This window comes from Chenopodium quinoa, unplaced genomic scaffold, assembly GCF_001683475.1.
Source record: "Chenopodium quinoa cultivar QQ74 unplaced genomic scaffold, ASM168347v1, whole genome shotgun sequence".
Classification (NCBI taxonomy): Eukaryota; Viridiplantae; Streptophyta; class Magnoliopsida; order Caryophyllales; family Amaranthaceae; genus Chenopodium; species Chenopodium quinoa.
This window is the reverse complement of record NW_018745286.1, coordinates 7,271,563-7,415,741: the sequence shown is the minus strand read 5'-3', so window position 1 is coordinate 7,415,741 and position 144,179 is coordinate 7,271,563. Positions and strand designations below refer to the sequence as shown.

At 38.1% G+C, this 144,179-nt stretch overlaps 1 protein-coding gene, 2 long non-coding RNA genes and 1 pseudogene across 3 annotated transcripts; 1 reads left to right on the top strand and 3 right to left on the bottom strand.

Annotated features, from left to right (window-relative positions):
- Nucleotides 1–68,262: 68,262 nt before the first annotated feature.
- LOC110711912 lies at nucleotides 68,263–71,216 on the top strand. The gene is made up of 3 exons (XR_002509457.1): nucleotides 68,263–68,401; nucleotides 70,207–70,301; nucleotides 70,508–71,216. It is a non-coding gene; the product is annotated as an uncharacterized LOC110711912 (long non-coding RNA).
- Nucleotides 71,217–71,316: 100 nt separating this feature from the next.
- On the bottom strand, nucleotides 71,317–73,569 carry LOC110711911. The gene is made up of 4 exons (XR_002509456.1): nucleotides 73,309–73,569; nucleotides 73,121–73,170; nucleotides 72,324–72,479; nucleotides 71,317–71,906 (listed from the first exon to the last, which is right to left on the bottom strand). It is a non-coding gene; the product is annotated as an uncharacterized LOC110711911 (long non-coding RNA).
- A 1,585-nt stretch (nucleotides 73,570–75,154) lies between these two features.
- Nucleotides 75,155–108,501, bottom strand: LOC110711977 (annotated as a pseudogene).
- Nucleotides 108,502–112,397: 3,896 nt separating this feature from the next.
- Nucleotides 112,398–114,990, bottom strand: LOC110711849 (pentatricopeptide repeat-containing protein At3g49240-like). Its single transcript, XM_021890289.1, has one exon. The coding sequence runs from the start codon at nucleotides 114,621–114,623 to the stop codon at nucleotides 112,671–112,673; it is 1,953 nt and encodes a 650-aa protein (XP_021745981.1). The 5' UTR covers nucleotides 114,624–114,990; the 3' UTR covers nucleotides 112,398–112,670.
- Nucleotides 114,991–144,179: the final 29,189 nt, after the last annotated feature.

Below are 144,179 nucleotides of genomic sequence, written 5' to 3'. Positions count from 1 at the left end.
TCTTTTAATGTGATTTCAAGCCTTAGCTGCCTCTAACTAGGTAATAATGACATGTTAGGAAGAATGAGGTAATTTGATTAAAAATATAGAAAATAGGCATACAAGTAGTGATATAGGCCTTATTTCGGCCATTTTGAATGAAATTGCGTCCAAAAACCCTTCAAATGCTCTTTTAATGTGATTCAAGCCTTAGCTGCCTCTAACTAGGTAAGAATGACATGTTAAGAGGAAGAATGAGGTAATTTGATTAAAAATATAGAAAATAGGCATACAAGTAGTGATATAGGCCTTATTCGGGCCATTTTGAATGAAATTGCGTCTTAAAACCTTCAAATGCTCTTTTAATGTAATTTCAAGCCTTAGCTGCCTCTAACTAGGTAATAATGACATGTTAAAGGAAAATGAGGTAATTTGATTAAAAATATAGAAATAGGCATACAAGTAGTGATATAGGCCTTATTTCGGCCATTTTGAATGAAATTGCGTCCAAAAACCTTCAAATGCTCTTTTAATGTGATTTCAAGCCTTAGCTGCCTCTAGGTAATAATGACATGTTAAGGAAGAATGAGGTAATTTGATTAAAAATATAGAAAATAGGCATACAAGTAGTGATATAGGCCTTATTCGGGCCATTTTGAATGAAATTGCGTCCAAAAACCATTCAAATGCTCTTTTAATGTGATTTCAAGCTTAGCTGCCTCTAACTAGGTAAGAATGACATGTTAAGAGGAAGAATGAGGTAATTTGATTAAAAATATAGAAAATAGGCATACAAGTAGTGATATAGGCCTTATTCGGGCCATTTTGAATGAAATTGCGTCCAAAAACATTCAAATGCTCTTTTAATGTGATTTCAAGCCTTAGCTGCCTCTAACTAGGTAATAATGATGTTAAGGAAGAATGAGGTAATTTGATTAAAAATATAGAAAATAGGCATACAAGTAGTGATATAGGCCTTATTTCGGCCATTTTGAATGAAATTGCGTCCAAAAACCCTTCAAATGCTCTTTTAATGTGATTTCAAGCCTTAGCTTCCTCTAACTAGGTAAGAATGACATGTTAAGAGGAAGAATGAGGTAATTTGATTAAAAATATAGAAAATAGGCATACAAGTAGTGATATAGGCCTTATTCGGGCCATTTTGAATGAAATTGCGTCCAAAACACTTCAAATGCTCTTTTAATGTGATTTCAAGCCTTATCTGCCTCTAAATAGGTAATAATGACATGTTAAAGGAATAATGAGGTAATTTGATTAAAAATGTAGAAAATAGGCATACAAGTAGTGATATAGGCCTTATTTCGGCCATTTTGAATGAAATTGCGTCCAAAAACCCTTCAAACTGCTCTTTTAATGTGATTTCAAGCCTTAGCTGCCTAACTAGGTAATAATGACATGTTAAGGAAGAATGAGGTAATTTGATTAAAAATATAGAAAATAGGCAAACAAGTAGTGATATAGGCCTTATTCAAGCCATTTGAATGAAATTGCGTCCAAAAAACCACTCAAATGCTCTTTTAATGTGATTTCAATTCTTAGCTGCCTCTAAATAGGTAAGAATGAAATGTTAAGTGGAAGAATGAGGTATTGGATTAAAAATATAGAAAATAGGCGTACAAGTAGTGATATAGGCCTATTCGGGCCATTTTGAATGAAATTGCGTCCAAAAACCATTTAAATGCTCTTTTAATGTGATTTTAAGCCTTATATGCCTCTAACTATGTAATAATGACATGTTAAGAGGAAAGAATGAGGTAATTTGATTAAAAATATAGAAAATAGGCATACAAGTAGTGATATAGGCCTTATTCGGGCCATTTTGAATGAAATTGCGTCTTAAAACACTTCAAATGCTCTTTTAATGTAATTTCAAGCCTTAGCTGCCTCTAACTAGGTAATAATAACATATTTAACGGAAGAATGAGGTAATTTGATTAAAAATGTAGAAAATAGGCATACAAGTAGTGATATAGGCCTTATTTCAGCCATTTTGAATGAAATTGCGTCCAAAAACCCTTCAACTGCTCTTTTAATGTGATGTCAAGCCTTAGCTTCCTCTAACTAGGTAAGAATGACATGTTAAGAGGAAGAATGAGGTAATTTGATTAAAAATATACAAAATAGGCATACAAGTAGTGATATAGGCCTTATTCGGGCCATTTTGAATGAAAATTGTGTCTTAAAAACACTTCGAATGCTCTTTTAATGTAATTTCAAGCCTTATCTGTCTCTAACTAGTTAATAATGACATGTTTAAAGGAATAATGAGGTAATTTGATTAAAAATGTAGAAAATAGGCATACAAGTAGTGATATAGGCCTTATTTCGGCCATTTGAATGAAATTGCGTCCAAAAACCCTTCTACTGCTCTTTTAATGTGACGTCAAGCCTTAGCTGCCTTTAACTAGTTAATAATGGCATGTTTAACGGAAGAATGAGGTAATTTGATTAAAAATATAGAAAATAGGCAAACAAGTAGTGATATAGGCCTTATTCAAGCCATTTTGAATGAAATTGCGTCCAAAAACCACTCAAATGCTCTTTTAATGTGATTTCAATTCTTAGCTGCCTCTAAGTAGGTAAGAATGAAATGTTAAGTGGAAGAATGAGGTAGTTGGATTAAAAATATTGAAAATAGGCATACAAGTAGTGATATAGGCCTTATTCGGGCCATTTTGAATGAAATTGCGTCCAAAAACCATTTAAATGCTCTTTTAATGTGATTTAAGCCTTATCTGCCTCTAACTATGTAATAATGACATGTTAAGAGGAAGAATGAGGTAATTCGATTAATAATATAGAAAATAGGCATACAAGTAGTGATATAGGCCTTATTCGGGCCATTTGAATGAAATTGCTTCTTAAAACACTTCAAATGCTATTTTAATGTGAATTTCAAGCCTTAGCTGCCTCTAACTAGGTAATAATGACATGTTAAGAGGAAGAATGAGGTAATTTGATTAAAAATATAGAAAATAGGCATACAAGTAGTGATATAGGCCTTATTCGGGCCATTTTGAATGAAATTGCGTCTTAACACACTTCAAATGCTCTTTTAATGTAATTTCAAGCCTTAGCTGCCTCTAACTAGGTAATAATAACATATTTAACGGAAGAATGAGGTAATTTGATTAAAAATGTAGAAAATAGGCATACAAGTAGTGATATAGGCCTTATTTCAGCCATTTTGAAATGAAATTGCGTCCAAAAACCCTTCTACTGCTCTTTTAATGTGACGTCAAGCCTTAGCTGCCTTTAACTAGTTAATAATGGAATGTTTAACGGAAGAATGAGGTAATTTGATTAAAAATATAGAAAATAGGCAAACAAGTAGTGATATAGGCCTTATTCGGGCCATTTTGAATGAAATTGCGTCCAAAAACCACTCAAATGCTCTTTTAATGTGATTTCAATTCTTAGCTGCCTCTAACTAGGTAAGAATGAAATGTTAAGAGGAAGAATGAGGTAATTTGATTAAAAATATAGAAAATAGGCATACAAGTAGTGATATAGGCCTTATTCGGGCCATTTTGAATGAAATTGCGTCTTAAAACACTTCAAATGCTCTTTTAATGTAATTTCAAGCCTTAGCTGCCTCTAACTAGGTAATAATAACATATTTAACGGAAGAATGAGGTAATTTGATTAAAAATGTATTAAATAGGCATACAAGTAGTGATATAGGCCTTATTTCAGCCATTTTGAATGAAATTGCGTCCAAAAACCCTTCAACTGCTCTTTTAATGTGATGTCAAGCCTTAGCTTCCTCTAACTAGGTAAGAATGACATGTTAAGAGGAAGAATGAGGTAATTTGATTAAAAATATACAAAATAGGCATACAAGTAGTGATATAGGCCTTATTCGGGCCATTTTGAATGAAATTGTGTCTTAAAACACTTCGAATGCTCTTTTAATGTAATTTCAAGCCTTATCTGTCTCTAAATAGTTAATAATGACATGTTTAAAGGAATAATGAGGTAATTTGATTAAAAATGTAGAAAATAGGCATACAAGTAGTGATATAGGCCTTATTTCGGCCATTTTGAATGAAATTGCGTCCAAAAACCCTTCTACTGCTCTTTTAATGTGACGTCAAGCCTTAGCTGCCTTTAACTAGTTAATAATGGCATGTTTAACGGAAGAATGAGGTAATTTTATTAAAAATATAGAAAATAGGCAAACAAGTAGTGATATAGGCCTTATTCAAGCCATTTTGAATGAAATTGCGTCCAAAAACCACTCAAATGCTCTTTTAATGTGATTTCAATTCTTAGCTGCCTCTAAATAGGTAAGAATGAAATGTTAAGTGGAAGAATGAGGTAGTTGGATTAAAAATATAGAAAATAGGCATACAAGTAGTGATATAGGCCTTATTCGGGCCATTTTGAATGAAATTGCGTCCAAAAACCATTTAAATGCTCTTTTAATGTGATTTTAAGCCTTATCTGCCTCGAACTATGTAATAATGACATGTTAAGAGGAAGAATGAGGTAATTTGATTAAAAATATAGAAAATAGGCATACAAGTAGTGATATAGGCCTTATTCGGGCCATTTTGAATGAAATTGCGTCTTAAAACACTTCAAATGCTCTTTTAATGTAATTTCAAGCCTTAGCTGCCTCTAACTAGGTAATAATAACATATTTAACGGAAGAATGAGGTAATTTGATTAAAAATGTAGAAAATAGGCATACAAGTAGTGATATAGGCCTTATTTCAGCCATTTTGAATGAAATTGCGTCCAAAAAACCCTTCAACTGCTCTTTTAATGTGATGTCAAGCCTTAGCTTCCTCTAACTAGGTAAGAATGACATGTTAAGAGGAAGAATGAGGTAATTTGATTAAAAATATACAAAATAGGCATACAAGTAGTGATATAGGCCTTATTCGGGCCATTTTGAATGAAATTGTGTCTTAAAACACTTCGAATGCTCTTTTAATGTAATTTCAAGCCTTATCTGTCTCTAACTAGTTAATAATGACATGTTTAAAGGAATAATGAGGTAATTTGATTAAAAATGTAGAAAATAGGCATACAAGTAGTGATATAGGCCTTATTTCGGCCATTTTGAATGAAATTGCGTCCAAAAACCCTTCTACTGCTCTTTTAATGTGACGTCAAGCCTTAGCTGCCTTTAACTAGTTAATAATGGCATGTTTAACGGAAGAATGAGGTAATTTGATTAAAAATATAGAAAATAGGCAAACAAGTAGTGATATAGGCCTTATTCAAGCCATTTTGAATGAAATTGCGTCCAAAAACCACTCAAATGCTCTTTTAATGTGATTTCAATTCTTAGCTGCCTCTAACTAGGTAAGAATGAAATGTTAAGTGGAAGAATGAGGTAGTTGGATTAAAAATATAGAAAATAGGCATACAAGTAGTGATATAGGCCTTATTCGGGCCATTTTGAATGAAATTGCGTCCAAAAACCATTTAAATGCTCTTTTAATGTGATTTAAGCCTTATCTGCCTCTAACTATGTAATAATGACATGTTAAGAGGAAGAATGAGGTAATTCGATTAATAATATAGAAAATAGGCATACAAGTAGTGATATAGGCCTTATTCGGGCCATTTTGAATGAAATTGCTTCTTAAAACACTTCAAATGCTATTTTAATGTGATTTCAAGCCTTAGCTGCCTCTAACTAGGTAATAATGACATGTTAAGAGGAAGAATGAGGTAATTTGATTAAAAATATAGAAAATAGGCATACAAGTAGTGATATAGGCCTTATTCGGGCCATTTTGAATGAAATTGCGTCTTAACACACTTCAAATGCTCTTTTAATGTAATTTCAAGCCTTAGCTGCCTCTAACTAGGTAATAATAACATATTTAACGGAAGAATGAGGTAATTTGATTAAAAATGTAGAAAATAGGCATACAAGTAGTGATATAGGCCTTATTTCAGCCATTTTGAATGAAATTGCGTCCAAAAACCCTTCAACTGCTCTTTTAATGTGATGTCAAGCCTTAGCTTCCTCTAACTAGGTAAGAATGACATGTTAAGAGGAAGGATGAGGTAATTTGATTAAAAATATACAAAAATAGGCATACAAGTAGTGATATAGGCCTTATTCGGGCCATTTTGAATGAAATTGTGTCTTAAAACACTTCGAATGCTCTTTTAATGTAAATTCAAGCCTTAGCTGCCTCTAACTAGGTAATAATAACATATTTAACGGAAGAATGAGGTAATTTGATTAAAAATGTAGAAAATAGGCATACAAGTAGTGATATAGGCCTTATTTCAGCCATTTTGAATGAAATTGCGTCCAAAAACCACTCAAATGCTCTTTTAATGTGATTTAAATTCTTAGCTGCCTCTAACTAGGTAAGAATGAAATGTTAAGTGGAAGAATGAGGTAATTCGATTAATAATATAGAAAAGAGGCATACAAGTAGTGATATAGGCCTTATTCGGGCCATTTTGAATGAAATTGCGTCTTAAAACACTTCAAATGCTATTTTAATGTAATTTCAAGCCTTAGCTGCCTCTAACTAGGTAATAATGACATTTTTGAAGGAAGAATGAGGTAATTTGATTAAAAATATAGAAAATAGGCATACAAGTAGTGATATAGGCCTTATTCGGGCTATTTTGAATGAAATTGCGTCTTAAAACACTTCAAACGCTCTTTTAATGTAATTTCAAGCCTTATCTGCCTCTAACTACGTAATAATGACATGTTTAAAGGAAGAATGAGGTAATTTGATTAAAAATATAGAAAATGGGCAAACAAGTAGTGATATAGGCCTTATTCGGGCCATTTTGAATGAAATTGCGTCCAAAAACCACTCAAATGCTCTTTTAATGTGATTTCAATTCTTAGCTGCCTCTAACTAGGTAAGAATGAAATGTTAAGAGGAAGAATGAGGTAATTTGATTAAAAATATAGAAAATAGGCATACAAGTAGTGATATAGGCCTTATTCGGGCCATTTTGAATGAAATTGCGTCTTAAAACACTTCAAATGCTCTTTTAATGTAATTTCAAGCCTTAGCTGCCTCTAACTAGGTAATAATAACATATTTAACGGAAGAATGAGGTAATTTGATTAAAACTGTAGAAAATAGGCATACAAGTAGTGATATAGGCCTTATTTCAGCCATTTTGAATGAAATTGCGTCCAAAAACCCTTCAACTGCTCTTTTAATGTGATGTCAAGCTTTAGCTGCCTCTAACTTGGTAAGAATGACATGTTAAGAGGAAGAATGAGGTAATTTGATTAAAAATATAGATAATAGGCATACAAGTAGTGATATAGGCCTTATTCGGGCCATTTTGAATGAAATTGCGTCCAAAAACCATTCAAATGCTCTTTTAATGTGATTTTAAGCCTTATCTGCCTCTAACTAGGTAATAATGACATGTTAAGAGGAATAATGAGGTAATTCGATTAAAAATATAGAAAATAGGCATACAAGTAGTGATATAGGCCTTACTTGGGCCATTTTGAATGAAATTGCGTCTTAAAACACTTCAAATGCTATTTTAATGTAATTTCAAGCCTTATCTGCCTCTAACTAGGTAATAATGACATGTTTAAATGAAGAATGAGGTAATTTGATTAAAAATAAAGAAAATAGGCATACAAGTAGTGATATAGGCCTTATTCGGGCTATTTTGAATGAAATTGCGTCTTAAAACACTTCAAACGCTCTTTTAACGTAATAATGACATGTTTAAAGGAAGAATGAGGTAATTCGATTAATAATATAGAAAATAGGCATACAAGTAGTGATATAGGCCTTATTCGGGCCATTTTGAATGAAATTGCTTCTTAAAACACTTCAAATGCTATTTTAATGTGATTTCAAGCCTTAGCTGCCTCTAACTAGGTAATAATGACATGTTTAGAGGAAGAATGAGGTAATTTGATTAAAAAATATAGAAAATAGGCATACAAGTAGTGATATAGGCCTTATTCGGGCCATTTTGAATGAAATTGCGTCTTAAAACACTTCAAATGCTATTTTAATGTGATTTCAAGCCTTAGCTACCTCTAACTAGGTAAGAATGACATGTTAAGAGGAATAATGAGGTAATTTGATTCAAAATATAGAAAATAGGCATACAAGTAGTGATATAAGCCTTATTCGGGCCATTTTAAATGAAATTGCGTCTTAAAACACTTCAAATGCTCTTTTAATGTAATTTCAAGACTTAGCTGCCTCTAAATATGCAATAATGACATGTTTAAAGGAATAATTAGGTAATTTGATTAAAAAAAAAGAAAATAGGCATACAAGTAGTGATATAGGCCTTATTCGGGCCATGTTGAATGAAATTGCGTCCAAAAACCACTCAAATGTTCTTTTAATGTGATTTCAAGCCTTAGCTGCCTCTAACTAGGTAAGAATGACATGTTAAGAGGAAGAATGAGGTAATTTGATTAAAAATATAGAAAATAGGCATACAAGTAGTGATATAGGCCTTATTCGGGCCATTTTGAATGAAATTGCGTCTTAAAACATTTCAAATGCTCTTTTAATGTAATTTCAAGCCTTAGATGCCTCTAACTAGGTAATAATAACATGTTTAACGGAAGAATGAGGTAATTTGATTAAAAATGTAGAAAATAGGCATACAAGTAGTGATATAGGCCTTATTTCAGCCATTTTGAATGAAATTGCGTCCAAAAACCCTTCAACTGCTCTTTTAATGTGATGTCAAGCCTTAGCTGCCTCTAACTAGGTAAGAATGACATGTTAAGAGGAAGGATGAGGTAATTTGATTAAAAATATACAAAATAGGCATACAAGTAGTGATATAGGCCTTATTCGGGCCATTTTGAATGAAATTGTGTCTTAAAAACACTTCGAATGCTCTTTTAATGTAATTTCAAGCCTTATCTGCCTCTAACTAGGTAATAATGACATGTTTAAAGGAATAATGAGGTAATTTGATTAAAAATGTAGAAAATAGGCATACAAGTAGTGATATAGGCCTTATTTCGGCCATTTTGAATGAAATTGCGTCCAAAAACCCTTCTACTGCTCTTTTAATGTGATGTCAAGCCTTAGCTGCCTTTAACTAGTTAATAATGGCATGTTTAACGGAATAATGAGGTAATTTGATTAAAAATATAGAAAATAGGCAAACAAGTAGTGATATAGGCCTTATTCGGGCCATTTTGAATGAAATTGCGTCCAAAAACCACTCAAATGTTCTTTTAATGTGATTTCAATTCTTAGCTGCCTCTAACTAGGTAAGAATGAAATGTTAAGAGGAAGAATTAGGTAGTTTGATTAAAAATATAGAAAATAGGCATACAAGTAGTGATATAGGCCTTATTCGGGAAATTTTGAATGAAATTGCGTCCAAAAACCATTTAAATGCTCTTTTAATGTGATTTTAAGCCTTATCTGCCTCTAACTATGTAATAATGACATGTTAAGAGGAAGAATGAGGTAATTCGATTAATAATATAGAAAATAGGCATACAAGTAGTGATATAGGCCTTATTCGGGCCATTTTGAATGAAATTGCGTCTTAAAACACTTCAAATGCTATTTTTAATGTAATTTCAAGCCTTAGCTGCCTCTAACTAGGTAATAATGACATTTTTGAAGGAAGAATGAGGTAATTTGATTAAAAATATAGAAAATAGGCATACAAGTAATGATATAGGCCTTATTCGGGCCATTTTGAGTGAAATTGCGTCTTAAAACACTTCAAACGCTCTTTTAATGTAATTTCAAGCCTTATCTACCTCTAACTACGTAATAATGACATGTTTAAAGGAAGAATGAGGTAAATTGATTAAAAATATAGAAAATAGGCATACAAGTAGTGATATAGGCCTTATTCGGGCCTTTTTGAATGAAATTGCGTCCAAAAACCATTCAAATGCTCTTTTAATGTGATTTCAGGCTTTAGATGCCTCTAAAAAGGTAAGAATGATATGTTAAGAGGAAGAATGAGGTAATTTGATTAAAAATATAGAAAATAGGCATACAAGTAGTGATATAGGCCTTATTCGGGCCATTTTGAATGAAATTGCTTCTTAAAACACTTCAAATGCTATTTTAATGTGATTTCAAGCCTTAGCTGCCTCTAACTAGGTAATAATGACATGTTAAGAGGAAGAATGAGGTAATTTGATTAAAAATATAGAAAATAGGCATACAAGTAGTGATATAGGCCTTATTCGGGCCATTTTGAATGAAATTGCGTCTTAAAACACTTCAAATGCTATTTTAATGTGATTTCAAGCCTTAGCTACCTCTAACTAGGTAAGAATGACATGTTAAGAGGAATAATGAGGTAATTTGATTCAAAATATAGAAAATAGGCATACAAGTAGTGATATAAGCCTTATTCGGGCCATTTTAAATGAAATTGCGTCTTAAAACACTTCAAATGCTCTTTTAATGTAATTTCAAGACTTAGCTGCCTCTAACTAGGCAATAATGACATGTTTAAAGGAATAATTAGGTAATTTGATTAAAAAAAAAGAAAATAGGCATACAAGTAGTGATATAGGCCTTATTCGGGCCATGTTGAATGAAATTGCGTCCAAAAACCACTCAAATGTTCTTTTAATGTGATTTCAAGCCTTAGCTGCCTCTAACTAGGTAGGAATGACATGTTAAGAGGAAGAATGAGGTAATTTGATTAAAAATATAGAAAATAGGCATACAAGTAGTGATATAGGCCTTATTCGGGCCATTTTGAATGAAATTGCGTCTTAAAACATTTCAAATGCTCTTTTAATGTAATTTCAAGCCTTAGATGCCTCTAACTAGGTAATAATAACATGTTTAACGGAAGAATGAGGTAATTTGATTAAAAATGTAGAAAATAGGCATACAAGTAGTGATATAGGCCTTATTTCAGCCATTTTGAATGAAATTGCGTCCAAAAACCCTTCAACTGCTCTTTTAATGTGATGTCAAGCCTTAGCTGCCTCTAACTAGGTAAGAATGACATGTTAAGAGGAAGGATGAGGTAATTTGATTAAAAATATACAAAATAGGCATACAAGTAGTGATATAGGCCTTATTCGGGCCATTTTGAATGAAATTGTGTCTTAAAACACTTCGAATGCTCTTTTAATGTAATTTCAAGCCTTATCTGCCTCTAACTAGGTAATAATGACATGTTTAAAGGAATAATGAGGTAATTTGATTAAAAATGTAGAAAATAGGCATACAAGTAGTGATATAGGCCTTATTTCGGCCATTTTGAATGAAATTGCGTCCAAAAACCCTTCTACTGCTCTTTTAATGTGATGTCAAGCCTTAGCTGCCTTTAACTAGTTAATAATGGCATGTTTAACGGAATAATGAGGTAATTTGATTAAAAATATAGAAAATAGGCAAACAAGTAGTGATATAGGCCTTATTCGGGCCATTTTGAATGAAATTGCGTCCAAAAACCACTCAAATGTTCTTTTAATGTGATTTCAATTCTTAGCTGCCTCTAACTAGGTAAGAATGAAATGTTAAGAGGAAGAATTAGGTAGTTTGATTAAAAATATAGAAAATAGGCATACAAGTAGTGATATAGGCCTTATTCGGGAAATTTTGAATGAAATTGCGTCCAAAAACCATTTAAATGCTCTTTTAATGTGATTTTAAGCCTTATCTGCCTCTAACTATGTAATAATGACATGTTAAGAGGAAGAATGAGGTAATTCGATTAATAATATAGAAAATAGGCATACAAGTAGTGATATAGGCCTTATTCGGGCCATTTTGAATGAAATTGCGTCTTAAAACACTTCAAATGCTATTTTAATGTAATTTCAAGCCTTAGCTGCCTCTAACTAGGTAATAATGACATTTTTGAAGGAAGAATGAGGTAATTTGATTAAAAATATAGAAAATAGGCATACAAGTAATGATATAGGCCTTATTCGGGCCATTTTGAGTGAAATTGCGTCTTAAAACACTTCAAACGCTCTTTTAATGTAATTTCAAGCCTTATCTACCTCTAACTACGTAATAATGACATGTTTAAAGGAAGAATGAGGTAAATTGATTAAAAATATAGAAAATAGGCATACAAGTAGTGATATAGGCCTTATTCGGGCCTTTTTGAATGAAATTGCGTCCAAAAACCATTCAAATGCTCTTTTAATGTGATTTCAGGCTTTAGATGCCTCTAAAAAGGTAAGAATGATATGTTAAGAGGAAGAATGAGGTAATTTGATTAAAAATATAGAAAATAGGCATACAAGTAGTGATATAGGCCTTATTCGGGCCATTTTGAATGAAATTGCTTCTTAAAACACTTCAAATGCTATTTTAATGTGATTTCAAGCCTTAGCTGCCTCTAACTAGGTAATAATGACATGTTAAGAGGAAGAATGAGGTAATTTGATTAAAAAATATAGAAAATAGGCATACAAGTAGTGATATAGGCCTTATTCGGGCCATTTTGAATGAAATTGCGTCTTAAAACACTTCAAATGCTATTTTAATGTGATTTCAAGCCTTAGCTACCTCTAACTAGGTAAGAATGACATGTTAAGAGGAATAATGAGGTAATTTGATTCAAAATATAGAAAATAGGCATACAAGTAGTGATATAAGCCTTATTCGGGCCATTTTAAATGAAATTGCGTCTTAAAACACTTCAAATGCTCTTTTAATGTAATTTCAAGACTTAGCTGCCTCTAACTAGGCAATAATGACATGTTTAAAGGAATAATTAGGTAATTTGATTAAAAAAAAAGAAAATAGGCATACAAGTAGTGATATAGGCCTTATTCGGGCCATGTTGAATGAAATTGCGTCCAAAAACCACTCAAATGTTCTTTTAATGTGATTTCAAGCCTTAGCTGCCTCTAACTAGGTAAGAATGACATGTTAAGAGGAAGAATGAGGTAATTTGATTAAAAATATAGAAAATAGGCATACAAGTAGTGATATAGGCCTTATTCGGGCCATTTTGAATGAAATTGCGTCTTAAAACATTTCAAATGCTCTTTTAATGTAATTTCAAGCCTTAGATGCCTCTAACTAGGTAATAATAACATGTTTAACGGAAGAATGAGGTAATTTGATTAAAAATGTAGAAAATAGGCATACAAGTAGTGATATAGGCCTTATTTCAGCCATTTTGAATGAAATTGCGTCCAAAAACCCTTCAACTGCTCTTTTAATGTGATGTCAAGCCTTAGCTGCCTCTAACTAGGTAAGAATGACATGTTAAGAGGAAGGATGAGGTAATTTGATTAAAAATATACAAAATAGGCATACAAGTAGTGATATAGGCCTTATTCGGGCCATTTTGAATGAAATTGTGTCTTAAAACACTTCGAATGCTCTTTTAATGTAATTTCAAGCCTTATCTGCCTCTAACTAGGTAATAATGACATGTTTAAAGGAATAATGAGGTAATTTGATTAAAAATGTAGAAAATAGGCATACAAGTAGTGATATAGGCCTTATTTCGGCCATTTTGAATGAAATTGCGTCCAAAAACCCTTCTACTGCTCTTTTAATGTGATGTCAAGCCTTAGCTGCCTTTAACTAGTTAATAATGGCATGTTTAACGGAAGAATGAGGTAATTTGATTAAAAATATAGAAAATAGGCAAACAAGTAGTGATATAGGCCTTATTCGGGCCATTTTGAATGAAATTGCGTCCAAAAACCACTCAAATGCTCTTTTAATGTGATTTCAATTCTTAGCTGCCTCTAACTAGGTAAGAATGAAATGTTAAGAGGAAGAATTAGGTAGTTTGATTAAAAATATAGAAAATAGGCATACAAGTAGTGATATAGGCCTTATTCGGGAAATTTTGAATGAAATTGCGTCCAAAAACCATTTAAATGCTCTTTTAATGTGATTTTAAGCCTTATCTGCCTCTAACTATGTAATAATGACATGTTAAGAGGAAGAATGAGGTAATTCGATTAATAATATAGAAAATAGGCATACAAGTAGTGATATAGGCCTTATTCGGGCCATTTTGAATGAAATTGCGTCTTAAAACACTTCAAATGCTATTTTAATGTAATTTCAAGCCTTAGCTGCCTCTAACTAGGTAATAATGACATTTTTGAAGGAAGAATGAGGTAATTTGATTAAAAATATAGAAAATAGGCATACAAGTAATGATATAGGCCTTATTCGGGCCATTTTGAGTGAAATTGCGTCTTAAAACACTTCAAACGCTCTTTTAATGTAATTTCAAGCCTTATCTACCTCTAACTACGTAATAATGACATGTTTAAAGGAAGAATGAGGTAAATTGATTAAAAATATAGAAAATAGGCATACAAGTAGTGATATAGGCCTTATTCGGGCCTTTTTGAATGAAATTGCGTCCAAAAACTATTCAAATGCTCTTTTAATGTGATTTCAGGCTTTAGATGCCTCTAAAAAGGTAAGAATGATATGTTAAGAGGAAGAATGAGGTAATTTGATTAAAAATATAGAAAATAGGCATACAAGTAGTGATATAGGCCTTATTCGGGCCATTTTGAATGAAATTGCTTCTTAAAACACTTCAAATGCTATTTTAATGTGATTTCAAGCCTTAGCTGCCTCTAACTAGGTAATAATGACATGTTAAGAGGAAGAATGAGGTAATTTGATTAAAAATATAGAAAATAGGCATACAAGTAGTGATATAGGCCTTATTCGGGCCATTTTGAATGAAATTGCGTCTTAAAACACTTCAAATGCTCTTTTAATGTAATTTCAAGCCTTAGTTGCCTCTAACTAGGTAATAATGACAGTTTTAAAGGAATAATGAGGTAATTTGATTAAAAATGTAGAAAATAGGCATACAAGTAGTGATATAGGCCTTATTTCGGCCATTTTGAATGAAATTGCGTCCAAAAACCCTTCTACTGCTCTTTTAATGTGATGTCAAGCCTTAGCTGCCTTTAAATAGTTAATAATGGCATGTTTAACGGAAGAATGAGGTAATTTGATTAAAAATATAGAAAATAGGCAAACAAGTAGTGATATAGGCTTTATTCGGGCCATTTTGAATGAAATTGCGTCCAAAAAACCAATCAAATGCTCTTTTAATGTGATTTCAATTCTTAGCTGCCTCTAACTAGGTAAGAATGAAATGTTAAGAGGAAGAATAAGGTAATTTGATTAAAAATATAGAAAATAGGCATACAAGTAGTGATATAGGCCTTATTCGGGCCATTTTGAATGAAATTGCGTCCAAAAACCATTTAAATGCTCTTTTAATGTGATTTTAAGCCTTATCCGCCTCTAACTATGTAATAATGACATGTTAAGAGGAATAATGAGGTAATTCGATTAAAAATATAGAAAATAGGCATACAAGTAGTCATATAGGCCTTATTCGGGCCATTTTGAATGAAATTGCGTCTTAAAACACTTCAAATGCTATTTTAATGTAATTTCAAGCCTTAGCTGCCTCTAACTAGGTAATAATGACATTTTTTAAGGAAGAATGAGGTAATTTGATTAAAATATAGAAAATAGGCATACAAGTAGTGATATAGGCCTTATTCGGGCTATTTTGAATGAAATTGCGTCTTAAAACACTTCAAACGCTCTTTTAATGTAATTTCAAGCCTTATCTACCTCTAACTACGTAATAATGACATGTTTAAAGGAAGAATGAGGTATTTTGATTAAAAATATAGAAAATAGGCATACAAGTAGTGATATAGGCCTTATTCGGGCCTTTTTGAATGAAATTGCGTCCAAAAACCATTCAAATGCTCTTTTAATGTGATTTCAGGCTTTAGCTGCCTCTAAAAAGGTAAGAATGACATGTTAAGAGGAAGAATGAGGTAATTTTAATAAAAATATAGATAATAGGCATACAAGTAGTGATATAGGCCTTATTCGGGCCATTTTGAATGAAATTGCTTCTTAAAACACTTCAAATGCTATTTTAATGTGATTTCAATCCTTAGCTGCCTCTAACTAGGTAATAATGACATGTTAAGAGGAAGAATGAGGTAATTTAATTAAAAATATAGAAAATAGGCATACAAGTAGTGATATAGGCCTTATTCGGGCCATTTTGAATGAAATTGCGTCTTAAAACACTTCAAATGCTCTTTTAATGTAATTTCAAGCCTTAGCTGACTCTAACTAGGTAATAATGACATGTTTAAAGGAGGAATGAGGTAATTTGATTAAAAAAATAGAAAATAGGCATACAAGTAGTGGGCCTTATTCGGGCCATTTTGAATGAAATTGCGTCCAAAAACCATTCAAATGCTCTTTTAATGTGATTTCAAGCCTTAGCTGCCTCTAACTAGGTAAGAATGACATTTTAAGAGGAAGAATGATGTAATTTGATTAAAAATATAGAAAATAGGCATACAAATGTGATATAGGCCTTATTCGGGCCATTTTGAATGAAATTGCGTCCAAATACCACTCAAATGCTTTTTTAATGTGATTTCAAGCCTTAGCTGACTCTAAATAGGTAATAATGACATATTAAGAGGAAGAATGAGGTAATTTGATTCAAAAATATAGAAAATAGGCATACAAGTAGTGATATAAGCCTTATTCGAGCCATTTTGAATGAAATTGCGTCCAAAAACCACTCAAATGCTATTTTAATGTGATTTCAAGCCTTAGCTGCCTCTAACTAGGTAAGAATGACATGTTAAGAGGAATAATGAGGTAATTTGATTAAAAATATAGAAAATAGGCATACAAGTAGTGATATAGGCCTTATTCGGGCCATTTTGAATGAAATTGCGTCTTAAAACACTTCAAATGCTCTTTTAATGTAATTTGAAGCCTTAGCTGCCTCTAATTAGGTAATAATGACATGTTTAAAGGAAGACTGAGGTAATTTGATTAAAAAATATAGAAAATAGGCATACAAGTAGTGATATAGGCCTTATTCGGGCCATTTTGAGTGAAATTGCGTCTTAAAACACTTAAAATGCTCTTTTAACGTAATTTCAAGCCTTAGCTGAATCTAACTATGTAATAATGACATGTTTAAAGGAAAATTGAGATAATTTGATTAAAAATATAGAAAATAGGCATAGAAGTAGTGATATAGGCCTTATTCGGGCAATTTTGAATGAAATTGCGTCTTAAAACACTTCAAATGCTCTTTTAACGTAATTTCAAGCCTTAGCTGCCTCTAACTAGGTAATAATGACATGTTTAAAGGAAGAATGAGGTAATTTGATTAAAAATATACAAAATAGGCATACAAGTAGTGATATAGGCCTTATTCGGGCCATATTGAATGAAATTGCGTCTTAAAAAACTTCGAATGCTCTTTTAATGTAATTTCAAGCCTTAGCTTCCTATAACAAGAAAATAATAACATGTTTAACGGAAGAATGAGGTAATTTGATTAAAATGTAGAAAATAGGCATACAAGTAGTGATATAGGCCTTATTTCAGCCATTTTGAATGAAATTGCGTCCAAAAACCCTTCAACTGCTCTTTTAATGTGATGTCAAGCCTTAGCTGCCTCTAACTAGGTAAGAATGACATTTTAAGAGGAAGAATGAGGTAATTTGATTAAAAATATAGAAAATAGGCATACAAGTAGTGATATAGGCCTTATTCGGGCTATTTTGAATGAAATTGCGTCTTAAAACACTTCAAATGCTCTTTTAATGTAATTTCAAGCCATAGCTGCCTCTAACTAGGTAATAATGACATGTTTAAAGGAATAATGAGGTAACTTGATTAAAAATGTAGAAAATAGGCATACAAGTAGTGATATAGGCGTTATTCGGGCCATTTTGAATGAAATTGCGTCTTAAAACACTTCAAATGCTCTTTTAACGTAATTTCAAGCATTAGCTACCTCTAACTAGGTAATAATGACATGTTTAAAGGAAGAATGAGGTAATTTCATTAAAAATGTAAAAAATAGGCATACAAGTAGTGATATAGGCCTTATTTCGGCCATTTTGAATGAAATTGCGTCCAAAAACCCTTCAACTGCTCTTTTAATGTGATTTCAAGCCTTAGCTTCCTCTAACTAGGTAAGAATGACATGTTAAGAGGAATAATGACGTAATTTGATTAAAAATATAGAAAATAGGCATACAAGTAGTGATATAGGCCTTATTCGGGCCATTTTAAATGGATTTGCGTCTTAAAACACTTCAAATGCTCTTTTAATGTAATTTAAAGCCTTATCTGCCTCTAACTAGGTAATAATGACATGTTTAAAGGAATAATGAGGTAATGTTTTTAAAAATATAGAAAATAGGCATACAAGTAGTGATATAGGCCTTATTCGGGCCATTTTGAGTGAAATTGCGTCTTAAAACACTTAAAATGCTCTTTTAATGTAATTTCAAGCCTTAGCTGAATCTAACTATGTAATAATGACATGTTTAAAGGAATAATGTGGTAATTTGATTAAAAATATAGAAAATAGGCATACAAGTAGTGATATAGGCCTTACTTGGGCCATTTTTAATGAAATTGCGTCCAAAAACCATTCAAATGCTCTTTTAATGTGATTTCAGGCTTTAGCTGCCTCTGACTAGATACGAATGAGATGTTAAGAGGAAAAATGAGGTAATTTGATTAAAAATATAGAAAATAGGCTTACAAGTAGTGATATAGGCCTTATTCGGGCCATTTTGAATGAAATTGCGTCCAAAAACCACTCAAAAGTTCTTTTAATGTGATTTCAAGCCTTAGATGCCTCTAACTAGGTAATAATGACATGTTAAGAGGAAGAATGAGGTAATTTGATTAAAAATATAGAAAATAGGCATACAAGTAGTGATATAGGCCTTATTCGGGCCATTTTGAATAAAATTGCGTCTTAAAACACTTCGAATGCTCTTTTAATGTAATTTCAAGCCTTAGCTTCCTCTAACAAGAAAATACTAACATGTTAAACGGAAGAATGAGGTAATTTGATTAAAAATGTAGAAAATAGGCATACAAGTAGTGATATAGGCCTTATTTCGGCCATTTTGAATGAAATTGCGTCCAAAAACCCTTCAACTGCTCTTTTAATGTGATGTCAAGCCTTAGCTGCCTCTAACTAGGTAAGAGTGACATTTTAAGAGGAAGAATGAGTTAATTTGATTAAAAATATAGAAAATAGGCATACAAGTAGTGATATAGGCCTTATTCGGGCCATTTTGAATGAAATTGCGTCTTAAAACACTTCAAATGCTCTTTTAATGTAATTTCAAGCCTTATCTGCCTCTAACTAGGTAATAATAACATTTTTAAAGGAATAATTAGGTAATTTGATTAAAAATGTAGAAAATAGGCATACAAGTAGTGATATAGGCCTTATTCGGGCCATTTTGAATGAAATTGCGTCTTAAAACACTTCAAATGCTCTTTTAACGTAACTTCAAGCCTTAGCTACCTCTAACTAGGTAATAATGACATGTTTAAAGGAAGAATGAGGTAATTTGATTAAAAACGTAAAAAATAGGCATACAAGTAGTGATATAGGCCTTATTCGGGCCATTTTGAATGAAATTGCGTCCAAAAACCCTTCAACTGCTCTTTTAATGTGATTTCAAGCCTTAGCTTCCTCTAACTAGGTAAGAATGACATGTTAAGAGGAATAATGAGGTAATTTGATTAAAAATATAGAAAATAGGCATACAAGTAGTGATATAGGCCTTATTCGGGCCATTTTAAATGAAATTGCGTCTTAAAACAATTCAAATGCTCTTTTAATGTAATTTAAAGCCTTAGCTGCCTCTAACTAGGTAATAATGACATGTTTAAAGGAATAATGAGGTAATTTTTTTAAAAATATAGAAAATAGGCATACAAGTAGTGATATAGGCCTTATTCGGGCCATTTTGAGTGAAATTGCGTCTTAAAACACTTCTAATGCTCTTTTAATGTAATTTCAAGCCTTAGCTGCCTCTAAATAGGTAATAATGACATGTTTAAAGGAAGAATGAGGTAATTTGATTAAAAATATAGAAAATAGGCATACAAGTAGTGATATAGGCCTTATTCGGGCCATTTTGAATGAAATTGCGTCCAAAAACCATTCAAATGCTCTTTTTGATTAGTGGATTTTTATCCACCAATCACCGTCTGACAAGTGGACCAACCAGGTTCCGCCACGTGTCCTTCACGTAGGCCAATAGGAGCCTGCCACGTGTCAATCACAGATACGTCCTCTACGGACCAATTGAGACACGCCACGTGTTCACCCATGCCAAATGGGAAAACCGGCCAACAAGGCCCAATCCTGTCTAGAGGCCCGGTCAGCCCTAGGTTTACCCTAAACCTAGAGAGTGGCACGCTTCTCAAGACTATAAATACTTAATTAATCCTCATTAATTAAGAGATCAAGCAATCGAGCAAACATCAAGCAACTAATCTCACCTGAAGAACGGAACAGAACAGAAACATTACGGAAAACTAATAACCGGCTAATCTCGCTAACCAAGCAGATTATCTACATTAAACACTCTCACCTAGAGAGATCTTATTACTTTAATTTCCGTATTAATTACTCCTTAATCAGGTACTAACTTGACCGTTGGAGGCGGAGCTCTCAGGAGTCTCCGTTATTTTGCAGGTACAGGCGTCCGGTTCCAGTCTCGGAATTGTAACTCTCCCGCAGGACATCAGAAAACCCCGAAACGTCTGACAAGTGGACTAACCAGGTTCCGCCACGTGTCCTTCACGTAGGCCAATAGGAGCCTGCCACGTGTCAATCACAGATACGTCCTCTACGGACCAATTGAGACACGCCACGTGTCCACCCATGCCAAATGTGAAAACCGGCCAACAAGGCCCAATCCTTTCTAGAGGCCCGGTCAGCCCTAGGTTTACCCTAAACCTAGAGAGTGGCACGCTTCTCAAGACTATAAATACTTAATTAATCCTCATTAATTAAGAGATCAAGCAATCGATCAAACATCAAGCAACTAATCTCACCTGAAGAACGGAACAGAACAGAAACATTACGGAACACTAATAACCGGCTAATCTCGCTAACCAAGCAGATTATCTACATTAAACACTCTCACCTAGAGAGATCTTATTACTTTAATTTCCGTATTAATTACTCCTTAATCAGGTACTAACTTGACCGTTGGAGGCGGAGCTCTCAGGAGTCTCCGTTATTTTGCAGGTACAGGCGTCCGGTTCCAGTCTCGGAATTGTAACTCTCCCGCAGGACATCAGAAAACCCCGAAACATTTGGCGCCGTCTGTGGGGAGAGTACTTCAGAGATGGCATCCAAGTCTGTACCGACTCCTGAAGAGAGGCGTCCCCTAAACGACCCTCAAGTTCAGTCGGACCATGACACCGAAAGTGAATTTGAAGTTGAAACTCATACAGCTCCAGACGGAACCCTAAGGGCCCGACGTACCCGTCATACCGAAAGGAGGGAACGGGAGCATCTTCAAACAGGAAGCGAGCCAGCAGGCGCACCGCCTGCTCGGCAACAGCCGCCTGATGGGTCTGCTCCCATCACAAGGAACGAACTCATGACCTTCATGAGGGACTTCAAGGGAGAGATCCAAGAGTTGATCAACAAAAAGCCGCCTGCTTCAGTCAAAGAGCAGTCGGCCAAGAAACCTTCCACTTCACTGAAGAGGAAGCCAGTTCAAGGGCGAGAGGCGACTCCTCATCCTAAATCCAAGAAGCGGGAGCCACCTGCTCTTGATTTCACAAAATTCCGTTATCCTACGGGAAATAGGAAACCGGTTCGTCATATTCTGGCGGACGGGTCAAAGCAAACATTCACAGATGCTCGGCTACTGCTAGAGCAGAAGAAGAGTGACCGATTGTCCGAGTCGGCCTCTACTTCAGACTTTCAAGACAGTTTGCGAAATGCCTCGATGAGGCATACTCAGTCGTACCATGAGAGTCAGTCAGGCGGCACCTCCCGTCAGTCCGGCTTTCATAGTGCCCAGGCGGTACCAAACTTACCATTTGTGCCGCAACAACAGTATTTTATGCAGCCACCTCCATTTGGTGGACCTGCAGCAAAAAACGTCCAACCTATGGACTGGCAGCTACGGTTTCTTAGACTTGGTGAACAGCCGTCGGCCTTCTCCAAGGAAATTACTGAAGCCGCTCAGCCGGCCAAAGTAAAAAATGTACTAGTAGGCGCCTATGACGGCACTACTAACCCAGAAGACCATCTGATGGCATTCACCAACCTGATGTATCTTCAAGGGTTGGATGATCCCACTTGGTGCAAGTGTTTCCCAGCGACTCTCAAGGGAATCGCACAGCAATGGTTCGGCAACCTGCCGACTGGTTGTGTAAACAGCTTCAGGACGCTTGCTTACTTATTTGCCTCCAACTTCGCCATGAACATCCCTACGAAGAAAACGACCCTTGATTTGGGAACAATTCAGCAGGGCGAGAAGGAGGGGCTTCGTTCTTACATCAGGCGGTTCAACCTGATGAGAATACAGATTCAAGGGTTACCGGATGAGGTAGCTTATACTGACTTTTTTAGAGGTCTCAAAGACGGGTCTACCTTCAAATTTGATTTAGTTCGAAAAAGGGTGGCGACTCTTCAAGAGGCCTTGATTGAAGCAGAAGCCTATATACAGGCGACTGATCTGTGTACAATAAAACAGTCGGATGGGAAAAGGTTCGACAAAAGAGAAGGACGACAGAAACAGTCGTCTAACAAAGATGAGAAAAGAAAAGAGGTCTGGGCGGCTGATTCCTCTAAACAGCCGGCCCAGAAAAAGAAAAAAGAATTCAAACCATACTCCCCAAAGTATGCGTTTAACAAGGATAACCAGTTTATCCTAAAAGAAATAAAGGGACGGTTCTCAATTGAGAAGCCGGTCCCCATGAAGGGTTCTGCAAACAACCGGAACCAAGATAAAATCTGTGCTTATCATGATGACGTTGGCCATCACACCAATGATTGCATCAGTCTCATGCGGTACCTAGACCGCCTGGCTGAGCAAGGTGATCTTGACACTTATGTCAAGAAATCTACGGGGAACACTTCCTCAAAAAAGCAGTCGGCCAAAAAGAATCAACAGGCCGACAGCTTCGATACAGATGATGCAGTCGTCTACACCATTGCAGGAGGCTTCTCAGGAGGCGGCCCCACTATTAGGGGCAACAAAGATAATATAAGGCGGTTAGATGTAAATTCCGTTCACCAAGAACGGCCGTCCAAATATACATTTCCTGAGATTGTCATCACTGAAGAGGATCTAGGAGGAATAAGGGGGCCGCATGACGACCCTCTCGTTATTGAATGTAAAGTGGCCAACCAGAGAGTTGGCCGAATCCTCATAGATACCGGGAGCTCCTCAGATCTCATCAGCAGCAAATGTCTGTCAAAACTGAAATATCAGACGGACTGCATACATCCGGCCTCCCACCCTTTAATAGGGTTTGGAGGAGGAGTCGTCCACCCACTGGGACGAGTAGATTTACCCATTCGCCTGGGCGAAAAAGGGGAAGGACGACACATGGTAGTCCGGTTCCTAGTAGTAGAGGAACTCTCGGCCTACAACATGATTCTGGGTCGACCAACCCTGAATAATTCCAAGGCTGTTATAATCCCGTCTCTTATGCTGCTTAAGTTTGAGAGGGATAATGGAACAGTCGGCTCCCTAAGGGGAGATCAGAGGATGGCCCGAGAGTGCTATCTCTCGGATGTCAAGCCCATTGTTATGGCCACTGGGTCAAATGGAGAAAAAAACCGACCTTGACAATGTCAAGGAGAGTGCGCCTGTTCAAGAAACAGGCGACAAAAAGAGAAAGGCGTCCCAGACAGAGTCCGCAAGAAAAGCAAGAAAATAGCAATCATTGGCAGAGGAGCGGCCGGATGAGTTCCGCCCTCAGCCGGCTGGTGAGCATGCGGACCTGATCTTAGACGACTCACGTCCTGACCGAACATTCAAAGTTGGGACGACTGCTCTGAGAAACCTTGGTGACGACTTTCACAACCTATTGAAAGAATACAAGGACATCTTTGCATTTGAAGTCCATGAAATGCCAGGCATTAGTCCTGATCTGGCAGTACATAAACTCGCTGTGGATCCGAAAAAGAAGCCGGTACGGCAAAAGAAGCGGAACCATGGCGAAGAAAGAAGTCAGGCGGCAGCCGCCGAAGTTAAAAAATTACTTGATGCAGGGTTCATTCGGCAATGTTACTTCCCAGATTGGGTTGCAAATGTGGTGCTTGTTAAAAAGCCGAATGGCACCTGGCGAATGTGTGTAGACTACACAGACTTAAACAAGGCGTGCCCCAAAGACAGTTACCCTCTGCCTAAAATTGATAATCTGGTCGACTCAACAGCCGGCCATGCCTTGATGAGTTTCATGGACGCCTATTCTGGTTTCCATCAAATTCCCTTATGGAAGAAAGATCAGGAGAAGACGGCCTTCGTCACTGATCAGGGGTTATACTGTTACACGGTCATGCCGTTTGGTCTTAAGAATGCCCCGGCTACCTTCCAACGAATGATAAACACTGTGTTCTTTGATCAGATTGGGAGAAACGTCGAGGCATATATTGATGATATGATTGTCAAGACTAAACTTCAGAAAGATCATCTGACGGACCTCCGAGAAACTTTCGCCACACTCAGGCGGCACCATGTCATGCTCAATCCCAAGAAATGTGTATTTGGAGTTGAGTCTGGGAAATTTCTCGGATTCCTTATCAATCAGAGAGGAATAGAGGCGAACCCTGAGAAGGTGCAGGCGGTCATTGACATGCAGTCGCCTCGTACCATCCGAGAGGTTCAGAAGTTAACAGGTTGTCTGGCGGCCTTGGGGAGATTCCTAAGCCGATCAGGCGACAAATGCCTATACTTTTTCCAGGCAATTAAGAAAAAGGCAAGGTTTGAATGGGGGCCGGATGCTGAGGCCGCCTTCCAGAAATTAAAAGTTCACTTGCATTCCTTGCCGAGGCTGGTCAGCCCTTTGCCCAAAGAGGATCTCTACATGTACCTGGCCGTCTCTGATCATGCGTTAAGCGCTGTTCTCCTTGCTGAAAGGGACGGCTGTCAGCACCCGGTCTACTTTGTCAGTCACGTACTGAAAAATGCCGAGTTGAGGTATCCCCTAGTGGAGAAATTTGGTCTTGCACTCTTTATGGCTGTTAAAAAATTAAAGCCCTACTTTTTGGCACATGCAGTCGTCGTGTATACAGACCAACCAATCAAGCGGCCCCTTACCATCATGGAGTCGTCAGGACGAATGATCAAATGGGCCATAGAAATACAGAGCCTCGAAGTTACTTTCGAGCCTAGAAAAGCAGTGAAGGGGCAAGCCTTTGCTGACTTTATTGTAGAGATGACTCGTCCTCCTGACTCTCAAGTACCAGACCAAGTATGGAAGGTATATGTGGACGGAAGCTCTACTTCAAATGGTTGTGGAGCAGGCGTCGTATGTCAATCTCTAGAGGGCGACAGGTTCGAGTATGCTCTACGCTTCAGTTTTCAGGCTTCAAACAATGAGGCAGAATATGAAGCTTTACTAGCCGGGATCCGCATGTGCAAGGCGGCAGGGGCAAGAAAAATAGACGCCTATTCTGATTCACAATTGATAGTGAGTCAGTACAATGGCGAATACGAAGCAACCCATCCGGCCATGATCAAGTATTTACAGGCGGTCCGACAAGCAGTCGGCTCCCTTGAGGATTTCCATCTGATCCAAGTGCCGAGATCAGAAAACAACCAGGCGGATGCACTGTCAAAATTAGCATCATCCGCCTCCTCCGATACTCCTCGAACTGTTTTTTGGGAAGTAATGGAGAAGAGAAGCATCGAAGAAAACCCTATTGGAATCCTAGACAGAAGCTCAACCTGGATGGATTCAATCAGGGCATATCTGACAAACGGTACACTGCCGGATGATCCTCAACAGGCGGCAGCACTGAAAAAACGAGCCTCCTGTTTTGAAATGATACAGGGAGAACTTCACAAGAGGGGGTACCTTCAACCCTTCTTAAAGTGTGTTACTCCTGAAAAGGGACGAGAGATACTAGATGATCTTCACTCTGGTTACTGTGCTTCTCATATAGGTGGTAGGATGCTTGCTCAAAGGGCAAGGCGGCAGGGCTACTTTTGGCCTACTTTGGAAGCAGATGCAATGGAGATGGTGAAAAAATGTGACAAGTGCCAAAGGTTTGGCAAACTAATTCACCGTCCGGCTACTGACCTCACTACCATTCACAGCCCACTACCGTTTGCTAAGTGGGGCATGGACATTCTGGGTCCATATACGCCTGCTACAGGCGGCAGAAGGTATATACTTGTTGCCGTTGACTACTTCACTAAATGGGTAGAGGCGGAGGTTGTAAAGGGAATCAAGACGAAAGATGTAATTTCATTCATTTGGAAAAACGTCATCACTCGGTTCAAGGTTCCCATGTCTATGGTTTTTGATAATGGTCCCCAATTTGAGACGCCTGTTCTCAAAAGCTGGTTGGGAGACCAAGGAATTGCACACTACTTTGCATCTGTCGGCCGTCCACAAGCAAACGGCCAGGTAGAAGCCTTTAATAAAATCATCTCAGACGGTCTCAAGAAAAAGATTGAACGAGCAGGCGGCCTATGGGCGGATGAACTACCACATGTTCTCTGGGCCATTAGGACGACTGAAAAAGGGGCGACTGGAGAAACTCCATTCCTCCTAACTTATGGTGCGGAAGCTGTTCTTCCAATAGAACACTACGAGCCGACTCTTCGAGTAATGCTATATGACGAAGATGCAAACTGGGAAGCCATGCGCCTGACATTAGACTCACTTCCTGAAAAAGAGGGGCAATGCTGTTTTGCGCCATGAGATCTATCGCCTGAGAATGACTAGATCATACAACAAAAAAGTACACAGGCGTCCACTCAAAGTAGGGGACTTTGTACTTAGAAAAATGGAAGCAGTTGGTAGGGCTAATGAGTCTGGCAAACTAATTCCCAACTGGGAAGGACCCTACCGAATCTATGAAGAAGTCAGGGACGGTACCTACCGTCTGGAAACACCAGACGGACAACCGTTGCCTCGAACTTGGAATGTAGATAACCTTAAAAAATATTTCTTCTGAATGATGTAAAGTAAAGAGCTACTTAATAAAGTTTGCACTTACTATTCAATTTTGTATTACGAGGGGCATGCCGTCTGTACCTTTACAGTCGGCTACTCTCCATTGAGTTTTTCACTCTATCTTCAGAGGGGCATGCTGTCTGTTCCTTTACAGTCGGCTACTCTCCATTGAGTATTTTATTCACAATACTTAGCTAAAAAGATTAGGGCCTGGCCGACCCTGTGCCTAACAGGCGGCTACCCTTCTTTTACTTAGCACTTACGTTCACCAAGAACTTACCAAGGCCACCGGCCGAATGATCAGACCAGGCGCCAAGCCACCTGATCAAATCTACAAAACTAATACGACCTGTCCCAACATCATAGCAGGCGTCCGACGGCATCCCTCCGGATGAAATTCGTCGCAGAGAGCAGCTCCCTTTTGGGTGGAACATTGTTCTATAAACTAATTACACGGCACCTATACGACTGTCCCCAAGGGCAACCACGTAGCCGTTTTTGAGACAAGGATAACTCTATCACTAACCAAGCCAGTGGTAGCAGTTGACATCTGAGTCAGATGACCGCCTGTATTATTTGGGATAAATGCAGGGGGTACCTATTGAGTTAATAGCCAACAAACATTGGCGAATCAAGGGGTCTAGCCGGCCTACGCCGCCTGGTACCTCTACTTCTCAAACAAAAGTGACGGCGACTGAGTAACTCCAACGTTAACTCATAGTCACTCCTTCAAATTTGGTATGGAACCTAAAAGGTTTGAGTCGTCCGCCTGTTTTAAACAAACAAGGGCACTCAAACCCCTATTCCTACTAGGTAACCTATTGAGTTAATAGCCAACAAACATTGGCAAATCAAGAGGATCAGCCGGCCTCCGCCGCCTGGTACCTCTACTATTCAATCTAGAGTGTGACGAAGACTAAGTAACTCCTATGTTAACTTAATAGTCACTCAAACTTAGTATGGAGCCTAAAAGGTATGAGTCGTCCGCCTGTTTTTAACAAACAGGGACTCTCAACCACTACTCTTGCTAGGATTAACAAATTACGAGTTAAAAGCCAACATTGGCAATAAAGGGAAACAACCGGTACCCGCCGCTTGTTATCCTACTTAATTCCTTGGCGACTAGGTAATACTATTTACTTGGTCAGACCGATTGAATAAATAGTTCGAATACCGATTGAATAAATGGCCGACTGATCGTCTAACCTGGAAACAGACAACCAGTCGTCCAGGGGCATAGGCGGCGTACTTACTATTTGTACCTGTCTGCAACGTTCGGCCATGTACAACAGTCGGTCTAGTGAACAATGGGATATTAGATATGGAATACTTAGACAAATTTGAATCAAAACAAAAATTTGATTAAAAATAAGCCGGTCATTAAAGACCAGCAAAATATTCAAAACCCCGGCCCCCTGGCCGGGTAAATACAAAGCAAACGGCACGCAGGCCGTGGAAAAAATACTTTAAGCTTAAGAAGGGGGCAGTTCAGTATTAGCAGCTGCCGCCTGGTCAGCACTCTTCTTGCTGGACTCGGCTTCAGCTGCACCCTCTTTTGATGCCTTACCCCCAAGTGGCACAAGCGCCACAACCGGCTCTTCCTCCTCCTCCAACGTATCTCCCAACGCCTCTTCTTCAGCAGCCGCCAGGATCTCTTGATTATATGTTTCCGAACACTGGCGGTACGTTCTTTCCCATGAGGCAAAGTCGGCATTGGGGAACAAGCGGCCCCAGGTCATGCGCTGGATTTGAGCGGAGTCTTCCACCATCTCCCGGACGAGCTCTTTCTTCTCTTGCTCGGCCTTTTCCGAGAGCTCTTGGGTAAGACTCTTCTCTTGGCTCACCAGGCGTTCTTTTACGTTGGCCAAAGATTTCTCCATGGCTTCGTAAGAGTGCATTTTTTGGCGAAGAGGTTTCAGCTCGGCCTTAAGATTTGTGACGGTCGCCTCTAGCTCGTCATTCTTCTTCTGGGCCGCCTCTAACTGAGCCCGAACAGCGGCGGTAGCCTGCGCCTGATAATAAAGAATATCAATGGTCAGTACTTCATTTTGGGCAATTTGAAACATTGCCTTATCACAGTTGGAGGCGGCCATAGCTTTTGCGGCCTTTACCTCTTTGTTTTTCCGATCAATCGGCTTGCGAAGGTTGTTAACTCGGAGCAGGGCCTAAGTACAAAAAGAAAACAGGCGTCAGTTTCCAAACAAAAAAGATAGCAGGCGTCCTGGAATTCAAATACTCAAAAAAGTATACCTCAGCAAGGACCCCTGCAATCCCATCAAGGTCAAGGGTGCCAGCACCCCTGACCGCCTCCCTTTCAGATGGAGGGACTACTTTGATCATGGACTTGGCTACCTCAACCAAGTCAAGCCCCTGAGGGCCGGCTGCATCAAGCGTAAAAAAGCAAGTTAGACCTAGTCAAGAAGGAAGCAAGTGTGAAAGTTTTTTACAAGTGATTGTCCATACTTCTAGGCGGCCCCGTCGGGGTTTTAGAAGAAGTGGTCGGCTGTTTCTCAGCCGCCACTGTTTTCCTGGAAGACCCAGGAGAGCTTGCAACAGTTGTCCTCCGGGCCTTGGGGTCCGGCTGTTGCGAGGAAGAAGCTCTTGGAGTGCCCGACTGAAAATAAAAAGAGTTAGTATATGCATAAGACAACTCCTAAAAGAGGAAGAGTTTTCGAAGCCTACCAAGGGTGCCCCCTTGTTGGGGGAGTCGGTACAAGACTGTTGCATGAGAGAGGCCCGCAACATGGCCGCCGCAGTCTTGGATGCTGTTATTTTACTCATGGCGTCAGCTGCAAAAAAATAAACAGCAAAGTTAGTAAAATCCCAAGTAAACAAAGCGTGAAATAACAGAGTATTTGACAGGCCGGCTACCTCTAGAGCACCGACTGCTGAGGCCACAGGCGGCCAAAAAGTACTCGTCATAGAGCCACTTGAAGCTCGGGACGCAGTTTAGGGGTACTTGCTCTCGTACCCCTGAAGTAGAGTTCACCCTAGTCTCTACTTTGAAGAGTCCTTTGTCTAGGATCTCTCTTTTAGCCTTTGGGGGAACAGGCGGCATGCTGCGGCCGCCTGCGAGAAGAGGCGGATCCCTATTCCACTTGTTAAAACGTTGGTTCAGCTCCGTGTCTGAACCCTCAATGATAAGGAAGGTGTTCCGCCAATCCTTCCATTTGTTCGCCTTACCTCTCGTCATGAGGTAACCCCTATGGCTTGTTAATTGATACCAGCCAGTACCTCCCGACTTAGGGGTCCGGCTGAGATAGTTCATGTGGGCGAAAGCCTCAAAGCTTGGCTCCACCCCGTACATTTCGCACCCGGCCACATAGCCGAGTACGTTTACCCAAGAGTTGGGGGCTAACTGCCATAACCCCAAATCATACCCATCTAAAATCTGCTGAACAACCGGATGTAATGGGAAGCGCAGTCTAGCTTTGATGGCCGCCACATAGCAGCCAAAGCAGCCGTCATCATAGCTGGTACCAGCCGGCCAGACGACAGTGTCTTCTGGATCCGGCACGAACAGTAAAAATTCCGGGCCCATTCTGTGGTTAGCAATAAAGCTCTCCACTTTGTCTTGCATGGTTGCGATCCGGCCCCGGGGTACCATGCAGTAGTAGGGGGCGTTTTCCTCTCTGTAAGAGGCGGACGGCTCCGCCCAATTGTCCCCCTTCTCAACTGCATGAGAAAGTCTCGCCTCTTGTAGGCGGCTGTTTCTTTCTTCTAAGCCTGGAGAACTGTGGCCAGAGGAGCTGGACTCGGACTCGTCCTCTGACGAGTCCGAAGAGGACGACTCCTCCCCTCTCCCAGAGGGGCCCGCCTCCTCTCCCTTAGAAGGAGCAGGAGGAAAATTAGACATATCAACGGTCAAATGGGAAGGGACCACCTTGACCCCTCTCTCAGAACTGTCGGCTTGGCAGTCGCCTCGTTTCAATTCTACATCTGGCGCCTGGTCAGATGTTTCACTAATGAGCACCCTTTGGGAGGAGCCGTCTGAGTTGGAGATCATAGCAGTCTTTTTTGTTCTGGCCATCACGTTCTGCATAGACACAGATACAGTCGGACTTTGTATAAAGGGCAAAGATGGGTCCAGAAAAGGGCAGGCGGCACTCCTAGTCCTAGATTCAGCCGTCCCCGGTGACCGGCTGATCACTAACTTAGGTCGTGTCGTGTGCTTCCGTGGTGCCATTTCAAAAATTAAAAAGAAAATTAAGAGTAAGAGAACTGAGTTACCTGAACGAGTGACGGTTGATGAAGTTCTGGAAATCCGGTGCAGTCGGCTTGTCAGAACAGGCGGTAGGCAGAAAAGGTCCGAAATGTCAGAGCAAGTTCAGGGGTCCGAATGTTCTCGCAAAGTTCTCAAATGTGAAAATGACCGAAGTCAGCACTTCCTTATATAGGCAAAGTGAGAAGGCGAAGGGTCGCTTCCAAATTCAAAATTTGGGCGGGAAATCTCTCGGCCGTTTGCAAGGTGACACCTGTAGCAGGCCGTCGCCTGTCACCGTGCGACACCTGTCACAGGCGACACGTGACCAGTCACGTGCCACCTGTGAGGGGCAAATGATTAGGGGATTTTTATCCACCAATCACCGTCTGACAAGTGGACCAACCAGGTTCCGCCACGTGTCCTTCACGTAGGCCAATAGGAGCCTGCCACGTGTCAATCACAGATACGTCCTCTACGGACCAATTGAGACACGCCACGTGTCCACCCATGCCAAATGGGAAAACCGGCCAACAAGGCCCAATCCTGTCTAGAGGCCCGGTCAGCCCTAGGTTTACCCTAAACCTAGAGAGTGACACGCTTCTCAAGACTATAAATACTTAATTAATCCTCATTAATTAAGAGATCAAGCAATCGAGCAAACATCAAGCAACTAATCTCACCTGAAGAACGGAACAGAACAGAAACATTACGGAACACTAATAACCGGCTAATCTCGCTAACCAAGCAGATTATCTACATTAAACACTCTCACCTAGAGAGATCTTATTACTTTAATTTCCGTATTAATTACTCCTTAATCAGGTACTAACTTGACCGTTGGAGGCGGAGCTCTCAGGAGTCTCCGTTATTTTGCAGGTACAGGCGTCCGGTTCCAGTCTCGGAATTGTAACTCTCCCGCAGGACATCAGAAAACCCCGAAACACTTTTAATGTGATTTCAGGCTTTAGCTTCCTCTATCTAGGTAAGAATGACATGTTAAGAGGAAGAATGAGGTAATTCGATTAAAAAGATAGAAAATAGGCATACAAGTAGTGATATAGGCCTTATTCGGGCCATTTTGAATGAAATTGCGTCCAAAATCCACTCAAATGCTCTTTTAATGTGATTTCAATTCTTAGATGCCTCTAACTAGGTAATAATGAAATTTTAAGAGGAAGAATGAGGTAATTTGATTAAAAATATAGAAAATAGGCATACAAGTAGTGATATAGGCCTTATTCGGGCCATTTTGAATGAAATTGCGTCTTAAAACACGTCAAATGCTATTTTAACGTAATTTCAAGCCTTAGCTACCTCTAACTAGGTAATAATGACATGTTTAAAGGAAGAATGAGGTAATTTGATTAAAATTGTAGAAAATAGGCATACAAGTAGTGATATAGGCCTTATTCGGGCCATTTTGAATGAAATTGCTTCCAAAAACCATTTAAATGCTCTTTTAACGTGATTTTAAGCCTTATCTGCCTCTAAATAGGTAATAATGACATGTTAAGAAGAAGAATGAGGTAATTTGATTAAAAATATAGAAAATAGGCATACAAGTAGTGATATAGGCCTTATTCGGGCCATTTTGAATGAAATTGCGTCTTAAAACACTTCAAATGCTCTTTTAACGTAATTTTCAAGCCTTAGCTACCTCTAACTAGGTAATAATGACATGTTTAAAGGAAGAATGAGGTAATTTGATTAAAAATGTAGAAAATAGGCATACAAGTAGTGATATAGGCCTTATTTCGGCCATTTTGAATGAAATTGCGTCCAAAAACCTTTCAACTGCTCTTTAAATGTGATGTCAAGCCTTAGCTGCCTCTAACTAGGTAAAAATGACATGAAAATATGAATAATGAGGTAATTTGATTAAAAATATAGAAAATAGGCATACAAGTAGTGATGTAGGCCTTATTCGGGCCATTTTGAATGAAATTGCGTCTTAAAACACTTCAAATGCTCTTTTAATGTAATTTCAAGTCTTAGATGCCTCTAACTAGGTAATAATGACATGTTTAAAGGAATAATGAGGTAATTTGATTAAAAATATAGAAAATAGGCATACAAGTAATGATATAGGCCTTATTCGGGCAATTTTGAGTGAAATTGCGTCTTAAAACACTTAAAATGCTCTTTTAACGTAATTTCAAGCCTTAGCTGAATCAAACTATGTAATAATGACATGTTTAAAGGAATAATGAGGTAATTTGATTAAAAATATAGAAAATAGGCATACAAGTAGTGTTATAGGCCTTACTTGGGCCATTTTGAATGAAATTGCGTCCAAAAACCATTCAAATGCTCTTTTAATGTGATTTTAGGCTTTAGCTGCCTCTAACTAGGTAATAATGAGATTTTAAGAGGAAGAATGAGGTAATTTGATTAAAAATATAGAAAATAGGCATACAAGTAGTGATATAGGCCTTATTCGGGCCATTTTGAATGAAATTGCGTCCAAAAACCACTCAAAAGTTCTTTAAATGTGATTTCAAGCCTTAGCGTCCTCTAACTAGGTAAGAATGACATGTTCAGAGGAATAATGAGGTAATTTGATTCAAAATATAGAAAATAGGCATACAAGTAGTGATATAGGCCTTATTCGGGCCATTTTGAATGAAATTGCGTCCAAAAACCATTCAAATGCTCTTTTAATGTTATTTTCAGCCTTATCTGCCTCTAACTAGGTAATAATGACATGTTAAGAGGAATAATGAGGTAATGTGATTAAAAATATAGAAAATAGGCATACAAGTAGTGATATAGGCCTTATTCAGGCCATTTTGAATGAAATTGCGTCTTAAAACACTTCTAATGCTATTTTAATGTAATTTCAAGCCTTAGCTGCCTCTAACTATGTAATAATGACATGTTTAAAGGAAGAATGAGGTAATTTGAATAAAAATATAGAAAATAGGCATAAAAGTAGTGATATAGGCCTTATTCGGGGCCATTTTGAATGAAATTGCGTCCAATAACCATTCAAATGCTCTTTTAATGTGATTTCAGGTTTTAGCTGCCTCTAACTAGGTAAGAATGACATGTTAAGAGGAAGAATGAGGTAATTTGATTAAAAATATAGAAAATAGGCATACAAGTAGTGATATCGGCCTTATTCGGGCCATTATGAATGAAATTGCGTCCAAAAACCACTCAAAAGTTCTTTTAATGTGATTTCAAGCCTTAGCTGCCTCAAAATAGGTAAGAATGACATTTTAAGAGGAAGAATGAGGTAATTTGATACAAAATATAGAAAATAGGCATACAAGTATTGATATAGGCCTTATTCGGGCCATTTTGAATGAAATTGCGTCTTAAAAAACTTCAAATGATCTTTTAATGTGATTTCAAGCCTTAGATGCCTCTAAATAGGTAATAATGACATGTGTAAAGGAAGAATGAGGTAATTTGATTAAAAATATAGAAAATAGGCATACAAGTAGTGTTATAGGCCTTACTTGGGCCATTTTGAATGAAATTGCGTCCAAAAACCATTCAAATGCTCTTTTAATGTGATTTCAGGCTTTAGCTGCCTATAAATAGGTAAGAATGACATGTTAAGAGGAATAATGAGGTAATTTGATTAAAAATATAGAAAATAGGCATACAAGTAGTGATATAGGCCTTATTCAGGCCATTTTGAATGAAATTGCGTCCAAAAACCACTCAAATGCTCTTTTAATGTGATTTCATTTCTTAGCTTCCTCTAACTAGGTAAGAATGAAATTTTAAGAGGAAGAATGAGGTAATTTGATTAAAAAATATAGAAAATAGGCATACAAGTAGTGATATAGGCCTTATTCGGGCCATTTTGAATGAAATTGCGTCTTAAAACACTTCAAATGCTCTTTTAATGTAATTTCAAGCCTTAGCTGCCTCTAACTAGGTAATAATGACATTGTTAAAGGAAGAATGAGGTTATTTGATTAAAATTGTAGAAAATAGGCATACAAGTAGTGATATAGGCCTTATTTCGGCCATTTTTAATGAAATTGCGTCTAAAAACCCTTCAACTGCTCTTTTAATGTGATGTCCAGCCTTAGCTGCCTCTAACTAGGTAAGAATGACATGTTAAGAGGAATAATGAGGAAATTTGATTAAAAATATAGAAAATAGGCATACAAGTAGTGATATAGGTCTTATTCGGGCCATTTTGAATGAAATTGCGTCTTAAAACACTTCAAATGCTCTTTTAATGTAATTTGAAGCCTTAGCTGCCTCTAATTAGGTAATAACGACATGTTTAAAGGAATAATGAGGTAATTTGATTAAAAATGTAGAAAATAGGCATACAAGTAGTGATATAGGCCTTATTCGGGCCATTTTGAGTGAAATTGCGTCTTAAAACACTTAAAATGCTCTTTTAACGTAATTTCAAGCCTTAGCTGAATCTAACTATGTAATAATGACATGTTTAAAGGAAAATTGAGGTAATTTGATTAAAAATATAGAAAATAGGCATACAAGTAGTGTTATAGGCCTTACTTGGGCCATTTTGAATGAAATAGCGTCCAAAAACCATTCAAATGCTCTTTTAATGTGATTTCAGGCTTTAGATGCCTCTAAATAGGTAAGAATGAGATGTTAAGAGGAATAATGAGGTAATTTGATTAAAAATATAGAAAATAGGCATACAAGTAGTGATATAGGCCTAATTCGGGCCATTTTGAATGAAATTGCGTCCAAAAACCACTCAAAAGTTCTTTTAATGTGATTTCAAGCCTTAGCTGCCTCTAACTAGATAAGAATGTTATGTTCAGAGGAATAATGAGGTAATTTGATTCAAAATATAGAAAATAGGTATACAAGTAGTGATGTAGGCCTTATTCGGGTCATTTTGAATGAAATTGCGTCTTAAAAAACTTCAAATGATCTTTAAACGTAATTTCAAGCCTTAGATGCCTCTAACTAGGTAATAATAACATGTTTAACAGAAGAATGAGTTATTTTGATTAGAAATATAGAAAATAGGCAAAAAAGTAGTGATATATGCCTTATTCGGGCCATTTTGAATGAAATTGCGTCCAAAAACAATTCAAATGCTCTTTTAATGTGATTTCAGGCTTTAGCTGCCTATAAATAGTTAAGAATGACATGTTAAGAGGAAGAATGAGGTAATTTGATTAAAAATATAGAAAATAGGCTTACAAGTAGTGATATAGGCCCTATTTAGGCTATTATGAATGAAATTGCGTCCAAAAACCCTTCAACTGCTCTTTTAATGTGATGTCCAGCCTTAGCTACCTCTAAATAGGTAAGAATGACATGTTAAGAGGAATAATGAGGTAATTTGATTAAAAATATAGAAAATAGGCATACAAGTAGTGATATAGGCCTTATTCGGGCCATTTTGAATGAAATTGCGTCTTAAAACACTTCAAATGCTCTTTTTATGTAATTTGAAGCCTTAGCTGCCTCTAAAAAGGTAATAATGACATGTTTAAAGGAAGAATGAGGTAATTTGATTAAAAATATATAAAATAGGCATGCAAGTAGTGATATAGGCCTTATTCGGGCCATTTTGAGTTAAATTGCGTCTTAAAACACTTAAAATGCTCTTTTAACGTAATTTCAAGCTTTAGCTGAATCTAACTATGTAATAATGGCATGTTTAAAGGAATAATGAGGTAATTTGATTAAAAATATAGAAAATAGGCATACAAGTAGTGTTATAGGCCTTACTTGGGCCATTTTGAATGAAATAGCATCCAAAAACCATTCAAATGCTCTTTTAAAGTGATTTTAGGATTTAGCTGCCTCTAACTAGGTAAGAATGAGATGTTAAGAGGAAGAATGGGTAAATTTGATTAAAAATATAGAAAATAGGCATACAAGTAGTGATATAGGCCTAATTCGGGCCATTTTGAATGAAATTGCGTCCAAAAACCACTCAAAAGTTCTTTTAATGTGATTTCAAGCCTTAGCTGCCTATAACTAGGTAAGAATGATATGTTCAGAGGAATAATGAGGTAATTTGATTCAAAATATAGAAAATAGGTACACAAGTAGTGATATAGGCCTTATTCGGGCCATTTTAAATAAAATTGCGTCTTAAAACACTTCAAATGCTCTTTTAATGTAATTTCAAGCCTTAGCTGCCTCTAACTAGGTAATAATGACATGTTTAAAGGAAAAATGAGGTAATTTGAATAAAATTATAGAAAATAGGCATACAAGTAGTGATATAGGCCTTATTTGGGCCATTTTGAATGAAATTGCGTCCAAAAACCATTCAAATGCTCTTTTAATGTGATTTCAGGCTTTAGCTGCCTCTAAATAGGTAAGAATGACATGTTAAGATGAAGAATGAGGTAATTTGATTAAAAATATAGAAAATAGGCATACAAGTAGTGATATAGGCCTTATTCGGGCCATTTTGAATGAAATTGCGTCCAAAATCAACTTATAGATAATCAAATTGCGCAACTTTCCGCTACTCTACAAAATCGCTAGCAGGGAACCCTACCATCGCAGCTAGTACAACCAACAGATCATGCTAACGCAATTACTCTGAAGAGTGGTTCACACTATGATGGGCCTCCTATGCCCAAAGATGATGGAGCTGTTATAATAAAAAATGCTAGCCTTGATTCTGTTATATTAAATGATTTTGTTACTAGCCTTGCAGGGCTGTAGGGTAAAGCTAATACTTCTGATCATGAATTGCAGGGTAAAACTAAACACAAAGATGGAGATGTACATAAACCTATTATCAAACTACCATTCCCTAATCGACAATTAAAGACTAAGTTAGATAAGCAGTTTGGTAAGTTTCTGGAGGTAGTGAAAAATTTGCAGGTAACAGTTCCTTTCACAGAGCTAATTACACAAGTTCCTGCATATTCTAAATTTATGAAAGATATTTTGACTAGGAAGAGATCCTTTAATGAGGTAGAGGTTGTAACTTTCATAGAAGAATGTAGTGCTTTACTACAAAATAAATCTCCACCTAAATTAAAGGATCCCGGTAGTTTTTCTATACCTTGTCATATTGGTAATGTCTTCATTGATAAAGCATTATGTGATTCGGGTGCCAGTGTTAGTGTTTTGCCATTGTCTGTATGTTCAAAACTTAATATGGATGAATTAAAAGTGACTAATATTACCCTGCAAATGGCAGATCGTTCTGTTAAATACCCTTTAGGTATTTTAGAGGATGTCCCTGTTAGAGTAGGAAAATTTTATATCCCTGTTGATTTTGTTGTTTTAGACATGGCTGAGGTTACACAAATTCCTATAATTTTAGGAGGACCTTTTCTCCACACTGCAGGAGCTATTATTGATGTTAAAAATGGAAAACTAACCCTTTTTGTCGGAGATGATAATATCACTTTTAATTTAGGGAAGGTTTTAAAAGGTCCTTTGTTAGAGGAAAATTGTTGTAGTATCGATGTTATTGATGTGATTGATATTATTTGTGAAGATAGCTTACCACAGATCCTTACAAGGGATCCCTTGGAGGAAGTACTTTGTGGTGATTTTATTGCAGGTGACGCTTGTATTTGGAGCAGTGAGGTGGATGCTATAGGGGAATCTCTCGCACTTGAGGAACTTGATCCTAAGGAGAGCAAGAAGGTAGTAAAATTAGTTCAGGAATCAAAATCTGCAGAGGTTAAGAAACCTGAACTAAAACCTCTCCCTTCTCATTTAAAATATGTTTTTCTTGATGAGCAGGAATTACACCCTGTGATCATTAGTACTGCACTTGATGACCCATAAATTTCCCAACTTCTTACAGTTCTTCGAACCCACAAAAGGGCAATTGGGTACAATATTAATGATCTCAAGGGTATTATCCCTGACTTTTGTATGCACATGATACACTTAGAGGACAATCACAAGCCATGTATTCAACCCCAGAGAAGGTTGGATCCTAACATGCAGGAAGTAGTCAAGAAAGAGGTCATGAAATTACTTGATGCAGGTATTATCTATCCTATTTCTGACTCAAAGTGGGTGATTCCTGTACAGGTAGTACCTAAGAAGGGTAGGATGACTGTAATAAAAAATGATAAGAATGAATTAATTCCCACTAGAATTGTGACAGGGTGCGTATGTGTATTGACTATCGCAGATTAAATATTGCCACCAGGAAAGATCACTTCCCTCTCCCTTTTATTGACCAAATGTTAGAAAGGTTAGCTAATCATAAATTCTTTTGCTATCTAGATGGGTACTCGGGATTTTTCCAAATTCCGATACACCTTGAAGATCAGGCAAAAAAAAACCACATTTACATGCCCTTATGGTACTTTTGCATATTGTAGGATGCCCTTTGGTCTATGTAATTCCCCTGCTACTTTTCAACGTTGCATGATGAGTAACTTTTCTGAGTTCATAGAGTCTATTATGGAAGTCTTTATGGATGATTTTAGTGTGTATGGGTCATTTGATGCATGTCTAGCTAATCTCACTAAAATCTTGAAAAGATGTGAAGAATGTAATTTAGTGTGTATGGGTTTTATCGTCGTTTCATCAAAGATTTTTCTAAAATTGCTAAACCACTGACTCAGCTTTTACTCAAGGATGCCCCTTTTGTGTTTACTGACGAGTGTCTTGAGGCTTTCAACAGGATTAAGCAGGTTTTGATATCGGCACCTATCATATGTGCTCCTGATTGGAATTTTCTTTTCGAGATTATGTGTGATGCCAGTGATTTTGCAGCTGGAGTCGTGCTAGGACTGAGAAAGGAGAAAGTTTTGCATGATATCTATTATGCAAGTAAAACTTTGGATGAAGCCCAAGTCAATTATGCCACCACGGAGAAGGAGTTTCTTGCTGTGATATATGCTTTAGAAAAATTTAGATCATATCTAGTTGGTTCCAAAATTATTGTTTTTACTGATCATGCAGCTCTGAAATATCTCATAGCCAAGGTAGAAACAAAGCCTAGGCTCCTCCGTTGTGTTCTCTTGCTCCAAGATTTCGACGTGGAAATTAAAGATAAAAAGGGAGCAGAGAATGTTGTTGCAGATCACTTGTCAAGAATCAGGTATGATGAGGGTAAGGATTATCTTCCTATAGATGATTCATTCCCTGATGATCACTTGTTCACAGTTATAGAGCAACACCCTTGGTATGCAGATTATGCTAATTATTTGGTGGGTTGTACTCTACCTCCTGAATTGTCTTACCAACAAAAAAGAGGTTTCTATATGATGTAAAACATTATTTTTGGGATGATCCTTTTTTGTTTCGTGAGTGTGCAGATGGATTATTTCGCAGGTGTGTCCCCAAGTGGGAAGTTCACGGTGTACTTACAAGATGCCACAACTCACCATATGGTGGACATCATGGCCCAACCAAGACGGTTTCCAAGATAAATGAGTCAGGTTTTTATTGGCCTATCATGTTCAAGGATGCTCAATCCTTTATTATAGCTTGTGACTCGTGCCAGAGGACTGGCAACATCTCGTGGCGGCATAAGATGCCTCAAACAGGTATTTTAGAAGTTGAAATTTTTGATGTTTGGGGTGTTCATTACATGGGTCCTTTTCCCTCCTCAAAAGGGAATCGTCATATCCTTGTCGTTGTTGACTATGTATCTAAGTGGGTAGAAGCCATTGCCACACCTACTAACGATGCCAAAGTGGTTCATAAGTTGCTTAAGAAAACAATTTTCCCTAGATTTGGAGTCCCTAGGGCCATTATCAGTGATGGAGGATCTCATTTTCATGAGAGGAAGTTAGATACCCTTCTAAAAAGGTATGGTGTCTACCATAGGACAAGTTTAGCTTACCATCCCCAAACTAGTGGCCAAGTGGAGGTTTCTAACCGTGAGATTAAGGCTATTCTAGAGAAGGTGGTAGCGAAGTTTAGGAAGGATTGGAGTGATAAGCTAGATGACACCCTTTGGGCATACAAAATTGCATTCGAGACCCCTATTGGTACTTCTCCCTATAGACTTGTGTATGGGAAAGCGTGTCACCTCCCAATAGAATTAGAGTATAAAGCCTATTGGGCAATTAAAGGGCTCAATTTAGATGCTTAGTTAGCAGGAGAGAAGAGGTTACTACAACTTAACCAACTAGATGAGTTTAGGTTGATGGCCTATGATAGTGCACGTGTCTACAAAGAGAAAATCAAGAAATGGCATGACAAGATGATCCTTCCAACAGAATTCAAAGAGGGTGATAAGGTTTTGTTATTCAATTCTTAACTTAAACTGTTCCCAGGGAAGTTAAAGTCAAGGTGGTCGGGCCCTTTCACTGTTAAAAGGGAAAATAAATTCAATTCTGTGGAATTATAAGATGAACGTGGTGGTGACTTTAAGGTAAATGGCCAATGACTGAAATTGTACCACGAAGGGGCCACGATAGGTGCAGTTGAATTACTCCACCTAATCGATCCGCCGTCATCTTGAGCAACATTTGGTAAGACGGTCGTGCAAGACCTAGATAAACCAGCGCTTTGCGGGAGGCAACCCGTATTTTTCTTGCTTTTTAGTTTTTTTTAATTTTATTTTTCTCTTTTTTTTGTTTGTTTTAGAGAGGATGAGAGAGGGAACTAATGTGTTTTAGAGTGCTTTTACGCAAATCGGAGAAAAAGAGTTAGCCAAAATATGAAGAAGAAAAGAAAAAATTACATACGGATTAACTTGGCCTCGCGCCCGGCCGGGCAGAGCCTCGCCCAACCGGGCGTGGGAAGAAGTCCATATACGAGCAAATTTCACCCGATCGGGCGAGATATCGCCCGATCCGGCGCGAGGGGAAGGAAGTTTTTGGCAACAATCCGCCCGACCGAGCGAACATCCGCTCGACCGGGCGCGAGAATAAGCTTCCAAAAAGAGTCAAATTCTCCCGATCGGGCGAACAACCGCCCGACCGAGCGCGAGAGGAAGAGAAATTAAAACCTAAATTTCGCCCGACCGGGCGCAAACCCAGCGAATTCGAATCCGTTAGATCGCCCGACCGGGCACGCCCCTATTTCTACGAATTTTCTTCTTCTTTCTCCTTTCTTTTTCTTTCTTTCTTCTTTCTTACTCCTTCCTCCATTACTTTCTCTCTCTAAAAACTCCATTTTTTCTCTAACTTCTCTCTAAATTCTCTCCTTCATTCCTCAACCAAAATTCATAATTTTTACATCAAATTACTCCCCTCATCATCCTCTACAAATCCAAACTAATCTTTTTTGTTTTTGAAGAGGTAAAAATTCAAGATGTTCAAAAGGGCACGAAGTCAAACGGGCCGTAGTTTGGGTTCTAACGTTCCGGTCGATCCAGACCTTCAATTACCCCAACTGTGGCCGACCATACGGATTACCACGGCACAACAACGCGAGAGGCTGCTCAACCTCTACGAACGGGAGGTAATTCCTTCTCGGTGGTTACACCGAGATCACACCCTACAAACTGTAGGATTGTATGAGTATGTTAGACGTTTTATGAACGATATTGGCATGCGAAAATTTGTAAATATGCATTATCATACGTTTAGGGAATTGACTTGTGAATTTTTGTCTTCTTTGAATGTTGTACAATCAAACAATGGCCCTATTTTGCACTTTCGGTTAAACAATAGAAATATTAGTTTAACATATGTTGAATTTGCTAATTTGTTTGAATTGGATCCCCTTCCCCCGACCTAATGGAGTGAAGAGTATAAAGCTGATGATATTTACTTTGCATTGTCGAGCAAACCTTGCCTGAATTCCCAACATGCTAGTGCTCTTCCCTTTCACCATCCCATCCACAAAATCTTCCAAAGATTTTCGAGGACTTGTTTCCTAGCTCGCCACGAACCCCATAATGCCCAAACCAACGAGCTAGCTATCCTAGGGCATTATGTGTATGGGTACGGGAAATTGAACATTGCCCGATATATTATTACCCATTTGAGTAGGCACGCCAACGCATGTAGCCACAATGCTAAGACCCCTGTTCGTTGTGGCGGCCTAATTACTAGGATAACAATTAAGAAGGCGGGTTTTAGCGAGTCTAGGTATGAGGGGTTAACTAACTGTGGGGGGGATACACTTACGAACTTGCCGTATTTCCAATTTCTGAACTGGGTTAGGACCAACCGTAGCAATGTTCTAGAGTGGCTTGTTAGGGTAGGGAAGGATTACACTCCTGTTTTCCCTCTCCCTAACCTTGAGTTGATAGCTTTTCCCCCTTGGCAAGAGTCATATACCTACGACATTCTACTTGCCCACGCACAGGGTTTGCCCCAGCCCCAACCACGTGCACCATCACCCCCACAGCCTCAATTTGAGGCACCACCACCTCCACCTCAGGTACCTTGACCACGACCCACACCTGACTCCTAGACTATTTGGGATTTACAGCCATAGGTAGGGTAGAGCAGTCCCAGGGTGACCTTAGGAGGATGGTTGGCTCCATTGACCAGAGGTTAAGGTATGTTGAGAGGAACCAGGGTAGAGCCCTTTTTCCCATGTATGATGATTATGCTCGTCGGGGTGCTATTCCCGACGATGTTGTTTACCCTGACTGGTACCAGCCACCACCCTAGGGATATGTGGATCCTGCCTCCCATGGTATTTACATTGATTACTCCACATTTGCCGGCTATGGCTGAGACTTTCCATTTGGGGGGTTAGGGGGGGATGTTAACCCTAACTATTTTGGTGGTAGTTCTTCTGGTGGTGCAGGTGGCAGTGGTGGTGGGTCTGGCCGGATGGATAGGATGGTGATGATTAGCCGCGCTGGGCTAATTCCCGAGTCAATGAGGACATTGTCTGATTTTGGCTTGGGGGAGATTTTTGGGATATTCTATTTGGTGGCCTCGTGGTTTTAAAAATTCTACATGGAAGACGAACTTTTTTTGGACTCTCTTCAATGGCACCAAGGTTTAGAATAATTTACCATAGTGACCTTTTTTAGGTTTATGGCTAACCTTTATGGTTAAAATGGTTAACCACCTTTGATTTTTTTATTAAAAAATTATTTTATAAACAATAAAATTAAAAAAAAAAACCCTAATCACCAACCCAGCCACCACTGTCGACGGCCAACCCCCAGCCAGCAACACTTGGCCTCTCCACCTCTGGCCGGCGACGCCTAGCTCCCCCACCTCCGGCCGGCGACACATCACACCTCTTTTCCTTCCCATTTCCCATTTCCCCTCGCCGCTGCCTTCCCCGCACCTCCTCTCTTTCCCATTTCCCCCACCGGCGCCCGCCGGGCCCTAATCGCACCCTAAACCACCACAAAAACCAGCACCCTTCCGTGACGAACCCCCTCCTCTATGAGCCAACCACGGAAACCCTAAAACCCACCCAAAACCACCAGAAAACCAAAACCAGTTTCTTGGGTTTGGTTTCGAAACCGTAAACGGGTTTGGGTATTTTCTGGTATTTTAGGGTGGATTTAAGGCTGTTTGGGTCGGCGAACTAGGGAGGTGGGTCGATAAAGAGGTACGCCGTTTTCGGGGTGGTTTGGGGTGGGGTCGAGGTTGTTAGTGGGCCGGTGAGGGAAATGGGGGGTGGTAGGGGTTCGAGATTGGGAGAAAAAGAGGAGGTGGAGGTGGGGGATCGAAGGCCGGCGCACCGGCGAAGGTGGAGCTGGGCGCTGGCATCGGTGGGGGTGGGGGAGAGGTGGCTAGTGGACATCGGAAGGTGATAGGCTGCTGGGGCTGGGTTGGTGGTGGCTGAATTTTGGGTTTTTTTTTTCTTTTTTTTTCAAAGTTTAACCATTTTAACCATAAAGGTTAGCCATAAACCTAAAAAAGATCACTACGGTCAATTATTCTAAACCTTAGTGCCACTAATGAGAGTCCAAAAAAAGTTCGTCTTCCATGTAGAATTTTTAAAACCATGAGGCCACCAAATAGAATATCCCAAGATTTTTGGATTGAGGTATCTTTCTTTTCTCTCTCTTTTTGTTTTTGATGTGTATAGTTTAGTTTTTTTTTTTTTTTTTTTTTTTTTTTTTTTTTTTTTTTTTTTTTTTTGCTTTCTAGGTTAGATTTTACTGCTTTGGAAAAAATTAAAAAATTCAAAAAATACATTCCAATGAATGATAAATCATGCTTCCCTGTGCCCCATACATGAAAATTGTTTTGATTCTTGGTATATGATGATGAGTATTGTGAATGGGTTAGCTATGATTTGATGTTTGATTGCATGGATGTCTTAACAAGAGTCAATTTTGCCCAGCTGCTTGTGACTATAGTGCTTGACTAGTTGATTTGGTTAGGAATGTGTGTTAGTTCCTGGTATGTCAATGAAGTTGGGTATTGGTTTTTACTTTTGAGTAATGTTTGTATGACTCATTATTATGCACAATGAGGAGGACGAAGGCATTTGTTCTTTTAGGTGGCCTTCAGATGATTTTAGATACATTTTTTCCCTTCTTGCTACCCATGTTGTTGCTTGTGGCCTTTTTTGTTTATTTAGCCACATTACAAGCCTATTTTGCCCCATTGGTTACTAGTCCCAAGCTTGGCTTGGGGGAGCTATTAGTGAGTGAGGTGAGGGAGTTTGTAGTGTGCGTATTCATTTGCACAATTTTGGGTGGGTTTTTATTTGTTTTTATTTTTGTGGATTGGAAAATTAAATAAAAAAAGTGTTCAAAAGTGAAAAACTTCCAAGTGAGATAAAAGAAAAGAAAGAGAAAAATAAGTTTCAAGAAAAAAATGAGAAAGAAAAAAATTGAAGTTCAAAGTTTGTTTGTTCTCTCAAGTTCTATAATTTTATATTTTATGAGTGAAATTGTAAGTGTTAGGAAATTAGGTTATGATTGGATTGGATGTTTGGTGAATTTTTGGTAGGGTTGAGTTGTGTTGGAGATGATTTGGTCATTATTTATTATTGACCTTGGTTTTATCTATTAGGATTTGGCTCCCTTAAGCATGGTTTTACTCTCACATTTTCCCAAATATTTTCTACCCTTTACTTAAGCCTTACATTAGAAGCTTTGAAGACCTTCTGTCCTTTGTGCATAGAGTTGTGTGAATGTGAAATTAGTTGTTTTTCAATGCAAAGAATGATTTCACATATTTCAAGTCGACTAGTAGGTTGAGTGCATGTCTTTTAAACACACGAGTGCATGAGTTGGGAGGGCATTATTCACATTAAAAGGGTTGGATGGAGAGCGATCGAGTACATCTTTTACTCGCCACATAAATGAGAGTTGAGTGTGTGAGCACTAGTCTTGAATTTTATAAATACTTGGAGTTACTCAAATTGTAGCACGTTTTTAGACCGACGATTACGTTTTTTAGATTAATTTCCAGATTTTTGCGTAAGCTTTGTTCTTGATACTCTTGTTCACTTTACATTCTTTGATTTAAGCAATTCATCCTTTCCATTTAATTTGGTAACAATTTCTTTCCCTTTTATTTTAATTAAGTTGGACTTGTTTTATTTTCATTTTGCTCTAAATTTTTCTAAAATAAATTTAGAATTAATTTTTATCACACATAAATCGGGAATTAAAATATCAAGGTAAGTGAACGCAAATTGAGGTAAAATCGCCCAAGACACGTCCTTAGGCTAGCCGGGCTGCTCAAGTAGCCCACATGTGGCTGCCAAGGTGCGTGATGGGCTGCCTTGCCTCGTAGATGCGCTAGTGTGTGTGCAAGTGTGGTGCATGGTGCTACGATGTGTGTGCGAGGCTGCGCTTGGTGCTATGGGCTGTTCAAGAAGATGCATGTGCTGTGTGCGGGTGCCCGCAAGTGGTGCTAGGAAGCAAGGCAGCGAGCCCAAGCAAGCCAAGCACACGCTGCCAGCACCTGCATGCACGTAAGCATGCGTAGCTTGCTGTGATGCGTGTGGTGCCAGCAAGCATGGCGTGCTCTGCTAGGCAGGCAGGCCAGCACGCTCACCCACGACACCTAGGGGCAGCAAGGCAGCCATGGTGGGCAGCTCAGCACCCTAGGCAACCGAGCCACGGCCTTAGTGCCTAGCAAGCCTAGCCTGGTGGCTTTGATGCTAGCCACTTGGGGCATGTTGTGGGCTATTGTTTCGCGAAATTGGGGCCTTTTTAATTATTTATTTAATTATTTTAACGAGGCTAGACCTCGGTTCTTCCGGCTCTTGCAAAAATATTTTAACAAAATTTGGGTAAACCGACTTAATTAATTGGATTAATTATGTTGGATGCAGAAATTAGTGGGATCTTCGTTAATTGCTTGAACTGATTGCGTTTTAATCACATAAAATGGTTAACAGCTTTGACTGATTTTAATTAGGCGCGTTAATTGGATTAACCACCTAAGTTAGTGATATGTTCATTTTATGTAATATTTTATCCCCGTCCCTTGGTCATAGTTAGGAGTATTTTTGGCTCTTTAGAGCCACTTTTATTACTAATCTGCGTTTTCTAGTGTTTTCGTAGTTGTGGTATTATTTTACAGGAAATTGCAGATTTGGAGCATTTCCCCGTACTTATTTGAGCCTCCGCGACTCCGCGAGCATTGGAGCGAAACGCATTACTATGATCATATTCCGGAGCCCAAGGCCGCGTTAGAGAAATCAACCTTGTGATTAAGGGCTCGGTGAAGAAAAGAAGAGCTCGGGCATTGGACCGTAATTCAAGACCCAAGGATGAACTCTTATTGGGCCAAGAAAACTAGCCCAAAAGAGTAGAAGTAATCTATTGCCCGGGAGCTCGCCCGATCGGGCAGGGCTTCGCCCAAAGGCGCGCCTGACCGGGCGAGGGAGATAGTAAAGGGCAAGCTTCGCCTGGACGCGCGCCCGACCGGGCGCGAGCAAAGCATTAGAGAGGAAAAAGGCGCACCCGACTGGACGGTGCCTCGCCCGACCGGGCGCGTGTTTTCATTAGGAATTTTAATTTGTTTTATGCTTTTTCTTTAATTAGTTTTAGGAGCCTAGTATCAATACTTGGAATTGCTTAAATTGTAGCACATTTTTAGACCGACGATTAAGTTATTTAGATTAACTTCCAGATTTTTGCTTAAGCTTTGTTCTTGATACTCTTGTTCACTCTACATTCTTTGATTTATACAATTCATCCTTTGCATTTGATTTGGTAACGATTTCTTTCCTTTTTATTTGCAGTAATTTAATTGCTTTGATTAATTATGTTTTGTTTGATTATTTTGTTTAGCTTAGATTGGATTATGAGTGAGTAAATTTATTTCTAGGGTAATAGGGATACATGAATAATATGAAGGGGTAAATTATTGTTGTTGATTATTAATGATTAATTAATTTCCTATTGATTGATTTAATGCTATGCAATTAGATTTGGCCAGATTTAATTGTATGAGTTATGCAATATTGATTCGAGATTCGAGAGATGAGAATAGATGTTTAGGCTTAGTTTCAATAGGCATGTTAATCTACAAATGGTTAAGTCAAGATTCGAGAGATGCGATTTAATACCGGTAGATTAATTTTGTATTATAATACGTAGCGAAAGCCCTTTATAATCTGATTAATTTATGCATTGATAATTGATTGTTATGTTTTACCCTGGAATATTATTTTTTGGTGAACTTATACCCTAGGCCTTTTATTATTGGTTATTCCCTTATTTAATTCGCTTAGTTTAATTGTTAGTTTAATTCCCACAATACAAATTGGTTACTTGATAATTTAGATTATTATAATTGATTAGGAATAAGAGAACATTGGTTCCCTGTGGATTCGACCCTACTTCCCTATCTACTTTAGTTAGAGGATTTAGGAATTACTTTTGATTAGGTGATACGATTAGAACCTGTTAGTTACTAGTTCGCGCGTGTTAATGCATTGTTACTTGTTTATCGTTGTAAAATGCATGGGCCATTCACATATAGTGAATGGATGAATGGAATGTATATTGTTTCACGAGTTTTACAAAAATGACAACTAGTGGGGCCTGACTAGGATAGTAAATACGGACTGCGATCCGTTATGTATTTTTGTAAATCTAAATAAGGTCTGCGTACCGTTGCGTATCTTTGTACCTTAATATTTAGATTATTCCTAGTCGTAGTAGCTAGTAGTTGCATATTTGGCGGAGATGTCTCGAAGACGACATTTCTAAGAAGACAAGCCAAAGAAGTTGCATCGGAGACCCTTGAAGATTTGAAGACTCAAAGGGTCATGCCAGTTGCCAAATGCATCTTATACTTATGATTTATATATATAATGTTTATATATGCTTGAATTGTATGATAGATGCATGTTTATAATTTCAAATGTTGCGATGATTAATTAAGTTCACTTAAATCAACCAACAATGAAACCCTAGGTCCCTATAATATTGAGCCAAATTTGCCATTCCAAGAACGACACAATGATGGGCTACGCCAAAGCGAGGCATCACCGCTTCTCTAGGAACATAAGGTATACTAGGTATACAAGTCGTCTTGGTTAAGCTCAACGATATCAGTAAGGAGTCCTTAGATGTCGTGGCAATGGAGATAAAATGTCAAGGAAGCATTAGATGCGATGTTTTATCAAACTAAGAGTAGCTTGGAGCTATTAGCAATTGGATTGCTCACCCTAAAATATTAAGTGCTAAGACAAGCCAAATCATGCTTAATCACATTTTGATTTTTGGGATCTTGGAAACATTTTATTCCTGCCTAAAAGGGACTAATGTTTAATTCGTGAATAAAATGCTCAATAAGATTGAAAATTTGCATGAACGCTTTAAATTTCAAACTTATTGGTTTATGAATGGTTTTTCATTTCAAATTCTTTCAATTGTAGAAACATGTCTGCAAATAACTCAAACAACTAGTTTTCATTACACTCAATTCTCGACAAGGAGAAGTTGAGTGGGCCAAATTTTCTTGATTGGCAAAGGAACTTGCGTATTGTTTTTATGCAAGAGCAAAAGGAATACATCCTTGATGAGGAAATGCCCGACACTCCCAATGTGGAGGTAACTTAGGTTGCCCTTAACCGATGGCAAAGTGCCAATCGGGATGGCAAGTGCATCATGCTGGCCACTATATCTCCGGACCTTCAAAAGTATTTCTTTGAAAAGGAGACGACTTTTGAGATCATTTCTGAACTTCTAAATATGTTCCAAGAGCAGGCCCAAACTGAAAGGTTCGAAACCCATAGGCAGATCCTTGAGAGCAAGCTCAAGAAAGGAGAGTCAGTTAGCCCGCATGTTCTTAAAATGACTGGATTATTTGAGAACATGGAAAGGCTTGATGTTAGGTATTCAACCGAGATGGAAATTGACATCATTCTCCATTTGTTGCATAAAGGTTATGATCAGTTCAAGTTGAACTATAATATGCACAGCATGGAGAAACCTCTCACCGAGCTTCATGGTATGTTGAAGCAGGCCGGGCAAACCCTCAAGGATGAGGGCAAGCATAACATGCTCATGGTGAGAAAGGGAAAGCCATTTAAGCGCTCGGGCAAGAAGAGAAGCTTTAAAGGGAAAAAGAAGAAGAATTTCCGCCTAAGTCAAGTGCTGCTAAGAGCAGCAAGGACAAGAAAGTAGCCCCTTTTAAATCCGATTCCGAATGTTTCTACTGCAAGAAGAAAGGACATTGGAAGTGGTATTGCCTTAAATTCAAGGAAGATAAGAAGAACGGCACCGTTGCTTCTGTATCAGGTATTTTTCTTATAGACTTAAACTTCTCTAGCAAAAAATCATGGGTATTAAATAACGGATGTGGCTCACACCTTTGTTCCAATGATCAGGAACTAAGGATAAATAGAAGTCTAGAGAAGGGAGAGGTCGAGCTTCGGGTTGGCAATGGAGCCAGGATGTATGCCGTATCCGTTAGAACTCTCAGTTTGTCTTTGCCCTCTAAGCTTGTTTCAGAACTTGACTATTGTTATCATGTTCCAAGAGTTACCAAAACATTATTTTAATTTCGGCATTGGACACCAAGGGATTTGAATTTTGAATTAAGAACAATAGTTGTTCGTTTTATTTCAATAATGTTTTATATGGTAAGGCATATTCAAAAAATGGTCTTTATGCGCTTTCTCTAGAAAAACAAGTTTATAACATTAATGATACCGCCAAAAGAACTAAGACCATTGTGTCGAATCAAACCTACTTGTGGCATTGTCGTCTTGGCCACATTAACATCAAACGCATTAAGAAACTTCTTCATGAAGGAATTCTTGACTCATTCGACTTGGAGTCGTTTGAAAATTGCGAAGGATGTTTGTTAGGCAAGATGATAAAGCAGCTATTCTCCAAGTTGAGAGAACGGGCTAGTGACTTATTGGGTCTAATACATACGGATGTATGTGGACCAATGAGTTCACCTACAAGGAATGGTTATCGATATTTCATTACCTTCACGGACGACTATAGTAGATATGGCTATGTCTACCTGATGTCGAACATATCTGAATCTTTTGAGAAATTCAAAGAGTTTCATAGTGAAGTTGAAAATCAACTTGGCAAGAAAATAAAAGCACTTCGATCGAATTGAGGTGGCAAGTATTTGAGCCACGAATTCGACGATCATTTGAAAGAAAATGGTATTCTTTCAGAATAGACACCTCCCGGAACACCACAATGGAACGGAGTGTCCGAACAGAGGAATCGCACCTTGTTAGACATGGTTCGATCGATGATGGGTCTTAGTGAACTTCCTATCTCTTTCTGGGCACACGTACTTCTAACTGCGGCAATAACACTGAACCGTGCTCCGTCAAAAGTTGTCGAAAATACTCTATATGAATTATAGACGAAGAAACCTCCACGATTGTCTTTTCTTAAGATTTGGGGTTGCGAAGCATATGTCAAAAGATTGATTTCTGACAAACTTCACCCAAAATCTGACAAGTGTTTCTTTGTGGACTACCCAAAATAAACCAAGGGTATTACTTCTACAACAAATCCGAGAACAAAGTGTTTGTTGCACGTGATGGTGTCTTTTTTGAGAAGGAACACCTTTCCAAAATGACAAGTGGGAGGAAAATCGAACTCGACGAAGTTCGAGAGGTCGAGCAACAAAGTCAACCTGACAAAACTGACAATCAAAGTGCTTTAGAAGCAGCTAATGACATTAGTTAGAGTCAAACCGACAATGCAAATGCTCAACCTATTACCCTGCGTAGGTCGCAACGGCCAAGATCTCAACCAGACAGATACCTTGGTATTGTCTTAACCGAAAGTCAAGACATTCTAGTTATGGATGGAGATGCGCTAGCTATATACAAACAAGCTACGACGAGCCCCGACTCTGCAAAATGGCAAGAAGCCATGAAATCAGAGATGGACTCCATGTCTGAAAATCAAGTCTAGGACTTGGTTGATTAGCCCGAAGGTTACAAACTTATTGGTTGCAAATGGATTTTCAAGTTGAAAACAGACAAAGATGGAAATGTATCTATATACAAAGCTACACTGGTGGCAAAAGGTTACAAGCAAATTCACGGAGTTGATTATGATGAAACCTTTTCGCCAGTCGCAATGCTTAAGTCCGTCCGGATTATCATAGCGATTACTGCATATTACGATTATGAAATATGGCAAATGGATGTCAAAACCGCCTTCCTTAATGGGATTTTGAAAGAAACTGTGTATATGAAACAGCCGAAAGGTTTTGTTGATCCAAGCAATGCTGGGAAAGTATGCAAGCTTAAGAAGTCCATTTATGGACTAAAGCAGGCAAGCAAAAATTGGAATCTGCGATTTGATGAAGCCATTAGTAAGTTTGGTTTAATCAAGAATCCAGATGAATCTTGTGTTTACAAGAAGGTTAGTGGGGGTGACATCGCATTCCTAGTCTTATATCTCGATGACATATTACTCATTAGATACAGCACTAAACTGTTAGAGTCTATAAAGGGCTGGCTTGGTAAGTGCTTTTCAATGAAGGACTTGGGAGAGGCACATTACATATTGGGCATCAAGATCTATAGGGATAGATTTAAAAGGATGATTGGATTGAGCCAAAGTACTTATAGTGATAAGGTATTACCTCAATTCAACATGGTAGGGTCCAAGAGAGGGCACCTACCCATGTCACATAGCATAACTCTCAGCAAGAAGCAGTGTCCACAGATACTTGATGAGCGAGAGATGATGAATCAGATTCCATATGCTTCGTTTATTGGATCAATCATGTATGCCATGATATGTACTGAGCCGGATGTATCGTATGCCTTGAGTGCTACGAGCCGATACCAATCAGACCCAGCAGAGGCGCATTGGACTGCGACCAAGAATATCCTAAAGTACTTGAAAAGGAACAAGGATAAGTTTCTAGTCTATGGTGGCTGTAATGATTTGGTTGTTGACAGTTATAATGACGCGAGCTTCCAGGCTGACAGACACGACTCCAAGTAGCAGTCAGGGTAGATATTCTGCCTAAATGGAGGAGCGTTTAATTGGAAGAGTGCTAAGCAAAGCACCATTATAGATTCCACAACTAAAGCCGAATACTTGGCAGCTTCGGAAGCAGCTTAGGAGGTAGTTTGGATTCGTAAGTTCATTAGTGAACTTGGTGTTGTACCCTCCATCAAGGGTCCGATAGACCTCTATTGTGATAACAATGGAGCTATTGCTCAGGTCAGGGAGCCAAGGGAACACCTAAAGGTCAAACATGTCAAGCGGTAATTTCACATTATAAGGGAATGGAAGTATGAGGGTGAAATCATAATTTGTAAGATTGGAACGGACGACAATGTAGCCAATCCATTGACTAAACCTTTGCCTCAAGTGAAGCACAACAAGCACGTTGAGGCAATGGGAATCAAGCACGTTGGAGATTGGCTTTGATTTCCCTGTATATGTGTTTTAATTAAACTTGATTTCTCAATGTAAAACACTATGTTGAACCATTCAGTTTTAGAGCAATTAAATTTTCCGCAAATTTATTTTTACTCCATTTCTAATTAGTTGTGGTTTAGAATTAAATAATGAGTCCATTCGATTTCTGAGAATATTCAAAACAGGGATAAAGAAACACCTGTTAAGTGAACATTGAATATGTAAATCGAAAATTATCCCTAATCAAGGTCATTTAAACGATGGACGATTAATGACCACTTGAGATTAGTGTGTAGTATGATTTATAGCACCGTTTCTTGTGCTACGAGGACATGATTATCATAAATCATTTGCACAGGTACTAGTTTGGCACTGTATCTGATTGACCAATGAGAGTACTTTAAGAGATTTAAAAACCTTCATAAGTACATTTCTCATTATAGCTATCGGAACCTTTTTCCTCGACCATGAGTAGTGTAAGTTCTCTTATTTGAGTATTAGTCGTTTTGATGTTGTCAAGCGTCTGCCGTAAAAGGGGATTATAACAGCAACACTCGGGCGACTAGGTCCTCTTAGTAAGGGAATCTAACAATACAAGACTTGAAATGTCCCCATATTAACAATAGGGAATATGTCTTTGTTGTTTACAAGGCCTCTCGAACAACGAGATTGTGAAAATGCTAGCCGTGATCAGATGGATTTTAGAAATCATCTACTTATTGACAGTCGAACTCGGGAATCGAGAAACACTTCTGAACGTAATAAGGATGACGAAAAATCTTACCTTGTAGTTCACGAGAAGACATTAAGCAACATAGGAAAAGGGCTATACACTAATTGCACACATGTCCGGAAGGACAAGTGAGAGATTGAAAGGAATGGTGTCCTCCCAACAAGTGTATTATTCCGATAGAGGGTTCGAAATTATTAGAAATCTAGTTCTTCAGTGAGATCAAGTGATCAAAATGCCTAGGTGGAGGCCGCTTCCAATTAGTAATATTAATACATAATTAATATTACGGCTTAATCTTGACTGAACCCTTCGGGTCGCACCCCTATCGAATAACAAATCCAAAACGACGAATCAATCCGAAGGATTAGATGAGTCGTTAGAGTATTACAAACAAAGACGTCGGATATCGAGCTTAGAGCGTCGAGACCGAGCGTCGCAAGTCGAATCGAATTTAGAATTCGACGAGACGTGGAATCAAGCAAGCGACAAGTTCGAGCCAAGCCGTAGCCTCGCATTGGCCTAGCCATGCGAGTGCTAGGCTAGGAGAAATCACCAACACATGCGTGTCATGCGTGCCTAGCGTCGCCTAGCACACGCACATCGCAGGGCCCAAGCATCGCAAGATGCGTGCCATGCGTGTGTGTGCGCTGTGGTTGTGCAAGCATGGCTGAGCGTGATTGCTAGCATAGCAGCACCAACCATCGCAGCATGCTGGGCATGGCTAAGCACAGCCCGCAAGCATCGCAAGGCCAGCAGCACGCAAGTGCTTGCTGGGCCTCGCTATCGCAAGCAGGCAGCGCATAGCACACGCACATAGCAGCACACTATGTGTGCTTGTGTTATGGCCTATGCGTGCTAGGCATCGCATAGCAGCAGCCTAGCACTTGCACATAGCAGCGCTTAGCAGCAGCACACCAGCATCGCATGCGTGCTGGCTGGCTGCGCATGTGGTGCGTGCTAGCTGGCTGCGCGTATGATGCGTGCTAGCTGGTTGTGCGTATGATGTGTGTTGGCTGGCTGGGCTGCTTAGCCTTGGTGCTAGGCGCCAGCTGCAGCCAAGGTAGGCTGCCAGCCAGCCATGTGGCTTGGTCAGCCGGTCAAAGGAGAAGACCAAAGGGGATGGTGTTTGGCTTGGGGAGCAAGGTGAGTTGGTCCCTCATTTGGTGGTCCTCACCTACTCTCTCCCTCCATTTGACACTTGGAGCTTATTGATTGTTTTGCATTTTTATTTTGTTTTTGCTTAAAATAAAATAGAGGAAAATGCAAAAAAACTCGCACATTGATGGGAGAAGGGAGATCAAGTGTTCATTCCCTATAAATACCCAAGTTTTGGGTTTGGGAAAAATGACTTGAGTTGAACTCAATAAGACATCTCATCATTAGTGAGAAAACCTTTAAGTTCGTAATACTCTAGTTTTATTTGGTCAAGTCCTGACTAACCTTCGGGATTAAGACCGTTCAGGTTGGGTCGAGGGTGCGAGCCGTAGGAGGCCGTCGCACTAGCGAGGCTCGAGCTTTGAAGTCAGAGCTCGTGAATCGAGCGAAGCACGTGTCAAGGGTAAGAATTTCGTTTCTCTATCTCTCTTTAATGTTAACCAATGACCGGAACTATTCTCAACATTTTCATCCTTATAGCAATCCTAAAGTTAATTAATTGTCCATATCAAAGCATATGAAAGTATACTAATGAGCTTATTTGATGTACTTTTATCATATTTATATCTACTTTTTAACAAGAAAAAACACACTCCAATGCACAACACTTAGTCACTACACATACCACAATGCATATATCTATACACCAAGGCCTAAGCATAAAATTATTAACGAAATAATCTAGAAAACAAATTGGGACTAATTTAAGCTATTTACCTTAATCTATTGAAACTTCCAAGCAAATTGATGACGAATCGCAATTCTATACTGCAAATTAATAGGCATGTAATTTGATTGTCGTGTAAAATAAATCCCAAATTCATGAGAAATTTAGCAAAGACTCTAGAAAATTATTGAAAAAGTAACATTGTGATTATTGGTAGGGGCTACCACTGATTGCTTGATCAGTGGTAAGCCCCAAAATCCCTTTTTAATCGCTTATAATAGATCTCATCCTTACGATGGTCTTGATCGGTGTAGATGATTTCTCTTTTGACATCGGAAGTTCTAATTTTTGGTGGTGGTTCGTGCGGCGTTGAATCAGTTGTCAGATCAACAACTACAATTCATTAAACCAGGTTTTGTTCAATTCAAAAACTATCAAAAATCGCAAGGTCCCCTTGTAGAAGAATGTTGTAGAGGAAAGAAATTCAAGAGATGAGGGTATTCATCAATGTCAAATCTCACTCGCGATCGTAGTTTTACATAATTAGAATTATTATTTGATTCAATTTTCATTATATTTATCGTTTCCGATCTCTTTTGTAGATATCGTATGGCTTCTTATTAATTAATTGCTCTTCCCTTCAATATATATACACACATATATATATATATATATATATATATATATATATATATATATATTACATATATATATATATATATATATATATATTACATATATGTATATATATATATATATACATATTACATATATATATATATAAATCACTAGTAGAAAATAGGTAATGGGAAGCCACTATTTAGAAGCGGTTATTGGAATCCGCTTCCTTTTCCATACAAAATCCCAGGAAATAAAAAAAAAACAAGAGGAGAATTGGAAGCGGTTTGGGTTGAACCGCTTCTAAAAAGTAAATAGAAGCGGTTCAAACCGCTTCCTATTTTTTTTTAAAAAAAACCGGCTTTTAAACTTGAACCCTTCCCTCGTCATTTCCTTCATTCCCTCCTTCTTCAATTCCCTCCTGCTACTTTCATTCCCTCCTTCAATTCGCTTCCTCTTTCACTTTCACACACCGACACACAGCACCCCACAACCACCATTGTCGTGCTTCTAATACCCACCACAACAACCTTCAATTTGTTCATTGAGTGCTTGCACCATTGTCGTGCTTCACGGTTTTGTGTTGTTAGGAATAGGGATTGCTGCTCCTGCTCCGACCACCACAACCACGATAGGGTGCTGTTGTAGCATCGTCGCCGCCTCCACCACAGTCGCCCTCCGTCGTGCTGCTTCGTCCCTCTGCGTGCTGCCCCTGCTGCCTCCATTGCTACGACCCTTTGCGTGCTGCCCCTCTCACCTTCACACGCACCACCAGGCCACCATATCTCTCCCTCTGACCCCACATTCCTTCTTTTAGGGTTAGTTCATGCTTAATTTTACTTCATTATCTATATATTGTTAACAATTTCCCAAATTTTAGGGTTTCAATTTTAGTTAATCAAATTTTATGTTAATTATTTTATTAATTATTTGTATACAAAATGTTAATTGTTACCTTAATTGTATAATGTTATAAGTTGTTTGAATTTAGTAGCTAAAAAGTGATGAATTAATGAATGGATTGTAAGTAAGCTTAGTTTGCTTGTAGGTAGTCCAATTAGCATTATATGAATGATTGAACTTGTGTTTTGTTAAATGTCAAACAAATGCAAATTATTGAATGCTTGCATCTTCATTTTCCTAGATACCCGTTCGAGTCTTTCTCATTAGGAGGAAGTCTTGAATAGTCCTCGGTTGGGACTGTTCTTGGACGTGTAATCTCACTTAGGTAGTGAATGTATGTCTCTTTTTCGATTTTAAGGAATATCTCGGCTTAGCATTTCGTCTCCATGTTCTCCGGGTGCATATGTAGGTAATTATTTACCTACATTGTGTACTTGGAGAAATAGGGCGAAATGCTGCCGGATTTTCCTTAAAATTGGAAAGTTGGCATACATTCACAAGTGAGATTAGACGTTCAAGGATGGGTTAGGTTGGAGTGATAAGGACCTTTTGGGAGCATTCATTTTGTACACTATATGCATGAACGATATAAATACATACTATGTACTTTGATTATATGTTGCATTTATACATTATTTATAATGTGTTGGTATGTATAAAGGCAATTTTAAAGCGTTGATGGATCGCGGTTGGATGTATGGTAGACGTGATACGTTGGAATTCTTTAATGGGGTCCAAGAGTTTTGCGAGAGTGCTTCACAATATCAGATCAGAACGGGTGTGAATGACCTTTATTGTCCTTGTGTCAATTGTAATAATGTGAAAATGGTCGACAGTGTTGATACAATAAGGGATCATGTGGTATGTCATGGGTTTAGGCCTCAATATCATGTGTGGGTTTGGCACGGTGAAAAGGGATCGTATAGGGAGAATGTTGCTGGGAATGATACGCACGATAACAGTACCGAGATTCGTGCGGAAGATTAATATGGTATTGATGATGGTGGAGATGGGGATGATGATGGTGGAGAGGGGGATGAGATCGAGGACGGTGGTGGTGATCACTTGGATGAGATGATGCATAATGTTGAAGGTGAATTTGGTGACCGATGTGATGTATTTGAGTAATTATCAGAGGCTGCCAAAAAGCCTTTGTATCTTGGGTCCAAAAAATACACCAAACTCTCAGCTTTGCTAACACTTTTTAACATTAAGTCAAAGTATAACTGGAGTGACACTAGCTTTAATTCTTTGTTGACTGTGTTATGTGACATGATGCGTGATGGGAATGAACTTCCTAAGTCCTACTATTATGCAAAGAAACTCATGTGTCCATTTGGTTTGGAGTATAAGAAGATACATGCATGTCCTAATGATTGTGTTCTTTATCGAAATGAATACGAAGAGTTGGAGGAGTGTCCACGTTGTGGTAAGTGCGTTACAAGCGAAAGAGCTGCAATGCTGGAATGAAGGGACCTCCTGCCAAGGTTTTATGGTATCTTCCCATCATTCCAAGGTTCCAGCGTCTATTTTCAATACCAAAAGATGCTAAGAACTTGAGGTGGCATGCAGAGGGAAGAAAGAAAAACGGTTTGCTGAGCATCCGGCTGACTCTCCGGATTGGAAGAACATCGATATGAAGTTTAGGGCATTTGGTGATGAAGTCAGAAATTTAAGGCTCGGGTTGTGCACCGACAGTATGAATCCATTTGGCACTCTTAGTACCCAACATAGCACATGGCCGGTACTTTTAGTGATCTACAACTTGCCTCCGTGGTTGTGCATGAAACGAAAATATGTGATGCTGTCACTATTGATAACGGGTCCAAGGCAACCTGGAAACGACATAGATGTTTACCTAGAGCCCCTTGTTGATGATTTGAGAAAGATGTGGGACGAAGGAGTTTCTGTTTTTGATGCCCATAAGAACGAGATGTTCCTCTTGCGTGCAGCCCTTATGTGGACCATTAATGATTTTCCCGCATATGGCAACCTGTCTGGGCATAAGAACAAAGGGCATAAAGCATGTCCTATTTATATCGATGACACACCAAACGTGTACCTTGAACACTACGACAAAGATGTGTACGTGAGGACCTGAAGATTGCTTAGGCGCGATCACCCATATCGTCGGCAGAAAAAGGCCTTCAATGGGAAAGTAGAAGAGGGGGCTGCGCCTAAGCCATTGAGTGGACATGAGGTGTATAGTCGAGTGAAGGGTATAACAACTATTTTTGGTAAAACATCGAAACCTTTAGACCCACATGCTCTCTTTAAAAAGGAGTCGATCTTTTGGAAGCTTGAGTACTGGAAAGAACATGATGTTAGACATTGTCTCGATGTGATGCATATAGAGAAGAATGTTTGTGATGCAGTTGTTGGGACAATTATGGGTATTCATGGTAAAACAAAGGATGGAAAGAGCGCGCGATTAGATTTGGAAGCATGGGGGGTTCGTCCAGAATTGTGGGTCCAGCCGAAGGTAGGGAAGGCCAAGGTAATGGAAAATGAAAACGAATATGGTGGAAAAAGGCGTAAGGGGGAGCGCAAAGGAAAGGGCACCAGTGTATTAAATAACAAAGCTGCTGGAAAAGGCAAGAATGAAAAGGTTTACTTACCTCCATCTTGTTACACATTGTCAAAGAAAGAAAAACGAAATTTGTGTGCTTGTTTGTATGACATTAAGGTTCCATCTGGTTTCTCGTCAAACATGAAAAGATTCGTTTCTTTAAATGGGGAAATGAAGTTGACTAGTATGAAATCACATGATTGTCACATGATGATGCAAGTATTCTTACCGATTGCAATTCGTGGTATTCTACCGAAGCACGTGAGAGAAGCTATTACAAGCCTTTGTTCGTTTTTCAATACCATTTGCAGGAAAGTGCTAGATCCTTTTACACTTGATGCTCTCCAGGCGAATGTAGTTGTAACTTTGTGCAAATTTGAGATGTATTTCCCACCGTCTTTTTTTGACATAATGGTGCATTTGGTTCTTCATCTGGTTCGTGAGATCAAGATGTGCGGTCCAGTCTTTATGAGGTGGTGCTATCCTTTTGAAAGACACATGGGCACATTGCAACATAAAGTCAGGAATCCTGCCCATCTAGAAGGTAGTATGATTCAAGGGATTGTGGCAGAGGAGATTGGTAATTTCGTGGCGGAGTATGTTGCTGTTGCTGAACCAATTGGGCTTCCCACTTCCCGACATGAAGGGAGACTTGATGGTCATGGCACACTCGGGCAGAAACGGATCTCACCTACTCATGATCAGTTCTTGCAAGCTCACTTATTTGTGCTTCATCATGTTGCGGAGGTTCACCCATATTTAGAAGAGCACATCGATAGTTTGCGTGCGGAATTTCCATCAAAAGGGGAAAGGGCACTAATGCAATTGCATAATAAGATGTTTGTGATGTGGTTCCATGATCGAGTTATGCGTCAATTGAATGAGAGTGTCTCTGATACTATAAAGTGGCTAGCTTATGGTCCAAAGGAAGATGTTTATTCTTTTGAGGGATATGACATAAATGGGTATACATTCTGGACTGAGCATCGTGATCAGAAATCATCATCAACTCAAAATAGTGGTGTCACTCTTGTGGCATCATCAAGAGAGTTTGCAAGTGCAAGGGACACAGTACCGGTTGACGCACAATTATCCTACTACGGACGAATTCAGGAAATATAGGAACTAGATTACCGTGAGTTCAAGGTAGGCCTATTTAAGTGTAAATGGGTCGATAATATTAGGTGCAACATCAAACATGATGACTTCACTCTTGTAGACCTTGGCCACTTGCGGGATAGTTTGGAACCATTCATACTTGCATCTCAAGCTAAGCAAGTGTTCTATGTAACCGACCCAGCTGATCCAAGATAGTCTATCGTCCTTGCTAGCAAAAGAAGAATTCTAGGGGTTGGAGATGTTGAAGATGAGGACGAATATGATGCGTTTGATGACTTGCCCCCTTTCACTGCCCCTACACTTGATGTAACAAATGATGTAGAAAAGGATACAAATTATATTCGATCAGACCACAATGAGGGAATACTCGAATGAGGTAGAATGTTTTAAGCATTTTCAACCTGTAAACATGTTGTGTATACCAAATATGAGTTAGTAGCTCATTTTTGCCATTTTGAACTTATTTCGCTCCTATAACCTTGCATTAGTATGAAATCAATTAATTGTAAGCATATTAGCCTTTAAACATGTTGTGTATACCAAATATGAGTTATTAGAAGGATTATATGTGAACTAGGAATGAAAACAAAGAAGTTGGGAAAGTTAGTAGCTCATTTTTGCCATTTTGAACTTATTTCGCTCATATAACCTTGCATTAGTATGAAATCAATTAATTGTAAGCATATTAGCCTTCAAACATGTTGTGTATACCAAATATGAGTTATTAGAAAGATTATATGTGAACTAGGAATGAAAACAAAGAAGTTGGGAAAGTTAGTAGCTCATTTTTGCCATTTTGAACTTATTTCGCTCATATAACCTTGCATTAGTATGAAATCAATTAATTGTAAGCATATTAGCCTTCAAACATGTTGTGTATACCAAATATGAGTTATTAGAAGGATTATATGTGAACTAGGAATGAAAACAAAGAAGTTGGGAAAGTTAGTAGCTCATTTTTGCCATTTTGAACTTATTTCGCTCCTATATCCTTGCATTAGTATGAAATCAATTAATTGTAAGCATTTTCAACCTGTAAACATGTTACTAATTATTAATTATTTGCGTTTCTTGTGGTGGTAGGTGTCTGAATAAAATGGGAGGTGATGAATATCTTCACATCGAAGAGCATATGGATGATGAAGACATTGGTAGTTCTGAATCTGGTGACGAGTTGTATGATGTCAACAAGGAGCAAGATTTGGGTGAACCAGAAGACTAAGCTCATGATGACTTGCAGCGTAGGCTTGATGCTTATGAGATGACAGCTGACCGTGCCCCCCCTATTACGGATAATATTGTCTCCGAGTTTGTACAAGATTCACAAGGACAAATGCAACGTCAAGTGACAAACAGTGGTGGTGGAAAGGCACCGGGAAGAGAAAGGTTAGGGGTGCAACAAAAGCCTTTATGAAACCCGGGGAGCTCATGATTCTTGAGTTTGACGAGTTGGGTCAACCTATTGGGGAATGGCGCAGCAAATATTCTACACACATTGGGATATTGACTCGTAAAATACCCATCACACTTGACAGGGCAGAGATACCGAAGGGGTTGCTTCAACTGCTTTGGGATGATACAATGGTAAGTGTTTTGCATTCACCGAAATGAACTAAACTAATTAAACCAAATCAATGTCCATTGACCGTAATTAGCCAAAATCAATGTGCATTCACCGAAATTAACGTGCATTCACCAAAATCAATGTGCATTCACCGAAATTAACGTGCATTCACCAAAATCATGAAGATTCTGCCTCGGGTGCTGTGCAGCTGCCTAGGCTGGCTGTGCAGCCTGCTTAGGCTGGCTGTGGAGCTTGCCAGGGCTACTGTGCAGCTGCCTAGGCTGGTTGTGCAGCCTGCCAAGGCTGCTGTGCAGCCTACCCAGGGTGGCTGTGCAGCCTGCCAGGGAGGTTGTGCAGCCTACCAAGGCTGGCTGTGCAGCTGCCTAGGGTGGCTGTGCAGCTGCCAGGGTGGCTGTGCAGCCGCCAGGGCTGGCTGTGCAGCTGCCTACGGTGGCTGTGCAGCTGCCTACGGTGGCTATGCAGCCTGCCTAGGGTGGCTGTGCAATTTGTTTTTTTTTTTCTTTGTTTTGCCGTTAAGTAACATGTATGTTTTCCATTCTTACAGAGTGTGTTTAATATTCCTGATGATCCAGAAAAGAGAAGATCGTTTGAAGGTTTCGTACAAGAGAGGTTCACAAACTTCAAAAGTTCGTTGAGAACAAGATGGATCCATAAGAAACAAAGGCATAAACCAAAGAAAACTGTGAAGGGTAATGCAGGAGAGGAGGAACCTGAGAAGAAACCGTGGGATGTATATCCGCAAATAACGGTGAAGGACTGGGAGACGTTTGTGGCAAAATCAACTACTACTACTGCACTTGTAAGTAGTTTCATTTACATTACTGTTGTTTTCCCAATTTTTCTCACTACATATTATGATGCTAACACTTGATAATGTGTAGGAAAAAAGTCAACAAGCTACGAGCAATGCTGAGAAGAAATTGTATAACCATCATATGGGTTGTAAGACATTTGCAGAAAGTAGACCAAAGTGGATCAAAGAGGGTTTATACCCCACATCCAAAATATCGTCATCTGATAAACCGCTTCCCTCCACGGTCACCAGTTTAGTAAGTCGTGCAAATGATTGGTGGTGTGCTATGCATGGGATCGACAAGAACACCGGGAAGTACGTCATGCACCCGGATACAAGGCCAGTAGCAGATGCACTAGTAAGGACCCTTTGACATTTGTGGTAATATTCCACAATTATTATTAAATATTACCGTAGAAACTACAACTAACTTAGAACTGGAAACTTTTTGTGTTGTTGCAGCTCGAGCATACGTCGGAAGTGGTTGAAGGAAAGCTCACTCCAAGCGTAGAGAACGATCCTTTTACCCTGGCTTTGGGAACCATACCATCCTGGGCGAGTCATTGGTGCAGGAGGGAAACAACTAGGGTGGGAAAAGGTTATGGGTTCAGAATACACTAGATCAGGAAGAACTAGATCTAGTGTTAATTCGCCCCACCATATAAATGCCAAGGAAATGGATTCAATTAAGGTTGAGATACGCAAAGAGGTGCAAGAACAATTGCAAAGTCAATTCAATGCCATTTTGAAGCACATGAACTTGACAACCATTTCTTTGCCCTCGATAACCCCAGTGGACTCATGTAGTCACCCAGAAGATGCCAGGGTCAATCCACATGTTATCGAGGTAATTGAATTACAGTTGAGAACATGAACTTCATATCATCAAACGAGTCCTTATGTTCCATATTTATTTTACTATTGCAGATTCCTACTCAGCATGCAGAATCAAGGGGGATTGCAAACCAGACACCTGATCCTTTTCCAGATGTCCAGGTAAATTTCAAGTCTTAATGAAATGTCTACAAATTAGCTTACGTTGGTTAATTAGTTCATAACTTGTCCCGATGAACTGTGTAGGAAGAGACGCCTTGTGAGCTTCTTCACCCCGACAAAAACGTGGATGGAGAGTTGGTGGGGTATGGTAGCGCACAACCGTTTGACAGTTGTCATTTTAAGTCTAATACTAGTACCCACTATATCTCGGTCGGGATTAATTCCATAGTACCAGGGTTTGAGGACTTGCCATTACAGGTGCCTAGAGAGGAATATGACTTCATCACGCTGCTTGATGCAAAAGGTAGTTTTGTGCAATGGCCACGTGATCGGGTGAGGTTGATAGGAGGGGTAAGTGTACACTACTTAGATTTGTGTTTAAAACATGTCCCAAATAGCTTATAATATAACCATGTGTTTTTTCTATTACAAATGAAAATCAGTCATCTAATAGGAACAAGGTGGAGAAGCCAAAATCTAAGAACGTCCAACCTACAAAGAACATGGAACAAGGAAAAGGGTTGAAGAAGAGTTCGAGAAGTTCTGCCACGAGTTGTACTCCACTAGTAGAAGCCGACATCCTGAATTCGCTATCTAGAGCTTGTACTTTTCTTCACAACCGAGTGAGTGAGTTGCCTAGGGGTAGATCTATTGAAGTGATTTTACCTAAGGCATTGTTCCACTATGATGAGGATGGGATCGCACCAATTGCAAAAGAGGATGTGAAGGAATTTCTATCCGGTGCCATGCTTAACATTTCCATCATTCAAGCTTTCATGAGGTATTGCAATGCAACTATACCTAATCATTCTGTTGCATTTTCAAATGTAATGAAAGCTTTTAATGATAATTCCCAACAATATTGTCATGAAGGGCACTACAAGAGCACCTTAGAACCAGTGGCGATTCTATGGCTGCAGTTAGCTGGCTTTGCCCCGAGCAGACCTCGCTTACCAGATGCTTATGCAGCCCTCGTGATGTTGAAGATTACCTAGAACGGAGTATCAAGGAATCAACGCTTGCGGGAGATAAGTTCATATTAGCCCCATGTTTTGAGGAGTATGTCTACAAATGTCATAAATTCAGTTGTTCTTTTTTTTAACGAACTGTGGCGTATAGTTGTTGACGGTTTTTCAATATATGCAGTTCTCATTGGACCCTTTTGGTGATTTGTGTTTCCAAATACACAATCTACTACTTTGATTCACTTCGTCAGAATCCACCACGTAGGTTGTTAGTGAATAATATATTGAATAGGTACATATTGCTTCCTACAGTTGTTTTACCTCACAAAAATCATTGAGTATAGATGTTTCTAACTTTGAACGTACTTTCCTAAAGTGTTATGAAGAAGCGAAATCGTCGTTCTGTTGCGGGTCCTACGTGGGAATATGCAAAGGTAATCCCTTGAGTTAGTGATTTGCTTAATATACTTGGCTTCGGTTATCGCTATGCATGATTTGATATCCTTTGTGCCATGTCAGTGTGCGCAACAAGACAACGGACTTGACTGTGCCTTATACGTTATGAAGTTTATGCTTGACATAGTCAATAGTTGTAAGGAAGCACAACAACTAGATGAGGTATGCTTTTACTATCTTCAACCTAATAATTGTTTCGATATTTACACTGAACAAAACACACGCATAACTTGAACCGAACAAAACACAAGCATCACTGCATATGAAAAGGCACGCTGCCATGCTGTGTGCAGCAACCAAGGCAGGCTGCCAGACCACCGCAGCAGCCAAGGCAGGCTGCCAGGCCACTGCACCAGCCAAGGCAGGCCATGCCAGGCCACTGCAGCAGCCAAGGCAGGCTGCCAGGCCACTACAGCAGCCAAGGCAGGCCATGCCAGGCCACTGCAGCAGCCAAGGCAGGCCACTGCACCAGCCAAGGCAGGCCATGCCAGGCCACTGCACCAGCCAAGGCAGGCCATGCCAGGGCACTACAGTAGCCAAGGCAGGCTGCCAGGCCACTGCAGCAGCCAAGGCAGGCTGCCAGGCCACTGCAGCAGCCAAGGCAAGCTGCCAGTCCACTACAGTAGCCAAGGCAGGCCACGCCAGGCCACTGCAGCAGCCAAGGCAGCCAGGCAACAGCCCAGCACATCATGCACGTGATGCATGTGATTTTTGTGCATTTCGGTCAATTTGGTGATTTTCAGTGAATTTCGGTGATATTAGTGCGTGCTTTTCAGTGTTGTGATACTCGTGATAATGTTTGTTGGTTTTTTTTTTTTTTGGGTCTCTAAAGTTTTGCAAGGTTCAAAAGGAAGGCCCGTTAACAAGGAAGGAAATCAATGAAGTTCGCGACTTGTGGGCTTTTTTTTGTCACATTTGATGGCATCTAGAATCGCCGCATATATTAGCGGTTATATTGGTTTGTTATCTTTACTTTTCATTATTAATTACATATTATTATCAACATTATTTTAATTAAGTATGTAATAGTATGTAATTAGAAATGATGGTGTAATTAAATATTGTTATTCATTAAATATATTAATGGTGTTACTTTTTATGTATGTAATTATTTTGTGTTGTATTATTTTGTAACTAATATTAATATTATTATTAATTAATAATATTAATTTTATTAATAATTAATAATAATAAATTTTTATCGATTAACAAAATTATTTTAATACTAATATTGAAATTATTGGGAAAGGTCACTAATGTCTAATATATAATATTATTAGTAATTAATTTTAAAAGTAAAAATAAATAAATAAAAAAACTACAATTGGAAGCGGTTTGGTGCCAAAACCGCTTCCAATTGTAGGTTTTTTTTATGAAAATGGGATTTGGAAGCGGTTTGGCGCCAAACCGCTTCCAATTCCCCCCTATTTGGAAGTGGTTTGAACCACTTCTAATTGTCACTGACAATGGCAAGCCCCCCAAACCAGAGCGGTTCAAAACCGCTTCCAATTAGGGGGTTTGAACCGCTTCTAAATTAGTTTATTCTACTAGTGAATATATATATATATATATGTATGTATGTATGTATGTATGTATGTATATGTGTATGTATACATATGTGTATGTATATACATATACATATATATATATATATATATATATATATATATATATATATATATATATATATATATATATATATATATATATGTATATGTATATCCATATGTATACACACACATACATACATACATATATATATATATATACAATCGAGATCATGTGAGAATTTAGGTCTATAATAGGAACTAGGAACTCATCTGGACCGTTGATCGCCCATCATCTAACGGTTGTCATCTAACTCGCTTCATTAAGGGTAGAATAGTCATTTTGTGCTTTGAATGACTACCCGAAATTCTTCCTGTTTCTATTTTCATTCTCTCTCTTCATTTCGTTTTCTCTCTCCTCTTAATAGTTCTCTCTTCTCTCGATTTCTCTGATTTTTCGCCCCTCAACTTTGCAAATCAGCATCCATTTTTTCATCTTCGCTCATTGTTAGAGCAAATTTCTAGCAGGTAAGTTAATTTTATTATTATTATCATTGCTTTAATTTCTTTAATTTAATTTGTTATTTTTTTAAATCAGTTTTTGCAATTTATATTGCGAAAATTAGGGTTTTCTTAATTGTTAGTTGATATATTTACTTTACAAGTATATGTTTGTGCATTAGCAATTTCGATTGCTAATTATAGTTTATATCAATGTCTGCTTTTGAAAATTTAATTTCAATTGTTGAAATCTACATATATTTGGTGGAAATATTTGTATGCCATTTCTGAACAAGTAAGTTAATTTGATTTCAATTATCGTTTTTTGTGTTTTGTACTGTTTAATTCAAATTTTAAATTTATATTGTGTGATTTTGATTGATATACTTTGTATTAGAGGTTTTACAATTCTATGTTTACGTACTTGTGATCGCATTTGTTGAAACTACAGTTTTGTGAATTATTTTCTTGGAATTTTCTTTATGTATGGAATTGATTGCACTTTCTAATGCTGCACATTATTATGTTGCTACATTACACTATTTTACTTGCTCAATGTATGTATATGATGTGTGCACTCGTGCATGTGTTTGTGTGCAATTGTTGGGCATTGCAGATGAGGGTAGTAGAATGGTGTGTTTTGGTTGTTTGGGCCAATTGTGTTGGTTGCTTTGCTGCAACATGCTCATCACATTTTAGCTGTTTTGTCTACTTTTGAGTTATGTTTCTTTACTTTTCATGAATATACGAGCAATCGAGATTGTAATTTCTGAATTTTTTCTAGTGGAATAGTATCTTTTTTCTTTCTTACACAAAGCACACTTTGTTAAATTAAAGCTCTGAAAGATCAGAGAGGAAAGTAGTAGAGGCGCATGAGGGAATTTCTTCATTCCATACTCTCATGCCCTCAAAGTCATTACTACACTTAGCTAAAGAATGGGCCACATTGTTCCCAGTTCTTTGTACATGAGAAATTTCAATAACATTACAAAGTCTAGCTAAATGTAAAATGTCTCTAATATTAAAGCCAAAACTAGAGCTTTCAACTCTGCCATTCTTTCGATAGTTATAGATCTTCAGGTTGTCCACTTCAAGGATATTAGAAAGGAAACCAGCTTCCACAACGTTTGAAAGAGCATGACGAGCCGCAAGGGCTTTAGCAATCATCACCTCGAAGCTGCCCTGCATCACACAACAGGTCACAACCAGCACATCACCTACATGATCCCGCATAACTCCACCAAGCCCAATAGCATTGTTAGAAACAACAAGCTGCATCCGAAGGTGGCAGCAAGCTTCGCCTCACAATAGCAGCAGCTCTAATAATAGGTGGAAAACCTTCATTTGCTTTTTCATACTCACCTATAATGCTAAGCGCCCTGCGAAAAATATCCTCAACTAGAACCAACTTCTTCTCAAATCAAACAACGTTACGTTTACATTTAAGGTTGCAGTTCGTAGTCTCAATTTAGCATCAATCTAGGTCTTGCTAACTCTTTATTATTACTGTACGTTGTTACTTCTAGTTAGAACTTTTTTTCTTACTTTTGAAATATTTTGATTCACCTTAGAGTGATTTTTCTTTACTTTGATACACTAGCCTACTTGCTCAACAAGTAGAGCATTGTGCAAATGTACAAAGATATGGGTTCGAATCCCACATAGGTTCATTTGTGTAATATGGATACTAAACTCATTCTTTACGAAGTATTAATGTTTCAATGTTTGAAAATCTGATTTCTACATTTTTCTTTACTTTTGTCATTGTTTTATTAACTTTTAACATGAAAACCTTTACTTTCACCTCATATTTTTCTTGTTTCTTTGATCAGAGATAGTAGAAGTGAGCTGTCTATACGCTATTCCCTCCCTTGCTGTAATATTTTTTTGACATGGTCTTGCTCTGTAATATTAAGAGATAGTAGATGTGAGTTTTTTTTTTTCATTTACTTTTAAGTTATTGTTATTTACTATTAAGATATTTTGATCTACTTTTGATTTCTTTCTCGAGCTATTTTGATTTACTTTTGGGATATTTCGATTACTTTTGAGTTTATTGTATCTACTTTTGATATATATTGTGTACCTTAATTTATTGTTCACCTCCAATTACTAAATATTATTTACTTTAAGGTTAATATTGGAGTGGAACCGATAACATTCTGTTTTATGGCATTGACAACATTTGAGGCGTCAGACTCCAGCATTATGTTTGTAAAACCAAAATGTCTGGCAATGTGGATCCCATAGCGCACATCAAGTGCTTCTGCCATCTCTGAGTTGGCAGCCCTTGTTCTCTTTGCTGCACACATAAGAAGGTTGCCATTAAAGTCTCGCAACACCAAACCAAGTCCCACTAGGTTGCCATATGCAAACTAAGCATCAGCGTTCACTTTTGTGACCCCTACAGGCGGGCATGACCACTTGCTCAAGACTGGGATTGCCGAGGTTACAGGTATACAATTGCCGAGGTTACAGTTAAATGTTTTATTAGATTTCTTCCTTTTTTTTGTTTACTTTTGATATAGTTTTATTTACTTTTAATTTGTAAACCTCTACTTTGAACTCAATATATTTATGTCAAACAAAAAAAAAATTGACTCATCTTGTATGGATATGAAAGTCAATGATTCGGAGTTTTTGTGCTATAACAAAGTTTTGTTACTCATTATCATTTCAAGATAATTCGTTATTCATATACTCTAGAGCTAATTTGATTTACTTCAATGATATTTTGATTTACTTTTAGCATTATTTATTCACTTTTGAGTAATTATGATTTACTTTTGGCATATATTAATATATTTTTTTAGTTTTTCTACTTTTTATAGATTTTGATTTGTATTTTGAATAACTTTAGATTTTTTTTTGTAATTACTTTTTAAGATAACCAATGTAGGAATCGAACCTATACTTCTATGCATCTGCATAATGCTCTACCATTTGAGCTAATAGGTTTACTTTTTTTTTGGACACAAAGAAAACAAGCAAATTTATCAAGGAATACTTGAAATGCCAAGAACCACTACATCCAATAAACCATCAGGCACCTCTACGATCCACACTCTCATCTCAACATAACATTTACTCAAATGTGTTAATATGTGAGCAACCTCATTTGTCTCATTTGTTGCTCTTGAGATGATGGTACAGTTTAGCATTGTCCGTCTCCAATATAATTCTATTGAGACCAGCTTCAATTGCGATTTGCAAAGCATTCCTAGCAGCAAGCGCCTCACTAAAATCAACTACAAATTTGCCCCGCAACCAGTAGAACATCACCTCTAGTGTCACGAATAACAACCCCAGACCAAATAATATATCCTCAAAGCAAGCTGCATCAGTATTCAACTTGAACACCCCAAATTTAAGAGGTTTCCATCACCGTGTAGCAGCTATATGAGCATACAACATTCGATCAGGTTGAATAATAGCTTTCTCATTCTCAACAATTATGCCCATAGCTCTCCGGATTGTATCTTCAGTAGCCACATCTTTCTTACATAGGAGAAGCCCAAAGATACTTCCAAGCCTGCAAATTACACATATTTGATGAAGAGGCAACTATATATTAGCAATTTTTAACTATATTAACTCAAATAACACTTGAACTAATAGGTTGTAGCACTTGTATTTAAAATCCAAAGCATAATAGATAATCCAACTATGTTTACTTTCATTAACTTATGAGTCTAACTGGTTTACTTTTCTTAACTTTCAATCTACTTTTTAATCAAGAGAAAAAACAAACTTTTAAGACTAATTGATTTACTTTTAACCAACTTCTATCTAATTTTAGAAATAGAAAATTACAAGAAGCAATATTCATTTTTAATCAGCATAAGATCCTATTCTTCAAATATAGCAGGAAATTCATCAAGACTATGCATCACTTCTTTTCACCTCAATAAAGGCTCTAGCACCATATGATTTATAGTCATAGACATACCTAGTGAAAACTGTAGCTAGCGTTATAGGATCGTGTGTTGACGGCTCATGAATGACGTTATTCCTGCTAGTCCAAGAGGACCAACATAAGTTTGCAAACATTGAAATCTCATCCCCTGATAGTCTCTCTGCCACCCAACTTAGGATCGCTGTTTGCCTGCAAATATGTTGGAGGAAAGAGCAACAGAGTGATTTAAGTTCCATTATAAAGATGGCCTATTCTCAATCTAAAAGGTACTAAATCACTGGCAACTAAAACATTACACTAAATATATAAACATTACACTAAACTGGAACTAAAGTTTAGTTTCACTTTTCTTCTCTGATAAGAGCAAACACACTCTTGAAATATCAACAAATTTGACAAAGCTGAAAACATTCGAACACAGTCTCTCTGGTAAATCTATCAGAACTCTCAAGTTTCAACAAATAAAACTTGAGACTTACAGAGATATGTATTATACAGAGCTACATCCAAGTTTCAAGTTTCAACTAATAAAACTTTCACCTATTTTAACAGCTAACTAACCTAGACCTATGTATTACACAGAGCTACAACATCTGGACTGTCGTTGACAATTGTTTACCTTCCAGCAACAAAATTAATTTACTTTTAAACTGATTTAATTTACATTTACATGATTTCAATTTACTTTAACACATTTTAGTCACCAAACTATACAAGTAGCACCCAAAATTTACAAAGAATCTAAACACCAGAACAAGATACCAGAAATTCATAAAAATTTAACAACCAACATCAATTATCTAAAATCAACACAAATTTGAAACATTTACCTCTATCCATGAGAAATTCGCAACAATCGCTTACAAATTGGAAATTCAAGCTGGAAATTAATAGGAAATACGATTTAATCGATCATCATAATAAATTTGCATCATTTTGATGAATTTAGACCTAATATAGTAATATTAGCATAAATTACTAGAAACTTAAGAAATTGTTAGCATTATTATGATTATACCTATTTTAGAGCTCGATTTTGCATACTCAACTGAGATTTTGCGCTTGCAAAAGAAATTTGAATCAATTCAGCAAACTCAAAAAAATACTTTCTCGGCGAATTTGCAGCAAATTCATCCCAATTTTGCAACGAATCCATAAAATCGAGTTGTTAATTGAGGTAAGGGAGAACGAAAATGGCGTCTGTGAGAATGAAAGAGAAACGAGCGAAGGAGAGAGAATTCGCATCTGAATAGATCCCAGCCGTCGATCTAGCGCGCACCCCTCATTAGGTCCAATATATAGGGGACGGCTCTTGTGAGACCTCCTCTTTATGTGAGAATCATTTCTAATGTGATAACACTCGGTATGTTCTAAATTTTTTCGCGTATTTGTAAATTTTAAATCTAATATTCCAAATATTTACTCGAAGTGTTCCAAATTAAGTTAGATGCTCTAAATTGTTCTAAACCATAGATAAGTTAAGTTAGATGTTATAATTTTAAATTATAAAACATGTGTTCTAAGATTTTAAATAATATGTTCTAATTTTTACTCATATGTTCTAAATTTTTACTCACATTTTATATCTTTTATACTTGGTGTTCTAAATATTTATTCACATGCTCTAAATTTTAAATTAAATATTCTAAATTTTACTCATATGTTTCTAAATTTCGTCAAGTGGATTTTTAAAATTTTTACTCACATGTTCTAATTCTTATATCAGATGTTCTAATTTATTACTCACGCAAATATTCTAAAATGTTACTCATATGTTTTAAATTTTATTTTGAGTTACATGTTCTAAATTCTTACTCATATCTTCCAAATTTGTACTAACATGTTCTAAATTTTAGATCAGTTCTCATATAAGTATGTGTTCTCACATATGAACCTATTCTCACCGGATTCTTCCTATATATATATATATATATATATATATATATATATATATATATATATATATATATATATATATATATATATATATATATATTTACATAATTTTTTTATCTAGCCCATGGTGAAAATGCACCAAATTCAGTTGATCTTAATGCCCTACATGTGTTGGCTTGATTGATTGTTCAGTATGTTATTATACTCTTTTCGTTATGTAGTATAAGTTTTAAACTTTTAATGATAATACAAAGCTTCTTATTTTATTTATTTATTTATAATTTATTTATGTTTGACACTTTAACATTGAGATACTGCTACTTTTTATATCTTTTGGTGTTGATTATAAGCAGGGGTATGGATATGAATCGTATGATGAACTCTTTGGGCGTACAATATATTTCTCCGAAGAATGACAACTATATTTATTGTCTCAATAATTGGAAAGATTTTAATTGGAATATTTTAGTAATAAAATTATAGGTAACAAAAGACTACAAAACATTATTGGCAGCAAAAGATTATTAAAAGATTACAAACTATTTTATTGAATTAATAAGTTTGACATATATAGATTTTCATATATTACGGGCAATTAGTAGAAAATTTGGCCTTGAAAATGGCTTTTTTTTTTTTTTTTTGCCTTGACAATATCAACACCCTTGAGCTAATATGCTCAAATAAATTCAAAACAAATGAACTTCGGACTATAAATAGCAAATCCTTAATCTAATTATCCATTATATATTAAACAAAGATCACAAATTACACATGTCCTTTATTCAATCCATTAACAATGAATACAATTATCGAGAGATTGTTATAAACACACGGGTGTATGGTATACCCATAAGGATTTTGTTCTCATTTTGATGATTGTTTTTCTTTTAATCATCAAATAAAGAGCAAAACTAACTTTGGGTTAGTTGGGTGCAAGGTACACCCGGGTGTATATAAAATATTTCATAATTATCTAAGCATTATAGTTTGGGCAACTTCTTCAATAGGCAGTTTTCCATTATCCATTTTTTAAAATGAGAGTTCTTTCCATCTCTTGAATCAAATTCCAAAGGCTATCAATATGACACTTTTGAGTCAATGAACCTCCAATTGCGCAACGTATGGCAAATTTCCCTCCTATCACCGCATGAGTCATGTAAGCTTGACCACTTGAGTTTACAGCTTCTAACAATTTCTGGTTTAACACGGTCAAATTCTCATTACTACCAAGTAGTCTTAGTCTAAAGCAAACCAATGATAATTTTCGTGGCAGAATCAACTCGAAATTCTTGTCATTCTGAATCAAGGATTCAAAATACTTATCTAACTCAATGTCGCTTCTTATATGTGACATCAAATTAGTCGAACCATACCTTCGAATCACAATCCAAACCTTAAGGGCTCGAAAACGACGACTTAGAGCAATTTGCCAATCTTTGTAGTTTATTACATCCCCTAATTTAGTGGCCTTGTTTTGAAGAATTCCAGGCTTCATTGAAAGTGAATCAACAAGCATAGTAGGGTTTCTAAGCCATAAGCAGCAACACTCCAAATGTGTTAAGAGCCATTTGTGTACGTTCGTGCTAATTGAATCTGCCAATTCCACTCCATTCATATAATGCCTATATTCTGGGCATATGCAAGCGTTTCCTGTTGAATCAATTGATTAAATTCAAGTCTGTATTAACCCTATTCTTAAAGGAATGGTGTCCTTCCAACAAGTGTATTATTCCGATAAGGGGTTCGGAATTATCGGAAAGCTAATTCTTCAGTAAGGTCAAGTGATCGGAATGTCTAGGTGGAGGCCGCTTTCGATCAGTAATATTAATGTACAATTAATATTACAGCTTAATCTTGACTGAACCCTTCGGGCCACACCCAATCGAGTAACCGATCTGAGGTGACGAATCAATCCGAAGGATTAGATGAGTCATTAGAGTATTACGAACAAAGACGTCGGATATCGAGCTTAGAGCGTCGAAACTGAGCGTCGCAAGTCGAGTCGAATTTAGAATTTGACGAGACGAGACGAGAAAAATCAACAAACAACAAGTATGTGCTAAGCCGTAGCCTCGCATTGGCCTAGCCGTGCGAGTGCTAGGCTAGCCTAGGCCACACACACCCATACTGAGCTTGCTAGCAGCGCATGCATGCTAGCACCGAATGCTAGCAGCGCTGGCTAGCTAGCTGGTATGGCAAGGCTAGCATCGCTGGCGCGCTAGGCATGCTAGCATGTTATCGCCTCGCACATAGCAGCACTAGCGTAGCATCGCAAGGCCAGCTGCAGCACGCAAGTGTTGGCCTTCGCTATCAACGCTATGCGTGCTTGTGCATGTGTGCGTGCTAGCCAAGCAGCATCAGCCGTTGCAACGTGCTGTGCGTGCTTGCTAGCGTAGCACCACGTCACTGTGTGTGCTAGCGCTATGTGCGTGTATGGCGGGCGAGCAATGCCAGGCACTAGCACCTAGCGAGCAATGCTAGGCACCAGCGCCTAGCGAGCAAGGCCAGGCACCAGCACCTAGCAAGCAAGGCCAGGCACCAGCGCCTAGCGAGCAAGGGCCAGGCACCAGCGCCTAGCAAGCAGTACCAAGCACCAGCGCCCAACATGCATGGTGCGGCTGCTGCGTGTGTGCGTAGGCTAGCTGGCCAGCAAACCCATCCTTGGTGCTAGGCGCCAGCTGGGCAGCCTTGGAAGCCAAGGAAGGCTGCCAGCCATCCACATGGGATGTCCGGTTTTGGGCTAAGTGGGGACCAAGGCTTCGAGCATTGCCTTGAGGAGCAAGGCTATGGTACCCCCTTGGAAATGGTCCTTACCTAACCAATTATCCTCCATTTGCCACTTGTTGATTGCATTATTTGTTAATTTATTTTTGATTAAAATAAATTAGTAGAAAAATGCAATTCTCCCACATGGATGGGAGAAGGGAGATTCAAGTCTCCTTTCCCTATAAATACCCAAGTTTGGGTTTTGGGAAAAACCACTTGAGTTGAACTCAATGAGGCATCTCCCTTAAGGTGAGAAAACCTCTAAGTTCGTAATACTCTAGTCTTTCTTGGTCTAGCCCCGACTAACCTTCGGGGTAGGGTTCGTTCGGGTCGGGTCTCGAGGGTGGACTCCGTTGGAGGCCGTCGCACTTGCGAGGCTAGAGCTTTCGAAGTAAGAGCTCGATTTGCGAGCGAAGCACGCATCGAGGGTATAGCTTCACTCTCTCTTCTTTTAATTATTGCTTAATTATGTTTATACTTGTCTTAATTGCTTTAGTTATCGGGGCGGGTCTTGGGGGGTTTCCTTTCCGCGTAGTGAGGGTCACTACGAAACCCTACAGCGGTATCGGAGCCTCGCTGCTTTTAATTATTGCAATTATTTATTAATTGAGGTGTTTTTAAGTAAGATTTAATTTCTGGTTTTGCTTTTCTAATTAGATTAGAAGCTCGTTTTAATTAATTTTAAAACTCGTATTTTTTATCGATTTGGCTGTCGAACCCAGATTTTTGCTCAAAAACAGTGCTTTTTGGGTGGAATCGACATTGTGGAACAGATTCAACCCTTCTAGGACTATCTAGAAGCCAAATTCGAACTAGCAACCCTTGTTTTTGGGGTTTTTTCGTTTTCAACGAAAATTGTAAATCTTTTTAAGCCTTGATTAATGCAAGCATTACAAGGTTAGATTAAATGCATTATTGCATCACTATTCTATTGCTATTTTAATTATCCTTAAGCATAATTATGGAGTTTTAATTAGTGCTTAAGTTGATATGCTCTATTTCACATAAACTTGTTCATTCACAATTTTGCAAATAAATTGCAATAATGTGTGAATACTTGTTGTATGTAATTTTAAGTTCCCAAGTTAAAGATCTAATCTTTAAATGTTTAATTGATTGGAACTTTAACCCTAAATTCCATATTGAACAAAGTTTGGATTTTTTATATTGGTTGATTAAAATCCATGAAGTTAAAATGCTTGTGAGTAAAATAAAATTTTGATTAATCTTCATATTGGAAGATGTAATCTTGGCATTTTACACAAGTATGAAAGTTGGAAAATTTTATCATTAGATGGTTAATTTATTTTTCCAACTCCCATTTGTCAAATCCATTTATTAATTTGCATATTGGCTAAATTAATTATGGACATAGCTCATTCAATTTTAAGCATAAAGAATGACCTAAATTTGTTTCAAAATAAAATTTTGAATAATTTAGGCTTGTGCACAATTAAATTTGAATTTAATTAAGTTAGACTTAATTTTATTTTCATTTTGCTCTAAATTGATTCTAAAGTAAATTTAGAATTAATTTTATCTCACACAAATATTGGGATCACAATCCCGAGTCAAAAGTGCACAAATCGAGGCAAAAGGCACCCAAGCACCACCAAGGCTAGCCGGGCTGCTCTCGCAGCCCACATGTGGCTGCCTTGGTGCGCATGGTGGTGCTCCCACCTCGCTGTGTTGCTGCTGTGTGGGGAGCAAGCATAGTGCACCAAGCGTGCAGCTGTGTGTGGTGAGTGGCTGCTGGGCACTGCTCGCAAGGGCTGCTAGGCAGTGAGGCAACAAGCCACAGCAGGCCAGCAACACCTACCAGCACACATGCGCGCATACTAGCATGCAAAGATGATGCGTGCTGGTACTAGCAGGCGCACATGCTGGTGTACTATGTGTGCGAAGGCTGCTGTTGCGTGATGCGTATGTTGGGTGCATGGGCCTTAGGCTGCTGGCGTGCTTGTGCTGCTGCTGGGCAGCGAGGCAGCAAGCCCCAGTCAGCCAGCCCATTCTTGCATGCGCCAGCTAGCAGCTAGCATGCGTAGCGTGCTGCTGGTGCTAGCTAGTAGAGCAGGCTACGCTAGGCGTACTTGCTAGCAACCAGCACCACACGCACAGGCCATGGGCTGCCTAGCAGCCATGGTGCACAGCCCACTAGGATGCGAGTGGGCGATTTTTGGCTTAATTTCGGGCTATGTAATTTTGCGAAAATTTTGCCGTTTTAAAATTATTTATGTAATTATTTTAACGAGGTTAGACCTCGGTTTTTCCGGCTTTTGCAAAATTTTGATTTTGACAAATTATGGGTTTTGCCGACTTAATTAATCGGATTAATTAAAGTATGGATGCGGAATTTAGTGGGAGCTTATTTGATTGTTTGAGCAATTTGTTTTAGAAATAATGAATTAAACAACTTTGACTAGTTTTAATTAGGCGTGTTAATCAGATTAACCACCTAAGTTAGTTACTAGTTTTGTGTGTTTAATTCTGTATTTCGTAAAATTGCATTGGCCATTCACAAATAGTGAATGGGTGAATGGAAGATTGTTTTCAAAACAGATGCTTTGAAAATGGCAACTAGTGGGGCCCGACTAGGATAGAAAATACGGACTGCGCTCCGTTATGTATTTTTGTAAATCTAAATACGGTCTGCGAACCGTTAAGTATTTTTGTACTATTAGATTAATCTTAGTCGTTATAGCTAGTTTATTTTGGCCAAGATGTCTCAAGACGGTGTTTCGATGGAGACGAGCCAAGATGAAGACCCATGGAAATTGAAGATTTCAAGGGGTCATGCTAGTTGCCAAATGCATCTATTTTATGCTTTATATATATATTGTCATTATATATAATTGAATGTTAGATGCATGTCTAGGATTTCAAATGTTGCAGTGATTAGTTAAGTTCACTTAAATCAACCGACATAGAAACCCTAGATCCCTTAATAATATTGAGCTTAAATTTGTCGTTCCAAGAACAACACTTACCGAACTAATGCGCGTACGTGATGGATTACGCCAAAGCGAGGCATCACTACTTCCCTAGGAACGTAAGGTATACTAGGTATACAAGTTGTCTTGGTTAAGCTCAACGATATCAGTAAGGAGTCCTTAAATGTCGTGGCAATGGAGATAAAATGTCACGGAAGCGTTAGATGCGACGTTTTATCGAACCAAGAGTAGCTTGGAGCTATTAGCAATTGGATTGCTTACCCTAAGATATTAAGTGTTAAGACAAGTCAAAGCATGCTTAATCACTTTCTGATTTTTGGGACCTTGGAATCGTTTTATTCTCGCCTATAAGGGACATTTATTTTAATGCATGGATAAAACGCATAATAAGATTGAAAGTTCACATGCAGGCTTAGAATTTCAATACTTATTATGATCTTGACAAATGGTTAAACTTTGCACTTATATTTGTAGAATTCGTAATCAAATTATATTGTTTCCATTGATTGGTAAAATAAATCTTTCGAGAATGGTTCTCAAAGAAAGAAAAGGCATTTCTAAGATACAACTTCTCATAATCGACTAAAGTCCGAAAGGACGGTTGGATGTCATGTTTTCAAAATACTAGGTAGTTTTGATAAACATGAAATATTGAGTTGAAAAACTCAAAATTGTCCATAGTTGACAACCAACATATCTTTTCTCTTCATACACAAATGAATAGGACTCATTGATGTAGCAATTAAAGTACGAATTGAAGGAAAAGATGGAACTTTGTTTCACGGCGTATTAGATGCTTAATTATGCCTAACAAAGTATAAAAGTCGAGGAACTTAAGGAAATGATCCTTAAATTTATGAGATGATGTACTATAAGAAATATAGGAAACAAGGAACAAAGAAAAGAATGAGATTCCTTTTCTACCCTTGAGTTCATGTTATTATGTTCAACTTAGCAACTTGTTATCTTCACAAGTATTGGATACTACTTGAGTGTTCCACTTTGAAAGTGACCTCAAACCGTTGAAGACAACCTAAGTTATTGACTTACAAGCTTAGAATGAAGCAAGTAATGCTACATCAATTGTAAGGTCACTTGTTTTGTTTAAAGTCCTTTTAAAACTAAGGCTGGAACAAATAATGATTATTGTGTTCCATAATCAGCAGACGATCCGTTTACACATGGAAAGGCTCACATTCAATAAAAGAGCAATAGTTGCGGGATTTTTTTGGCATGGTTGTCTAACCCATGAGCCAAGAATGCTTGATTATAAACAAACATTTCCCTGACATGAAAACTCAAAAGTTCAAGTCATGAACATGATTTGTGTTCCAAACATGTTTAGCAATGTCGCATCGACAAGAACATATTCAAGGCCCAATTAGATAGACTCTTGATAGTTGATCGATTCGGAATCGTTCTAAGACAAGCAAGTATTACTTGTTAAAATCGAAAAAGAAAGGAGCTATTGTGCTAGGCGTAGACAATTGACTCCGAAAGCTAAAAGGAATTCATTACTTTAAATGTCTCACAAGAATTTGCAAGAATATGGCTATATTCATCAAATGTGAGCAAACTGGACCTTGAGTAGCTCAAATGTTCAGTGAAGTATAGAATCGACTTGGCAAGATATCAAAACATCTAGATTAGATCAAGTGATGTTTGCTTGAGCCAAGTGTGATCGCATCAAACTTATGAAATTGAAATTTCATAAAGAGCTCCAAAAGAACATAGTGTGTCTTGACGGAGAACTCGATGCCATTTGGAAATGACTCGAATGATGATGGATCACATCCCTTCCTATAAAGTTCTTAAGATTTGCACAAATGACTAAATGTTACACTAAACAAAAATGTCGAAGCTAAGAAAGGACACCATATTCAGTTATGGACAGAAATAGTTTCTAGCGTCTTTTCAAGTATATGTCTAGGGCTCTTAGCTCAGTGGGATTTCATTAACTCAGTGGGAGCTAAGTGGCTCAATAAGGGCTAAGGTATCTCTAGTGGGAGCTAACTGTTTGTTTCACAACGAACCTTTACCCAAAGACAATATACATGTCTCTTTGTAAGTATTCAAGTGAGACTACGGGCATTCCCTCCACAGCCTAACTGAGAACATAGTATTTGTTGCTCTAAATGGTGTCTTTCTGGAAAGTAACACCTTTCCAAAATGACAAGTGGGAGAAAAATCAAACTCGACGAAGTTCGAAAGGACGAGCAACAATGTCAACCTGATAAAACTGACAATCAAAATGCTTTGGAAGCAGTTGATAAGATTGATCAGAATCAAACAGACAATGTAAATGCTCAAAATCGAACTCGACGAAGTTCAAGAGGATGAGCAACAGTGTCAACCTGATAAAACTGACAATCAAAATGCTTTAGAAGCAGTTGATAAGATTGGTCAGATCAAACAGACAATGTAAATGCTCAACCCATTGCCCGGTACAGGTATAGAATTCACCAAAGGCTTGGATTTAATCCTATAAATTCCTATTAAGTTAGAAATAAACCTAAGACTTACAGACATATTATTCACCATTGGATGGTGAGGGAATAGTGTCTTGTAAATTAGCTACGACAAATCCAAATTCCGAATAATGGCTAGAAGCCATAAAATCCAAAATAGACTCCATGTTTGTAAATCATGTTTGGAACTTGATTCATTTGCGTGAAGGGTGACAGACCCATCAGTCGCAAATAAGTTTTCAAAGAGAAAACTGACAAATGTGGAAATGCATAAGCATACAAAGCCAAATTGGTTGAAAAGGATACAATTAATTCACGGCGTTGATTTTAATAAAAACCTATTCATCAATCGGTACGCTAAAGTCTTTTCGTGATTGTACTAGAAAAATTGTGCATATGAAATATGGCTAAATACGAAACTGCCTTCCTAAAATTGGATTTTGGAAGAGACTATGGAAATAGTCTAAGGGTTTTGTAAATCTAAATAATGCTAGATTTGAAAGCAGGCTTAAGAAATCCATTGTGGGATTAAATGAAGCATTGCATGAAGGAATTGGAATATGTATTCTCACAAAGCCAACAAAAGGTCTGGCTAATGAAGAATCATAGAAAATCTTATAAACAAGAAGTTTGTGAACTCTATTGTGAAATGACTATCAAATGTTAAATGCTTAGATTTGAAAGGAATTTCGATAATGGACCAAGCAAAAGGCGACACTTAGTACATATGGGAATTAAGATCTATTGGATAGACTTAATGAAACGTTTAAACGAGTAAGAAAATTTACCGTGTTAAACATGAAGGACTCGAAAAGGCTTTCGACCCATGTGTATAAAGCTAAGTAAATGTTTGAACTAAGTATAAGCTGGGCAAATACTAAGTCAAAACAAGAAAGACTCTGCTAGAGACTTTCAATCATGTCACATAGCAAACGATTTAACAAGACTCGGTGAAACTGGATGAGCTAAAAGTTACATGGATGGAATCACATTGAGAATAGTTTCGTAATTAAAACCATCATGTACGCTATGATATGGAATCGCCACAAACTTACATGCTTAAAGCATGAAAAGTATAAAATACCAATCAATCTAAATCTAAGTGATGAATCGTTAGATTATGGTCAAGAAATTCCAAAGTACTTTGATAAGTAAAAGGGGATGAGTTCTTGACGCATAGAAACAATTGTAATTTGAGAAATTGATGTTGCAAGCACATACTTAGCAAGGATTAGATCCTTAATAAGGAAGCCGCTTATAAGCACGAACTAGAATGTGTCGTGGCTTGAGAATGGTAACATGGATGTGAATCCATGTATAATGTGCGGAAATTTAAGGTAAATTTCCATAAATCACAAGTGGTTAGGGCCTCCCAAATCTTTGTGAGTCGTTCGGAATAAAATCCGAGCAAAGCAACGTCAGAATGTCTACTGAAATATACGTTGAGAATATTATTTCCTGGAAGGCAATAATGAGAAAGTGTTCAATGGAAAGTTCGTTGTCGAACGTTGATTTTAGGTTGTCAAGTTGAAAGATCTCAAGTCATGAAAATGAGTGGGAGCCGTCACTTGGACAATAAATCCTAAATCACATATGATCCATAACAATCTCAAAATCTTATTGTCTTATTATTTGATAATTAAGATGCTAAGATTTGCAAAGTAATAGTGGCTAAACCTATGCAATAAGTGAACAACAACATTCGCAATTGCATAAAAGAAATCAAGCATATTAAGTATGGGTGTGATTTCTATAAATGTTCAATGAAGAGTATTACTCTTGAAACATTTGGAGCAAGCCATTTATCATAAGATGAAACATTAAAGAGTTTCATGGTGGAATTAAAATTTTAATAAAAAACTCCACAAACTATTTGATTATGGTTTAGAATCAAATAATGAGTCCATTTGATTTGTGAAAATATTTAAAAATAGGGTATCAAGACCATGTCATGGATAAAGAAACACCTGTTAAGTGAACATTGAATATTTAAATCAAAAATTGTCCCTAATCGAGGTCATTTAAATAGATGGACGATTAATGACCACCAGAGATTAGTGTGTAGTATGATTTACAGCACCGTTTCTTGTGCTGCAAGGACATAGTAGTCATGAATCATTTGCACAGGTGCTAGTTTAGAACTACACCGGATCGACCTATGAGAGTACTTTAAGAGATTCAAAATTGTCATAAGTACATATCTCATTATAACTATCGGAACCTCTTTCCTCGACCATGAGTATTGTTGAAGTTCTCTTGTTTGAGTACTAGTCATTTTGATGTTGTCAAACGTCTTCCGTAACTGGGGATTATAACGGCAATACTCAGGCGGCTAGGTCCTCTTAGTAAGAAATCTTACAATACAAGACTGGGAATGTCCCCCTACTAACAATAGGGAATATGTCTTTGTTGTTTACAAGGCCGCTCGAAGAGCGAGACTGTGAAAATGCATGGCCATGCTCAGATAGATTTTAGAAATCATCTGCTTATTGACAGTTGAACTCGGAGATCGAGAAACACTTCTGAACGTAATAAGGATGACGATAAATCTTACCTTATAGTTCACGAAGAGACATTAAGCGACATAGGAAAAGGGTTATACACTATATGCACACTTGTCCGGAAGGACAAGTGGGAGATTGAAAGGAATGGTGTCTTCCAACAAGTGTATTATTCCGATAGAGGGTTCGGAATTATCGGAAAGCTAATTCTTCAGTAAGGTCAAGTGATCGGAATGTCTAGGTGGAGGCCGCTTCCGATCAGTAATATTAATGTACAATTAATATTACAGCTTAATCTTGACTGACCCCTTCGGGTCACACCCAATCGAGTAACCGATCCGAGGTGACGAATCAATCCGAAGGATTAGATGAGTCGTTAGAGTATTACGAACAAAGACGTCGGATATCGAGCTTAGAGCATCGAAACCGAGCGTCGCAATGCAAGTCGAATTTAGAATTTGACGAGACGAGAAAAATCAACAAACAACAAGTATGTGCTAAGCTGTAGCCTCGCATTGGTCTAACCGTGCGAGTGCTAGGCTAGCCTAGGCCACACACACCCATACCGAGCTTGCTAGCACCGAATGCTAGCAACGCTGGCTAGCTAGCTGGTATGGCAAGGCTAACATCGCTGGCGCGCTAGGCGTGCTAGCATGTTATCGCCTCGCACATAGCAGCACTAGCGTAGCATCGCAAGGCCAGCTGCAGCACGCAAGTGTTGGCCCTCGCTATCAACGCTATGCGTGCTTGTGCATGTGTGCGTGCTAGCCAAGCAGCATCAGCCGTTGCAACGTGCTATGTGTGCTTGCTAGCGTAGCAGCACGTCACTGTGTGTGCTAGCTCTATGTGCGTGTATGGCTGGCGAGCAATGTCAGGCACCAGCGCCTAGCGAGCAATGCCAGGCACCAGCGCCTAGCGAGTAAGGTCAGGCACCAGCACCTAGCGAGCAAGGGCCAGGCACCAGCGCCTAACAAGCAGTACCAGGCACCAGCGCCCAGCATGCATGGTGCGTCCGCTGCGTGTGTGCGTAGGCTGGCTGGCCAGGAAACCCAGCCTTGGTGCTAGGCGCCAGCTGGGCAGCCTTGGCAGCCAAGGCAGGCTGCCAGCCATCCACATGGGATGTCCGGTTTTGGGCTAAGTGGGGACCAAGGCTTCGAGCATTGCCTTGAGGAGCAAGGCTATGGTCCCCCCCCTGGTAATGGTCCTTACCTAACCAATTATCCTCCATGTGCTACTTGTTGATTGTTGATTGTTGATTGCATTATTTATTAATTTATTTTTGATTAAAATAAATTAGTAGAAAAATGCAATTCTCCCACATGGATGGGAGAAGGGAGATTCAAGTCTCCTTTCCCTATAAATACCCAAGTTTGGGTTTTGGGAAAAACCACTTGAGTTGAACTCAATGAGGCATCTCCCTTAAGGTGAGAAAACCTCTAAGTTCGTAATACTCTAGTCTTTCTTGGTCTAGTCCCGACTAACCTTCGGGGTAGGGGCCGTTCGGTTCGGGTCTCGAGGGTGGACTCCGTTGGAGGCCGTCGCACTTGTGAGGCTAGAGCTTTCAAAGTAAGAGCTCGATTTGCGAACGAAGCACGCATCGAGGGTATAGCTTCTCTCTCTCTTCTTTTAATTAATGCTTAATTATGTTTATGCTTGTATTAATTGCTTTAGTTATCGGGGCGGGTCTTGGGGGGTTTCCTTTCCGCGTAGTGAGGGTCACTACGAAACCCTACATATTCAATTTAAGTTTAAAATTAAAACTAATTGAAAAAATATATATATATTTTATAAGAGAACAAATATTTATAAATAAGAGAAAGAAAGGCTATCTTACCACCATAAGAATACCTTATAGGAGCGTTTAGCTAATCGGAAAGAAATTGGGACAGAGGCACATGTTCGTATTGACTAACATACACCAAAATTTAATTTGAGTAATCCATTCACAATATATGCATTCTTCTTAAAAGATAAAAATAAGAGAGACAATATGAAAGTTTTGTGTAATGAGAGGAGACAGATATAACTATTTTTCAACAAAGAACTAACATTTTAGCTCATGCGACGCACTGGCTATTAGTTCGAGTAGTAAAATTAGAAGAAAAAAAATAATAAGTTTCTTTTTAGTTGCATCACTTTAAAAATTGCGGACTCTTTAACGATTTTTACAGATGAGAGAGATCGAGAGAAAGAAAAAAGTAGACCCATGTGATAGGAGAGAGATTGAGAGAGTTTAGTAAATAGAAAAGAAAAGTGATGCATCTAAATTGAAACTTTTCTTTCTAAAAAGTGATGCATCTGCAAAAATCGGAGGAATTATGTTTTTGTTGTTTTATTTTACTTCATTAATTTTTTTTTAATTGAGAAAAAAAAATAAAGAATTTAAAAGGAAGAAGGAGTGACAATATAAATGCACCCATAAATAATCTTGTATTAAGTTAGGAGATATGAATTAAACATTAAATACATATAGTGAATTAGTGATAGTTTTTTTTTTTTTTTTTTATAAAAAATAATTTAGAGAAAAGGAAGGGAGACGTATGTCATTTGTGGTTTGTTTTATTATATAGTTGTACTAACTAAATGTAGATATAGATATGCTATTGTGAAAGTGAATGGAAATGAAAAAAAAGTAGAAGTCTAAATAATTCTTTGTGTCCATCTGCGGATAATAAAATTAATAGAGGTCAATTTCACTACACCCAAAATCCTTTTTTTTTTTTTTTTGAAACCATCTGTGGATAATAAAATTAATAGAGGTCAATTTCCGCCAAAGATAAAAGGCTTTGGGGGAAAGGACCTAAGCAAACGAATTCATTACAACCTCTAGAGTCCCACCTAGCAACATGGTACGCTAGAGTATTACCCGCACGTTTAACATGAGAAATAGAAAACTAACGGAAGACCAAGAGAGACTACATATATCATCAACAAGCAAAGAAAAAGGGGTAAAGCTAGCAGCATTCTTCTTGACGCCTTCCACAACATTGGAAGCATCACTCTCAAGCACAAGCGAGGAGAAGCCAAGCCTCCTTGGCACCTGAAGACCGTAGTGACAAGGAGCAGCTTCAGCAACGACTGCAGCCCATCCCACCTTCTCTTGCCTCACAGCAGCAACCAACACCCTCCCTGCATCATCCCTGATCACAACCCAAAAGCTAAGTTCCCTTCCCACATGATCATCACAATTGACCTTCACTACTCCTGTTTCCGGCCGAGACCATGAGTTTACAGATTGCATACAGGTTAAGCAGCCCATGCTAGTGTTGCAAAAGATCTCAATTCATCATTACTAACCTAAGAAGCCATCCAAACCAATCTGTCACCAAAACTCGATGATGGAGCTTGCGCAATAAGTTGGGAAAAGCAAACAGTAGCCTGGATCACATATTCAACCCCATTCTCGCAAATCGAACAATTCATATTATCAACCAAATGTCGGTAGTGTAGCCTTTCACTCACTGTAAGAAAGCCCTTGCACGCCTTCCACAGAAAATGAGCAAGTTTTAGTTGCCCTTAACATCCGTATTTGGCTGAAATTACCTCGATGCTAGGCTCTGCTTCCCTAACGAATACCCTGATCACACGGAGTACTCACCAATTTTAGTCGGCCACCAATACATAATGTCTCTGGTTGTTCGATAGGACAATGGGATCGACAATATTAACGCTTGATCAATCGCATTGAAATTGCCATGAATTAAATCCTCACGCCAAGCCATAACTTCAAGGTTAATTAAATTGCTCACCCGCAACTCCGTATTACTAGATCTTAAAGGTGTTGGCACACAAACGGAAGAATTTCCAGGTAACCAAGCGGCCTCCCATACGGGGATGTTACATCCATTTCCAATTCTCCACTTCAACCTATCAAGTAACAATGACTTTGCGCCCTACATACTTCTCAATGTATAACTAGGATCATGACCCCAACAAGCGTCTAAAACATCACAATTTTTAAAATATTTAGCTTTCAAAATAGAATGTAGTAGAGTACCATGATTATGATGGAGGCGCCAACATTGATTAGCTAATATAGCCTGGTTAGAAACACGGAGGTCGCAGAAACCCATACCACTAAGAGCTTTCGGTTGACATAAATCCTCCCACTTCTGCCAATGAAGCTTCTTTCTTGACGCTGTAGACCCCCACCAACATCGAGCTAATAGAGAATGTAGTCACCAATAATACCATCAGGGATCCTCAAAAATGCTCATCATATAAGTCGGGATTGCCTAGGCTACCGCTTTAATCAATACCTCTTTACCGGGTGTCGGCAACAATTTTTCCTTCCAACCCTGTAATTTTTTCCAGAAGCGTTCCTTCTAACCAGCAAAAATAGCTCTCTTCGATCTACAAATTATCGTCAGCAAACCAAGATATTTCTCATGTCTGTCCACTTCCTGAACCTCCACGGTATCCACAACTTCTTTCCGGCAACTTGCACAAACTTTTTTACTAAAAGCCACTTTAGTTTTGTTTAAATTAATTTTCTGGCTCGAAGCTCTTTCATATTTGCTAATAATATTAACTATCACAGAGCACTCTTGAGTATTTGCTTTAGCAAAAAGAATACTGTCGTCGGCAAAGAATAAATGAGACACACGAGGAGCACCCATTCAAATCCTAGCACCATGAATAAGACCATCCCTAGCAGTCTTGTTTAACAAAGTAGAGAAAGTATTAGCACATAACAGGAATAAATACGGAGAAATCGGATCACCTTGACGTAGACCCCTACTAGGAATGACAGAGCCTGAAATCTGCCCATTTATTTTAAAAGCAAACTGAACACTTTGCAAGCAACTCATAATTCTGCCAATCCAAGCTCCCGAGAACCCCATTTTATCCATTACTCTCTCCAGAAAAACTCATTCTACCCTATTATATGCCTTACTCATATCAACCTTTAAAGCAAAGCTACCATCCTTACCCTCCCCACCTCTCTTCATAGCATAAAATATTTCCAAGGCAACAAAAGCATTGTAACAAATGAGTCGACCCGGAATAAAAGCACTCTGGTTAAGGGAAATCACCTTATCAAAAATTCCCTTTAATTTAATAGCTACCGTCTTTGACACAATTTTATATATGACATTACAACAACTAATACTTTTAAATTCCGAAAGATGAGACAGAGTGTCACATTTTAGAATAAGGACAATGCAAGTATTATTAACCTCCGATAAATTCACACCCCCCTCCACCACCCCTTCACAAAAGCAATAATATCAGGACCAACAACATGCCATAATTTTTGAAAACAGAGAGCGTGCACACCATCCGGACCGGGAGTTTTAATAGGGTGCATCTAGAACAGAGCATTTTTAATCTCCTCTGCAATCGGCTCACTATCCAGCATCATATTCATATCATCCGTAACCACCTTGTCTATTCCCTCCAAAGCATCATGAAACCCAGTCGGAGAACTAGTGGTAAAAAGGTTTGAGAAATAAGTAGAAATCAATCTCTCTAAATTGACCCTCTACTCTAACCACTCTCCGTTCTCATCTTTAAGCCCCTTTATTCTATTCTAAGCCTTCCTCTGACTAGCCTTGTGGTGAAAATATTTAGTATTTTTGTCGCCATCTTTAAGTTCATTAGCTCTCGCTCTTGCATACCAATACGATTCCTCCATCCTATACAAAGCTTCAAGCTCTACAAACAAAGAGTTACAAGCAGCCAGCTTTGCACCATCCTCATGCCCCCTTTCAGCTCCCTCATTTTCTCCCCCCTTTCTTAATGCGCTTCTTCACCGACCCAAAAGTGGTGGTTGCCCACGACGCCAGATTTTCGCTGCACACTGCCACCCTTTGAGCCATCTCCAAACCCGCACTATCCTCCCACCCTTTAGCCACCACCGCCCCACATTCTTCACGCGAAAACCAAAGAGACTCAAACTTCAAAGTTGAATTTCCACTACATCTCTTCTCACCCTTCTCAATGGATAAAATATTTTATGCATGATCAGAATTGGATTTCGGGAATAGGTTGCACCAAGCTTCATCCGCAATGAACCTGCCAAGTCTTTCCCTCACAAAAGAGTCAATTGTGTTGCCCTTTTCCCAAGTAAAATGCTGCCCTTGTAACCCAAATCACGGAAAGAACAATTATCCATTGCATCCCTAAAAGCATCCATGAGCCTATCATTTCTCGGAACCCCACCTTCCTTCTCAATCAAGCTCGATATCTCAATAAAATCACCAAACATGGTACATAGTAAGTTGCATTGAGCCTTAAAAGACTCCATAAGGGACCACGTCAAGTGTTTATTTGATTGTTCCGGCCAACCATAGATACCATTAGCTCTCTAAATAACACAATTATTTTTATCCAGAATATCAATAGGAAAATGTGTAAGGAATGGTGTCCTTTCAACAAGTTTATTATTCCGATAGAGGGTTCGGAATTATTAAAAAGTTAATTTTAAGTGAGGTCAGGTGATCGGAATGCCTAGGTGGAGGCCGCTTCCGATCAGTAATATTAATGTATAATTAATATTACAGCTTAATCTTGACTGAACCCTTTGGGTCGCACCCCAATCGAGTAACCGATCTAAGACGACGAATCAATCTGAAGCATTAGTTGAGTCATTAGAGAATTACATACAAAGACGTCAGATATCGAGCTTAGGCTGTCGAAACCGAGCATCATAAGTTGAGTCGAATTTAGAATTCGACGAGACGAGAAATCAAGCAAGCGACAAGTACAAGCTAAGCCGTAGCCTTGCACTGGCCTAGCCATGCGAGTGCTAGGCTAGGCTAAGCCACAAACCGCATCGCAAAGGAATGCCGCAAGCCAAGCATGCATATACGTGCTAGGCTTGCTGGCCGAGCATGTTTGCGGGGCAAGTGCTCATAGCCGCAAGCAAGCTAGCAGCTGGCGCACCATGTGTGCTAGCGTGCTAGCACGCTAGCATGCTGGGCCTTGCACCAGCCACACGCAGCAGCCTGGCATCGCCCAGCATACGCACAACAATGCAGCAGCAGCAGCAGCCCGCATTGCGTGCGTGGCCATCTTGCTGCGCGCGTGTGTGTGCGAGCTGGCCAGTCAGCCTAGCCTTGGTGCTAGGCGCCAGCTGGGCAGCCGTGGCAGCCAAGGCAAACTGCCAGAAAGCTATGCGTGGGCCAGCATTCGAATAATGGGAAGACCGGTCTTGGTGCCTTACATGGGGAGCAAGTGGTGTTCCCCCCCCCCTAGTGGTCCTCACCTACCCTTGCTCACCATTTGCCACTTGGCGCTTGTTGATTCATTTGCTTTTTAATTTTTTTTTAATTAAATTAAATTGAGCAAAATGCAATTCTCCCACATTGATGGGAAATGGGAAATCAAGACTCCCTTCCCTATAATACCCATGTTTTGTGTTTGGGAAACAACACTTGAGTTGAACTCAATAAGGCATCTCCCTATAAGTGAGAAAACCTTTAAGTTACATTAATTAGTGTGCGGGTCTTGGGCGAGTTTCATTCCGCGTAGTGTCGGACGCTACGAAACCCAACAGTTCTTGAATATTTTTGGTTTGTGCACTGAAATTGAATTTATTTAAGTTACACTTGTTTTATTTTCAGTCTTGCTCAATGTTGGTTCTAAAATAAATTTTGAATCAATTTTATGTCACTCATATATCGGGATTAAATCCCGAGACAAAAGCACGCAAATCGAGGCAAAGACCGCCTAAGCACACCCTACGGCTAGCCGGGCTGCTCACGCAGCTCACATGTGGCTGCCGAGGTGCGTGTGGGGCTGCTCATGCCTCGAAGGCACGCTGCTGTGTGGCGTGCTTGAGCTAGGTGCACGCATGGTGCAGTATGTGCGTGCTTGGTTTATCGAGGATGCACGGGTGATGCACGCATGGTGCTGCGATTGGGGTGCTTTGGTGCACCGATGTATTGCAAGGCAACATAAGCTCGCATGATTCGGATCTTTGAGGCCATGTCTTGTGTGTGTGCGAGTGCGCTGATGTAATTGGTGTTACGGGTATGCGGCATTGAAGTCACTCCCACTTGCTTGGGCCACAAAAGCGGTTGTGTGGGTGCGGACAGGCAAGGCACCTCGAGTCTTGGTGCTAAGCACTTGGGCATCTTAAAGCATCGTTGGGCTATGTGTTTTGCGATTTTTGCCGTTTTAATTATTTCATTATTTTAACGACAGTAGGCCTCGGTTTTGTCGGCACTTGCAAAATAATTTGGATAAAAAAAATTTGGGTAAACTGGCTTAATTAACTGAATTAATTAAGTTGGATGCGGAATTTATTGGGAGCTTCGTTAATTACTTGAGCTATTTTATTGCGTTTTAATCACATAATCAGTTAATAACTTTGACTAGTTTTAATTAGGCGCGTTAATCGGATTAACCACCTAAGTAAGTTACCAGTTTGCGCGTGTTATGTATTGTTACTTGTTTTCGTTGTAAAATGCATGGGCCATTCACACATAGTGAATGGATGAATGGAATGTATATTGTATCACTGGTTTTGTGAAAATGGCAACTAGTGAGGCCCGATTAGGATAGTAAATACGAACTGTGATGCATTATGTATTTTTGTAAATCTAAATACGATCTGCGTACCGTTGCTTATTTTTTGTACCTTAATATTTAGATTAGTCCTAGTCATAATAACTAGTAATTTCATATTTGGTGCAGATGTCTCAAAGACGGTGTTTCTAAGAAGACGAGCCAAGAGGATGCATCAAAGACCCTTGGAGACATGAAGACTCAAAGGGTCATGCTAGTTGCCAAATGCATTTTTTACTTATGTCTTATATATATAATTATGTTATATATGAATGAATGATATGATAGATGCATGTTTAGTATTTCAAATTTTGCGATCATTAATTAAGTTCACTTAAATCAACCAACATAGAAACCCTAGGTCCTTATAAAATTGAGCCAAATTTGCCATTCCAAGAACAACACTTACCGAACTAATGCGCGTAGTGATGGGCTACGCCAAAGCGAGGCATCACTACTTCCCTAGGAACGTAAGGTATACTAGGTATACTAATTGGTCTTGGTTAAGCTCAACGATATCAGTAAGGAGTCCTTAAATGTCGGGGCAATGGAGATAAAACGTCAAGAAAGCATTAGATGCGACGTTTTATCGAACCAAGAGTGGCTTAGAGTTATTAGCAATTGGATTGCTTACCTTAAAATATTAAGTGTTAAGACAAGCCAAAGCATGCTTAATCACTTTTTGATTTTTGGGATCTTGGAATCGTTTTATTCTCGCCTAAAGGGACTAATATTAATGCGTGGATAAAACACTTAATAAGATTAAAAAATTTCATGTATGCTTTAAATTTCAAACTGATTGGTTTTATGAATGGTTTTTCATTTCAAATTATTTCAATTGTAGAAACATGTCTGCAAATAACTCAAACAAGCAATTTTCGTTACGCTTAATTCTCGACAAGGAGAAGTTGAGTGGGCCTAAAATTTTCTTGATTGGCAAAGGAACTTGCGTATTGTTCTCATGGAAGAACAAAAGGAATACGTCCTTGATGAGGAAATGTCCGATGCTCCCAATGAGGAGGTCACTCGGGCTGCCTTTAATCGATGGCAAACTGCCAGTCGAGATGTCAAGTGCATCATGATGGCCACAATGTCTCTAGACCTCCAAAAAACTCTCTTTGAAAAGAAGACGGCTTTTGAGATTATTTCTGAACTTCAGTAAATGTTCCAAGAGCATGCTCGAAACCCACAGGAAGATCCTTGAGAGCAAGCTCAAGAAAGGAGAGCCAGTCAGCCTAGATGGAAAAGCTTGGCGTTGGGTATTCAACCGAGATGGCAATTAACATCATTCACCATACGCTGCACAAAGGTTATGATCAGTTCAAGATGAACTATAATATGCACAACATGAAGAAAACCCTCACCGAGCTTCATGGGATGTTGAAGCAGGCCGAGCAAACGCTCAAGGATGAGGGGAAGCATGACATGCTCATGATAAAAAAAGGGCAAGCCATTCAAGCGCTTAGGCAAGAAGATAATTTTTAAAGGGAAAAATAAGAAGAATTTTCCGCCTAAGTTAAGAGTTTCTAAGAGCGACAAGGACAAGAAGGTAACCTCTTCTAAATCCAATTCCGAATGTTTCTACTGCAAGAATAAGGGACATTGGAAGTGGGATTGCCTCAAATTCAAGGAAGATAAGAAGAACGACATCGTTGCTTCTGTATCAGGTATTTTTATTTTAGACTTAAACATCGCTAGCAAAACATCATGGGTATTAAATACCGGATGTGGCTCACACCTTTGTTCTAATGCGCAGGGGCCAAGGATAAATAGGTGGCTAGAGAAGGGGGAGGTCGAGCTTCGGGTCGGCAATGGAGCCAGGATGTTTGTCGTATCTGTTGGAACTCTCAGTTTGTCTTTGCCCTCTAGACTTGTTTTAGAACTTGACAATTCTTATCATGTTCCAAGAGTTACCAAAAACATTATTTCAATTTTGGCGTTGGACGCCAAGGGATTTGAATTTCGAATAAAAGACAATAGTTGTTCGTTTTATTTCGATAATGTTTTATATGGTAAGGCATATTTAGAAAATGGTCTTTATGTGCTTTCACTAGACAAACAAGTTTATAATGTTAATGATACCACCGAAAGAGCTAAGACCATTGAGTCGAATCAAATTAAACCTACTTATGGCATTGTCGTCTAAGCCATATTAACATCAAACGCATAAAGAAACTTCTTCATGAAGGTATTCTTGACTCATTCGACTTAGAGTCGTTTGAAAATTGCGAAGGATGTGTATTAAGCAAGATGATAAAGTAACCATTCTCCAAGTTAGGAGAAAGGGCTAGTGACTTATTGGGTCTGATACATATGGATGTATGTGGACCGATGAGTACACCCGCAAGGCAAGGTTATCGATATTTCATCACCTTCACCGACGAATATAGTAGATATGGTTATCGATGAGTACACCTGCAAGTTAGGAGAAAGGGCTAGTGACTTATTGGGTCTGATACATACGGATGTATGTGGACCAATGAGTACACCCGCAAGGCAAGGTTATCGATATTTCATCACCTTCACCGACGACTATAGTGGATATGGTTATGTCTACCTTATGTCGAACGAATATGAATCTTTTGAGAAATTCAAAGAGTTTCAGAGTGAAGTGGAAAATCAGCTTGGAAAGAAAATCAAAGCACTTCGATCGGATTGAAGTGGCGAGTATTTGAGCCACGAAATCGACGATCATCTGAAAGAAAATGGCATTATCTTAGAATTAACACCTCCCGGAACTTCACAATGGAACGGAGTGTCCGAGAGAAGGAATCGAACCTTGTTAGACATGGTCCGATCAATGATGAGTCTTTGTGATCTTCCTATCTCTTTCTGGGGACACGCACTTCTAACCGCGACACTAACACTGAACAGAGCTCCCGTCAAAAGCTTTCGAAAAGAATCCATATGAATTATGGACGAAGAAACCTCCACGGTTGTCTTTTCTTAAGATTTGGGGTTGCAAAGCATTTTTTTAAGAGGTTAATTTCTGACAAACTTCACCCAAAATAAGGCAAGTGTTTCTTTGTGGGATACCCAAAAGAAACTAAAGGGTATTACTTCTACAACAAATCCGAGAACAAAGTGTTTGTTGGTCGTGATGGTGTCTTTTTGGAGAAGGAACACCTTTCCCAAATGACAAGTGGGAAGAAAATCGAACTCGATGAAGTTAGAGAGGACGAGCAACAATGTTAACCTGACAAAACTGACAATCAAAGTGCTTTAGAAGCAACTGTTGACATTGGTCAGAGTCAAACCGACAATGTGCAAAGTTAAACAGGGAATGCAAATGCTCAACCTATTACCCTACGTAGGTCGCAATGACCAAGATCTCAACCAGACAGATACCTTGGTGTTGTCTTAACCGAATATCAAGACATCCAAATTATGGATGGAGATGAGCCAGCAACATACAGACAAGCTATGACGAGCCCTAACTCTGCAAAATGGCAAGAGGCCATGAATTCGAGATGGACTCCATGTTTGAAAATTGATGAGTGACATTTATGTCACTCCTAGGGTAGTCTTTTCTAGTAGTTTTTAGTAATTTGGTTCATTCTAGTGTGCTTTTGTTATGTTTTGCCTAATTTGAGTACTCTACCTATATTTTGCGTAATGTGTTTCTATATGGTTTAGGTAGTCTTTCTCCCCATCCCCTTTGTTGTATTACGCTTTGCCTTCCTATTTTGTAATTGCAGATTATGCCGATGATTCAGATTGGGAAGGAACTAGAGCAAGGATTGAAGACATTGCACCAGCGTTTTGGCGCGGGCGCGCAACTCTAGGCGCGGGCGCGTGCTGAGCTGGACCAATCCCGTTATACCCATATTTGGAGTGGGCACGCTACTTTTAGGCGCGGCCGCGCCTTTCTGCGATAATCCTAAACCCGAAAACAAATTAAAACAGCAAAGAGGAAAGAGAAAGACAACAATTTTTATTTTAAAAATTCAGCATGCTTTAGAAGAGAAAAGAAGGCTTGTAATAGAAGTTTTTAGGGTAAAAATTCTTAGATCTAGTTTTTTAGCCAATGGGTATTGAAAATATTCAATAGATCTTAGTGTAATTTTCTATTTCCCAAAACCTTAGTTATTTTTGGGTATTTTTGAAGAAGCTTTTTGGAACTTGAATGGGTTTTGTCCTCCCACGTAGTATTCAATGAAGTTATTGGTATTGTTCTACTTATTCTCTTGTTTTTATGCTTAAAATTCCTATCTTTGTTGGTTTAGTTGATAAAGTTATCATCTTTCTCATTAATTCGTTAGTTACTATGTTGATTAGTATAATTGTAGTTAGGGTTATGGATTGTGAGTAGTTCTCTTGTTTCTAGGGGTTTGGTGAAGGCATGCTTTGAGTTTGATGTATGTTAGGCTAGGTTAATTTGGAATATTTATTTGTGATTAAATATTCCTTGTGATTATACTTATTGGCCACTCCATGTTTATGGCCATATGCATGTTGTGGTTGAATGACTTGAACTAAATCATGACGATAGTGTGATTTAGGAATAGTCATTAGGTGATTGATTATTGCATGACCTTAGTTTGTATGCCTTATGACGATAGTGTAAGTTTATTCTAGCTAGGATAGCTCTTAATCCCGATAGGTGATTAGAGAGTATTCTTGATATTTCCTTGTATGAGTTGCTTGGGTTACATGTAAACCTATTTTCCGATGCCTAACTTCGTTGAATTCATAGCATGTTTGATCCTTCCCCCTAGTGCTTGTTTTAATTGTTATTCTATCCCCTTTAGTTATTACTTTACCCACCATATTTCTTGACCGAAATAGATTGACATTAGGAGATAAATAGCGGTGCTTAATCGTTTCCCTGTGTTCGACCCTTGACTTGCCTCTATACTCGTTTAGTTACATTTTTAGGACTACAAATATCATTTGATAAAGGTATCTTAGTAACGACCTAAAATACCGCCTGTCAAAAATCAAGTCTGGGACTTAGTTGATTTGCCCGAAGGTTACACACCTATCGGTTGCAAATGGATTTCAAGTTGAAAACTGACAAAGATGGAAATGTATGTATATACAAAGCTAGATTGGTGGCAAAAGGTTACAGGCAAATTCACGGTGTTGATTATGATGAAACCTTTTCGCCAATCGCCATGCTTAAGTCCGTCCGAATTATCCTAGCAATTGCCGCATATTATGATTATGAAATATGGCAAATGGATGTCAAAACCGCCTTCCTTAATGGGATTTTGGAAGAAACTGTGTACATGACATAGCCATAACGTTTTGTTGATTTAAGCAATATTGGGAAGGTATGCAAGCTTAAGAAGTCCATTTATGGACTAAAGTAGGCAAGTAGAAGTTGGAATCAGCGATTCGATGAAGCCATTAGGCAAGTAGAAGTTGGAATCAGCGATTCGATGAAGCCATTAGTAAGTTTGGTTTTATCAAGAATCCAGATGAGGCTTGTGTTTACAAGAAGGTCAGTGGGAGTGACATCACATTCCTCGTCTTATATGTCGATGACATATTGCTCATTGGAAACAGCATTCAAAGGTTGGAGTCTGTAAAGACTTGGCTTGGGAAATGTTTTTCAATGAAGGACTTGGGAGAGGCACAGTACATATTGGGCATCAAGTTCTATCGAGATAGATCTAAAAGGATGATTGGATTGAGCCAAAGTACTTATATTAAGAAGGTACTGGCACAATTCAACATGGAAGGGGCCAAAAGAGGGCACTCACCCATGTCACATAACATTACTCTCAGCAAGAAGCAGTGTCCACAGACACCAGATGAGTGAGAAAGGATGAATCAGATTCCATATGCTTTGCTTATTGGATCGATCATGTATGCCATGATATGTAAGAGGCCGGATGTATCATATGCCTTAAGTGCTACGAGCCGATACCAATCAAACCCAAGATAGGCGCATTGGACTGCGGCCAAGAATATCCTAAAGTACCTGAAAATGAACAAGGATAAATTTCTGGTCTATGGTGGGAGTAATGATTTGGTTGTTGAAGGTTATACCGACGCGAGTTTTCAGACTGACAGAGACAACTCCAAGTCATAGTTAGGGTACATATTCTGCCTAAATGGAGGAGCGTTTAGTTAGAAGAGTGCTACGTCAAGCCCTGCTGCAGCATCTACAACTGAAGCCGAATACTTGGCAGTTTCGGAAGCAGCTAAGGAGGCAGTTTGGATTCGTACGTTCATTAGTGAACTTGATGTTGTACCCTCCATCAAGGGTCTGATAGACCTCTATTATGATAAAAATGGATCTATTGCTCAGGCTAGGGAGCCAAGAGAACATCAGAAGGTCAAACATGTCAAGAGGTGATTTCACATGATAAGGGAATGGAATTCCGAAGGTGAAATCAGAATTTGTAAGATTGGAACGGATGACAATGTAGCCGATCCACTCACTAAACCTTTGCCTCAAATGAAGCACAACAAGCACGTTGAGGCAATGGGAATCAGGCACGTAGGAGATTGTCTTTGATTTCCCTGTTATGTGTTTTAATTAATTTGAGGTTTTAATGCAAAACACTATGTTGAACCATTGGGTTTTGGAGTAATTAAAATTTCTGCAAATTTATTATCACTCCATTTCTATTTAATTGTGGTTTAGAATTAAATAATGAGTCCATTCGATTTCTGATAATATTTAAAACAGGGTATCAAGACGTTGACTTGGATAAAGAAACACCTGTTAAGTGAACGTTGAATATTTCAATCGAAAAATTATCCCTAATCAAGGTCATTTAACTGATGGACGATTAATGATCACTTGATATTAGTGTGTAGTATGATTTAAGCACTGTTTCTTGTGCTACGAGGACATGATTGTCATAAATCATTTGCACAGATATTGGTTTGGAACTATACCGGATCGACCTATGAGAGTACTTTAAGATATTTAAAATCGTCATAAGTATATTTCTCTTTACAGCTAACGGAACCTTTTTCCTCGACCATGAGTATTTTAAGTTCTCTTGTTTGAGTACTAGTCCGTTTTGATGTTATCAAACGTCTGCCGTAAATGGGGATTATAACGGCAACACTCGGGCGACTAGGTCCTCTTAGTAAGGGAAGTTAACAATACAAGATTGGGAATGTCCCCCTATTAACAATAGGGAACATGTCTTTGTTGTTTACAAGGCCTCTCGAAGAGCGAGACTGTGAAAATACATGGTCGTGCTCAGATGGATTTTAGAAATCATTAGTTTATTGATAGTTGAACTAATCAAGAAACACTTCTGGACGTAATAAGGATGACGAAGAATCTTACCTTATAGTTCATGAAGAGACATTAAGTGACATAGGAAATGAGCTATACACTAACTACACAATTGTCCGGAAGGACAAGTGGGAGATTGAAAGGAATGGTGTTCTTCCAACAAGTGTATTATTCTGATAAAGGGTTCGGATTTATTAGAAAGCTAATTCTTCAGTGAGGTCAAGTGATCGGAGTGCCTAGGTAGAGGTCGCTTCCGATCAGTAATATTAATATATAATTAATAATACAGCTTAATCTTAACTCAACCCTTTGGTTCGCACCCCAATCGAGTAACCGATCCAAGACGACGAATAAATCCGAAGGATTAGATGAGTCATTAGAGTATTACGAACAAAGATGTCGGATATCGAGCTTAGAGCGTCGAAACCAAGCGTCATAAGTCGAGTCGAACTTAGGATTCGACGAGACGTGAAATCAAGCAAACGACAAGTACGAGCTAAGCCGTAGCCTTGCATTGGCCTAGCCATGCGAGTGCTAGGCTAGGATAAGCCACAAACCGCATCGCAAGGGCATGCCGCAAGCCAACCTGCATATGCGTGCTAGGCTTGCTGGCCGAGCATGCTTGCGGGGTTGGTGCTCATGGCCGCAAGCAAGCTAGCAGCTGGCGCGCCATGCGTGCTAGCATGCTGGACCTCGCACCAGCCACACGCAGCAGCCACGCATCGCCCAGCAACGCAGCAACAGCAGCAGCAACCCGCATTGCGTGCGTGGCCTGCTTGCTGCGCGCATACGTGTGTGAGCTGGCCAGCCAGCCCAACCTTGGTGCTAGGCGCCAGCTGGGCATCCTTGGCAGCCAAGGAAGGCTGCCAGCCAGCTGTGCGTGGGCTAGCATCCGGTCAATGGGAAGACCGGTCTTGGTGCCTTGCTTGGGGAGCAAGTGGTGTTTGCCCCCCCCCCTAGTGGTCCTCACCTACCCTTGCTCACCATTTGCAACTTGGCGCTTGTTGATTCATTTGCATTTTAATTTGTTTTTGAATTAAAAAAAATTGAGCAAAATGCAATTCTCTCACATTGATGGGAAATGGGAAAATCAAGACTCCCTTCCCTATAAATACCCATGTTTTGGGTTTGGGAAAAAGCACTTGAGTTGAACTCAATAAGGCATCTCCCTATAAGTGAGAAAACCTTTAAGTTCGTAGTACTCTAGTATTTTTCTTGTTCTAGCCCCGACTAACCTTCGGGGTAGGGAACGCTCGGGTCGGGTCGAGGGTGCGAGCAGTCAGAGGCTTACGCACTTGCAAAGCTAGAACTTTCAAGTAAGAGCTAGTAAGAGAGCGAAGCACGCGTCGAGGGTAAGATCATCTTTTCTCTTTCTCTCTCTCTTTGTTGCTTAATTATGTGATTGCATGTTTAGTTACATTAATTAGTGTGCGGGTCTTGGGAGGGTTTCATTCCGCATAGTGTCAGACAGTACGAAACCTAACAAAATGATGCACCGAAAAATACACAACATTCACTTTCACATCTGTGCACCACATTCCCATCCCTCAAGATTTTTTAATACTACTAATACAAACACCATCAATGTAACCACACTTATTTTTAATTTTATTCAAGCGCTTATCATCAATCATTGTTTCCATAACAAACACAATATTTGGCCTATCTGTCCAACAACGGCCTTGGTGAGCCCTAACTGTCCACGGGTTGCCAATCCCATGACAGTTCCAGCTTAATATGTTCATTGTTTTTCGAGGGTTTGGGAATTCCCAAGACCCTCTACTTTAGTAACGAAAAAATAAGAAAAATTGCTACTCACACTTAGCTTCATTGTCTTCTCTAGACAGTTAATAAGTGCAGCCTAACCCTCCAACATCATTGATTCCTTGCCTCCCTTCCTTGGTAATCTCGGACCACCAACCCCTTCAATCACATCCATGTCATTAACATCAACATTTTGAGCCTTTCTCTTAATCCTCTTCGACACATACCAGGTTTTACACCAATGTCAGGATGCGTAACATCATTATTGACCCCATCTCCCAAACCCGCACTATCCCTTCCTTCTTTAAAAGGCACACCATCACTCACAACATCTTGATCAGCAGAACACTTCGCACTATCATGTGCAGCAACAGGTCTTAGGACGACCTTACCACATCCCTCAATAGCCACAACCTTCAAAGTTATTGCACACGGTTTTGGAGTATTGGCAGCAGCCGCACTTGGAGAAGAAAACAGGAGTTTCCTTGCAGCTCTAAGAGGCCCTAGGAGAATCGCAAAAGGGTCATTGTAGGCAGATCTTTGAATTCTCCCCTTTTTGTTGACATGCACTCCATCCATTTCATCTCTCTCTCTTTCGATGGCAGAAATCTTCGGACGGTGAGGGGATGCAGCTAAGAACGAGCCATATTGAAACACCAAAGTCGATTCAGCATCACAATTATCCTTCTCCTCATTTATCAGTGTAACCAATACGACCACAAAAATAACAAAAATCTTTAAGTCTCTCGTACTTAAATCCCACCCACTTCACAATTCCTCAGTTAACAGCCACCTTCATTCCCCTACGCAGGGGTTTGCTAATGTTTACCATAACCTTTACATGCATATATTCCTCCCAACCCAAAGGATCAGACTCGTCCACTTCAATGCACTCACCAATACAATCCCCAACCTCCCGGACAAATTGAGCAGAGCGCCTCCCAAATGGAACATCGAGGAGTCTAATCCAAAATGGACAATATTCGAACGAAACATCCGAGGGTTGTTCATCCGCACATATTTCCTTCAGTAGAAGCATTTGGTTATCAAACGCCCATGGTCTCCCATCCAACACCTTCTTTCTATCCTCCGCATTGAAGAATTGAAACACAAAGAGGTTTGTTTCGACAGAGCGAATTGCAACATTGCCATCAATCAGCCATAGATTTTTAAGCACACGCTTCATCGCCTCTATGTTAAAAGATTTTTTCGTGAGGAGTTTCCCAACCAAAGAAAGAGCAATTTTGTGGTTTGGTATTTCCTCATCAGTCATCGCACTCGATTCCCCAAGAACAAAATTCTCATCCTCGGTCAATTTCAATTTCTCCCAATCTTTCACCAATTGGTCATCCATCATCATAGCAACTTGAAAGCAGTCGATTAGATTGAATCACCACAGAACAACGAGAAGAATTCACACAAGAATCAAGGAGAAAATTCAAATATACAAAACCCTAGCAAAGAGCGCTCTCAAACCCTACGCGAGGGAATTTTTTCCACCCAAAATTCTTATTTATTCAATTATTCATTTTTAATTAGTCAAACTAACTATCTACTTTTAATACTCACTTTTGATCATATATATATATATATATATATATATATATATATATATATATATATATATATATATATATATATAATACTCTATCCGTTTTTTTTAAGAGTTACAATTTGACCAACACATAAATTTAGGTGAATTAATTGATGTTAATATAAAAAGATGTAAGAGCGCGGGATAATTGAGTTATTAAAATATTATAAGAAAAGGTAGTGGGTTAATATTTTATTGAAAGGAAAGGGAAGTGACTGTGAAAAAAAATAAATAAAATAAATAAAAAAAGTAGTGGTAGGTTGGAGTGGGGATTAAAAATAAAAGTGTAACATTTAAGGGAAAAAAAAAAAAAAAAACAAACGCATTTGATAAGTATAACCCTTAAAAAATAATGGAGGGAGTAATCCGTTAATCACCTATAAATCAAACTTTAGATATATAGAGGTTTTTAGATCACTACAAAATACCTGCAAAAGCAGCATCAACATGTAGCCAAGCACAAAAGGCTCTTGCAATCTTGCCAAGGCCATCTAAAGGATCAACAGCACCTGATGCTGTTGTCCCAATAGTAGCACAAACATACAATGGTACCAAACCTTGTGATACATCAACCTCAATTGCCGCCTTCAAAGTATCAGGTGACAGTGCAAAGTCCGCAGTGGATGAGGTTGGAAGTACTCGAAAATTTTTAAGGGAGATCCCTACGAGTTTAGCTGCTTTCTGGAAAGTAAAATGAGTCTGATCTGATGCATACACCACCAGTTTCGTTATCTTCTCTTCGCCGTGAACTTCCAAGACACGATCTCTTGCGGCTGCTAGAGTACACACTACTGCTTCACATGTACTACCTGTAAAAATGAGTAAAACATTTGCGTTTATTTGTAAATATCTGAGGTACTATAGAGAATTTGAGCTGTAAAGTCATCAGTTGCAATTATTTTCATTACAAATATTGTATTAGCCTCTACATAAATAATTGGGGTAACATGAATGTAACGCCCTTGAAACTTTGTTGTGTGATAATAAATGCATTAAATTGGACGTTAATTATGCCAGATGACTCAATCCATGAAATGTAAGGCTGGAAATTAGGACAAAGAGTCAAATATCTTGGCCTACAAGGAAACCTTAAACAATTAAATTGTAAGACTAGCTAATATTTAAGAGATTTAGAAATGCCTCAACTACAAATCAATGTTCGGATTGATAGATATTATAATTATGATAATATTTGTCGCACATTATGATAGATATATATATATATATAGAGTTTATAATACTAGTCCTAATCAAACATCAAACTCATTGACTCATGGTCACGATTATCTCTGTCATTGAGCTCCCACATGATTCTCGTAGACAGAAATGTATGAATCTATTTCTTTTTCCTTCTCTGATTTATGATACTAGATCGAACAATAGGAGAATTACGTAGGTTAACCTTGAGAGCAGAGGGGAGAGGTAAGGGAATCACCTTACTCCCAAGCATTTTGTAGTTAGTAGGGCTCGAACTCGTGACCTCAAAGTCACAAGGTGAGTTCCTCACCAACTCCACCAAATTTTGTTTGGTACTGTATATTAACTAGTTTGACTAGGTGGTTTTATATACTTACTCCGCCCACGATTATCAGCACCACATGTCCTTTTTGCGGACTCCTAGACAAAACTTTTAGTGGAGTTTAATTAAGTTTGGGTGCGTTTAATTAAGTGGGAAAAAAGAGGGAAATAAGTGGTCCCTTATCTTTTTGTTTTTGGGTGGGTTAAAGTGAGTGGGAAAAAGGTGGAAAATTAGGGGCCCCTTTTATGAGTGGGAAAAAGGTGAAAAATTGAGTGTAATTAAAAGATGTTAAACAAAGTTAAAAAAAAAAAAAAAAAAAAAAAGGTAAGGTGGTATTTTTACTCTTTAAAATTTACTAAAAGAGAAAAGGAAAAAATTTGTTGCACATAATAGAGAGCGCCTATTTATGGCAAATGTTGCAGATATTGTGGGCGAAAGGAGTATAACTAGTTGTGTAAAAGTGTTTGGTAAATAACTACTTCCTCCGTTTTTTTTTTATTGCATCATAGGGGTTTTGGAGGCAAAATTTGGTAGTGGGAAAAAGTAAGAGAGAGAAAAGTAAAAATACAAAATTGTCCATGTAATGTAAGATAAAATAAAAAGTAAGTGTGAAAAAGTAAGGGTATGTTGGGTATTTGCAATGTGAACATAGATATTTTTTATCCTAAAATGGAATTGATACAATATTTTGTAAACTTCCCTAAAAGGCAAGTGATGCGATATTAAAAGAACGGAGGAAGTATAAATTGTTAGTTATTTCAATGTAGCTAATAACTAAAAAATTGCATGTTCAATAAACTAGTTTCCGAAAGATCCTATTATGAGCTATTTAAAAATAGAGCTTTTTGAGCCAAAAATAACTCTGAATAAGTTGTTTGCCAAACTAACAAATTATTTTATTAAAATGGTCCAACCACTAACAGGCCTCCAAAAGGCTCTTTATCAAATAAGGCCCGAGTAAGATTTGTATCACTAACTAGTTTAAAATATCAAATTTTCATAATTGTAGATTAGCTTATATATAAGTGAAGTTATTTATGCTTTAAGAAATATCTTTAAAATCATGAAAAGTCAAATAGAGCTGATCAAACAAATAAGACAAAATAGAATAGATAGTTAGATATATGGAAATTTTGACTTTTGGTACCTCAAAAATGGTCTGTGCAAACTTTTAGTACTCATCTAAAATTTTATTTTATTTTGATACATGTCAAGTTCTAAAGTATATCTTTTGGTACCTCCGTCTAACTTCTGTTTCAGTTTGGGGCCTAGCCATCGTCCCGCCACCTTCCAGCCAGCCACCTACACTGCCAGCCCCCCTCCCCGTCACAGCAGCCTGCCGGTCACTGCCGGCCTGCCATTGCAGCAACCAAACGCGCAGCCTAGTCACCATAGCAACTTGCCGCCGCGACCAGGCCGAAGCCCAGTCACTGCAGTCCAGTCGCTGTGGCCAGACACGCAGCCCAGTCACCACAGCCAGCGCCGACGCAACAATCCCTTCCCCAAAACCCCTGATTTCCCCTTTCCCCAAAACCCTAGCGCAACCACTACAAAATCCAGCACAAAAACACGTCCTGCACTCCCATAATTTCGAATCGCTCCTTCCCTCACCTCAAAACCCTAGCCGCTACGGTTTTCAATGGTGGGGGATGAGTGTTTGGGGTTTTTCGAGAGTGGAGGAGGTGAATTAAGGGAGTTTGAGTGGTGGTGGTGGCGGCAAGAATGTGCAACGATCGTCGGTCGGCTGTAACCCTATTCTAGAGTGGCGGTTGAGATTGGACGAGGGAAAGGGAGGGGTGAGGTCGCAGGCGCCGGGGGAACCTTTGGGCACCGACAGCTGGTACGAGGAGGGGGAAGGGTGGCTGACGGGGGGGGGGGGGGAGGGGTGGCAGGGGTTGGGTTTTTTTTTTCTAATGTTTTTTTCTTTTTTAAAAAAAATTAAATTATTAATTAATTAGATAATGGGCCCCACTTAATAAAACTCTAACGAATTCTGTTAAGTGGTACTAAAATCTATATTTTGTAACTTTGATAGGTACCAAAATAAAATAAAATTTTAGATGGGTACGTAAAGCCAGCACAGGCCATTTTCGAGGTACCAAAAGTCAAATTTTCATATATATATATTGTAAAATAAAACAACGAGAAGCATAATGTACCATGCATGACACCACCACCTCCACTAGAGAAAAGAAATACTTGAGGAAGGTTGAGTAGTTTCCCAATCCAATCCATAACAATGGATTCAAGCTCGGTCGCAGCAGGGGAGGATATCCAATTGAAACCAACGACATTAAGTCCCGAACAAAGTATCTCTCCCACCTAAGCAGCATTGCTTGCACTTGCTGGGAAATATGCAAAGAAGTTGGGACTTTGCCAATGAGTTAAACCTGGCATAATTTTGTTGTCAACATCTTCTAGAATCTGCCTTAGTGACTCAGGTAGAGTTGGGGCATTTTCGGGTATGAGATCTCGAAGATAAACGAATTCGACTTGGCTTCGAACTGGGTAGTCATGTACGTTTTCATAGTAACGGGCTATGTAATTGATGGCTTCGGAAGCCTCATCTTGTAAATTTTCTGGAGATATTGGATGAAAATTCATGGATGTTGTGTTGAAAAGTTAGTATCTATTTTTGGCTTAGCTTAGGAGCCTCTATTTTGATTGCATTCAAGAGGAAAATTTACTAAGAGGGGTTGATTGTTAGTAGGTGAGATGTATACCAATTTATAGAGCAATGTCAGAAGTGGAATGAAAGTGATAAGATAGCTCATGAATTACTGAAAATGATAGAATCAGAAGGATGACATATTGACATGAATTTTTATGGACACGAAGGGAGCTGCTGTTAGCGGTTATTGATTGTTGGTAGGTGAGATGTATACCAATTTATAGAACAATGTCATAAGTGGAATGAAAGTAATAAGATAGCTCATGAATTACTGAAAATGATAGAATCAGAAGGATGACAAATTGACATGAATTTTTATGGACACGAATGGAGCTACTGTTAGCGGTTAGAGGATTAAAGGATGCATCATTTACCTCAGATCTATTAAAACTTAGAAAATACGGTAGTCAATACATCAAAAATAATGAGAAATGTCGCAATTAGTTAACAATCTATTAAAATTCACCCAACTATATGCCATCAAATTTAAAGTCTTTAGGGGGGTTTGGTTCGCAGAGTGATATGGGTTTGAAATCAGGAATGGGATTAAGGTGATATTGAGTTGGAACTTGATACTTAATACCATGTGTTTGGTTCAATTATGTAATGAAATCTCTCACTATTCCCTCCTTTTATTTGATACCTAAGGGAATGGAATGGGCCAAACCCTCCTCCCCCCTAAGGTTTCTAAACCCATACCTCATAAATTTGAGGTATATTCATACTTTTGACAACCAAACATCCCCTAAGGTTTATAAACCCATACCTCATGAATTTGAGGTATATTCATACTTTTGACAACCAAACATCCCCTAAGGTTTCTAAACCCATACCTCATGAATTTGAGGTATATTCATACTTTTGACAACCAAACATATGGCATGGGTTTTGGTCATTCTAAACCCATAACTTATATCTATTCCGCGAACCAAACACCCCCATAGTCATTTAATATTTGAAGGATACAAAAAATAGCCTAATGCAAATCATTTGAGTTTGGAAATTTCTGGCAAAATGTGAATGTAAATGATGCACTACAATCATATCCCGTATAGCACTCTGTATATCCATTTTTTGCACAAGTAGCAAAAAATGGAACCAAGAACGAAGAGACATAGCCAGACCCTTAGTCCAGAAAGACGGCCCTTACAATTGACAATGAAGAAACAAATCCTGAGTCATGAACTGAGCAAACCAGTTAGACAAATAAAGAAACTAATCTGGTTGATTTAGTGGCTCTACAGGCAAATCGCCTACACCAAACAGGGATCACATGCATGCTGAAGCCTCAAGTGCTGTGTTATCCAGATTCTGGGTAAATCACAGGTACAAACATGCCTGCAACATTGATCGCAGGTACACGCCTGCAGCATTGATCACAGGTACGTGGTATTTAAATGTTGTCGATTCCGTCTGTTGTTAACAATCTGTAATTTTGTTTACACAGATTGATCATAGCCAATGCAAAAGAAGAGAAAAATAAGTGTAATGGGGCATTGGGCGGTTTTGTTTACACATATCATTTCAATCTTTTGCATGCTCTTAATAACCACATCGAACCAACTTCATCAAGAGACCAGCAAATGTCCCTTTGGGAGATCTTGTATAGGGCACATTGTCTGACCAATGCTACTAAACAGTGCCAGTTCCACTATTTCAGTAACCTGTTACAGTGTTAAACACAATACACCCCCATTTTCAAGCAGTAAGAGGCACTCAGATGCATAAACCAAGGAAGAATTAGTACTAGAAATGAAAATATGGAGTCTGGGACGATAAATTGCTGCGACAAGAGAAGAGTGAGTGTCCAGCACAAATTCTTTCAAGACATAACTAGAATGGGAACCTTATATCAGCTCAAATTCGAATTGAATCATCTTTGTTGCTCAGATCGGACCACTACTGTCAGACATGACAACATAAATATATTTGCATATATCCTAGGCTCTCCTAAACACAGACACATTAGCAGAGGAAACAGCCAGCCTATATTAAAAAAAAATGCTGTATAGTCGCAAACCAAAAAAAAAACAGTATGGACAAACCAAGCAATAAACCTAGTCAATACTCCAGATACACCAGAATTATTTCACATTAATTATGGTCAAATAAGCCTTTTGCTTTACCTTAGATACAAACTTCCTGCATTCGAGAACAGTTACCACATGTGATGATGATGATGAGAGAGAGAGAGAGAGAAAGAAAAAAAAAGGAGTCCAAGTGATAGGGGGAGAGAATGAGAGAACCAAAAACTGTTTCAAAACACTCATAAGGTGAAGTGTTCCAGCTGTTTAAGGAGGGAGCATTAATTTATTATCACAAGAAAGTAGTCAATTATTGGGTGTTTTTTTTTTTTGGGGAGGGGGGGGGGGGGTTAAGACATGTAGCGTAGCTTAAAGGGAATTAAGAGGACAGGAGAGCATCAAGATAAAATAACCCCTTTGTTATTGACTGTCAAAATTTTTCTTGAATTCTCTTAACCCCCAACCTTACAACCTCAATAGAATTACCACCCACTTCACCCAAACCATGATTTCCTGCCACAACAAATTGCTGAACTTTGTTTTACGAGATGGGTCACTTGCACTCAACAATAAGGAGCTACAACTTTCACTAAAACAGACCCTTGATTTCAGTCAGTTCTAACACTACCCTAAACTGTCAAGGCCAAAAGAAAGCTGCTAATTTCAATCCACCTTGAGGACAGGGTGGAAGTTTGGGTGGCAGATATTGTTTTTGAACTAATTGAGTGGAAGAGTAGTTTAGGAAAACTAAGTTGGTTAGTAGTAGCCTGGGCCATGAGGAATAAGTTGGCAAGTTAGTTTCTATATAAATAAAGGAGAGATCTAGTGTTTAGTACTTTAGTGGGAGAGTTAGCCACTTGAAAGCTCATAATTAGGAGAGAATCCACCACTCTAAACTAGAATTATCATTGCATTTACTGTATTATACATCCTAGTAATACAATCATCTTCTTTTTTTTTAATAGCAACAACCATCTTCTTCTTCCTTAGCTTTCTGCCATTAATGGTGATATAAGCAAGGAAATACTGATTTTAACAGTGATACCAAGTATAGGAAATGAAATTAGATTGATAAGGTGGAAAGATTACATAAAAGATATAGTACAACCTAGAAAAATACACAACATAATACTAATTATCATCATCATCATTCATCACAATTACTCTCTCCATAATTAGCTTTATTTATAGAGAATTCCTACCTAACAAACTCTAGATTCTTCTATAAGCTCCTCATATTGTGAGACCCTTTTCCTAATAGTATTGAGCCATAACACTCTTTTGATGCCCAACATGCTCACTTCATTCAAAATTACAAATTGAATCAAAAGTTGGACTACAGTGATACTTGCAAAGAATGCCAGCAATACCAAATTTTCCATGAAGAACCTTGTTCACCATCCTTCAATTGAGCACAAATAGCGGCCAAAATCATTCATCACTTCAAGAGGCAATTCAATTACTTAAGAAACCCACCCCTAATGTGGTTTGAAATCAATAAAACTTCAGTTGGTAATTTAACCTATGCTCTAAGATTTGAAGAATGCATCAAGTATGGAACTAACTGCAACAAGTTCCCATTTAACTTAAATGAAACTGTGCAACTTATCAAAACCAAGTCACACAAAAGGGCAAAAACAGAAAAAGTATCTTTACAATGTAGTTTTTAGTACTTTCCATATATTCATTAGGATCACTAATCACCATGTCACCCAAAAGGGCCAAAACAGAAGAGATACCTTTACAATATAATTTTAGTACTTTCCATATATACATTACGGTCACTTATCACTCTGCCAGAAACTATTTGGATTAGACAGAGAACATACATATCAGTATGTTGTGCTCGATAGGAACCCGTCCTTATTTATATAACATGCACATCAGGCGTCTTAACAATCAAAAGTTCTCATAACATCTCACTACAAACAACAGAAAGAATTTCAAAAATGGTGATCTTTCCTGTAGCTGCAACCAGCCAGATGCCTAGCCTAAAGTCTTAACTTCAAAGAGTTCTCTTTGTTGGAACACAGGGGCTCAGGGATGAAAATGATAAATTCAATTACTAGATGAACTCCTAGTCTCCAATGTTTGCCACACAATCACTTCATTTCATTTTAAATTCAAAAGTTTTCCATAAATAACTATGTTTCCAGAGTAATTAAATATGCCCTAGCAAAAAAGCAAAAAAAATGAATTGTGAATAGATAAGCAACTTTCAAACAGAATGTATGAGGCAAGAACAGCAGCATGAATTGAGCATCAGATAGTAGTCTGAATAAGACTACCACTAAAGCGTTAGTCAGTGAGTTGCAATCAGGTTTATAGCTAATATCATAAACTAGCCAAAATGACTTGAAAGCTATCAGATCATCATTAGGTGAAAAAATATAGCTAACAAATCTGAGTTATAACATATTACAGAAAAAGCTATGATTTTATATGGCAGTGTCATAAAAAAGGAAGCCAAGAAAGACCTTTTTGCATTTGCGGATTATTTGAAGATCAAGCTGTAGCCTGTTCAGAGTCAAGGCTCTTAGACCCAGATTCATCTGCTGTATTGCCTTCTGGTACAATTTCTCCACTGGCTTGTGTTTCATCATTTAACACTGTATCAGCAATTTCAGAAAGCGCTGCAGACTCTTTGCTGTCCTCTTTGTTTCCAAATAACTTAGAAGGAAGTAAAGAAGCAACTGCAGCTTTTGCACTGGCTTTGGCCCTTTCAGCTTCTTCAATTTCCCTTCTTTTAGCTTCTTCCTTCTCCTTCTCCTTTTGCTCAATCAACCTGTCCAGTTCCTCCTCCTCTCGTGCTTCCCTTCTCAATCCATCTTTGACAATTTCCTGCATGTCTTTATTAAGGTCAATACTCCCGTCGTCCAAAATATCACTGACAATCTTGAGCACATCATCAACCCTTCCAACATCACACAAAGCCTTGAACATAAACTCATAACTAGCATAATTGAACTTGAGCTTCTGAACCATTAAGTCAAAAAAGGACTTAGCTTCATCAATTTTTCCTACTTGAACCAACCCTTCAACCAGCTTGTTGTAAGTAGACAAATTAGGTCTTAAATTCTCATCAATCATTTTCATAAAATACCCCGCTGCATCATCATGCCGATTCTCCTTCAAGCACGTACTCATCAACAAGCCATAAGTCACCTCATCCGGACTAACCCCCTTCTCACTCATCCTTCCACACAATTCTTCCGCTTCAGGAAGCAAATCATGGTTACACAACAACTCGATCAAATTATTAAATGATATAATATCAGGACTACAATTCTTCTCACCCATACTCATAAAAACATCAACCGCTTCCTTATATTTCCCTTCCAAGAAATACCCCTCTACCATCACATTATAACTTCCTAGATTCACAGTCAACAACCACGGCGGATTATGCAAGTTCTTCATCCTCTCAAACAACTTCAACGCCTCCTCAAACTTGCCATTCTTACAAAACGCATCAAGAACCAAATTATACGCCGTATCATCCATCTTAACCTTCGAATTCTCCCCCATTATCTTTTCAAACGTCTCCATCGCCTTATCCTCCATTCCCTTCAAAAAATACCCTTTCATCAACGGCCCGAACACAATCCCCTTGGTCACCTCCCCACCTAATTTCTCCCCTAACTCTTCATAAAGCGCAAAAACCTTATCCCCATCCTTATCCTTAGCAAACCCATTCATCAAATACCCATAAACAACCTCATCCGCCTCGAACCCTTTCGACAGCATCTCATCCTTAACCTCAACCCCTTTATCAACCCTCCCATTATCCACCAACCCCTTGACCAAAACCCTGTAGGTAGCCTTCGACGGCTCGAAAGGGGCATCCTCAATCAACCTCTTATAATGCTCTAAAGCAGTATCAACTTTCCGACACTCACAATACAAAGTAATCAACAAATTATAAGTAATCAAATTGGAAGCAATTCCAGCCTGAGTAATAAACCTATGAAGCGACAAGAAATCAGAGTACCTGGATTGGCGCAAAAGCGCGGACAAAACGGCATTGCAAGTGAAAATAGTAGGCCTGCAATTGGAGTAAACAGAATGACGAGTGTACAAAGCAGCTTCATCAAGATCATTCTCGCGAATAAGCTTGAGAATCTTGTTGTGCAAATTGAGGCGATTACCAGTGAGAAGGAAGACATGATCAGGGATTTTGGGGGAATTAGGGTTAGGGTTTGAAATAGGGTATTTTCGTTGTTGTTGTTGTTGGTTGTTGTTGTGGCGAGTAGGAGATAAGGGGGGTTGCATACGGAGCTGGCGCTTGCGTTTGCGGCGCTCGGCGGCGATGTCGTCGGGGGTGGCGAAGGAGAGGAGGCGGAAGGAGAGGGAGATTTGGGGTTGGCGCCGGAAAATGCGGTGGTGGTGGTGGTGGTGGTGGTGGAAAGGGAGGGTTTTGAGGTGGTGGAGAAATGAGGAGGGTTTGGAGATTGCCATTTCTGTGATTAAAGAGAGTGGGAGGAAGCTAGGAAGGGAAATACAGAGGGTTTTTCAAGGGTTTAAGAACAACTTTACTTTTGGGGGAATGTTATTATTTTATTCTTTTTACGATAAAGGATTTCAAATAGACCAAAATAAAGATTTAAATATTTAGATTATTTTTTTTATTTTTTTTTTAAAAAGAAAATTAATTCATTAATGGAAGAGTCATACGACATCTACAATATAAATCAAAGCTAACAAATACAATACAAACTGAATCGAATAATATTCTAATTTGACAAAACTACGATCGTTGTTATCTAGATATGACATTTCTAAATGCCCTCTTTCACACCGCTGTTTGATACAGCTTTTCACTAGGGGGTCTTTCGATCTATTGTACCTTTGGAATCGAACACCATTCGATACAATTGATTGTAGATGTAGAATTAACCTCCATGGCAACACAGCACAACTCCTCATCAACAAATCAATTTTTCGTACGAAATTAAAGAACATAGCCCCAAAACTCTCAAAAAGAGAGAAAAATTAACCCGATATACGGTAGAAATAACCCGATATAAGGGTAGAAAAACTCTCAAATAGAGAGACTACAATTATTGTGATCATAAAGTAAAAAACTAGTAAGAAACTAAGAGATTAGGGGCTTACCATCAACCAAAAGGATGGTGGTAGCCCCTAGAAACAAGAATTTTTTTTTGTAGGGTTTTTGAGGAGGAAGAGAATAAGAGGAGAGGCGGAGAGTTTAAATATTCAGATAATTGTTGTGCATATTTTAGTCAAATTATGCGGATATTTATAATATAATAAGGGTAGAGCAGATCAGATTTCAGCAGAGTAGAGCAGATTCAGCAGAGCAGGGTAGCGTAGAGCAGAGAAGATTTCAGCATTATTATTATTATTATTATTATTATTATTATTATTATTATTATTATTATTATTATTATTATTATTATTATTATTATCATTATTATTATTAATAATAACATTATTATTACTACTATAATTATTATTACTACTATAATTATTATTATTATTATTATTATTATTATTATTATTATTATTAGTATTATTATTATTATTATTATTATTATTTTTATTAGTATTATTATTATTATTATTATTATTATTATTAGTATTATTATTATTATTACTATAATAACTCAAAAACAGACAAAGTCATACAGCCTACAATAAATTAGTGGGAAGCCGAGATACAATTTGGGCCCCCACTCCTCTAGCTATAGCAAAGCCTACACTACTAAAGATATGAGATGAAGCATGAGCCCCAATGTCTTGCGTCGCCGAGAACCTCTGAATCTGCTTCAACAACGCAACAGCCTCCTTCTCTAATTCCCCAAGCGAAGAAAAGGAGAAGGGAATGAAACCTACAAAGTCAATCGATTTACAAGAAATTAGTGGGGAGCCGAGATACAATTTGGGCCCCCACCCCTCTAGCTATAGCGAACCTGATCCTGTTGAAGATGTGAGAAGTTGCACGAGCACCAATATCTTGAGTCATAAGGAACGCCTGAACCCGCTTCAGCAACACAACAACATCCTTCTCTAATTCCCCCAATGAAGAAAAGGAGAAAGGAAAAAAACCATAGCCAATAGCCCTACAACGCGCCCCATACTTATCTCGCTTCCGCTGAGCCGCAACCGACACAACCTGACCAGGAACGAAGTCAGACAACCCATATTGTGTCAAAGAAGACAACCCCGTCAAGTCAACACATACATCAAGGCCTCTATCCAAGGAATAAAGTAACACATTTGTTGGTCGAAGAGCCCCGTCGTTCCCTCCAGTCAACCCAATGTTAACCTCCTTTCTTGCAGAATTCCAACAGCGAAAACAAATATCAATAAGGGTATCATGAACAACGTTGTGTCGATGCTTAATACCCACCATCCCAGCACAAGACACGGCATGATCCCCATAAATATCCCCATCAAAAACCCTTGAGCAAGCAAAACACGGTGTCGAAACGGAGAACAAGGGAACACCCAACCGGTTGCAAAGAACACAATTATTATTATTATTATTATTATTATTATTATTATTATTATTATTACTATTTTTATTATTATTATTATTATTATTATATTTATTACTATTTTTATTATTATTATTATTATTATTATTATTAATATCGCATTATTTATTATTATTATTATTATTATTATTGTTATTATTATTATTATTGTTATTATTATTATTATTATTTGATTTTCTTAAGATTTTTTTTCTCTTTTAATAACATTAGAAATGTGTTATATAATATAAAATATTAATTATTATCATTAAATATTAGTTATTATTATCAATTAATATTATATATTTATTATTATTATTATAAAATATTAATTATTAGTAATAATATTAATTATCATCTATAAATATTAGTTATTATTATTATTATTTTTATTATATATTAATTATTATTATTATAATTATCTTTATTAATTATTATTTTAAGTAGAGCATAAGGCAGAGCAGAGCAAAGCATATTTTAGCAGAGTAGAGCAGGGCAAAGTAGAGCAGAACAACTCAAAAGAATAGGGCCTAAGTTTTGTGTAAGATTCAAAGGTGGCTTTACATTAATTTTATTGTTAGACGGTCAATATTTTAACCATTTTTATTGTAATTTTAATTCCTGTAAGGATAACTTTAATTTGTAATGAATTTGATTATATTTTAATGTGTAATTTCTAATAAGTATATGTTATGAAGGATAATGTAATTCATCTAACACATTATAAGTCTTTTTGAAATTTAAAATATATGTTAGGAAAATGGTAACTTTTGAATATATAAGGGTAACTTTAAATACCTGTAATGAGAGTCTGCCTTAATCAGAATTTGTGTTTACGATACCCTGCATGAATAATATTTGCTCGATATATTAAACATGTAGTGAAATGTCTAATCGAACATGAGGTTCTGAGAGGCAATATTCATTCTTGCATGGGAAAGTTTAGCAGTGATATTTGGCGATATTCTTAATCCGTTCATATTACGCATACGATGCGTATTCAACGCTCCCCCTTGAACGGATTTCTATATGATGACTCCTACCTAAAATTTACATAGGTAAAAAAAATAAATACTACTGATATTTCACCTATATGTTTACCTGCCTCATTAAAACCTTGCCAAGAAAAACCATGTGGGATAAAAACTTTAACGAAGGAAAAAGAGTACAACACTGTAACACCCCCAAATCTCCCTCTACGAAAATACTAGTATAATATGTATAATTATATCGTAGAGATAGATTTAGGAGTATTACCACCGGGTGATTCCGCAAGGCTACTCAAAATACTTAACTCAATAACAAAACTTGCAGCGGAAACTCAACTTTTGTTTATTACTTTTAAAAATAGTAACATTGTTATGAGTACTCAAAATAAAGACAAAACCAACATTCCTAACTAGGTGAAGAAAATCCCGGGACTCCCATATGATCATTCATGACTCCACCTGAAAATAGTCAACACTGCTTACTATTAAAGTAACAGGGCGAGCCAAAACAAATAGGAAATACGGATTAGCTAAATATGCTAGGTACGATTAGTGCAAGATAAGTAAACTCAATTTATTAGCAAACATGCTTTTAAAACCAATTCCAATAATTCCAAACTCATAATTCAAAACTGTTTCCCAAACTTCTCAAATAATTCCAAACTCATAATTCAATACAAATTCTAATAACTCAATAATTCAATAGTAATGATTTATAAAATCAATTCCTCTTTTTAAAAACTCAATTCCTCTCCTAAGTGTGCACACCCCCCGAGCTAGTATATTTAGGGGTCGTTTGGTTTACGCAGGGTAAATGGAATGGAATGAATAAAGGGAATGGAAAATATGGAATGAAATTACCTTAAATTTTCTATGTTGTTTGTTTTAAAAACAAAGGGAAACACTGCCACCAATCCAACCACCACACCACCACCACATAACTACCTAATTGCTTCACTTCCCACCATTTCTTGTCACCCCACCACTCGACGCACCTCCCCCACCATTAGCCACCCTTCGCTACACCTCCCCCGCCCCTCTCCGCCGCTCCCCGTGCCCGCACAACTCTCCCCTCCCCTAAAAAAACCTCCCCCAACCTTGCAAAACCCTAGAAACATGGTGTGGTTTTCGGTGGTTTCGGTGGTGGGCGAGGGTAAGGTGAGGGATTTCGGAGGTGGGCGAGGGTAAGGCGAGGGTTTTCAGTGGTGGGCGAGGGTGAGGCGAGGGGTTTCGGTGGTGGGAGAGGGTGAGGGGAGGGGTTTCGGTGGGGTGGCTAGTTGTTCCGGTGGTGGGGAGGGTGGTGGTATGGTGGTGTGGTGGTAACTAGGGAATGGAATGAAAATACCTGGGGGGGTGGCTATTCTTGAGGAAAGACTAGGTCATACAAAGTGCATAGTCTTTAATGACTTTGCATAGTGGGATTAATATAATAATCATGCTTGTAAAACTTTTATAAATAATTCAATAAATCCTCTTCAAATAAAAAATTTCAATCTTTATAATAAAACAATTCAAAACTCCTTTATATTTAATTCAACATGCTTTCAAAATCAAACCTTTTTAAAAACTCATTAAATCAATCCAACATACTTTTAAAAGCCAAATTCCTTTAAACATAATAAATAATTTCAAACCATTCAAAACAAGATAGAAATCCATTCTCAAACATATTTATTAAAACGTGAATTCTCATGGTTAATTTAGAAATTATAATTCAAAACAATTTAATTAAAATCACACAATATGCTTATTCATCTACAATTTCGAAGGTATCTAGCCACCTAAACGAACCTTAATTCCAAATCTTAATCAACACTTCGCACTTTCAAAATAATAACGAATACACCTTGCAATTAACATAACCATAAGGTTATTAGAACATCTTTAGACATAAACCCAAATCTAATGTGCATGGACTATCAAAACTCTTTTTAAAAATAATACTTTAATATAAAATTATAAATTTGAAATAGGTATTTATATTTTAGAAAACTAACCATGAAGGAAATAAAAAAACAGGATTAAAGATAATTGAATTTGCATTGAAAAGAATAGGCAGAACTTGCAGAGACTATAACTCCTTTAATATAACTTCGAATTGGGTGATTCTTGAGCCTAACCTCAAGGAGTTTTTGAGAGGAACAATATTTGGTGAAATAGAAAAACCCTAAAAATGACCAGAAGTGCCCTAAAATTGGATCTAAAGATATACAGGCTGATTTTCTCTTAGAAAAGAGGAGAAGAAAAGTAGGAAAAGGTTGAGGGAAAAGAGAGTAAGAGAGAAGAAGAGAATTGAGTTTTGGTGTGAAGAATATGAGAGGTATGAGAGGGTATTTATAGGCTAGAGAATGCAAGAATTAAGGTACGAAAATGTAGGAAGAAATATGACAAATTTAGTTTAAGGAATTACTTGGAAAAGAGAGTTAAAGAATTTATTAGGAAAGTCTAATTTATGGTGATTAAGAAATGAAGAAATAAGGTAAGTGCTTGATCATGAAATATAAAATGGTAAGTAGTCTTTGCTTGAGGAATAATCAAGAAAAGTTTAAGGTAAATAAATAAGATGATCAAATCTTTGTGAGATGGAAGATATAAATTAAGGAAATAAGAAAATTTAAGGAAGATAAATAAAATACAAAACTAATAAAATAATTAACCCAAAATCATCATGAAGTGGCCAAAAATATTGAGCCTTCCTAAGCTCATATTTTCGGACCTCATAGCTAAATTTTAGGAAATATATTTCTAGATTTTATGGATTAAAAATGATTGTTTAAATAATATATTTTGTAGAAATAATTAATTAGAAAAATATCAACTTTAAACTAATTAATTAATCATAAAAAATCAGAATTTCTATGCCTAGAAAATCCGAAATTCCTAGCCTAATTAAATAGATTTTCGGCCCTTTAAAATAAATCGGAAAATATAATTTTTTTGCTTAATAAAAATAACCGAAAATATATGTATAATCCGGTTTTAAAGTAAAATAAATGGATAATAAATCTTATCCAAAATCCAAAATAATAATTGAGTTTTGAAAATGTTGTTGGCGCCAAAATTGAAATATCATTTTGACTCCAAAATTCAAATAGTAAAGTATATTACTAAAATACCTCTTTTAGAAAATATTAATTAAATAATTAATTAAAAAATACATCTCAAAAATACAGGATATTACATTCTACCCCCCTTAAAAAAAGTTTCGTCCCGAAACTTAGTATAAATAATAAAGAAATCGGTTATTTCTTAGACTCATGCACATCCTAACCAGACTTAAGATCATAACTAACTCAAGAAAGACTCAAAATTGCTCAAAAATGACTCGAAAAGCAAACGCACGAAACTCTATCGCACTCTACCCCCCTAAAAGGAGTTACGTCTCCATAACTCGACCAACACATTAACTCATTAAATCAACTATATTAACACTTTATCAACAATCATCAAGCAAAGTAAGGGAAACCAGCAAGTTTTTCAACACATTACTATTTAATTCAAACATCCAAAAGAGCTTAGGTTTTAAAATGATTTATTTACAAAAGTAGTGAGAAAACTCGTAAAATAATTTTATGAGTCATTCGAAAAATTTATAATACTTTAATTAGGAGTAATCGTTGAAAACACTGTAAAAGTCTCATATATATTTAATTATAAGGTATGAACTGAAATCAACATATTTAAAAAAATATTTTAAAAGATCTATGAAAGTTTTCAATCTAAACAATTATTTAAAAATAAAGAATACAAAACTTTATTTTGAAAATTGTATATTTGAAAATTCATTTTGCATACTTGTAGTAAAATACCTGTTTTAATAAAAGTCTTACTTTTTCATAAAGAACTTTATAGTTACAATAATCATTTATTCAACTTCATAGCAAACACTGTCATAGGTACCAAGCATAAAAGGAACATATCTCATCTTGACCTTCTTATTGCTCGTAGATTAGTAACTTATCTTAGGGTAACTTTCAAATGTATTTACAATTTTCCAAACAATTTCATGAATCTTGGTAATACAACTTTAAAACGTAATCATTAACTCTTGGTCACATCAAATAATACTTCACCTTTAAAACATTCAAAAACTCGATCGTCTTTTATCATTACTTCAAATTCCTCAATTTGGTTATTATAATCTATAACTTATCTTTAAGGCAATTCATTAATAACTCAATTGAACAAAATGCAATCATTGATTCTTCCATCATTAATAACTTCTCTATATCAATTAACTTTGTCGTCAATCTCTTAGAGTAAAATCCTTTGAGTAACCATCCAAACAATCATTTCATAGCTAGCTTCATTAAATCCCTTCACATGGTATTATTTCTTCAAAATAAACTTCGATTTCAAACAACTCTCTTTATCTCAAATACTATTTCTTATGCTTCCTTTCACTTCAATTGACTCAAAATCCTCTAACTTTTGTATTAAGTTCCTTCAAAAATTCAACCATCAACAATTTTGCTTTAAATAATCATCACAATAATACTCATCCTACCAATATCGATACTTTCCACCTTTAGATACAAACAAATAAAAATTAATAATGCTAATCTCATATCACAGTTCATGTCTCCTAAAAGGTATTCTTTACTTCAACATTTATATAAAATCTTTAAGTCATCATTACCATAAAAATATTTCCATGCTCAACATAAACCAGATTCCAAAAATTAATAAAGACTTGATAACACAAATCCTCCAAATATTCATGATTATGACCTTTAATAATCCTAAATGACTCCTCATTTTTCCCATGGTAATCATCAAATCCCTTAATCTCAAAATAGCAAATTCAGCCATATAGACCACATGTAAACCTCGTACGATTCTAATACTTGCCATATATCACATAGTTAATTGTAGCATATAAGGTCAAAGAAATTAATCAATATATTATATCAAACTTATATAAAACTCACACTTAAGTGGATAAACCACTACAACAACTAATTGAAATTCACAATAAACACAATCATTTTAAAATACAATTTTAATATATAAAAGAAATATTTCACATAAACCCATCTATTTCCATATAAGGAAATTATTTACCAATTCTAACATTAGGAACACTCATTAAATAATTATATTCCACCAATAATCTTGGAATTATATATTCCTTCATATAAACCAGGTAAATAACATATGACACACAATTTCATGATTTTTACATGAAAATAATTATTTCACACTTTCACTTGATATAATCAAATATGTATCTTCTATTGGGTTTTGCGGTGTCCGACACCGCGTGGAAACAAAACCTGAAACCGGATCGCATGCATAATAATTACAACATAAATAAAAGCATGCAAATTAACAGAAACATGAAAGAAGAGAGAGAAAAGAGAGAAAGAATGCTCACCCTAAAAGCGTGCTTCGCTCAACCGTTGAGCTCGGAATTGAAAGCTTCAAGTTCCGCAAGTGTGAGAACCTCTGACGGCTCACACCCTCGCTACCGAACCATAACTGGTCCGTACCCCGAAGCTTAGTCAGGGCTAGACCAAAACAACTTAGAGTTTACGAACAAAGTTTTCTCGCTTTTGGAGATCCTTTAAAGTTCACCAACTCAAGTGAAATTCCCAATGCCAGCCACGCTGTCAGCCTTACGCCACAAGGCTAGGCCTGCTGGCCCTTAGCCGCAAGCCCACGCCTAGCATCAGGCCCATGCGCCTTACCGCAACCAAGCAGCAGCGTCACGAGCATTGGCTGCTTGCTGGCCGTATAGGCAAGCCCGCTAGGCTGCCATGGTGCAGGCCCAGTAGGCTGCCCTAGCTAGCCCCGCACGCAACAGGAAGCCTAGCGGGGCCTTGCGATGGCTGCGGTGGCTTGGTGCTTTAGTGCTTGCGTCCCCTAGCCACTTGTCTTTGATCCGAGGTCTGGCTAGGGCTCGTGCTATCCTTGTAATTTTAGCACGATACGTGATTTGATTATTTTTCTTGTCTTCGTTGATTCCTAAAATCGACTTGACGCTTGACGCTCGGTTTCGACGCTCTAAGCTCGGAATCTGACGTCTTAGTTTGTAAAATCTCTGTCGACATATTAATCTTTTGGATTAATTCGTCGCTTTATTTCGGTTACACGATTGGGTGTGACCCGAAGGGTTCAGTCAAGATTAAGTTGTAATATTAATTATTCATTAATATTACTAATCGGAAGCGGCCTCCAGCTAAGCATTCTGATCACTTGACCTTACTGAATAATTAGCTTTCTAATTAATTCCAAACCCTATTTGAATAATACACTTGATCGAAGGACACCATTCCTTTTGATCTCCCACTTGTCCTTTTGAACAAGTGTGATGTTTGTGTATAGCATGTTTCCTATGTCCCTTACTGTCTCTTTGTGAACTATAAGGTAAGATTTTTCGTCATCCTTATTACGTTCAGAAGTGTTTCTCGATTTCCGAGTTCGACTGTCAATAAGCAGATGATTTCTAAATCCATTTGAGCACCGCCATGCATTTTCACAGTCTTGCTCTCCGAGAAGCCTTGTAAACAACAAAGACATGTTCCCTACTGTTAATAGGGGACATTCCCAATCTTGCAATGTCAGCTTCCCTTACTAAGAGGCTCTAGCCGCCCGAGTGTTGCCTTTATAATCCCCTTGTACGACAGACGTTTGACAACATCGAAGCAGACTAGTACTCAAACAAGAGAACTAACATTACTCATGGTCGAGGAAAGAGGTTCCGATAGCCATAATGAGTAATATACTTATGATGATTGTTAAATCTCTTAAAGTATTCTCATAGGCCGATCCGGTATAGTTCCAAACTAATACCTGTGCAAATGGTTTATGACAATCTTGTCCTTGTAGCACAAGAAACGGTGCTATAAAGCATACTACACACTAATTTTATGCGGTCATTAGTCGTCTAAATTTCAAATGACCTCGATTAGGGATAATTTCGATATGATATTCAACATTCACTTAATAGGTGTTTCTTTATCCAAGACATTGTCTTGATACCCTATTTTTAATATTCTAAATTAAATAGAAATGGAATAATAATTTACATAAAAATTAAATTACTCCATAAATGAATGGTTTAACATAGTGTTTTACATTAAGATCTCCATAACTTAATTAAAAAACACAAATAGGGAAATCATAGCCTATCTCCAATATGCCTGATTCCCATTGCCTCAACGTTCTTGTTGTGTTTCACTTGAGGCAAAGGTTTAGTGAGTGGATCAGTTACATTGTCGTTCATTCCAATATTGCAAATTCTGATTTCACCCTCGGACTTCCATTCCCTTATCATGTGAAATGCCTCATGACATGTTTGACTTTCTGATGCTCCCTTGACTCTCTGGCCTTAGCAATAGCCCCACTATTATCACAGTAGAGGTCTATTGGTCCCTTTATTGAGGGGACAACACCAAGTTCACCAACGAGCTTACGAATCCAAACTGCCTCCTTAGCTGCTTCTGAAGCTGCCAAGTATTCGGCTTCAGTTGTAGAATCTGCAGTCGTGCTTTGCTTAGCACTCTTCCAACTGAACGCCCCTCCATTAAGACAGAACACGTATCCTGATTGTGATTTGAAGTCGTCTCTGTCAGTCTGGAAGCTTGCGTCGGTGTAACCTTCAACAACCAAATCCTTACTCCCACCATAGACCAGAAATTTATCCTTGTTCCTTTTTCGGTACTTTAGGATATTCATGGCCGCTGTCCAATGCGCCTCTCCTGGGTCTGATTAGTATCGGCTCGTAGCACTCAAGGCATACGATACATCTTGCCTAGTACATATCATAGCATACATGATCGATCCAATAAGCGAAGCATATGGAATCTGACTCATCCTCTCTCGATAATCAGGTGTCTGCGGACACTGTTTCTTGCTGAGAGTTATGCCATGTGAGATGAGTAGGTGGCCTCTTTTGGCTTCCTCCACATTGAATCGTGCCAGCTCTTTATCGATATAAGTGCTTTGGCTCTATCCAATTATCTTTTTAGATCTATCCCTGTAGATATTGATGCCCAATATGTAATGTGCCTCTCCCAAGTTCTTCATTGAAAAACACTTTCCAAGCCAAGCCTTTATAGAGTCCAACATTAGAATGTTGTTTCCAATGAACAATATGTCACCGACATATAAGACAAGGAATGCGATGTCACTCCCACTGACCTTCTTGTAAACACAAGACTCATCTGGATTCTTGATAAAACCAAACTCACTAATGGCTTCATCGATTCGCAGATTCCAACTTCTGCTTGCCTGTTCATAGATAGACTTCTTAAGTTTGCATACCTTCCCAGCGTTGTTTGGATCTACAAAACCTTTCGGCTATGTCATGTACAAAGTTTCTTCCAAAATCCCTTTAAGGAAGGCGATTTTGACGTCCATTTGCCATATCTCAAAATCATAATATGCGGCAATTGCTAGGATAATCCGGACGGACTTAAGCATGGTGACTGGCAAAAAGGTTTCATCATAATCAACGCCGTGAATTTTCCTGTAACCTTTTGCCACCAATCTTGCTTTGTATACATATACATTTCCATCTTTGTCGGTTTTCAACTTGAAAATCCATTTGCAGCCAATAGGTGTGTAACCTTCAGGTAAATCAACCAAGTCACAGACTTGATTTTCAAACATGGAGTCCATCTCGGATTTCATGGACTCTTGCCATTTTGCAGAATTAGGGCTCGTCATAGCTTGTTTGTATGTCGCTGGCTCATCTTCATCCATAACTAGAATGTCTTGATTATCGGTTAAGACAACACCGAGGTATCTGTCTGGTTGAGATTTTGGCCTTTACGACCTACGCAGGGTAATAGATTGAGCATTTTCTTTGTCATTTTAACTTGAACATTGTCGGTTTAACTTTGACCATTTTCAACAGCTGCTTCCAAAGCACTTTGATTGTCAGTTTTGTCAGGTTGAATTTGTTTATCACCTTCTCGAACTTCATCAAGTTCGATTTTCCTCCCACTTGTCATTTCGGAAAGATGCTCCTTTTCCAAAAAGACACCATCTCGAGCAACAAATACTTTGTTCTCAGATTGGTTGTAGAAGTAATACCCCTTTGTTTCTTTTGGATATCCCACAAAGAAACATTTGTCAGATTTTGGTGCAAGCTTGTCAAATATGAGTCTTTTGACATATGCTTCGCAACCCCAAATCTTAAGAAAAGACAACCGTGGAGGTTTCTTTGTCCATAATTCATATGGAGTCTTTCCGACAGCCTTTGACAGAGCGCAGTTTAGTGTAAGTACCGCGGTTAGAAGTGCGTGTCCCTAGAAAGTGATAGGAATTGAAGATCTTTAAGAACCATCATTGATCGAACCATGTTTAACAGAGTTTGATTTCTCCTCTCGGACACTCCATTCCATTGTGGAGTTGCGAGAGGTGTCAGTTCTAAGAGAATTCCATGTTATTTTAGATGATCTTTGAATTCGTAACTCAAATACTCGCCACCTCGATCCGATAGAAATGCTTTGATTTTCTTATCAAGCTGATTTTCCACTTCATTCACTCTGAAATTCATTGAATTTCTCAACAGATTCAGATTTGTGAGACATATGGTAGACATAGCCATATCTACTAAAGTCGTCCGTGAATGTGATAAAATAGCGATAACCATTTCTTGCGATTATGCTCATTGGTCCACATACATCCGTGTGTATAAGACCCAATAAGTCACTAGCCCTTTCTCCCAACTTGGAGAATGACCGCTTTATCATCTTGCCTAGTAAGCATCCTTCGCAGTTTTCAAACGACTCTAAGTCGAATGAATCAAGAATCCCTTCATGAAGAAGTTTCTTGATGCGTTTGATGTTAATATAGCCAAGACGACAATGCCACAAGTAGGTTTGATTCGACCCAACGAACTTAGCTCTTTTGTTGGTATCATTAACATTATAATTTTGATTGTCTAGTCACATTTAAAATGTGTAATCCCATAAAACATATAAGCAAGACATTCACAACAACCACTGTTATAGTCTTGTGATCAAAACAACCCAGCGTCCAATGCCATAGATCAAAATATATATGATGGTAAGCAAAACATAATAAAACGAGAATTAGGTCTATTATAAGCCAAAGACAAATAATGTGCCTACAAGCATGACGGAAGGACCATCTTCATTGTCCACTCGTAGTTGTACATCCACTTGTGAAGCCCTCTCATTTGGTCCCTAAAAATAGGAGCATAAAGTGAGTCGTACAGGTATCCAATACCTATGAATATCTTATACACAAGTGTTAATGAAGATACCCGAGGTAGATGGAACATTCCTCTTTTCTTCATCTTCTTGGAAGATCTTGCATTCAATTCCCTCTTGTAGTGGCCTTACCCACCAAAATAGAAGCATCACATCTTCGCTTTGTTCTTGAACTCCTTCTTCTTTGCTCTCGAGGGCATTTTTGTTGCTCCATAGGAGTTGGCCTTGCAAAGCAGCTGCACCACCTCTTTCAATGAGTGTAACTCCTTCCTAGCAGTTATATGCATCCTAAGTGCATCATAGCTTGAGTGAAGTGAGGCAAGCAAGATATGACTTGCCATCTCATCCTCCAATGGGATTCCAAGAAGCTACATGTGCTTGAAGAGCCTAGTCATTCTAAGCACATGAGGTTGGAGGGGCATATCGGGTCTCAATTTGGTATTGTAGACCCTAGACCAAAGTCGGTACCTCTCCTTGGCAAGGCAACCCTCTTCTGGTGGCTTTATCTTCATGTTTGAGAGTGACCTAGTCATGTCAAACACAAGTCCATCATAATTTCCATTGAGACTCTTGGTGACTCTCACATTGACAATTTCCTCAAGTGCTTGGAGGAACATGTCCGGAAAATAGGAGGAGAGCTTTTTCTTCCATTCTTCCGGGATGGAATTAGCCATTAGTCATGAGACTTTCTTGCAGTCGGAAGACCACGTATCATGAGTTTCATCACTCATGATTCCATTCGAGTAGAAGCTTGGAATGGGAGTATCAAGAATGTACTCCATGGAACAATTCTGAAGAGTTTTCCGGAGTTCCTCCTCCCATTCCTTAAGATTTACCAAATTTAGGCAAAATGCCAGCTTCTCCAGGAGTTCTAGGCACATGTAGTTGTTGTCGGTATTAGTTGTAGACATATTTCTACAATTGAAAGAATTTGCAATGAAAAACCATTCATAAAACCAATAAGTTTGAAATTTTAAAGCTTTCATGCAAATTTTCAATCTTATTAAGCGTTTTATCCACACATTTAAAATTGTCCCTTTTAGGCGAGAATAAAATGATTCCAAGACCCAAAAAATCAAAAAGTGATTAAGCATGCTTTGGCTTGTCTTAACACTTAATATTTTAAGGTAAGCAATCCAATTGCTAATAGCTATAAGCTACTTTTGGTTCGCTAAAACGTCACATCTAATGCTTTCTTAATGTTTATCTCCATTGCCACGACATCAAAGGACACCTTAATGATATTTTTGAGTTTAACCAAAATAAACTTGTATACCTAGTATACCTTACGTTCCTAGGAAAGTAGTAATGCCTTACTTTGGCATAGCCCATTACTATTCTCATTAGTTCGGTAAGTGTTATTTTGGAATGACAAATTTTAACTCAATTTTATAGGGACTTAGGTTTTCTATGTTGGTTGATTTAAGTAAACTTAACTAATCATTTAACTAATCCTAATCACGCATCTAATATCGCAATTATATATAAGCAAAATATATAGGGCATAAATAGAGATGCATTTGGCAACTAGCATGACCCCTTGAAACTTGAATCTTCAAATCTTCAAGGGCCTTCATTGCATCTTCTTTGCTTCGTCTTCTTAGAAACGCCGTCTTCGAGACATCACCACCAATTATGCAACTACTAGAAAAGTTAGGACTAATCTAAATAATTTAAGTACAAAAATACTTAATGGCACGTAGTCCGTATTTAGATTTACAAAAATACAAAACGGAACGCAGTCCGTATTTACTATATTAGTCGGGCCCCACTAGTTCCATTTTGTAAAACCTGCATTAGAATATCTATTCAATTCATCCATTCACTAACGTGAATGGCCCATGCAGTTTACAAATAATTCAAGCAACAATGCAAATCACGCGCAAAACTAGTTACTAACTTAGGTGGTTAATCCAATTAATGCGCCTAATTAAAACTAGTCAAAGTTGTTATCCGATTATGTGAATTAACGCAATAATAATAGCTCAAAACGATTAATGAAGCTCTCACTAAATTCCACATCCAACTTAATTAAAATTAATCCAATTAAAATTAATTAAGCCGGTTAACCCAAAATTTTGCCAAATTATTGTGCAAATGCCGGGGAAAAACCGAGGCCCAACCTCATTTTAAAAAAATGCAAAATTGATGCCGGGGAAAAACCGAGGCCCAACCTCGTTTTAAAATAATGCAAAATTGCAAAATTAATAGCCCCTCAAACGGTCGAGTGCCTAGCATCCAACCACGAGGCTCGGCTTGCTAGGCACCAAGGCCCCGCAGCCATGCGTGGGTGCTCCTCACACAAGCACAACAGCGTCAAGTGACCTGCTAGTTGCTGACAACGTCACATCTTGCGTTACGTTGGCGCTAGCAGCGTGCTTGTACGCATGCTTGTGCTGGCCCCGTAGGCTACGTTGTGCGAGCTGCACACTGCCTAGCAGCAGTAACCCCGCACCATACGCATGCCCATCTCCGGACCAAGATGCTGCTGTTTGTATGCACACACGCACCAACACAGTGCACTCCCTTGGAAGCCACATGCGACTGCATAAGCAGCCCAGCTAGCCAAGGGTTGTGCTCGAGGCTTGGTGCCTCGTTTTACGTGCTTGTGCCTTGATATTTTATTCCAATTTTGTGTGTGACATAAAAATTAATTCTAAATTATTTTTAGAACTAATATAGAGCAATATAAAAATAAAACAAGTCCAACTTAAATAAATTCAATATTAGTGCCCAAATTAAAATTAATTCAAGAACTATTCTTTAAATTATTTTTGGCTCAACTTGATGCTACAAAAATTGAGGGTTACTCTCACAATTAATTTAACCAACATAAATTAATAATGAGATTTGACAAAATAGTTGAATAAATAATCATTAATCTAATGAAAAAAATTATCCAACACTCGCTTGTGCACATTTGAATATTGTAATCTTCGAATATGAAGAACAATAATTTTTAAGCACAAGTATGAACATTTTAAGATTTTAATCAACTCAAAAATGATTAAAACCAAAAATTTGTTCATTATGGATTTTAGAAAGTTAAGATCCAACCAAATAAACAATTAAAGATTGAATCTTTAACATTTTAGGGGCTTCAAAAATACATTTTCACCATAAATATTCACACTCCAAGCAATTAATTTGCAAAAATGTGAAATTGCAAGTTTATGTGAAAATAAGAGCCAACCAAATTAAGCACCAATTATGATTTCATAAACATGCTTAATGAGGGTTAAAATTGTAGAAGATTAATGGTATAATCAAACACGTAATCCAACAATTGCATGCCCTAATTAATCAAGGTTTAAAGATTTAAAGATTTAAAATTTTTCATCAAAAATGAAAATCCCCTTGAAAAACAACTTTCTGGGTGGATTTTGGCTTTTGGAAGGTCATTTTTAATCATTTTGTGGATAAAGAATGAATGATTTAGACCATAGATTCCACCCGAAATTCACTAATTTTGAGTCAAAATCGGAGTTCGGAAGCCAAAGATAGCATAAATACGATTTTAATCCAATTAAAAACGAGCTCCTAGTCTAATTAGGAAGCAAAACCAGAAATTTAAATCCATTTTAAATCACCTTAATTAATTTTTAGTTGTAAAAATTAAATGGAAGAGGCTTTTATACCGCTGTTGGGTTTTGCGGTGTCCGACACCGCCCAAAATCAAAACCCGATAACCGGATTGCATGCATAATAATTACAACATAAATAAAAGCATGCAAATAAACATAAACATGAGAGAATACATAGAAAAGAGAGAAAGAATGCTTACCCTAGAAGCGTGTTTCGATCAACCTTTGAGCTCGGACTTGAAAGCTTCAAGTTCCGCAAGTGCGAGAACCTCCGACGGCTCACACCCTCGCTACAGAACCATAACCAGTCCCTACCCCGAAGCTTAGTCGAGGCTAGACCAAAACAACTTAAAGTTTACGAACAAAGGTTTTCTTGCTTTTGCAGATCCCTTAAAGTTCACCAACTCAAGTGAAATTCCCAATGCCAAATGATTGGTATTTATAGGGAATTTTTCCCAAGAATTCCCATCATCTTTCAATGTGGGATAGTTGGTAAAAACTATGAAACAATAATCAAATGACAAGCGTCATCACATAAAGAGGGAGTAGGTGGGAGGACCACCTTGACCTTGGAGAACAAGGCAAGGGCTGCCCCCACCCATTTCGTTCAACTAGGGCTGCTGCTCGGCCTTGGGCAGCAAGGCCATCCACGCTGCCAGCCTTGTGCCACAAGGCTAGGCCTGCTGGCCCTTAGCCGTAAGCCCACGCCTAGTAGCAGGGCCATGTGCCTTGCCGTAACCAAGCAGCAGCAACAACACAGGTTCAGCAGCAGCGTCGCGAGCACTGGCTGCTTGCTGCCTTGATGGGCAAGTCCGCTAGGCTACCATGGTGCGCAAGCCTAGTAGGCTACCCTAGCCAGCCCCGCATGCAACGGTTAGACTAGCTGGGCCTTGCGATGCCTGCGGTTGCTTAGTGCTTTGGTGCTTGCGGCCCCTAGCCACTTGCATTTAATCCGAGGCGTGGCTAGGGCTCGTGCTATCTTTGTAATTTTATAACAATACGTCATGTGATTATTTTTCTCGTCTTCGTTGATTCCTAAAATCGACCGACGCTTGAGGCTTGGTTTCGAGGCTCTAAGCTCGGAATTCGACGTCTTAGTTCCTAAAATCTCTATTGACATATTTAATCTCTTGGATTAATTCGTTGCTTCGGTTCAGTTACACGATTGGGTGTGACCCGAAGGGTTCAGTCAAGATTAAGTCATAATATTAATTATTCATTAATATTACTGATCGGAAGCGGCCTCCAGCTAGGCATTCCAATCACTTGACCTCAATGAATAATTAGCTCTCTAATTATTTCCAAACCCTTTATCGGAATAACACACTTGTTCGAAGGACACAATTCCTTTCATCTTCTACCTTGGAATTAAAATTTCGTAGAACTTAAACATACACTCTAAATTCGGAAAATTATATTTCTTATGAAAACTTCACTTGAATCTTGAAAATTCAAATGCTTTTATAATTCAACTTTTCTTAATGAGAGTCACATATAAGGATTCAGAAATCTTGAACCAATTAAAATTCTAACAAAATAGAGAACATATAAAATCATTTAGAGCTTTCACGTTCATAATTATTCAATACGAACACGCGCCCCTTAGGAACATTCCCTCTATTGCTAGATTTGCTACTGGTTCCAACTTGTGGTCCACTAAACTGAGGTGGATTGAATGGGTTCTTATTCTCTTGAATATTCCTTGCCTTGACATCAGGTATCTTCTTGAAGCACTCATATTCACGGCGTCCCATCTTTTGACAATAATGATAAGTCACTGTGTTACCTTCACAATCTTTCCAAGGGTGGTTCTTCTCATACCTTTTACAAAAATACAATCTCTTGGGTTTCTCACTGCTTTCTTGATCCCAATTTCCTTGAACATTGCTTTCTTGTCAATCATTTCCCTTCTAAAAGTTGCCCTTGTTCTCCCTCCTTCATTAAAACCTCCATTCCCTTGAGAATTCCCATTTGGTTTGTGTTTCTTTTCACCTCCGTGGACAGACTCAGAACTCTTTCTTTTCTCTCCCTCAGGATTCTCAATCTCCCTTCCCGTAATCCCATACATATAGGCAGCACAACCATAAACTTTATCTAAGGTTTCAAAAGTTACTCCCCCTAGCTTCCCTTGAAGGGTTAAGGTTAGGCCTTGCTCGAACCTTTGGTTTTGATAGTTTCATTTGCGACAAGTTCAGGTGCAAACCTCATTAGTTCAATGAATTAGTTGTAATACTCATTGATAGACATACTTCCCATACTAACATTGGTGAACTCCATACACTTTTGCTTTCTTAGGTAGGCTGGGTAAAACTTCTCTCTCAAGGCTTCTTTGTGAAAGGAATGGTGTCTTTCGAACAAGTGTATTATTCCGATAGAGGTTTCAGAATCAATTACAGAGTTAATTATTCAGTAAAGTCGAGTGATCAGAAAGTCGGGCTGGAGGCCATCTCCGATTAGTGAGATTAATTAGATTAATCTCACAGCTTTCCTTTAACTGAACCTAACGGGTCACACCCAAGCGTGCAACCAAACTAAGGCGACGAATTAAGCCGAAGGCCTTAATACGTCAAAAAAGAGGATACGTACTTCGACGTTGGATTCCAAGCTTAGAGCATCAAGGCCGAACGTCGAACGTCGAGTTAAATTATAGGAATTAACGAGACGAACAAATAAATCAAACAACAATAATAAAGTTAAAGTGCATAGCTGATAGGCTTATCGCGTACCTAACAAAAATAACCTAACTATTCCTTCTAACTGTGTAGTAGGGCAAGTAAGGATCGAATCCCAAGAGACTATGGTTCATTCAATTAATCAGACTCAATTAATCACTAAGCACGTCACCAATCAATAATGGATGATAATAATCAACTAATATATTAAATAACACAATTAACTAGAGGAAATATTAATCAATAAACTAAAGCATCCAAGATCAAGCATTACCACGATTATGATTGATAAACTAATAAATCTACCCCCAATATATAAATCAATTGACAAGAAGAAAAGCAATCCCTAATAATAATACCAAAGGTCTCTTCCAAGTTATCAATGGCTTCCCAAATTAACTATCAAGCCTACTTCCGTGGAATCAAGCGAATAAGGGACATTAAACACCATGCCTAGATTCCTAATTATTCAATCATCTACTTCCGTGATGATCTTCAAACCCTTAATTGGAATAACCTAATCCCGTTAATACCCAACTTCCGTTGCAATAAGAACAAAGGGATGATAACAATACTAATTATTCCTAATCTAGTATTGGCATAAACACAATCAATTAAGCATGTCAATTGGGATTATTATTGGGGAATTTAAAGATCTACTTTATACATCAATCATAATCGAGCTTAGCAAGATCCCGGATTAAGGAAACTACTCACACATCATAATAAAATCAAAATCAAGTTCAAAAACAAGAAACAGTAAAGAAAACATATTTAGAGAACAATGAATATCAGAAAAGAGTGAAGTAAGATAAATACCAATTACTCCAATTGAAAGAACTCAAATTGTTGATGAACAATTGATTAATCTGGGATTAAAAGATTGAAATTGCTTAAAGGAAATAAAACTAGGGTTCTTGAGAGTTTTCTAGGGCTTAAGGAGAAAAACTAATGAAAAACTCCCTTTAAAAGTTAATTACAAAAGGGTATTTATACCCTCAAAAGATAGAAATTCGGAAATAGCTGAAATCGCGCAATCTTGAACATCGCCCGGTCAGACCGGGCAAACCTCTCCCGATCGGGCGGAGGAAGGCTGCGTAAAATACGACAGTTTTCCTTCTTTGCCCGGTCAGACCGGGCGAACCTCGCCCGGTCGGGCGCGCGTAACACGTTTCCAGAATTGCATCTTCATAACTTGACTTCTTCATCGCCCGGTCTGACCGGGCGAAGCCTGCCCGATCGGGCGCGCGTTGCACCGTTCAGAATTGGGCTTCTTCCTGTGAACTCTTCATTGCCCGGTCTGCCCGGGCAAGCCATGCCCGGTCGGGCACTCCACATAAATTGCAGTTCTTGGCTATCAACTCTTCCGAATCTACTAAAAACACGTCCAATTGCCTAGAAACGCTTCATATTCCTGAAAAGCTTACTAAAACAATCGAATACACTAAAGAAGAGATTGTTAGCAAGAAATGGCTCCGTAGAGCTCAAAACCATATAAAATTACTAAGTAAAACCGGGGAAAACCATTGTATAAAACACGTATATCAATAGCCCTAGCCTCGCAATGGCTTAGCCATGTGAGGGCTAGGCTAGCACAAGAAGCCACAAGCAAGCACTGGTCGCAAGCCTAGCTTGGTACGCGCATGCACTAGCTAGACCTGCTCGCCGAGTGCATGCTGCTCGCTAGCACTGGCCGCAACCCTAGTAAGCCACGCACATGGGCGAGCTACGTGTGTTTGCCGAGTGCGGGCATCGGTAGCACGAGCTAGCAAGGCCAGCAATTAGCGTAGCGTGCTGGGCCTCGCTAGCAAGTGCTGCGACCAGCGAGCATCGCTTGCGGTGGGTAGGCCTGCTGTGCTGCAATGGGCCATGGCTGGCAGGCCCAGCCGAGAGCACAAGGCTACCAGTGTGGGTAGGCCTTGCTGCTCAAGGAAGCCGCTAGCTGGCCACACTTCATTGGGCCCGATTTTGCTTGGGAAGCAAGAAGGGGCCTTGTTGTCCTCCCTTGGGGTCCTCACCTAACCCTCCAATGTTGTGCCACTTGTTGTTTGATTATTTGTTATTTTTATTTTAATTTATTTTAGAATTAAATTAAAAGCATTTATTTCTCAACTTTGCAAAGTCCCACATTGATGGGAAATTAAGGGGATGGAGATGCTTCTCCTATAAATACCCAAGGCCTCCCTAGGAAATCATTCCAAGAGTTGAACTCTATGTAAGGCATCTCCACTGAGAAAACTTTATAAAGAGTTCCTCTTGTTAGTAGTGTTAATAATACTCTAGCCGGTAACATTAGCCATGTTTGGGCGCGTGGGTGGACTACGTTGGAGGGGTCGCGTTTGAGGCTCTTTCTCCGTTCGTGAGTTCGTGCTCGTGCTAAGTGGAAAACACGCATCAAGGGTATGATCGTTTTTTCCTCTCTTTATCTCTCTCTCTCTCTCTCTCTCTCTCTCTCTCTCTCTCTCTCTCTCTCTTTATTATGTGTTTATTGTTTAATTAATTGCATGATGTTTAGTTGCTTTAATTTATGCACTGATCTTTGGGAGAAATTTGTTTCCGCGCGGTGTTGACATCACAAAACCTTATAGTTGTATCACGAGCCGCATGCATTTAATTATTATGAATAATAATTAATTAAAGTTATTTAAATGGATTTAAGTTTCTGGCTTAGCATCCTAATTAGATTAGGACCTCGTTTTTAATTAGATTAAAATCGTATTTATGCTATTTTTGGCCTACGAACCCCGATTTCGACTCAAAAATAGTGAATTTTGGGTAGAATCGACGTTCTAAATTATTCTTTACCCACGAAGTGTATAAAATGCCCTTCTAGAAGCCAAAATCCACCTAGAAAGTGTTTTTTTGAGGGGTTTTTCGTTTGAAACAAATATTTTTAAATCTTTAAACCTTGATTAATTATGGCATGCAATTGTTGGATTATTTGTTTGATTATACCATTAATTTTTTTGCAATTTTACACCTTATTAAACATGTTTATGAAGTCATATTGGTTGCTTAATTTAGTGAGCTCTTAATTTCACATAAACTTGAAATTTCACATTCTTGCAAATAAATTGCTCGTAATGTGAAAGTTTATGGTGAATATGATTTTTGAAGCCCTTAAAATGTTAAAGATTCAATCTTTAATGGTTTAAATGGTTGAATCTTAACTTGTAAAAATCCATGATGAACAAATCTTTGGTTTTAATATTTTGGAACTTGATTAAAATCTTAAATGTTTATACTTGTGCTTGAAATATCATTACTCTTCATATTGCAAGATTGTAATGTTCATATGTGCATAAGTAAGTGTTGGATAATTTTTCTTTTTTTTTCATTAGATAATTTTTTATTTATTCAACCATTTTTTGTCAAATCTCATTATTAATGTATGTTGGTTAAATAAATTGTGAAAATAGCCCTCAATTTTTTGTTGCATCAAGTTGAGCCAAAAATAATTTAAACTATGGTTCTTGAATTAATTTTGGTTTGTGCACTAAAATTGAATTTATTTAATTCGACTTGTTTTAATTTCAATATTGCACAATATTAGTTTTAAAATTAATTTAGAATTAATTTTACGTCACACAAAAATTTGGAATAAAATCCCGAAGCACAACAAGCATTAAAATCGAAGCATCGAGCTTCAAGCACCAACTCGGCTAGCAAGGCTGCTCGTGCAGCCTGCATGTTTCTGCCAAAGTGGTGTGTGTGATTGTGTGTGAGAGGATGCAAGGAGGGTTGGCATAGCTGCACGCGTGCACGCTGGTGGTGGCAAGCACCCAGCCTGCGCGCAAACGCAGCTAGGCGCTGCCTTCATAGGCCCAACTGTGCGGTGGGTATGAGCTTCTACCTCGCCCAGCACCTAGAGCCTAGACCAAGGGATGCGTGTAGCCGCACCTTGGTGCCAACACCTAACACACACCAATGGTTGGGCGGCCGCAAAGCCAACACCTGACTTAGCGCGCTGCTAGGGTCGTGCAGCATTGCTAGCCAAGGTGCCTAGCAGCCCCTTGGCTTGGCCTTGGATGCTAAACACTTGGTTCATCTTTGGTATTTTGCATTTTGTTAAATCGAGACTAGGCCTCAATTTTTCCAAGTAATTACAAAATTTTGTATATTTGGCTTCATTAATTTTAATTGGATTAATTTTAATTAAGTTGGATGTGGAATTTAGTGGGAGCTTCATTAATCGTTTCGAGCTTAACTTAGCTTTGTGCTTATATTATTGCGTTAGTATACATAATCGGATAGACACTTTGATTAGTTTTAATTAGGCGCGTTAATCGAATTAACCACCTAAGTTAGTAACTAGCATGCACTCGTTTTAATACAATAATATGTATTGTTGCTTGAATTATTTGTAAAATTCATGGGGCATTTGCTTTAGAAGTGAATGGATGAATAGAATATATTAGATGTTCTAATGTAGGTTTTACAAAATGACAACTAGTATGCCCAGACTAGGATAGCAAATACGGACTGCAATCCGTTTTGTATTTTTGTAAATCTAAATACGGACTGCGTGCCGTTAAGTATTTTTTTACTTCAATTATTTAGATTAGTCCTAGTTTTTCTAGTAGTTGCATATTTGGTGATGTCTCAAACACGGTGTTTCTAAGAAGACGAAGTCAAGAAGATGCAAATGAAGGCCTTGAAGATTCAAGGGGCTCATGCTAGTTTGCCAATGCATCTTTATTTATGCCTTATATATTTTGCTTATATATAATTGCGATATTAGATGCATGATTAGGATTTTGAATGTTGAATGATTAATTTAGTTCACTTAAATCAACCAACATAGAAACTCTAAGTCCTTATGAAATTGAGCTAAAATTTGTCATTCCAAAATGACACTTACCGAACTAATGAGAATAGTAATGGGCTATGCCAAAGCAAGGCATTACTACTTTCCTAAGGACGTAAGGTATACTAGGCATATGCGTTAGTTTTGGTTAAACTCGACGATATCAGTAAGGAGTCCTTACATGTCGTGGCAATGGAGATAAATGTCTAGAAAGCGTTAGATGCGACATTTTATCGAACCAAGAATAGCTTGGAGCTATTAGCAATTAGATTGCTTACCTTTAAATTTTAAGTGTTAAGACAAGCCAAAGCATGCTCAATCACTTTTTGATTTTTGGGGTCTTGGAATCGTTTTATTCTCGCCTAAAAAGGGACAATGTTAAATGTGTGGAAAACTCTTAGTAATATTGAAAGTTTGCATGTATGCTTTAAATTTATTTTTTATTGGTTTCATGAATGGTTTTTCAATGCAAATTCTTTCATTTGTAGAAAAATGTCTGCTACTAACACCAACAACAACCAGTTTTCTCTTCGCTCAATTCTCGATAAGAAGAAATTGAATGGGACAAACTTCCTTGATTGCCAAAGGAATTTGCGAAGAGTTCTCATGCAAGAGCTAAAGGTATACGTCCTTGACGAGGAAATTCCCGACACTCCTAATAAGGAGGTCACTTAGGTTGCCCTAAACCGATAGCACATTGCCAATCGGGATGACAAATGCATCATGTTGGCCACAATGACACCGGATCTCCAAAAGTATTTCTTGAGAAGGAGACGACTTTTGAGATCATATTTGAACTTCAAAATATGTTTCAGGAGCAGGCCCGAACTGAGAGGTTCGAGATCCACAAGCGAATCCTTGAGAGCAAGCTCAAGAAAGGAGAGCCCGTCAGCCCTCATGTGCTTAAAATGATTGGATTATTTGAGAACATGGAGAGACGTGATGCGGGGTACTCGAACGAGATGGAAATTGAAATTATTCTGATCTCCACTTGTTGCACAAAGGTTATAATCTGTTCAAGATGATCTATAACATGCACAACATGGAGAAAACCCTCACCGAGCTTCATGGGATGTTGAAGCAAGCCGAGCAAACGCTCATGGATGAAGGGAAGCATGATATGCTTATGGTAAAAAAGGGCAAGCCATTTAAGCTGTCGGGCAAGAAGAAGGGCTACAAGGGGAAGGGTAAGAAGACCTTTCCGCCTAAGCCAAAAGCTACCAAGGGCGATAAACAAAAGAAGGTAGCATCTTCTCAATTCGATTCCGAATGATTCTACTACAAGAAGAAGGAACATTGGATATGGGATTGCCTTAAGTTAAAGGAAGATAAGAAGAACGACACCGTTGCTTTTGCATTAGGTATTTTTGTTATAGACCTTAACTTTAATAGCAAAGCTTTATGGGTATTAGATACCGGATGTGGCTCACACCTTTGTTCCAATGCTCAGGGACTTTGGAAAAGTGGAAAGCTAATGAAGGGAGAAGTGGAGCATTGGGTAGGAAATGGAGCAAGGATTGGGGTCGTATTCGTTGGGACATCATTTTGTCTTTGACCTCTAGGCTTGTTTTAGAAATTGAAGATTGTTATCATGTTCCAAACATTACCAAAAGCATTATTTCAATTTCGGCGTTGGACGCCAAAGGTTTTGAATTCCGGATAAGGGATAATAGTTGTTCATTTTATCTTGACAATGTTTCATATGGTACGACACATTCAAAAAATGGTCTTTATGTGCTTTCACTAGACAAACAGATTAATTATGTTAATGATACCAGCAAAATGGCTAAGACCAGCGAGTCGAATCAAACCTACTTGTGGGATTGTCGTCTAGGCCATGTAAACATCAAACGCATTAAGAAACACCTCCAAGAAGGAATTCTTGATTCATTCGACTTAGAGTCGTTTGAAAACTTGGAAGGATGCTTACTTGGCAAGATGATAAAACAACCATTCTCCAAGTTAGGAGAAAGGGCTATTGACTTATTGGGTCTTATACACACAGATGTATGCGGAAAAATGAGCACAATCGCAAGAAACAATTATCGCTATTTTATCATATTCACAGATGACTATAGTAGATATGGCTATGTCTACCTTATGTAGCACAAATCTGAATCCTTTGAAAAGTTCAAAGAGTATCTGAGTGATGTGGAAAATCACAGCAGGGCTGACTGTGTCACGACAAGGCTGACCGTGTCATGGCAGAGCTGACCGTGTCATGGTAGTCTGCTGGCGCTTGCTTGGTTCTTGTGGTGCTTGCTCTTGCTTGGTTCTTTGCTTCTTTTATGCTTCAAGGCTTATTTTTATGAAATTTCCGGCTTTCTCTCGGGTCATCAACATCGAGGAAAGTGCGAAGTACCTGAAAAATAGACCAAGAGAGAAAAGAGTGAAAGATCACATAGAAAATCACACAATTCAAGTTAGAAACCAAGAAAAAAGCGCATTATTCAGAACTAAGGCCTAAAAACATAAACTAAGACTTTATTAACCAAAAAAAGAATAAAAAGACTAAAAATAACCAAGAAAGACCAAAATAAAACTAAAATTATGGGAGAAAACCACCCTAAAATGTGGTATAAATGACACTTATCAAATTCCCCCAAGCTTAACTCTTACTCGTCCTCGAGCAAGAAAAACACAAAAGAGAAAAGGAGAAAGATTTATGAAAGCAAGACTAACACACTAAAGGAAATAAGAATGTAAACTAACTCACTTTCCTAGGAATCGCGGTTGTCTTCAGCTACAACAAGCCCTTTAAACCCCAAAGTCGCTATGAGGACGAGTGAGGTCTTATGAAGGTTTCCTAAGAGTTTAACCCACAACTCTCACAAACCAAACAAAACAAGGCAAAGCATAAAAAGGAAATCAAAAGAAAAGGAAAGAAAACAAATGTTCATGAAAGGACTTTTGCTAATGAACAAGCACAAATGAATGCCAAACTTTCTAAATAAGTAAAGGGGTGCACGTTTCAAGATATCCAAGGTAGATTGAAATATAAGAAATGCTAAGCATAGAGAACTATACAACTCAATTCACCTTTCGTCCCAAACGATCTTACCGCGTTCTCCTTACTAGTGTCAAATCCACCTCTAGTGAGCATCTCAATGATTCCTCTAAGGAACCGGAAAAGAAGAGATTTTAGGGCTACTCGACATCTTGACTATGAAAACCGCTCCATGAGCTTGACTCCCATCTCCCTCCACCGACTTGTGACTCAACCACAAAGGTCAAAAGGTCTTTGAAGGGTTGTAACGTATGGGCAAAAAGGGTAAAGGTAGGCTAAAAATTTGAAAAGTGGTGGTATACCTAATTGTGAAGCATAAGAATGGCCAATTCTCAACACCATAACCAAGTTATCACCAAAACTCAAACAAAAATAACAACACCCCCAAGCTTATACAAAGCAAAATCACGAACATATACACAAAAAGCGTAGACACGCTTCCCCTAAGCTTAAATGGAGCATTGTCCTCAATGCTCCAAACTAGGGAGATAATGACTACGTCAAAATATTTTTGTGCTTTTCATTTTTTCTTCTTCTTCTTCTTTTTTTTTTTCACTTTATTGCTTTGTCCTCGCCTCTTTTGACTATGGACGACTTTTTCAACTTTACATTTGCTTTTATTCACAAACTTATACACAATACATATTTGCTATACAAAATGAGCTCATAACTTCAAACTATTGCATTTATAATCACCAAACAAACTCATCACCACTAGCTTCACAAAAACCAAAGATGAAAAAAATGAAACAAATGGTAAGAAGTCTAGTAATATGGCTAGCAAAGAGGGTATAAGGCTCAAATGGTTAGCAAGGAGGCAAATGTAAACCCAAAACCAAAAATATAAAATCGAAACCTAGAAAAGCAAAAATAACCACCCCGAAAAGATGCCTTTGTCCTTCCTAAATGGTTCGGTCGCGATCTCGGGAGATAAAAGTCATGTTCTAGATAAAGTAAGCGATAGTTAAGGATCCATGTGCCACTCATGCAAAATAGGTAGAAGGCTAGAGAAATGAAACCTCACATGGTTGTAGAAAAAACTCACTATTGGCTTCAAATTCACTATAGGAAGCAACACCTTCTTACCACAAGCAAGTAGACTAGGGCTTTATGATCCTAAAGTTCTAAATTAAACTCACTACCTTAGGATACTCTATCCTAGAATCAACCAAGCATATTCTCAAACTGTGCACACCGTTACCATTTAAGAAGAAAAGCATTCAACTATACAAGTCCAAAAGTATTTTTTCCAAAGCAAGAACAAAACAAACACAATGCAAATTTGCCTTAAAAGAAACAAATTTTTTTTTTGGAATTTTCAAAATATATGAAAACACATGGAAATGCATATACTCAAGTGCATGACATAAATGGACCAACATTCTACCCAAACATGATAGAATACCCTCCCCCAAGCTTGAATGAGACAATACACTCAAATCATAAATTATAAAATCCATGGGAGGGGAAAAGAAAGAAATCAATCCAACAAACCAACAAATTTCCACCAACCAAGCCACAAAAAGTTAGAGGGATATTACCGGATTTGAGAAAAAATTGCAAAAGCATTCAAAAAGACCCGAAATATCCACATATGAGCCACAATCTCTAAAATTATGTCTTAAAATCCACATGCTAGGATAAAAAAGGGTGGATCTTCCTTAATTCTTGACCCAAGCAAATGCACAAGAGTATATCGAGTTGTTTACCTACCAAGAAACACAAACACGTCCATGAGAGAAAATCTATACAAAAAGAAAAGAAAAAAAAAGAAAGCAATAAAACACGGGTTATTTTCCAAGAAAGGCTTGTTTAACGTCCAAGCGAGACCGCTCTAGGAAATAATAATTCAACGATCTCAAGAGCTTATCAAATGCACTACTAAACATTTCATAAGATAAACGGTAGAAAAATGACGGGAGGAGGACGTGCAACAAGATTATTGCATGCAAGTGTGGAGGGAGACGCCAGAAGAAGAAGAAGAAGAAGAAGAAGAAGAAGAAGAAGAAGAAGAAGAAGAAGAAGAAGAAGAAGAAGAAGAAGAAGAAGAAGAAGAAGAAGAAGAAGAAGAAGAAGAAGGCAAAGCCTCCCCAAAATCCTTTTTGGTGGAACAATCACCCAATTCCTCAATAATGGGAGGATGAGAAGAAAGAAGCTCATCAAAGAAAGGAAGGTCCTGAATTGGCTCTATGAGATAAGAAGGGGGGGAGGTAGGATAAGGAGGAATATGGTCAAAACTTAAAGAGAAGGGGATATGAGGAAGGGGAG

What these genes read in the sequence shown, in the direction of transcription:
- LOC110711849 (XM_021890289.1), bottom strand. Translation starts at nt 114,623, where the DNA reads ATGGCAATCTCCAAACCCTCCTCATTTCTCCACCACCTCAAAACCCTC.